Here is a 140829-nt window from a genome sequence, read left to right as displayed (position 1 = left end):
TTATCCACCATGTGCAACTTGGTCCCTGAGCAAAAACAACTCCGCAAATGGGTTTGTCTGTACTCGAGGCAGGATTGATCCAAACTGTCTTCCCTAACAAAGGGAAGACAAAGTCCCATGTACCACTGGGACTTTGTCTCCATCTCCTCTATGCAAAGGCTCAGATTGGGCAGGGCCCACTCAGTTAGTAGAGCCTTGGGTATTAACTAACCAGGTGGCCTTTGCCAAATGCTGCTCCAAATTTTTGAAAGATCCCCCACCTAAGGCTTTTAAGGTGGTTTTTAGCAGCCCATTGTACCTTTCCACTTTGCCCGCAGCCGGTGCATGGTAGGGGATATGGTACACCCACTCAATGCCATGTTCTCTGGCCCAGGTGCTGATAAGGCTGTTCTTGAAATGAGTCCCATTCCCTGACTCAGTCCTCTCAGGGGTACCATGTCTCCACAGGACTTGCTTTTCCAGGCACAGGATGGTGTTACGGGCAATAGCATGAGGCACAGGGTAGGTCTCCAACCACCCCGTGGTGGCTTCTACCATTGTGAGCACGTAGCACTTGCCTTGGTGTGTCTGGGACAGTGTGATGTCATCAATCTGCCAGGCCTCCCCACACTTGTACTTGGACCACCGCCCACCATACCATAGGGGCTTCACCCTCTTGGCCTGTTTGATGGCAGCACACGTCTTACAGTCATGGATAACCTGAGAAATACTGTCCATAGTTAAATCCACCCCTCGTCTCGTGCCCACTTATAGGTGGCATCTCTACCCTGATGACCTGAGGCATCATGGGCCCATCGACCTAGGAATAACTCTCCTTTGTGCTCCCAATCTAGGTCTATCTTGGACACCCCTATCTTTGCAGCCTGGTCTACCTGCTCATTGTTTTGGTGCTCCTCATTGGCTCTACTCTTGGGAACATGGGCATCTACATGGCGGACCTTCACAGGTAGCCTCCCTACCCTGGTAGCAATGTCTTTCCACTCTTCAACAGCCCAAATTGGTTTTCCTCTATGCTGCCAACTAGCCTCTTTCCACCTCTCCAGCCATCCCCACAGAGCGTTGGCTACCATCCATGAATCAGTGTAGAGGTAGAGCTTTGGCCACCTCTCTCTTTCAGCAATGTCCAAGGCCAGTTGAACAGCTTTGAGTTCAGCAAGTTGGCTTGATCCACCTTCTCCTTCAGTGGCCTCTGCAACCTGTCGTGTGGGGCTCCATACGGCTGCTTTCCACTTCCGATTCATTCCTACCATGCGACAGGAACCATCAGTAAAAAGAGCATATTGTGTTTCTTCCACTGGCAATTGGTTATATGGTGGAGCTTCTTCAGCACGTGTCACTTCTTGTTCCTCTTCATCAGTGAGACTGAAGTTTTCACCTTCTGGCCAGTTTGTAATTATTTCCAGAATCCCAGGGCGATTCAGCTTTCCAATACGGCTGTGCTGTGTTATGAGAGCAATCCACTTACTCCAGGTAGCACTGGTGGCATGGTGGGTAGAGGGAACCTTTGCTTTGAACATCCACCCCAGTACTGGTAGTCGGGGTGCCAGGAGGAGTTGTGCTTCAGTGCCTATTACCTCTGAGGCAGCTTGGACTCCTTCATAGGCTGCTAAAATTTCCTTCTCTGTTGGAGTATAGTTGGCTTCAGACCCTCTGTAGCTTCGACTCCAAAATCCTAGTGGTCGTCCTTGAGTCTCCCCAGGCACCTTCTGCCACAGGCTCCAGGACAAACCATGGTTCCCGGCTGCAGAGTAGAGCACATTTTCCACATCTGGTCCTGTCCTGACTGGGCCAAGGGCTACTGCATGAGCGATCTCCTGCTTAATCTGGACGAAGGCTTGTTGCTGCTCAGGGCCCCAGTGGATAGTGTTCTTCTTACGGGTGACTAGATAGAGAGGGCTCACGATCTGACTGTATTCAGGAATGTGCATTCTCCAAAAACCTATGGCGCCTAGGAAAGCTTGTGTTTCCTTCTTGTTGGATGGTGGAGACATTGCTGTGATTTTGTTGATGACATCAGTGGGAATCTGACGCCGTCCGTCTTGCCACTTCACTCCCAGAAACTGGATCTCTTGAGCAGGTCCCTTGACTTTGCTCTTCTTGATGGCAAAGCCAGCTTTCAGGAGAATCTGCATGATTTTCTCTCCTTTCTCAAACACTTCTGCTGCTGTCTTCCCCCATACAATGATGTCATCAATATATTGCAGATGTTCTGGAGCTTCACCCTTTTCTAGTGTACTCTGGATCAGTCCATGGCAGATGGTAGGACTGTGCTTTCACCCCTGGGGCAGCCGGTTCCAAGTGTACTGCACACCTCTCCAGGTGAAGGCAAACTGAGGCCTGCATTCTGCTGCCAGCGGAATGGAGAAAAATGCATTGGCAATATCGATAGTGGCATACCACTTCGCTGCCTTGGACTCAAGCTCATACTGGAGCTCTAATATGTCTGGCACAGCAGCGCTCAGTGGTGGAGTCACTTCATTCAGTGCACGGTAGTCCACAGTCAATCTCCATTCTCCTTCAGATTTACGCACAGGCCAGATGGGGCTGTTGAAGGGTGAGTGGGTTTTGCTGACCACCCCTTGGCTCTCCAGCTCTCGGATCATCTTATGGATGGGAATCACAGCATCTCGAGTGGTATACTGTCGACGATGCACTGTGGAAGTGGCAATTGGTACCTGTTGCTCTTCTCCCTTCAGAAGCCCTACTGTAGATGGATTCTCAGACAGTCCAGGCAAGGTATTCAATTGCTGGACGCCCTCTGTCACTACAGCTGCTATCCCAAATGCCCACCTCAGTCCTTTTGGGTCTTTGAAATACCCACTTTGCAGATAATCTATGCCCAAAACACATGTGGCCCCTGGGCCAGTCACAATAGGATGTTTCTTCCACTCATTCCCAGTCAAGCTCACATCAGCTTCCACCAAAGTGAAATCTTGTGATCCCCTGTCACACCAGCGATAGAAACAGATTCTGTCCCCACATGTCTTGATGGAATTAAGGTACACTGCGCACCAGTGTCGACCAAAGCTTTATACTCTTGTGGTTCCGATGTGCCAGGCCAACGAATCCACACCGTCCAGAAAACACAATTTTCCCTAGCCTCTACCTGGTTAGAGGCAGGGCCCCTCTAAGCCTGGTTATCCTTCTTTCCTTGGGCATATGTCTCAGAAGTTCCTTCAAGGCGATCAGACATGTCATAATCATCATCATACCTGGCAGTTTGGCTATGGGCAACTGGAGCTGCTTTCCTTGGAACTTCCTTCCTTTCCACCACTTTTCCTTGGAAGTGGTGGAACTTCCTCTCTGAGCCCTGTCTTCCTTCAATTCACGCACCCTTCGGGCCAGAGCAGCGGTGGATTTTCCATCCCATAGCCTCATGTTTTCTCCACAATTGCGCAGGAAGAACCACAGCTCAGCTCGTGGGGTGTACCTTCTCTCTCCATCTGGGGAATGTCTGCGTTGGGTACCAGAACCTCTGATCTGTACTGCCGAGATTTGGAGAAGGTCTTCTTTAATCTCCTCTCTGAGCTTCTTATGATTCTCCTCTATCTTATCCTCTAATCTCTGCAGACGTGTTTCCACCACTGCGATTCTGGCATGTGTTGGGACATGTACAGCATCTGCATAAGCTCGGAGCTTCCTTGCCATGTCAAGCACGGTCTCATCCGTGTCATCCCGCTTCATGATAGCTAGAGCAGAAGCATATTCATGTGGCCCAAGTCCTACCAGTTTTTGCCACATCACAGATGTGCATGGTACCAAGTCTGCATTCCTAGTTGTTATGTCATCTGAGAAGATAATCTCCACCACTGCCATTTTCCTCAAGCATTGAATCCCTTGTTCTATGGTTTTCCACTGTGTTTGCTACATGTAGAGATCATCGGCACACAGGTATATTTGCGCTACACTGTCCAAGACCCGTGCCCAGAGGCTGTGAGGGTTAGCCCCCCTCATCATGCCTTGGTCGATGACAGGATCATGTGACAGGGATCCCAAATGCCTCGCTTCCGTGCCATCCAGAATTGTAGCCTCGCCTGCAGCATCCCAAAGACGGATTAACCATCTAATTATGGATTCATCAGATCATTGGGCGTAATCTTTCCTTAGGCCACGCAGGTCCTTCAGGGAGAAGGACTCAATATTGGCCTCTGATCTTGTGCCAGTTGCTTTGACCCCTGATTTTATGTCAGGAAACGTTGAGGGTCCTTTTCCTGCATTATCATAATCATCATCCACTGGTCGATCGGTCTTGTCTGTGCACTTCCCACTTCTAGTGCTAGTAGCAACAGCCATTGGTTGAGGCTTATTGTTTGGTTTAACTGCTGGCTTAGGCTCACTATGTGGTTTAGCTGCTGGCTTTGAGCCTGGGGTGTTGGCTGCAGCCTGAGTGACTGGGATAGCTCTTGATGTATCTCCCTGCCCCCCTTCCTCTGTCTGCTGCCCTAGAGTATCTAGCAGTGTGCGATAAGCATATGCCAGGGCTCAGCTCATTGCAATGATCCTTTTCTTTTTAGGGTCATCATGATATTTCTCTTTCAGATATTTCCCTACCTCAGCTGGGTTCTGAATTTTTCATGGGGAAAGTCCCAGACCATAGGGTCAGAGAATTCTTTCAGGATTTGGCCCATATTTTCCCATTCTGCACCCCACTCAGGATTCTCCACACGTGGGTCTACTTCTGGGTCAGGGGTCTCATCAGCTCTTCTAGACATCTCAGCCCTCATTCTAGAGAAGCTGCAGACCATATAGAGGAAGCCTACCAGATTAAATGCCAGAAAGATGGTCTCTTTAATATTCAGGGGAAACTGAACATTCTCTACAAGTGACATAACAGATTCAAAGGAGAAGAAGGAAAGGAAAGGCTGGAAAGCCTCATTCCCTGCTCCTCCTCTAACCAGCTGGGTGCAATTACTAATAAATTCCCAAAACATACTGCTACAACTGGGATGCAGGGTGGGACGAAGAAACCATAAACCATACATATCGTAAACAGACGCCAGTATCTTTGTAAACGCCCTATAAATCATTATCACCAAGGCTAACACAATAGCTAATCTAATCCATGCCCCTTTACCGCAAAAACTACATGATAGGGACAATAATCCTAGTGACCAGAAAGGTATTGAAACCTCAAAAAGGTCTAGAGACCAGAGCCACATAAAGGCCTCCCCAAGAGACATTACAAATTCAAATAACATGGCTACTGTGTGCTTTAACCTACTACACAGCAAGCACAACCAATCTGCAATCAATAAAGGGTTCTTTTCCACTTTCTCAAGCCACGCGTTGGGCACCACTAGCTGTATTTGTCTTGGTTTAGGGCAAGTTTGGGAGATAACCCCCAAAGGGGCTTCTCTACAAAAGCAGATTCAATTGCCCCTCCCCCCTCCAACCGGTTCAGGAGAAAATATCTCCTTGGAGAAAAAGTGGAAAGAAAACTGTTTATTAAACAATAGAAACCAAACAATATTAAACGATAAAACTTCTCACTGCTCCAAAGAAAACAAACTCAGAACAGTCCCCTCCCCGGGTTGCAGCTCGGCTCACTCAGTCTCTGATCAGTCTCTCTGGTGCTGGAAATGCTGTGGCCCAGGCCCAGCCAGGGGGGCCACAGGTGGAGCTCCCAGTGCTCTTCTGGGTGTTGAGTGCAGAGCAGGCTTGAACAGGCCCAAGCAAAAAGGAAAAAAACACAGTCCAGGGAGCTTCTTTGCCTCAGCTAGCTAAAACTAACTAAAAGCAAAAAAAAAAAAAAGGGAAAAAGCAGCTCTGTCCGGCTGTCTGTCCATCCGCAGACAACACAGTCCAGGAGCAGGAATGTGGAGGAGTGAGAGCAGTCTGAAAACAAACTGCGCGCTTCTTCCATCCCCTCCTCACTGTCTGGAAGAGAGTCTTAAAGGTGTAAAACTTATTATTCAGTATAAACAGAACAAGATGATTGGGGATAAAAGCATCATATAGTCAACCTAGGACACCAGCCCGGCCTAGGCTGATGTGGATTCCTCTGCACACAGCTTGGGGAAGGTCCCTCTGGCCACCTGCACAGTGCCACAGACAGGTGTCAGACACAGTTGCAGAAAACCAACAAAAAAACTAACAACACTATATGAAAACAAAAAACCTATCACCTAAGCAACAACAAAAACAAAAAAAAAAACCCAACCCAAACAAAAAAAATAAAAGCCAACAAAAATAAACAAACCAAACCAAAACAAAGATTAAAACCAAACCAAAGGGAAAAAAAAAAAACCAAGAAAAAGAAAAAGAGAACTTCCCCCCAGCAGAGCTCTTCCATCCTTCAGCTGTCACACCTGCACTCACACAAGACAGGGAGTTACAAAAGTTGAGGATTCATTAAGCACATTTGCAGGAAAAGCAGGTTTAGGACAGACTTTCAGCAGAACTGTTCTCAGCTGAGCCCCTTTGGCAGCTGCAGGGCCATTGCAAATGCAGACCCTCAGCCCACAGGGCAGAAAAGGGCTCTGAGTTCCCCTCCCCTGACACCAAACCCTGTTCCCAGGCTGCTTCACACATAGGATTCTTCTGGAGGACTGCACAAAGCTGAGACTGGGCTCTGGCTTCTCCATGTCGCGTGTCCTAAAGCTGCCTGGGAGAAGAAATTTTGGGTCAGCTCAGCTGGCACAATCCCTGCTGGTGCAGGGCACAGCGCCGGGAAGGGCTTTGTGTGCTGAGGCTTTGCTGCAGCCAAGGAAAGCTCCTGGCTCAGGGTCACCTTTGCTGCTCAGCCAGAGCCCCGAGTGCCCCAGCAGCAGCAGCAGCAGCAGCAGCAGCAGAGAATGGCAGCATTGCCAGGGGCTGGCACACGAGGGGAGATTTCCCCCTGGAGAGAGGCTCCTATTGCAGTTTTTGCATTCAGGCAGCTGCAGATGCCTCAGCTTTGGCTGCACAGCAGCTGGAAATGCAAGTCCAGGAGCTCTGTGCATGGCCAGCCCCAGCAGGTGACAGCAAGGACAGGGCCCTGGCACGGTGACATTTACAAGGAGCGCCTTCAGCAAGCGCTGGGGGCTGGGACTGTGTGCAGAAAACGCCCTGGGGTCCCTGCAGCCAAGCAAAGGGAACAAAGTTTCAGTTGTGGCCTGTCCGGAGAGCACCAAAATCGATTATTTTCCATTGCCGGGTGTTGTAGGAGCCCCAGAGGAGAGCCCCGGGGGCCAAGGAATGGAGAGCGGGGACTGTGCAGGAGCCGGAGCAGCGAGAGAGGCCGGGCTGAAGGTGCGGGGCGGGCACGGGCTGGGAGGGGGCCCAGCCCGGGGGTCCCGCAGAGCCTCCCTGCTCCAGAGCCGCAGCTGCGGCAGCGGGGCAGCTGCCGGGATCGCTGTGCCAGGGACGGGCCGCAGCTGGGGCTTCCGAGGCGCTGGGCTGGAGCAGCTTTTTGTCCCCATGCACCGGGGGCATTGCCGCGGGGTTGGGGTCCCTGGGAAGGCGCAGCAGGACAGGGTGGCAGTGGTTGGTTTGTGGATTTGGTGCTGGGATGTTTTGTTGGCGGCCCCGGGCGGACTGTGGGAGCCGGGAGCGGCCGGGCGGGCCCGGAGCCGCCCCTCGGGCCGGGAGCCCCGGGCAGAGCTCTGTGCTCGGGGGCCGGGCCGGGCAAAGGCTGAGGGAGAGCGGGGGAAGCGCTGGCACAGAGGCCCCGGGCTCGCCGTGCCCCCCTGGCCACGCAGCCGGGCTCGGGGCCGCCTCGCTCAGAGCCAGCCCCGGCTGCGGGGGTCCCCGGGGCTCCCTGGGCAGGGGGCGGCGGGGGCTGCCCGAGGCTCTGTGCCCGGCGCTGGGCGCGGCTGCCGAGGCAGCGCAGGATGCAGGGTCCCCCCGTGCTGGGGCTGGCTCTGCCCGGCCCAGGGGCTGCACTGTCAGCCCAGAGCCACCTGGGGAACGCCCGGGACCGGCAGGGCTGGCAGGGAAACCGGCACTGGGGGAGCAGAAACGGGCAATGCGAGAGCTGGGGGTGCTCCAGAAGCCTGGACATGTTGGCAGCATGGACAGGGTGGACCCTTGGATACCCCAGGACTCTGAAACAGGGACCCCGGCCAGTGCTGACCCCTGGGATGCCTGTGATGCCAAAGTGGTGAGCCCAGAGAAGGGGAACCTGTGGGATTGCCAGGAGCCCCAGCAGCCCAGAGAGGGGAACACCAATACAAACCTGACCCGCAGCAACCCAGACAGGGGGGCCTCCAGGAGCCCAAAGTGGAGAGACCAGAGAGGGGAAACTAAGGGTTGGGGTTTCTTGCTGAATCTTGGTCATTTGTGTATTTTGGGGGAATAAATCTTGGTGTCTTGGAGGCTTACATGGGCACCAAATTCCTGGTGACTTCTAGAGTGTGCAGGCACAGGGGCCCAACACTGGAACTGCAATAGCTCAGGGCAAAGGTGACCAGAGTCAGAGAGAGACACCCCTCTGAGGACAATGGTCTCACCATCAGCATTTTCAGGCTCATGTGAATGCAGCAGCTTCATGGGTATCACCCAGTCCAGCTGCCATTTTTCCTTATATGTACTCCGCCTAGAATGTTCTCCCCTCTCTTGGTCCCGGTTTACTGCAATGCTCCGCCCCTGTTACCTCATTGGTTCCCCAGTTGGCTGCCCCTCCTCTGCACCACCTGTGCTCAGTTCCCATTGGCCCTTGGCCCTCAGACCCGCCCCTTTCCCCCCTTATCAAACCCTGTGTCCTCAGCCCCATTTTGTCTCTGTCCCTGGCCCCTCTACATTGCAATAAACTGCGTTTGGAGCTGTGCACACAGACCCGTCTCTGGCCTTGTCCATCAGCAGGTTAAGCAAGCGTGCTCTGGGCTCTGGGAGTGCAGGTTGCTCATAGGGGCTCATTGTGGATGTGCCGCAACACCAGAGATGGACTTGGGCAGGAGGAACCCCTTAACCCAATGTGCTTATACATTGTATTTTTCCTCAGACCAGAATTACCCATTGCCAAACCTTGGCCGGATGGAGGAGGAGGCTGTGAAGAAGAGGAAGATGCCCCAGGACACCCAGGCAGGTGAGGAGGAAGTCAGTGCCCCTTTCCCCCTCTCTCCTGCTCCAGCCCAGCATGGCCCCTGGCTGCAGGACAACCCCTCAGCCAATGCCGTCCTGCTTGGGATGCACTGGGGAGATCTCTTTCCCCTTCCCTGTGGCACGGAGGCAAATCCTATCTTCACCTTGTCCTTCCTCCCCCAGACAAGGAGCTGAGGATGGAGACCAGGGAGGACAAATCTCCAAGGCAGAACCTCATGGAAGAGGCTGTTTTGAGCAACACCACGGGGCAGGAATCCAAGGGGGAGGAAAAGCCCCTGAGATCCCACAGGAGGAGGGCCTGCAAATCCAGCCCAGGATGCTTTGAGGGGGAAATGCCTACCCTGTGCCAGGAATGTGGGCAGAGCTTCAGCCAGAGCTCAGAGCTGGTGGCTCATGAGCAGCTTCGTGATGGGGAGAAGCCCTACAAGTGCTTGGAGTGTGGGAAGAGCTTCAGGCAGAGCTCCCACCTGATCAGACACCAGATGAACCACACTGGGGAATGGGCCTACAAGTGTGGGGAGTGTGGGAAGGGCTTCAGCTGCAGCTCAAAACTTGTCAACCACCAACGCATCCACACTGGGGAGAGGCCCTATGAGTGTCCTGTGTGCCAGAAGAGGTTCCAAACCAGCTCCAATCTCCTCCTGCATGAGAGAATTCACATACAGGAGAGGCCCTTCCGTTGCCCCGACTGCGGGAAGGGCTTCAAGTACAACTCCCACCTCATCAGACACCAGCGCATCCACACTGGGGAGAGGCCCTACGAGTGCCCCATTTGTGGGAAGAGCTTCACCCACAGTTCTAACTTAACCAGACACCAAAGGAAGCACCAGTAAGGGAAGCCCTGCAAATGCCCCAGCTGCAGGGAGAGCTTTGTTCCTGGCTTCAACTTCATAATCAATTGAAGTACCCATGTTGGGAAGAGACCTGTGATCCATGTTCACTGTGATCCATGCTGGGAAGACATCTGTCCCTTTTCCTGCCCCTGCACCACATGATGTGGGATCGAAGAACATGAGGGTCTGGCTAGGGCCGTGTCATTATATTCACTCTCTTCTCAGGTCATTGCCAGGGTCACGGAAGGGTCTCTTTCTCTCTCCCTGAGGAGAAGGGTGTCCTTCCCAGGCAGGAGGAAATACATGGCCAGGATGGCCCAGTGAGTTGTGTTTTGGTTTTCCCTGTGGAAAGTTTTTCTTTTCCCTTCTGTTACCAGTATTGATTCTATTCCTGTTTGTTGTTTGTCTCGTAGCTGTTCCCAGTAAACTGTTCTTACCCCAGCCCAGGATCCTTTTGTGCTTTCTATGGGAGGTGGGAGGGCAACGAGCGGCAGCGCGGTTTTAGCCAGAGCAGGAAATTGGGGAATCCCATTCCTAAACCCCAGCCCGTGGAAACCAAGCATCCCAGCTGGTCCCAGACCTGCTGGCCATGGCAACAGCCTTGGGAGCGGGTCCCTGGCTGGGGCTGTGGGAATCTCTTCCCTCTGGTGCCCAGGGACAGGACTGGAGGGAACGGCTGCAGCTGAGTCGGGGCAGGCTCAGGTTGGATCTCAGGAAAAGGTTTTTGCCCAGAGGCTGCTGGGGCAGTGCCCAGGCTCCCCAGGGAAGGCTCCCAGCTCCAGGCTCTCTGAGCTCCAGCAGCGTTTGGCCAGCGCTGCCAGGCCCAGGCTGGCATTGTTGGGGTGTCCTGTGCAGGGCCAGCAGTTGGACTCCAGGATCCCAATGGGTCCCTCCCAGCTCAGCCAATTCTGTGGATCTGGGATCCCATGACCCTGGGGATGGGGCTGCCAATGGTTGCCATGGCAACGGGCTCTGGCTGCAGGGCTGAGCTGGTGTCCATGGCAACCACCCCAGGCATGGGGTCTGCATGGAGCTGCCAAGGGACTGAGCATGGCAAGAGGGGGCTGGGGATGGTTGCCATGGAAACTGACCATAGCAACAGGGGACTGGGGATGGTTGCCATGGAAACTGACCTTAGCAACAGGGGCTGGGGATGGTTGCCATGGAAACTGACCTTAGCAACAGGGGGCTGGTGATGGTTGCCGTGGATACTGACCACAGAAATAGGTCCTGGTGATGGTTGCCTGCTAAGGATCAGATTTGTCACAGACACTCAGAGGGGTTCCATGGGGGCTTTCCAAGAGTCTCCATGCTGTTCAAGAGCTGGAATGTCACAGGCAGAGACAGGGGCTCCATGGACACCTCCCAGGGGTTTCTGGGGATGGTAAAGAGCCCTGTGCTCAGAGACAGTCACAGCCATTCCATAGTGACATCCCAGGAGTCCCCAGGCTGCCAATGAACCAGGATGCCCCAGACACTCACAGGGGTTCCTGTCATGGGCACAGTGGGAGCTTCAGACAAAGCTTATTGGAGAAGCTCCCGTTAGGACACGACATGCAGAGAGGACCCCCAATAGCCCTCACAGATCCCCAAATATCACCATTGAGTCAGAGATGACACAGATTCAGACCAGAAAGCTAAAGGCTAAAAGCCACTTCTTTTTTCAATTATCTTCTTTTATACCTTGGTTTGCTACAGGTGGATCTCATTGATCATTTATTCAACACATTTAACATGATTGGCTAATTAAGACAACATCCTTCAGCAAACAACTTTATGAAAAAAAACCATCTTATTACAAATACCACCTGTGGATAATTTACAATTCTTTTTCTTCAGCTCTCGAAAAGTTCCCAGAACAATTCATGGGAAAGCTTATTATTTTTCTCTGTCTCTGACCAGATTGTCATATCGACACCCAAGTACCCCCAAGGACCTCCAGGATTTCTAAGCTCCTTTTGTGAGAGGAGCCTTGGAGCAGCTGCTTCCAGTCCAGTCCTCAGACTTTTCAAGTGTTCATGTGTAAAGAATTATCAAGGTAGAGTTAAACCTTTACAGAATTTGTCCCATAGGATTAAGGATGGCAAACCAGTGATATTTATATAAATATCTATTATAGCAATCATGAGACAAAATTATCTTAATAAGAAATAATTACACCAAGATATAAGAGTGGTAACATATTATATTGTATAGAGCACTTGGATGTGATTTCAAAGCAACTTTATTAAAACAAAACCAGTTATTTAAGCAGAGATTGATGTCACTCCGCCAGACCAATGACCGTGGGCAAATCCCTTTGGTTCAGCCTGGAGCAGTGACCTCGAGGGTTGTCCCCGCTCCAGGGAGGAATCTCCACAACCCCCAAGAAGGGAAATGTGAGGAGATACTGCCATTACAATTTGGAATGGGGCTTTTCTAGTCTGAAGTGCTGCCATGTCAGTCAGATGTGCCCAGGCTGGGCCAGCTCAGCAGCTCTGCAGAAGCTCTCAGTGCAGTCCCTTGGTTGTTCCTTTCTCTAGGGATTTTTCCAGCTCTGCCACAGCTACAGCTCCCTCTGAGGATGTGGAACATTGGGATGGAGGAATCAGGCTGCTTTCAGCATTATTCACCCCAAAAGCAGCATGACCCCCCCCTCCTTAATTTCCCACTGGGGCTTTGCAAACAGGGCCTTGCTGGAGTTGTTGGAGCCCATTGCAGGCAGAGCCTCCTGCTCCAGCAGGAACTGCCTTTCCTGTGCCATCAGCAGGGCAGGTCCCGCTGCAGGAAAAGCCCCAGGCCAGCCCCAGCACAGGGAAGGGCTCGGGCACAAGGGCAGAGTGCCGTGCTGGGAGCTGGGCCAGGCAGAGCCTGAGGCACCAAAGGCACCTTGGCAGCAGCAGCTGCTTGCAGGGCATGGCCAGAAGCCTCCCTTGGCAGCCCGGCCTGGTGGCCAGCACTGCAGAGCTGCTGCATCAGGGCTCATATCTGCCTGGGCTCTGAAAAGCCACTTCTGCTCCAGGAGCCTGCCTGGGAAGCCATTGGCCCCAGCACCTTGGGGACAAGATATGAATGACAAAACTCTTCATGCCAGCAGAGACAAGGCAGGCGCAGAGGAAAGGGGAGAGCCAGGCCCAGGGGACAGGGCTGCCATGGTGATGGCTGTGAGGTCACTGCCCCTGCAGCAGCCTGGCTGCCCTCAGCAGACATTCTGGCCAGAAGCTTTGTGAGGGCACCCAGCACATCAGAGAACCCACACAACAGGAATTCTGTGCTTGGGGATGAGAGGGTTTCATTGGGTCAGGTTGCACAAAGCTCCTGCTCTTGGAGAATTCCTGGGATGAGGAATCCACTTCTCTGGAAAAATAATTGCAGTTTTGTGCCACTCTCATAATTGGAAAATATTTCCTCCTTCTAACAAATGAAATCCACCCTCATTCAGTTCAGAGATACTGGCCCTTGTTCTGTCACTGCAAGATTTGGGAAAAAATAATTTCAACCACTATTCTTCCATTTTCACAGACTTTGGAGAGGACCCAGAAATCTCCCAAGATGGGGTTTGGAGGCCTCATCACATAAGCAGGAGGTAGAAGGTGGTGGCTCTGGGCTCAGTGGTGTGGAGACTGAGGACAGAACAGGAAAAGCCTGGGAGGGATTGAAGGGTGGTGTCAGAGAGGCTGGAGCTTTTCTTCATAGAGGATATAATCATGAGAAGGCAATAATGGCACCAAGGGCAGCTGGGGAGGCCCAGACTGGACAGCGGGAGAAAGGAGTTTCCCTGCCAGGGCAGGGCTGTGGTGCAACACGTCCCCCAGAAGGAGCCTGGAGCAGCCCAAGAATTTGTGTGGGCAGGCAGAGGCAGGCAGGAGGCAGAGCTGTCAGCAAAGGAAGGGGCCAGCCAGGTGGGGCAGCCAGGGGATGACGACAGCCTGCAGGGACAGAGGCGCAGGATTGCTCAGGATCAGAGACACATTTGTCTTGCTTGTCCCCAGCTGTCTTCAGTGCCTCCAGTGTTCTTCTCTGGCTTCAACCTGGGGACACTTTCTCAGACCTGTCCTTCAATGGGACCATTAACCCTTCAAGAAATCTTCTGTGTTTCAATCTCACTTTGAGTTGTTAAGAGGTTTTTGAGCACACACTGAGGTACTGAGTCTGATGCAAAGAGCAGCAAAGCCCCAGAGGGTGATTAAAGTCCTGCTGCTGTGTCTGTGTTGCTGAGCTGGGCCGGGCTCCTGGCCCAGAGGCAGCTCCTGGCAAGGGCAGCACTGCAGAGAGACAGCTCTGGCCAGGAGCAGCTCCTGGGCACAGCCCAGCAGGGCTGGGGCACTGCCAGGGCAGCTCAGGGACACCAGCAGGGCACAGGCAGAGCTGACAGGGGCTCAGCACTGGCAGGGGCTGGGGGATGTCCCAGAGGGGGCTGTGTCACAGCAGCACCTCTGTGGCTGTGTCCTAGAGGCACAGAGCAGCTGTGATGTCAGCAAGGGGCTGTGTGACAGCACAGAGTGGGCTGTGTGAGGTCACAGATTGGGCTGTGACATCACAGTTTGTTGTTTGAGGTCAGCAAGCAGCTACACCATCATAGAGGGGAATGTCTTACATCACAGAGCAGGCTGTGACATCATGGCATGGCTGTATGACATAGAGCAGGCTGTGATGTGAAAGTGTGTGCTGTTATATTACGTTGGCAGTATGACATCACAGAGAGGGATTTGTGACATCACTGAGGAAGTTATGACATCCCTGTGTGACTGAGTAACATCACAGGACCAGCTGTGACATCACAGAAAAGTCTGTGATATCACATGGTGAGTTTGTGACATCACTGAATCTTCTGTGACATCACAGTGCAGCTCTATGATATCACAGAATGGTATTCCAGCACTGGCCCATGATATTATTAAGGGGCTTTGTGACATCACAGAGCAGGCTGTGACATCACAGAGCAGTTGTGTGTGTCATCACAGAGTTGCCTGTGACATCGCACATTAGGCTCTGTTATATCATAGGCTGGACATCATAGAATGGACTCTGCCATCACAGGGTATGTGTGTGACATCACAGACCTCCCTGTGAAATCATAGAATGGCTGTGTGACATCCCAGGGTAGGTTGTGTGGTATCACAGCATTATCTGTGACATCACAATATGGGCTGTGACATCACAAGGGGCTGTGTCATCACAGGATGGCTGTGTGACATCACAGGATGCTGTGTGACATCACAGGAGCTGTGTGACCTCACAGGGGCTGTGTGAGGTCACTGGGGAGGTCACTCTGCCCCAGCCCCCCTCACAGTTCCCCCAGAGCAGTCCAACACTGCTCGTGCACAGCGGGGTCCCCTGTCCCCCCTGTCCCCCCGCCCCCGGCGCCGCAGCCTCCCCCAGAGGATGTTCCACGAGATCGACCCCAGAGCCTGACACGGGGACGGGGGCTGGGCCCTGGGGGGTGGGACAGGGGGACAGGGGCCCCCCGGCAGTGTCCCCGTGTCCCCCAGGGCCAGAGCCTGGGCCAGGGCTCCTTCACCCTGCTACAAATGAGGGCTTTAGAGCACTGAAAAAATCCCTGCAAGGGATCAGCAAAAACCAGATTTAATATTAAGCAATGGCACCACAAAGTTCTTTGGCAAGAGTCACTCTGCTCCTAACTGGACACTTCAGGCACAGCAATGAAACAAAGCAACAACAAAACCAAACAAAATCCAGGCAATCAAAGCAGAAATGAATTGAGAACTGTCCTTGTGTGTGTGTGTGTGTGTGTGTGTGTGACACAAGGACAGTGAGGGCAAGGATAAAAGGCATATGGCCTTAAAGCTTAACAGAGCTTAAACTTAACAGGACTGAACTTATACCTTAACCTTAACTGATACCTTAAACATCAGAGTTTAATAAAAGAACAGCACTTAACAGTATTTAACCTAATTTATAACCTATGATTTAGCATTTAACCAAGGAATAACACTTCACAATATTTAATTTAGCTAATAACTTAAATTACACTTAACAACTTAGTAAAAGAACAACTCTTAGCCGCGTTTAACTTAGCTTAGACCTCGTGACGTAACCTTACTTACTGAAAACTGGATATCTGACTGGGTCAGCTATCCAAGGCACTCCAACCCCTCCGAGAGCAGCATTTCTGCCACATTTCCCCAGCACAGGCACTCCTGTGTGCACACAGACACAAAGAGTCAGTGCAAGGCACCTGTGAGAAATTCCCCTGAGGGCAGGAAATGCTCCCTGTGGATGCTTTGGCATCTCCCCAGTGGGTGAAGGGTTGAGCCTGGAGGAGTGGGGGGATCGGCCCAGGCTCCCTCGTTGTTCAGGATCCCCGAGTGCAGCAAACGGGAGAGTTCCCGGCTGGGAGAGGCCCCACTCAGAGGGAGTCGCTGGCCCAGGAGAGCTCCAAGGGGCTCCTTTTGCAGCGCTGTTTGTAGGGCCCCAAGAGAGGGACTTCAGTCACAGCAATGGTTCCTCCTGGCCGCACTTGGCATCAACAGCTTTCTTTGGCAGTGTGAGAACAGGCATGTTGTGGCACTGAGGGAACAAAACCGGTTCCCAGGGCTGTTCCTACAGCAACCAGGAGCTGGTTGGGCAGCAGCAGAGCCTGGAGCAGACAGTGTTTGTGCTGAGCTGCAGAGGAGCTGAGCCCAGGGGCTGTTGGCCAAGGCCGAGGCCCAAGGAGCATTTCTGAGCTGGCCGGGCGGCCTGAGAAGGGGAGGGGGGAATGCAGGAGCACAGGGCTCATGGAATGCATGGACCATTGTGACACCGTGAGGCCTTGTGAGACCAAGGGACCATTGTGACACTGTGGGGCCCTGTGAGACCAAGGGACCATTGTTACACTGTTGGGCTTCATGGAATCATGGAGAGCACTGTGATATTTCGCTCGCCTCATGGAACAGGGGGACCATACTAAAGCTGTATGGTTCCATGGAAGGTAGGGACCATTGTGACACTGTGAGGCCCCATCTACAGAGGGTCCATTGTGACACCAAGGGGCCTCATAGAACTGTGGAGACCATTATGATGCATTGGGGGGTCATGGAACCAAAAGACCATTGTGACACAGTTGATGAGTTCTCCTTAGAAGTTCTGGTTGTAGATGCGAGGAGAAATTAGGTTAGAAATGGTAGGTAACAGCCTGTCCCTCATGATTCTGTCTTGCCACAGATGACAAAAGCAACAGCCGTCTCTCCCCTGGCTCCCTCTGCTCCTGGACAAGAAGCCAAAAAGGAGCAAAGTGAGCAGGACAACCACATGCATCCAGCTGTGCTCACAGCACAGCCCGATCATTCCAAGAGACTAAGTGCCAGTTGTGGGTGCTGCTGTCTTTAGTGCAAGGCAGAGGTGCAAGTTTCTGAGCAGCCAGCACTTTGTGTTGCTGGCCAAGGATGCCGAGTGCTGGAGTCCTGCAGGATGTAGCCATTTCCTGCGGGCAGTGACGGCTCAAAATTGGCCTTTAACCTGTCATGCTGAGGCACCGAAGAGCTGGGGGCTCTGGATGACCCTTTGGCTGCCTGACTCAGTGACGCTCTATCTCTGGGCTTCTGCAGTGCTTTGGCCAAGGGCACACATGGCAGTGCTGGAGATCCCAGGGCTATGTTGGTTTTTCCATCGTGGAAAGGTGTGGTTGGCTTGTGGAAGTGTTCTGCAGTATTCCTGAGGGAGTTCTTCACTCGTACAGACTCTTTTGGCCCAGCTGTCTTTTGGCTTTTGATAAGCTGCAAGGAGATGACTGCACTGTCCCTGAAGCTGTGGGGGGCCATTTCTGTCCCATGTGGCCAAGGAAAGGAACCGCGCAGTTGCGAAGCCTTCTTGTCAGGCAAAAGGCAGAAGCGGCGAGTTTCTGTGGATCTGTTTCGCGGTGAAGTCTGCAGCTTTGGAAAGTGCCTTGGAGCCTGGAGTGGGGGTGAAGCTGCAAGTCCTTGAGTGCGGTCTTGTGTTGCTCTGCACAGGAGGGACGTGTTGAAATGGAGGATGCAGTATTTGAAGTCAGATGGGCAACTTTGTGGCTGGCCAGCTGTGTGGGCCAAAAGGAGCCAGGGGTGCTGCCCGTCCAGAGCAGCTGAACGTGAGGCAGCCTGTGGCCAGGTGGCCAAGAAGGCCAAGGGCAGGGTGGGCTGTGTGAGCAGCAGAGGGGCAGCAGGAGCAGGGCAGTGAGCGTCGGCCTGTGCTGGGCAGCGCTGCGGCCGCAGCTGCAGTGACTGCTGTGTGCAGTTGTGGGCCCTGTGAAGCAGAACGTCACTGAGGGGCTGGAGCGGGTGCAGAGAAGGACACAGGAGCTGGGCAAGGGTGTGGAGCACAAGCCCAGTGACGAGGTGCTGAGGAAGCTTTAGCCTGGACAACGGGAGGCTCGTGAGGGGACCTTCAGCTTCTACTCTCTCCACTGAACTATTTTAGCCACTTTTTGTAGTTACTTTTTCCCCCCTTTTTTTTAACTGCTGTTTTGTCTTTGCTTGGAGAATGAGGTTTCTTCATTTTCTTTTTTTCCCATCCATGCTGCTTTTCCTCATTATTTTCTGCCCTTTTACAGGACTGGTACTGGTTCTGCTAGAATTTTAATTTCTAAGGTGTCACTGCTGTAGGATGAAAGAGTTTTGCATGACAAGACATCATTCAGTGCTAGCACCTTGGTACAGATGAAACTGTGTATTTCTTGGCCAGCCAGTATGGCATTTGAGATCACTTTCAGGTTATCAACGCCTGTGGCTTTTTGCAGCCCAGGGAATCAATTTGTTTTGTGTTCGGGAATTGAGCAGGATATCATTGGCCTTTTATTCCAACTGGTCCTCAGAGATCAGAGGGGCTGGGAGGGGCTGGGCAGCATTTCTGATTACAGCCACTTCAGCAGTGTCAGTGTGGTTGAGTCCAAGAGAAGAACTTGCTCAAGCACAGATGCAGAAAGAGTGCAGTTCTCAGTGCAATGCTCTGGGTCAATCGTTTTCCATAAGTACCTACAAGCTCCAGATTCCCCAAGAGTGTGGTTTATTGCAGTAACAGGACAGCAATCTCAGGATTGCTGCTGAGTGGGGGCACTGCCTACCAAGTTTTGATGTGAGAGAGGACAGTAAAGACAGATTATAGTAGTGAGATCTACCTGTCTGTCTGTCTGTCTATCTATCTATCTATCTATCTATCTATGTAACTTTTACATAATTCAATTTTGCCATCTCTGGCCCAAGGATGTTGGAGGTGCAAACCTCACCTAAAGCATCCTTTTCAGGAGAGGATTAGAGACATGTTCCGTGTACCAGTTCTGAGCAGGCAGAGATGTTTCCCCCTCCAGATATGGGTTTTTTCCCCTCAAAGCTGTTTTCCTCCTCTGGCCTCTTCTGCCCTGAAGTCCCCACTTAATTCTTTAAATTTCTGCTTGTCCTAGAGAGGTGGAACAATTCCATGGTTCAGTGGTGTTTGGTGACTCTGGTCATACATGTATTACAGGACACACGGTTTCCTTCACTGGCATCCCCAAGGGTGTGTAAGTGCATTCGTTAATGGGGCCTTATGAGAGTCTCTGTTACTGCTGGTCAGAATTCTCAGTTGACAAAAGAGGGAGAAAAAACACCTTGGTCCTCTTCCATATACTGAGGCGGCTGTAGAAGCTCTGTGACATACATCAAAGTATCTTTGCACGCATCCCTATCTCCTGAATGACGAGGATTTCTAACAAGAGTGTAGACGTCAGGAAGGCAGGAATGCTGGTGCAGGCCTGAGGAGAACGTGAACTGCAGAAGTGTCTCTCCCAAGGGCTGAGCTCAGCCAGGAAGCCACCTGCAGAGCCAGGATGGAGCTGTGGGACAGGGCTGGGTGTCAGTCACTACTGAAAGACAAAGAGGACATGGCAGGAGCAGAGGGAGGCCCTCACCAGAGCCTTGAGGAATGCCACACCTTCCCTGACAGGCTGTTGGAGCTTCAGTGCCAGATGGCCCCTGATTGTAGTGCCAGGGTCACTTTGGAATCTGTGCCTCCCCACGGGCAGAGAATGACCCAGGAGAGCAGCAGCACAGAGCTTTGGGAATGTGTGAGCCCATCAGCCTTTGAGTCTTGGCTCACAAATATCACACAGGAAGTCGAAACCCATCGTCTCTTGCTTTCTGTGCAGGTCTTTCTAGAGAAAGAGCAGGAGCAGACTGCTTATCAAAGATGCCATGCCAGGCTCAGGGAGAGCTGTTCCCAGCCCGAGAGCAGGAAGAGCAGCTCAGGCAGCAGGTGGAAGAGCCACAGGAAATGACCAGGTAAGCCTGACTCGCGAGGTGACAGAGGGAAGGGCAGGAAGAGGGGCATAAAACAGAGCTCTAGGGCCTGAGGAGGCCAGGAGTCCCACAGGCACTGAAAGCACAGAGCCTTGGAATCTGCAGAGATCAGCACTGGGACAGGAGGTTTGCAGTGGAAGCAGAGGTGGGTAGGGAAGCAGAAAGTTCGTGGCTGAATAGATGTGATTTTGAGGCTGCAAGAGGAAAAAGCTGAGCCTGATGGCAGCTCCCAGTCACTTGCTGTGCATTTGTGTGTACAGGACATCAAGGCAGAGCCACAAGCAGAGCTGCCCGAAGCTCAGAGTGCCATCATGGCAGTGAAGAGAAAGAACAAGGAAGACATGAGAAGAATTCAAGAGGAGATGAATCTCCATCAGCACAGGGGCGACCAACAAAACCAGGTGAGAGAAAGAATGGCAGCCACTCCGCTCATGAAACTTCCTCTCCATTGCTGTTTACAGACCATCAAGGAAGATGTGCAGGCAGAGCTGCAGGAATCTGAGGCTAGGAAAAAGGCAAGGAAGAAGAGGCTGGAAGAAGAAATGAAAATCATCAGAGAGAAAGTTAATCGCCTCCCTCAGGCTCTACAAAAGCAAGTGAGTGATGGAGGGACAGCCACTGCAGTCACCAAACTGCTGTTTTCTGCCCTTCTTGCTTTTCCTCTGCAGAGCAGCAGGGAGTGGGGCCGTGCCTCTGAGTGCCATCCTGCTCTAGTATATATCACAGTCACTCTGAAGGACATTTCCTGCTGTGCTGGATCTCAAGTGCTGCCCTGGAAAGTGGGACTTGTTCTTTGGCTTTTGGCCAGCAATCATCCAAATTGATTCCTGCTGGCCTGTTCCTGCTCTCTCTGTTTCTTTACAGGGGAACATGGTGACCCAGAGGAGGACTGAAACAAGCTGTCTGTATCCCTTGTAAATCTGTTCTTTCCCTTTGCTCACAGTCAATGACTCTTGGCTGATAGGGACAAGCTGTAGTCTCTGATTGCTTTGTTCTCTGACTTGAGGTGCAAGTGTCAACATCTCACCTGGCAGACCGCAAAGACTTCCAGAAAACAACTGGCAATGAAGGGCCCCAAGGTTGGCGTGAGGCACAGGAACTGTCCCCACCAGAAGTGCTACAGGTTCAGCACACCTCCATGGGCTCTGGCACTAAACCTGCTGCTGCAGCAGCGTTACCTGGGGGAATCTATTCTGTTGAACCTGGGAATTCGAGCTGGGGCAGTTTGTTCATTTCCAGGTCTGACAGCAGCACGGCTGCTCCGAAACTGGAGATTGAGAAGTATCTGGAGATACTGGGTAAGTCTGGCGTATTTCTTGTCTGAGGGACCGTGTACTCTGTGCAGGTGTCAGCAGAGCTGTACCAAATGCTCCTCCTGAGTCTGGTGTCCCACTGGGGACATTCAGGACTCCCCAGAGGAAGTGCTGTGCTCTGAGGCAGCGAGGGAGCGCTCTGGGTGTTCCTGCTGCCTCTGAGGGCAGCTTGGACTGGCTTGGCTTTGCCTGAGCTTCCCTCTCTGCTAAAGGCTGAAGCACGGATTTTTCTTGAACCAGATGAAGGCTGCGAGCTAGCAAATCATCTGGACAAGTCTTGTGTGCTAGTGGCCAAACTGAACACAATTTTTAGCTTCCTAAATTCTCCTTAGATTCCTGACTCCCAAATAGTCATCAGAGCAAACAAACCTCACAGAAGTTGACTGGTTATGGAGTTTTGTCTTTTTGGCTGGGGATTTATTTTTGTCATTTTTGTTGGGGGGGAAGGGTTGTTGTTTTGTTTTGCTTATTTTTGTGGGGTTTGTTTGTTTGTTTTCTTTTGGTTTGTTTTTGCTATTGTGGTTGTTACTATTGTTACCCAGCTGACCACAAAGGGCTCAGAGCCCCAGACAGTGGGGCTGCCTTTTGTATCTCCTGGAAGCTGGGATCTCTGCTTAAAAGTGAGCATCTTGCATTTTGTTTCCCTCAGGGAGAATGGTGACCATGGAAAACCCTGTGATTAAATACACAGAAAGGGGACGTATTGGCAGCGGGTGAGTCCAAACGCAGTTACTTCTGCACAACCATGGGCCAGGAGTTTTTCTGGTGGAAATGTCTATCCAGTGTGAAGTCAGGCCAGCTGGAAACATCTTCACACCCTGGGGATAGATTGTCCCATCTCTCAGTGCTGCTCAGAATTTGTGAGTGTGCTCAGAGTGCTTTGTCAGAGACATCTTCATGCTGCCGAGGTCTTGCCTGCATCAAGGAGCAGGACCTGGAAGACCTCCTTGTCTCTCAAATGTGGGACAGCTCTGTGTTAATTTCTTTAGCATTTCTGTATGTCTCAAAATCATGCTGACACACTAATGAAAAAAGAAGAATCTTGCTTGCCTGAAAGGGCAACCCCCTTATCAAAGCTGTCAGATAACAGTTCTCAGGAACATTTCTTTCCCATGGTTTGCTGAAGGAAATAATCTGTGGTTAGGATAGGAACCACACAGTTTAGAAACTGACACCCAAGATGAAAGAACAAACTCCCTTTAGGAGCTGAGGCAGTAAACCCCAATGCTTCAGGAACAGGTGCCGTGCCCAGGCACTTGAGAGGAAAATGCATCATCTGCCTTCTGGCAGAGCCCTCCTGCATCCTGCAGGTTTTGGGCATTTACAGGAGACATCTCCTGTGTGGGCTGGCTTTCACTCCAAGAGCTTCTTATTTCACTGCTTCTGTTTTGTTTCTAAGTCTTTTGGAGATGTGGTTAGAGCACTCAAGAATGCCACAGGAGGAGAGAGAAATGTCAACAGCCCTGTGTTTTTTGTCTATAATTTCATTATTTTCATGAAAACATGCATTCCCATCTCCACATTTTTTGTGTTTCTAATTATTCATATACCAAAATACTTCTTTTTTAATTCTTTATCTATTTCAGTTGGTAATTTTTATGTCCTCGTTCTTTAAAAAAATCCACAAGCCATTTTAGCCTCTGGCTCTCAAAGGTCGTTTCCTACCTGTCTGTTTTAAATCAGGGCTACAATTCTTTAATGGAATTGAGACAGATCCAGGAAATGCACACCAGGCACACCAGTGATTCCTCTTGTGGAATATCATGGCCCTGTCATAAGCCTCTTTTCTTTTCTTACCCACGCCCCCCCCCTCCCCCCCCCCCCCCCCATCAGCTCAACATTTAGTTGCAAACTTAAACAAGATGAGCAAAATAACAACGCTGCTGTGGGCCTTTGGGATCACCCTTGCTGATCTTTCTGCTTTTTCTGTTGAGCAAGGCTCTGATCCAGGCAAAGAGATTGCACTTAGTGACACAGAACCATTTGGCTGGAACTCTGCTGATTTCTAGTAACAGCTGGAGGCCTGGATCTCCACAGGATGCTTTGGCTGTCCCAGGCTTTGTTGGCTTTTAGCTGCAAATACCATTGCCCTTGCTTTCTTATCCAGACATACCATGGCTTGGCAAAAACTGCCCAGTGGGCCATATTCCAAAGGCAGTTTGGGCTGGAGTTTGTGAAGGAAGGAGACCCTTATCCAATTGCAAACCACATTAAAAAATTTGTAAAAGAGAACTTCCCATCCTTAACAAATAACTGACAATTCAGAAGTGGATACAGAACTTATTTACAGAATGAAAAGGAAGGGAATTTTCCAATGGAGTTTTGGTTTCTGTAGTTTTTATTCTGACTCCCACTCACAAATAGTACTGGAGAAAATCATGTCCCTGGAAGTGTCAGTGTCTTCTGCCTGCCATGAATTGTTTGGCTGCAACCATCAGAGGCATCAGTCTGGAGACAGGCTCGGCTGATGTTAGGAACAGGAGCTGCCCCAAGGAGAAAAAAATGAATGAACTTGTACCTCCCAAACCCATCTCCCCACAGGCTCAAGCAGGATTCCTTTGGTTCTCAGAAATACACAGATATAGGGCTGAGAAGACCATCTGGATCTATGTGTTCATGCCCAAGACCTTGCTGATGCTGTTTGGGTTTTGCCATTTTTCTTTTCTATGTTTTCTGTATTCTTTGCACATATATTTGTAGCTCTGTAAGCTACTCTATTAGTGACTAGTTTTCCCAACACTTTTCCATGGCCTTTCCCTAAGCATAAAGACAAACTTCCAGAGCTCCAAGTACCGGGGGTAGAAGGCCCCAGTGCTATCTTGGTTCTTCCTGGGACAGACCCCTCCAGGCAGCTGGTGGAGTCACCATCCCTGGAAGTGTTTCAGAAAAGACTGGATGTGGCACTAGGTGCCGTGGTTTAGTTGAGGTGTTAGGGCATGGGTTGGACTCCATGATCTTGAAGGTGTCTTCCAACCCAGAGATTCTGTGATTCTGTGACTGAGGGAGCTTTCCCTGCAGACTAGGAAAGGGCTCCGGGGGCCCTTGGCCAAGGACGGGGATCAGGGCTCAGGGAAAAGCAGCAAAAGGCTCAAGGCGAAGGTGAGAGGGCAGAGCTGCCACACCGTGGCCCAGCAAGAGCCTCATCTGCTCCTCCTCAGGCCGCACCATCCGCGCTGCCGTTTGCGGCGCCGGCGGCTCCTCTCGCTGCGGGGCTCCAGCGCGTCCCGGGGGCCGGGCCCGTCCTCTTCGGGAAGCGCCGGAGCCTCGGAGGCGAGCGGCTGCTGCTGCGGCCGGGCGGGGAGAGCTGCGGCCGCGGCCCCGGGCACGGCGAGCTGCCGCTATGGCCGGCTCCTGCCACGGCTCCTGCCCGGCGGGCACAGACACGGCCGAGGGCTGCCCGGGAGCTTCGTGCCGGTCCGCAGCGGGCCTGGCCGGGCTGCTGCTCTCCGCGGCCTCTGCCCGCCCCTGCCGGCCCCGCCGCGCTCCCGCTGCCTCTGCCGCAGCCGGGCCCACACGGGAGGCGGCACATTCCGGCCGGCTCGCAAAAGCCCTGCCCGCAAACCCCCCGCATGGCCTCGGCTCAGGCACAGGCTGCCGGCGTCCTCGCAGCTGCGAGCTGGACCTGGCCGCTGCCGGCCTCGGGCAGAGCTCCCGCCTGTGTCTCCATGGCCGCGGCTGCTCGGCACAGCGGGCTGAGCACAGCCAGCGCCAGGAGCAGCTCTTCACGGCCCGGGCTCAGGGCACTCCGAGCTGCAGGCAGCACAGAAGAGGGCTCTTTGTTTCACCTCTTCTTTCAGCGCTGCTAAGAATGTAGCCTGCAGCAAGCTGAGAACACCAGAGCACGGAGCCCTTTGCAGGCAGGGCTGTGTCTGCTGGAGGGGCAGAGGGAGCCCAGCAGGGATCAGACACAAACCAGCAGGGCACTGAGGAGCCCCTGTGGTGGCAGTGAGCAGCTCCGGGCTCTGGGCGCTGCTGCTGACATTTTCTATTGAGCCATCTCCAAGGTCTTCTCTTGTGCTCTGTATTTCTAAGTGTCTTCCCTCTTGCTTCTTGGTTTTGCTTGTCTCCTGCACCTTCATTTCCCCAAATTTTCCTACCCTGTCAGCAGCGACCCCCATCCACAACTGCCTATGAAATATGAACCAAGCAGCTGGTTGTTCTACACATCAGCAATGTGTAGAATCCAATGGCTCAGGAATTCTTATGTCAGGGCCCTGTCTGTGCCTTATGCTTGTCAGCACCTCCTTCTCTGTGCAAAAACTAGTGATGAGTGGAGGTTTTTTGCCTAAGAGGTCCTGAGAAGCAAATGCTGTGCTGGGATTCTCATGAGTGGATCCATTAAGTTCATTGCTGGGAAACACAAAAGAATGCCAAGGCAGCAGATCAGCTGGGAGCTGGTCACTCCCTGCAAAGGGCTCAGGTATGATGTGGGAATACCACGTTCCAGGGTGGGCAAGAAGGATCAATGTGCTCAAGGTGCAGCTGCTGAGGTTTGGGTTCACCTGGAGCACAGTCAGGGGTGGTGAGCACTGGAAGATCCAGCTGCAGTCCCCATCCATGTCCCTTTCAGTGATGGCTTGAGCCTGGATCCAGAGCGCCCTGGGGGGCTCCTGGGGCTGGCTTTGCACTCAGGGTGAGGATGGCCAGGAGCCACTGAGGCCGGCAGTGGGGACCAAGGCTGGGGCTCGTGGCCTGGCAGGTGTGGCTCTGGGGGCTGGGACATGCCAGGGCATGGCTCACTGCCACTGTCCTCCAGAGCCCTGGCTAGCTCTGTGATGCTCCAGGGGCAATGGCGAGAGCAGGGAAGTGGCTAGACTGGGGTTTTGCCTGAGGCAGAACCTCTAAGCCAGCCCAGCAGTAGAGACCCTGGAGGAGCCACGAGCACCGAGTGAAGGAGGCAGAGGAGGCTCTTCTGCAGTGCAAAGTCCAGCAAATTTATTAGGAGAGGCAAGGACAGGTTACACAGGACAGAACTGTCAAACGGGACCACAAGCTGAGCTCTCGCTCGGCTCTTGCTGTGTGGGAAGGTGCTGTGAGCTGTGGTGGCTGCACTCAGCCTTGGCTGGGAGGATGATCTGTTTTTAAAAACTCTTAAAACAGGGCGCAGGCACCATATAGTAACCAATAAATGAGTCTCAGGGTGTGGTTTTGAGGACTGCAACAAATCAGAACAAGGGGAGGACAGAGGGTTGGGATAGGGATTGGATCTTAGGGTGAGGGACAGGGAACTTTCTGGAACAAAGGGTAGGGTTTGGGCTGATGGACAGGGCAAAGGGGCCGGGTTGTTTTGCCAGACAGGGAAAAATCTGGGAAGGAGGGAGGGGATTCCTGGAGGGACAGTTGGGTAGGAGGGCATAAGGCAGGGGAGAAACTAACTGTGATAACTCGGGGAACACCTGAACATACGACAAGCTAATAGAACATTGGACTCAATAAACTAACACGCCGCAACCCAGGAATTGAGGCTCTCAGCAGCTGCGAGGTGGCAGTGTTAGAACACGCAGCAGCTGGGGGAAGTCATCTCTCTCTCGCTTGGCTCTTGCTGTGCGGGAAGGTGCTGCGAGCTGTGGTGGCTGCACTCAGCCTTGGCTGGGAGGATGATCTGTACCAGGGAGAGCAGAAAGCTGCCATGGTGAGCAGAACATGCTCAGAGCACTGCAGTGCAGAGAATGATACTGCCCCTGAAGTGCAAAAAGCGTGAAAGTATAGAATTCTGTGCAGCACTGTGGTACAAATTTTCTCTTCTAGGACATGTCCCTTTTTGTATTCTGTAGACAAATTATCAGGATTTATAGAATACATTGGGGCTTTTTCATAAGGGTTTTGGGAGAACTCTCAAGTTTATTTTTATTTGTATTTTACATCCAGCATTTATACGGATTTTTCTTATTGTTCTTTTGTAAGTATTTAGGGAACAAATATGCAAGCATTTTTAATCCCTTGGGATATTGTGATTTGTATCCTCAGAAAGAGAACCTTGTTGAACAAGTGTGAAGACACCAAGACAGGGAAAATAGCATAAAAGTGTTTTAAAACAGGGCATATATTGAGGACTGCAGAACTGAGTAATTCCTCCAAGGGGGGAATTAGCAAGGTATATTACCAAGAGTTATTGCCAAGATACTTCCTGAAATCAAGGGAAATGTGATCTGCAGCCATACAAAGTACAGCCAAAGCAAATGAAAACCCTTTGGAAAAGAGGGAATGTTGCCAGTGATATCAATCTGCTGGGATAACTGAGGGATGCCCACCATCCTTGCACTGCATTCCTCAGTATCTGCAGTGTGCTTTCTTCCAATTTCTGTCAAGTGAAAAAGCAGCTGCCATTGCTTTATGTTAACTTCAGTTCTTAGGAGAATTACCAAGCACCATAAATGTTTTTTGTAGCTGAGCAGGACTTGAGTTTCCCAAAATCTTCTACAAAGCAGAAAGGAACCACACAGTTACTTCTGCTGATGATAGTGAAGGGTTTCGTGAAAGGAGATGTATGAGAACATTGCATTCTAAAACTTCCACATTCAAGAAAACATGAGTGCACTTAGAATAAAACATACAAGGCTAGCATAACATCAGAACAGGATAAAACGAAATTACTAGACAGGAAGTGATGTATCAGAAATTAAATGTTTAATTTCTGATACATCTGCATGCATTTGCAAGCTAAAACAGAAAAAGAAAGACAGATAAAAAGGAATGAAGGTTTTAAAATTGCACTGTGCAGGAGAGTAAACCACCAGTGTAAACAGAGCTGAGAGATTCAGCTTGGAGTTGTATTAGAGTGGAATCCATTCACTGAAGGTTTCTGGTGCACACAAGTGCACCAGACTGAGATAAAAAGGAGCAAAGTTTAATTTCTGAAAGCCATTTAGATTCCTGGAAGCATTGTCTAGAGATCTAAAAAGCTAAAGCCTCAGAGAATCTGAACCTAAAACCTCCCCAAATCAATTGATAAGGTAGGATGGGCACATCTCTGCTGTTTTCAGAGTCAATGAAACTGACAAGGAGAGTCTGGAAATTAGGAATGCCAACCCAGATTTTATCTGCATTACTTTAAGAACACCTTAATAAGGCACATTAGGAACTCAACACTAACATTCTCACTCTGCTCTATTTACTTTACTTTGAATACAGGCTGGTGGAAGGAGAGATCTGGCTTTAATTTCTCCCCAAGTTACCTGTTGCACTTTCAGGTTAGGAGTACACGTTAAATGCAGCTAATCACTCTCTCTATCCATGAATATTCCACTAGTGAACTGACATATAGAAACATCCTTCTTATCTTTGTACCTTCCTAAGTGGTGCCCTAATGAACTGGAGACTTGCATAAATCACACAGAACATCTCCAGAATTGCTGAAATGAACATTTAATTCCACTACAAGGGGTTCTGAGAAAACACTCCACAGGATCACTGAACAAACTCAAGCTTGGAAGAGAAATATTCATTTTAGCACTGATCAAGGGGAAAGAAAAAGAAATGCTGCAAAAATTCCAAGTGGAAGATAAGGAGAAAGACAGGGAGCAGAGGAAGAACAAGGCCCTGTCAGATGAGCTGTGGAAGGTAACTTTGTGCCCCAACGCTGTCAGAGGACGTTCCCTGTCATTGGTGCAAGCAGCTGGAGACAGAAATACTGCTTGATTTGGGGGCCACAGTCTTGGTAAGTGCAGAGGTGGTTCAATAACGTGACATGAGGGAGTTCCCCCAGAGCAACTGGGATGCCTGAAAGAAGTGAACAGCTCACCACAGCCTGGCCCGCTTGGCTGCTTTTCCTTCTGACCCTCCTGGGGAGGCTCTGACATTTCCTCTTCCCTGCTGGAAGTGCAGCTGCTGCCAAGGGAAACGTCCCCATACTGACTCAGTGTTCCCTTTGCTTCCCACATGTCCCATCTGCTGTCCCTGTCCAGGAGAGCTGCTCTGCACGGGAGGAGGAGACCGAGGGAGAGCCTGGGAACATGGGGGGCTGCAATCCCTGCTGATCTGGTTCTGTTTATGGATGGGTAGAGTTAGACTTGGATAGTTACAAGTGTAGGGATATTTACATACATTGACTGATATTTGTATAGATATTATGAACGTGTATCTAGTTGCATTTATGGATGTATGTTATGTATGTATATATATGTGTTTGTGTGTGTGTAAACATATATAAAAACATAGATATGTATGCAGTTATATATATGTGTACCTATGTTCACTTTACGTCCCTGCTTTGTTATATTCACATATGTGTACAGTTGTACAGCTCTATAGTTCCACTGTTACAGTTAGATGGATTTTTCTATTGGTACACTGATATTTGTATTTATAGATAGGATTCTTAAGAATATGTTTACATATGTCTTACTATATGTCATATGTAACACTTAATATATATTTACACTGCACATTGTTGTGGTGTATTTAATTCTATTGAAACGCGTATGGATTTGTACAGTTCTGAAATTGTGTTCATTTAGTTCTAGGCCTAGGGTTATTTAGAGAGGAATATTGATATTCCTGTGTTTGTGTATGGGCTGTTCAGTTGTAGTAATTTGTAATCAATTTAGTTGTTAAGCTTTGATTGATATTTGTTTCTAATTAGTGTTTGTAGAGTGTTTCAGTACATTAGGTTTTTTTAACTGTATTTGATATTTGTAAATATTTACATTGCATGATAGTAGGAAAAAATTTGTTTTGCAACCTTAAATTGATATTTGTATGTTGACATCGCCAGTGTAGCAATTTATAAAAATTTCATTTTTTTAACCTAAGTTGATTTTTGTGTATTTATTTAGTGTTGCAGCGCTGCAGGGTGGTAGAAATGCTGCAATCTTCTTGGAGGCGTCTCCTTCATAAGCCGCTCCAAGGAAGGCCACGAGAACAGCCATTTCCAGTCCATGCACACGCACACGCCACAGACAGCTCAGCACAGGAAGGCAGGAAGGGTCTTTGCATGGCATATTCCAGCAAGGGTTTTACTGCATCCAGCACGCCAGAGGGACCAGAGACAAAAGACCAAACCATGTGGTCTGCAGGACTTCAGTGTGGGGTCAGTGACCGGTGACCTGAGGGCACAGGGGCGGGCACAGGGCGGGGCCAAGGGCAGCAACCTGTAGGGGGGATGAGGGATGAATAATTGGGGTGGGCGGTGTCAGCTGGCCAGTGGGGGAGGCAATCTGATGTGGATTGGCAGAAGTGCTGCAGAGCGTCAGGGGTTAAGTCTTCTCTATCAGCCTAGGTTGGGAAAACTCTGTGATATGATCTTCCTTGAGGGGGAGGAGTCAGAGGATTCCACAATTCCCCTGTTTTTTCTTACTATGAAGATTTCCCCAGTGGATCTCTGCAGACACTTAACTAAACAGGGAAACATGACTAAAAACAATGATTGCAACCCGAAAAATTCCTCTAACAAATGATGAAACCTATCCTGTCAACCCCCATTGTCTGAAAAGTTCATTGATGCCATCTGGGTTCTTCTCAACTTTTAAGTCCTTTACTTGCTCCCTCAGCTCTGGATGTTTAGATGGATGGATGCTGGGTGTGAAGAAATTTGAAGCAGTACATCCTTTCAAAGTTGTGGCAGCTGTGTCCATGGTGACCAGTGAAAAGTGTATTGCTGCTGGTTTTAGAGTGTTACATGCTTGGTGTTATTAGCATTTAGTAGCAGCTCAGTGCTTAGGAGGTAGCACTGGTTTGCTTACTGAGCAAGCACTTTCGATTCTCTTAGCATTTGTTTTAAGTTTTTGCAGCATTAACCCCAGGGACCAATATTGAGGCTTCTATTTTCTTTTTTCTGCCTCAAAAATCAATATTGTTTCTGCAGCCAGATTTGAACTGATGGAAAAATCTCTTGTGCTTAATTTTTTTGGTCATGAATTATGGTAATGCTAGGTGCTAGCAGAGCAGGCTTCCCCAAGTCACAGGGTGTTTTGACCATGGCACCATTTATTTGCTGGTGGGGAGTAAGGTTTCCAAGAGGCTTCATGGGAGAACAGGGCTCCCTCAGAGGTAATTTCTCAGAGAACAACCTGTAAATAGAATACATTGGCAAGAAAAAAATTAAATTGTGATAGGCTGCAAGATTTAGTAAAGATTGAGTATTTGCAAATTTCAATTCACAGATTTGTTACATCCAGACTACACAGAGAGACAAAACTGTATTTAGTTACACATCCTTTTAGTAAGGCTGTTAGAGGGTTTTACCTCTCTGCTTTCCAATGGTTTTAAAGACTTGATATTCTTAAGACAAATTTACTGGGGTCTTCCAACTACCCTTATAAAAAGGAGACACAGTTGTGCTGTTAGAATATAACAGAATGTTGAAAACTGAAAGCATTCTTAAAAGCTTGCAAAAAATAACTATAAAAGAAGCTATGCCTTCTTAAAAAAAATTATTTTTATTTTATCAGATGACTTGCGTGTGTTTGAGCAATTGCACATTGGTATATATCTTTGCATGAAATTCACACATGTAGAACACAAAGTCTTATAAACTTCTGAAGATGCTGCAGCTGCTGAGGTTTGGGTTCACCTGGAGCACAGTCAGGGGTGGTGAGCACTGGAAGATCCAGCTGCAGTCCCCATCCATGTCCCTTTCAGTGATGGCTTGAGGGTGTCTCAGCCTGGATCCAGAGCGCCCTGGGGGGCTCCTGGGGCTGGCTTTGCACTCAGGGTGAGGATGGCCAGGAGCCACTGAGGCCGGCAGTGGGGACCAAGGCTGGGGCTCATGGCCGGGCAGGTGTGGCTCTGGGGGCTGGGAGATGCCAGGGCAGGGGTCACAGTGGGAGCTGTGAGCAGGGGCACAGCCAGATTGGCAGCTGAGTGACATGGTTCTGCTGGCTGTGACATCACAGAGGAGAGGTCACACTGACCTCTGTGTCAGGAGCAGCTCTGGGCAGTTGGATTCTGGCAGCCAGTGAGTGCACATGCAGGGAAAATGCTGGTCTGGACGGGGGCTGGGAAAGGTGCCCTGGGGATTTAAAGCCAGAGTGAGAGCTGGGACCCTCAGGGCAGGGCACTGTCCCCAGGGCTGAGGGAAGTGGGGCTTGGGGCTCTCAATGTGGCAGGTGCCCAGAGAGGCTCTGGGGACATTGCAGGTGTCACCAGCTCCCTGGTCCCTCCCAGCCAGACATGCTGAGCCCCCTTTCTCCCACCAGGCCATGTCTCCAACACTGGCCTTCATCCTGGCCCTGTTATTCACCCCCAGTGGGTTGAAAGCAGACATGAAAATTGATAAAGATGCGGTCAGGCGGATCCGGGAGCGCGAGGAATTTCTGCATCGGGAGATGACTCGGCTCCTGCGGGAGGTGGATGACAACAATTCCATCATGGAAAGCCTGCTCCTTTCTGTACGACAGCTGCTGTGGCTGCCTTGGCTGACCATAGCTGGGCAGAAAGGGAATCCAGCAATTGAAAAGAATGAAGCTGAAAGGATGCAAGAGCGCAAGGAGTATCTGCAGCAGGAAATGACTCGGCTCCTGCAGGAGATTGATGGCAACAATTCCATCATGGAAAGCTTTTTCCTTTGTCTATGGCAGCTGCTGTGGCTGCCTCTGCTCCCTCTGGCCTTCTGGCTGGTCACGAGATGGAAGTGTGGCTCTGCCAGACACAGCACGCAGGAGGAATCCATCAGCAAGATGAATATTGTCAGGGTGAAGTTCAGCAGCAAGGAGGAGGTGAGTGAGCATGAGAAGGACAAGGGTGCAGACAGGGGTGGCAGCATTTTGGCTGTGCCCAGCCCATTCACCAATGGGCAGATCCAGGACAAGGCGGGAGGGGGCTGTGAGCAAACTGATCTCATTGGGAATGTTCCTCCTCATTTCTGTGGGATCAAATTGGACAGTCCCTAAAGGTCACTACCAAGCCCAGCTGTTCTGTGATTCTGTGATTCTGCAGCAGGGCCTGCCCAGCACGAAGGTGCTGCAGGAGCTGGTGGACGAGCTCCTGGGTGTCTGCCGAGTGCTCTCCTGGAGGAGCTTCATGCCGGAGCTGCACCCAGCTGCCGGGATGGACACCAGCCCTGCAGCCTGCAGCGTCCAGGAGAGCAGCAGCAGCTACCGCATGCTGGTCATCCTGCGGCCACCCCCCGGCCACTGCTTCAGCCCGGAGAGCACCAAGCGGCCGCCAGCCAGGCGCATCCGTGTGGTGCTGAAGTGCCTGTGCTCCGGGGAGCAGCTGCTGGGGCACACGTGCTTCCTGCACGCCGCTGGTGGCCAGCTGCCCACGGATCAGGAGTGGTACCTGCTGGACACCCTCTGCACGGGCTCCTACTTGGACCTGCAGAAAGTCACCCGCTGGGTGCAGATGTTGGTGCTGTCGGCCTGGCCGCTTCTGCCGCAGTCGCGCCACTGCCAGCTCACGGCGCTGCCCTCCAGCAAGTCCTGCAGCTTCCGGCTGAGCGGCGCCTCTGGCCTGCACTGCAGCATTGAGATGGCTCTGGCCGTGCAGCTTGGCAGCTCAGGGGCCTGCCTGAGCCTTGAGTAGGCAGCAGCCGGCTCTGCCAGCAGCACCATGTGGGCCAGAGAGCTGCCACCTCTCAGACTCACTGCCGCGATGGCGCTGCTGCTGGGGTGACTGCATTGCAGGCAAAAAGGAGTTGGGGAAGGTGAAGGGAACCATTCCTCATGGGACATTTTTTGTTTTCTGTTAGGATTCTTTAGTTCCTTATTCTGATATCTGAAAAATGCAGCCAGACCATAATAATTCTAAAACCTCCCAAGGCAGAGCTGAGAAGGTTAACATGATTTCAAATACGTAGAAGTTTATGGTGAGAAAAGTTAGACATCCATAGGAGTTTTCGTATGCCACCTTTTTTTTTCCATTAAAAAAATAAAATATAGTTCTTTGACTCATATTTGGTCTCCCAACATGTCACTTGTGATGAGAATGCAGACAAGTCACAAACATTAGTAAATTGTCAATAGAAGCAACTGTGGTGGCAATTCAAAATTTCATTGGCTCTCCCCCAGCTCCATCTCAACTCCAGGAAGGTTTCTATAAACAGGAAAGAGAAATTTGGCCCACTACATACCCATTATGAAAAGGAAGGAAAAGCCTCCTCTATGTAAGCCAAAGGTGACAGAGTCTAAGTGAAAAATTATTATCACATCTCGATTTAAAACTGCTGGCAGCTGCCCCACTCCCAGACTGGTTGTGCTGATCTTCAGCAGGGAAGTGGGTATGTTCCTATAAAAAGAAAAAAAGACAAACTTCCTGATTAAAACCACCCTGTGAAACTGCATCAGCTCCGGGATCTGTAGGGCTGGGTCCTAACTTGTATTGCGTGAAGTGCTCGCTGCACTGCTCTTGTTACTTTCCCCAACTTAATGACTACTATTACACTAATTGCAAGCATAACTTAGCACCAGCAGAGAACCTCCTCTGTTGGGGTGCATTAGTTTTAAGTTGGTTTATTCCTGTGCCCCCCATTCCTGTTTATGGTTCTGCCCGGGCTCTCTCTCTCTCCCTCTTCTAGATCGCCCCGTCAGTTGCACTTTTCCCCTCCCCTTCCCTACGAGTTATCTCTCCTAATCCCTCCCTGGCTGCCTGTCTGTTATTCGGTGTCCACACCCTTCCATCCAGAACCTTCTGCCTTGGACATTGAATGATTGGACCAGGGGTCAGGGTTCAACCCTCAGTTTATTCCCACTGGAGATCCGAGATGTTTGTTACATGTTATTCCCTCCTCTCAAAAATTTAGATTGGTCATTGTATTCTGGTTATAAGGCCCTGCCGGGCATGCCTTTTTGTCCGCGCACGACGCACTTTCAATAAAACACCTTCCTTTTCCCTGTCGGCGCGGTCCTGTCTTTCTCCTGTGGGTCGCAGCCCGGCTCCTCTCCAAACGGCTCCGTGGATTCTCGCTCTCCTGAAGGCATTCCGCCTTAAGCACTCTCCCCAGGAAGTCTCCCAGCGGGAGGGTGCCCTTCCCCCCTCAGTACTGCCGGCGGTGCTGGCCACAGCTAGCCGGGAATCCAGAGACTCAGAGGCCAGCCGCCGCCGCTGCACTCCTCTTTGTCTTCCTTCCGGGTTAGAACAAAACAAATTTGAAGAGGAATAGTCCCTGAAAATTTGTTCCTCTACAACTCCAAGGTGATCCATACCAATTCTGTCTAAGAGACAGCAAGAGACAATAAACTCTTCCTGAAGCTCTTCTGTGGTCATGGCTGAGGGAGCTTTTCCTGCAGCCCTGGAAAGGGCTCCAGGGGCCCTTGGCTGAGGATGGGGATCAAGGCTCAGGGAAAAGAACCAAAGGGCTCAAGGGAAAGGCTGAGAGGGCAGAGCTGCCACAGCGTGGCACAGAAAGAGCCTCATCTTTTTTTTTTTTTTTCTTTTTTTTTCTTTTTTTTTCTTTTTTTTTTTTTCTGTGAGGGAATGAAACCAAAGAAATTGGTCTCAGCATGCCTTCTGGGATGGCAGAGATCCCCACACATCAAACCCTAAGGGAATCTTTACCTTTACTAATTAGACAAATCTTGCATATATCCTTCACTTACAAACTGTTTGAAAATTGAGGCAAAGGCTTAGGGATGCCAGATGAGAGTAATGGCCTCATTCTAGTGACTGCATCTCTGTGCACTTTGCAAACTTGCAGAATTATTCCAGACAACTTAAAGAATGAAACAGATTTTCTCTCTCCTTTCTGCTCCCACGAAATCCCTGATGTTTCATTTTGTTCAGTGTCTTTTCTTTATGGTAAGGACAAGAGTGCGCCTAGTCAAGAGCACATTGCTATGGCATTTTTCCAACAGGCAAAAATATTCCTGTCTTCTGCTCACAGATTCTAAAGAAGAAAGAAAATCAGAAAAAAAAAATCAGAGGTTTTCAGAGGTCTTGGGAGGAAAAACAAATTTGTGAGAGTACAAACTCCGTCTTATCACTTGATCGTACATGGGTTTTGCCAGTCCATCTGCTTGGAGAAAGATTCACTTTGGGAAGTAGTTTTCAAAAGTATTCCTTGGAATTGAGGGGCACAATGTCACAATGCATCCCTCTGTGATGTCACAGCCCACTGCTCTCTGACACCAGCCTCCAACCCCTGTGACAGCACAAAAGGCATTGAAACTCCTTGGAACCCCAAGATAAGCAGGGAGAGAAGGTGAGGTCACAATCCAGCAATGCCTGATGTCATCATCCAGAGGTTGGTGACATCAGAGTCCTCTACCCTGTTGTCAGAGATGAGGTAATATTTTGCTGAACCCAAAAGGTTATTAGGTAAAACAATGAAAGTTGGTTCTGTGTGTTGTTATTTCTGGTTTGGATTTGCTCCAGTTAATTTGTTGGGTGTTGCTGTGAGCTGGGAAAGCAGCCAGGTTAAAGACCTGACCAAAAAGGAAGTAGGATCAGAGGAATGCGGACAGAAAAGTAGGCGGTGAGGAGAGAATAGAAATTCTCAAGTACCCAGGCAATGGGAAAGGGGACAGGGATTGCCCCTGGCCAGGAAAGGGGATAAAATATAGTGCTTGTTTTGGAGGGTGTGTGTGTTTGGCTCTTGGGGGAAAGAGGGCATACCTGCAGCTCAGGTGAATTGTTACTAATAAACAGATTTCTTTTGCCTCCACTACTTTGTGTGTCCATTTATTTGTATCTAAAAGTTCATTTCTAACACTGTGATGACACAGCAGGCCTTCCATCCGTGCAGGCTCATGTTGTCAGAGATAAAGGAAATCCTGTTTCCTAGTTTCAATTTCTACATCTCCATGATGCTCTCCCTCAGCCACCTGCATCACATCTCCCTGGCCCTGTCTCTAATGCCTGCTCCTGACACCTTGCCATGGTTTCCTGGGAACAGTCCTGGTCTCTACTCACAGGGCCTCTGGTCTCTCTCCCTGGGAGCGGCCATCACATCCAGGCCTTCCAGGCCAGGCCCTGTACAAGGTTTTGTCCCTTTTGGTTTAAAGGTCAGAGTTTGTCCTCTCTGCAGCCCTGCTGGATCGAGGGTGATGGGCACAAGGACACTTTGCAGCTGTGTTTAGGGCTGTGGGACTGTTCAGCCTTGCTTGCTCAGTAGAATGGATCCTGTCCAGGGGGCTCCAAACCCAGGAAGGAATTCTCTCTGCCTTTTGTTTTGGCAGCAGTTCTTTCATCTGCACAATGACAAGGCCAGGCCTCCATGCTGGCAGCACCCCTGAGGTGACAAGGACAGCATGTAGGCCCCTGAACAAAGGAAATCTGCAAATACACAAAGGGTGCCCCAGGGGTGCAGCTCGACTTTTCTCCTCCTGCCTGTGCTGAGTTGTCCTCCCCACCTGAATCCTGAAGCCTGGGAAGGGCACTGAGCCAGCAAGGTGCAGTCTGACACTTCACTGCTGACCAAACAAGGGCCCCTTCCCATTGTTCAAGCTGCAGAACTGTGGGAAGAAGGGAAAATGTGTCTGAATCAGGGCAGCCAGGCTGCCAGCAGGGTCTTGTGGGCCTCGCTGTGTTGTTGTGGGACACCTCATGGGAACTGACCAAGTGAGGGACAGCTGGAAGCTCGGCTGGAGGAGAAGGTGGGGATTTTTCAAAGATTGGGATGCTGCAGTTAAATGTCCCAGTTCAAGGCTGCTGCTGATCTCAAACTGGGAGGGGCTGTTGACTCTCTTAAGTGACAAGACGCCATGCAGAGAGATGCAGAGAGATTGGAGCCTTGGATTTCCTGTGGGAAAAGGTGCTGCCCCCATGGCCCTGGGCCCAAGGCTGTGCCCCACAGGACATGGGTGCCACCCGTGGTGGGGCACAAGGGGAAGGCTGAGGAAGCAGAGCCCAGAGACTCTGTGGGGGAAATAACAACTATTTCTTTCTTGTTTCTAAAATAAGGGGCTGAGGGAGCCTTGCTGGTGCTACTGGCAGGGGGGGCTCTGGCAGGGGTGGGGAGACTCCTCAGGGTCTGGGGCCTTTCTCTCTCTGCCATGGTCAGGGACACTTTCCACTAGACCACATTCCTCAGACCCTCATCCAACCTGACCCTGAACACTACCAATGATGGGACATCCACAACATTCACAGGCATCCTGTTCCTGGCTTTCACTCCAGCAGAGGGGCAGAATTCCCTCCCTTGACTTGTTGGACATCCCTGTTTAGGCACAGGTACAGAGGGGTGTCAGGGCTGCAAGCACACAGTGCCAGCTCATATCCAGTATTTCCTTTCTCAAGGATGGCCCAGTCCTTCTGCACAGGGCTGCTCTCAATCCATCCATCACCCCTGCTGATTTGCCAAGTTCTGGGATATGCCTTTCTAAAGAGGAGGCATTTCACACACTGGGAAAAAAGTTGTAGGTCTAAGGAAAAGAGGCTGAGCCAAGTGGTGGCATTGAAATACAGGTGGGGTAGACATTCCTCCTTGATGAGAGGAATGGTTTGCAGGTTTGGAGTGCAGAATGTAACATTTGGGAAGGAGAAAAGGGCACAGAAATTGAGGCTTTCAGCAGCTGTGAGGTGGCAGTGTTAGAACACACAGCAGTTGGGGGAAGCCATCTCTCTCATTCAGGTTCTTGCTGTGTGGGAAGGTGCTGCGAGCTGTGGTGGCTGCACTCAGCCTTGGCTGGGAGGATGATCTGTGGAAACTCCCCCGTGGATCAACTGATGGAGAGACCCCTAAAAAGTTCTGTGCCAGGATTGAGAGATGAAACAGGACTTTTGGGCTTTTGGTCTTCAGGTTGTTTATTTTTTCTCTTATCAACAGTTTAGCATGCTCTCTGCACACAAGACTTAGCCTACAAAAAGAGATGCACCAAAAAGTCACAAGACACACAGGTTCATGGTCTTTTAAAATGATTTTGTCCAATTCACTCTTAGAACATATTTTATTTCTACCTTTCTATCAATAATTATTTGTCTGTTTACGCAACATCTGCATTGCAGCTCTTTCTAACCAATCACTCTGTGCTTGCAACAGTGCAGAAAATGGAGTAGATGAAGAACAAGAAGGAGAGCTGACAACGCCCAAAACCACTCCATCTTGTGTTCTATCTACCTCCATACTAAAACCCAAAACTCTAAGTTTTTTACCCTGTGATAAACTACGCAACTATCTATTTCACACACTCATAGATCCCAATTCATCCCAAAGTCTTGGAAGCTTTCTCCATGGGTGAATGTTAAAAGCAGTGTTCTCCTGGGGATCAGGACATCTCATGACAGGCAGAGAAATATTCCCTGTGCCCTGGGTTCTGACAATGATCTGCACCAGGAGAGAGCAGAAAGCTGCCATGGTAAGCAGAACATGCTCAGAGCATTGCAGTTCAAAGAATGATACTGCCCCTGAAGTGCAAAAAGCTTGAAATAATATCATTCCGTGCAGCACTGTGGTACAAATGTTCTCTTCTAGAACATGTCCCTTTTTATATTCTGCAGATGAATTATCTGGTTTTATGGAGTACGTGGGGTTTTTTTTCTTAAGATTTTTGAGAGAATGCTGAAGGTTTTTTGGGTTTTTTGGGTTTTTTTGTTTTTTTTTTTTTTAATCTGCATTTGCATTTTATATTCAGCATTTATACAGTTTTTTAAAAATTGCTCTTTTGTAAATACTTAGATAAAAAATACCCAAGCACTTTAAGCCTCTGGGATATTATGATTAATATTCTTAGAAAGGAAACCTTGTTGAACAAGTGTGAAAACACAGAGAGAGGGAAAATAGCATAACAGTTTTTTAGAACAGGGCATATAATGGGGACTGCAGAACTGAGCAATTCCTCCAAATGCAGTTTCTTCATGAACTGCCAAGATACTTCCTTAAATCAAGGGAAATGTGACCTGCAGCCATACAAAGTACAGCCAAACTAAATTAAAATCCTTTAGAAGAGAGGGAATTTTGCCAATGACATCAATCTGTCTGGAACACTGAGTAAGTATGGGGACATTTCCCTAGGCAGCAGCTGCACTTCCATCAGGGAAGAAGAAATGTCAGAGCCTCCCCAGGAGGATCAGAAGGAAAAGCAGCTGAGCATGCCAGGCTGTGGTGAGGCTGTTCACTTCTTTTAGGCATCCCAGTTGCCCTGGGGGAACTCCCTCATGTCACGTTATTGAACCACCGCAGCAGGTCCAGGGCCTGCAAGGCTTCCTTGGAGGCCACAAGCCTGAGCTAGGAAATGCCAGGACATGATGACTGAGCCTTAGCAGCCCCTCTCTTCTGCCTTTCGGACCCTGCTTATCTCTCTGTAAGCCCATAGGTCACTTTCCCTTGACCCTTACTATTGGACAATTTCCAAAACCCCTGTAAGGTATATAAACCCCAACTTCTGCCTGGTCTAGTAGAAGAGCTGTCACTGAGAACCTTCATAGAAGACACCAATAAAGAATTCTTTGGAACATCACACAGCGCTTCCCCTCTCTCTCCCAGTGTCTGCTGTGGCACCAGCAAGCTAAAGAGCTGAAATCACAAAGAGCTGATAATCACTAAGAGCTGATATCACTTGAGCTTGCTTAGGTTGCCTGCGGCTGGCAGCCGCTTGGGAACTCAGAGGCTGTGCTGAGCACCACTGAGCTATCCTGGCCAAGGCAGCCCACCGGGCACAGCCTGGCTGGAAGCTGCCTCAATAGTCCTCACATGATTCTTTGGGGTCTGTCTTCAACATCCGATGTCCTTTTTAGGTGGCTGTTCCTCACCCCCACTTTGCACTAAGCACAGTATCATTTTTTGCACAGGAACTTCTGCTTTGTCAGCCTTGCAGAAATGAGCTGGCATCCTGCTTGTGTTTTCCATGACTTCTGTCTGCAGAAATGAGCTGGCATCCTGCTTGTGTTTTCCATGACTTCTGTCTGCAGAAATGAGCTGGCATCCTGCTTGTGTTTTCCATGACTTCTGTCTGCCGAAGAAGTTACATCCTTCATCCACTTCTTCAAGGCTGTGCTGCTCTGTCCTATGGTCCTTATCAAGTGCCCCCTTTTCTTGAGACAAAGTTCATTATGGGAACTAGTTTCTTAATAGCTATAATTTCATCTTACAGGATAAGGCATTACAACAGCTACAGACTGATGTTTTAACCAAGTCCAGCTGGGTAACCATGAAGTAAGCTTGGCCCAGATTTCTTCAAATCCCAAGGAAATGTTGTCTTGAGCTAAGAGGCTTTGGCTCTTTTGATTTTGGAATATTGTATCCACGATTTTATCCTATCCATTTCAATGCAGCAATATTGTCTACAGAAGTTGAGAAGGCCCTGCTTTGGCTGTAGCAGAACAGCTTCCCCAGCCTTTCAAGTACACCCAAGCCCTTGGTTGGAACTTATGCACTGGTATGTCCAGTCCTGTTGCTCTGGAGATCGCCACTGCTCGCTGTAAGTCCTGTAAAGTTTTGCTAAGAGAAATGAGGTAATTATTCAAATCAACCTCTCCTTATATGCGTGTGTTTCCTGAAATATGTGGTACTTGGTAGGGTCAACCATACAGCAGCTTACAGGGCCAGATTTTGCTGGTGCCCCATGTCTGAATCCTAATTCAAAGCAGAGCCACGGGTAAGGCTTGGAACCATGTCAAGGAGGTTTCCTGACGTATTTTACCCAAGATCAATTGGATTGTATAATTCATCCTCTCTCCTTTGTCGCTAGCTTGGGGCCTATAAGGAGCACAAAGATCCCAAGCTATTCCCAAGGCTTTCCTAACCTCTTGTACCTCTTCTGCAAGAGAGTGGGAACCTCTATCTGATGACATTCCCAAAGGTACCCCAAATCTAGGTATTATTTGATTCAACAGTATTTTAGCCACTTCCCTAGACTGGTTGGTAAGACAAGGGAAGTCTTCTGGCCACCCGGAAAAGGTATCCACCAGATCTAGGAGGGATTGATACCCCCATTTTCTGGGAAATTGAGTGAAATCCATCAGGCATTATTCCCTTGGAACACCTCCAGATTTTATGGCTCTTAGCACTACATTGTGAGCTGTGCTACAGTTGTCTCTTTTACAAACTATACACTTTTGGAGTCTTGATTGGAGCCATTTCACACCCAGTTACAGATTTTTGCAAATGTTTCCAAAGTTTTTTAGTACTCCAATGAGTGGCTTTGTGTTTGCAATCCATTTTTTCACACAGGAGTGATTCTGGGACTATTCTTTGCCCAGTTGGGATAACTGTCTAACCCTGTGGATCAAATCACAATTCTACAGTTTCAGTTAATTGACAGTCCCTAGCATTATACTCTGTTTTTTCTAGTTGGAGAGGTATCTCTGGCAAGGGTATTAAAGATAAAGCTTTGTTTTCTAACATGTCTTTTTCTGCAGCCTCGTTGGCTAAATGTTTCCCCAATTGCAGTTTGGTCTTAGCCACTTGGTGTGCTCTGCAATGCCTGATGGCAACTTCCTCTGGTTTCTGGATACTTTCAAGTGTACCCAAGATTTGTTTTCCATTTTTGATTGATGTGCCTTGAGAGGTCAAAAGGTCCCTTTCTTTCCAGAAATCCCATGTGCCCGTAGCACTCCAAAGGTATATTATGAATCAGTTCAAATGTTAACTCATTTTCCTCTACTCAATTCCAAAGCTCGGGTGACTGAAATTAGTTCTACCTTCTGGGCTGGAACATCAGAGGGGAGTGCTCCCGATTGGATCACCTTGGGCTGTGGAGTCACTGTGTATCCAGATTATTTGGATAGGAAGATTGAGGGCATGGTCCTGTGAGAGAGCAGCTGCTCCTGCTGCCCGCTCTGCCTTTGGCATCTGATATGCTGCAGGTGTGGCAGCTGCAGCAGGATTTCCTGTGGAAGAGGCAGCACTGCTGCCATGGCCCTCGACTGCAGGGGCCCTTGGCTGTGCCCCCAGCACAGGAGTGTCACCCACGGTGGGGCACAAGGGGAAGGGGAAGGGCATTAGGAGGGAGAGAAAGCAGTGTCTAGGGAGTGTGTGAGGGAAATAACAATTGATTTCCTTTTCCTTGAGTAAAGAGTTGCAAGAGCCCTGCTAGAGCTGCTGGTGGCTTGGCCTCTTGCAGGGCTGGGGAGAGCCCTGGGGCCAGGGCCCCTCCTCTTTTTGGGACACCAGGTCTAGCTGGGCAAGCGGCCCCTGTTCCAGCCAGGAGCAGAGGTGCTGTGCCTTCTGCCCTGGGCAGAGGGACCTGCCACTGTCACCAGCTCTTCCCACAGCTCGTCCTGATGCTGGGCCTGCCCTGAAGGGATGGGCACAGGAGGGGAGTGGCTGTGAAACCCAGGGCGGGGCTTTCACATTGCCTGCTCTCAGTGAGTGTCTGGAAATGACAGTTTTCCATCCTCTGCCAACTAAGGCTGCCAGTGTTTCTGTGTTTGTATTAATGAGAAGAGTAAAGTGTGGGCTTGTGGTTTCATGGAGAGCAAAGCAGTGTCTGAATTCAATTGATTTCAATTTTTTCTTTCTTGGTATTTTGTCTGTGAAAAGTCTGAAAATCAAGGACATCTTTCTGGAATCTCCTGTCTGTGACCTCAATACTGGCCGAGTGACCTTCAGAACCTTGACCTGACTAAGCGAGTGCATGAACTCTTTTAGCTCTTTTTAGCGGGAGAAAATAAACCAAACCCAAATCTGTTTGTTGAATCTTTGGAAAATCTGGCTTATCCAAGACAGTATAATTTGGAATGTACAGATCTTCTGTTCATCATTCATTCAGGCGCCTGTGAAGCCAGAGCAGTAATGCTCTCTTCAAAGATTCAACACAGCTGATTGACATCAAGTCACTTGAAATTTTGGCCTCAACTTTTAATGATATTTTGAATATGAGAATTTTCATTTCAGGGAGGAGGAGAATGCATTTGCACAGTTCCATTACAGGTTGTTTTTTTTCAACACACAGATTCTCTCATTTCCTCTTCTGTAGCCTTAAGCATTAAAGTCAACCATCTGCTTTGGAAATGCATCTCAAATGTAACTCTTTCTGCTATTTTGCTTAACTTTTTTTTTAGGGGCTGAAAATATTCAGTTGTAATTTGCTTTACTTTCTTTGTATTCTTTGCCACTGTGGGATTGGAAAAAGTTCACAAGAGTTTCTCCCATCTTGGATTTTAAAATAATTTAAAATGTTATTATAAAGACAGTTTGGCAATATTTAATTTTTGCTGCTTGTGTAACTTTATTAAATCTGTAGTTTAAAACAAGTGTTACCTAGCAGGCTTTCAGTTCAATGACAGCAGTTGCTTTTCAGCAGGCTGATTTTCCTGTAGGACTAGCAAGGAAAGTACCTTAGGAAACTGAGTTTTCCACATTGTTGCAGTGTAGGAATGGTATTCCCCAGTTGAGTGCTCACACTGATACCCCTCAGAGCACGTGCCCCTCACTGATTTCCCCACCACTTTCCCTGTGGCAGGATGGAGAGAAGAGCACAAATAGGTAAAGGTCACGGGTTGAGATCAGAACAATTTACTAGAAAGAGCAGTGAAAAAAGAACACAAACAGTAATAACAACACTAAAAGGAGAGTGTACCAGAGGTGAACGAGTCACATGTGATCATTCTCCACACAGAACTTGGCACAGCCCGTGACTTGCAGCACACAGGTGGAGGAAGAACAAACCCTTCCATTTGCCCCTGCCACGTGGCAGGTGGTATCCAGTTACCCCAAGGTCCTGGCCGTGCTCCTCCGAGCTGCTGCAAAGATCACCCTCCTGGCCGGATCCAGGACACAGGATCCTTCCTGCGGGTCCTGGCTCTTGCTCTGGGTGACAGACCCCCGTGGCATCTGCCCCGGCAAAAGGGACTTGAGGACAACCTCTCACTTACTGACATCAGCCCCTCTGCCCTGCCCCAGCTCCCTTTTTGCCTCCAGAAAACTTTGAACAGAAGTAGCACTTAGGTACAGTTCTGCACATCCTGAACTGGCAGGAAGGTGACCCACATGTCGCTCTAGGCACATGTGCAGCAAGGACAAAGAAAGTGTTGGAGGGGCTGGCTCTCAAGGCATTCACTCATGCAGTAGGAGCCCTGTTTCTGAGAGGCACAGCCAAGAGTGGAGCAGTCAAGCGTGGAGAACGGGGGATCTCCTGAGCCAGGGAAACCCTGGGGGAGCAGAGAGACGCAGACACCGGGCAGACCCCAAGTGACACCTGCTGCTGGCGCACAGGCACCGCGGGGACACGCACACTTTGGGGTGAGCTTGCTGTGCTTTACTTCAGTATGAAGTACACAGGCATTCTGTTTCTCAGAAATCATTAAATATGTATAAATTGCTCGAGTCTGCACAGTTAGTTTCTGAGGGTCTACTGGGGATCTTTAGAGACCCTGGGTGTTCACTGAGCTTTTGGCCTTTTGTTGACCTTTCGTTGTGGTCTTCCATATAGTAGTCATTTTCATCTTGGTTGTCTGAGCAGCAGAATGTGTTCTTGAAGAAACTGTGTTGTTCTGGCTTGGCTTGGGACATAGAGGGTTTCAGAGCTTTCAGAGTTCCACTACCCACTCCTCCCTCCTAAGCTATATGCAACAATCCCTCACAGAGATCCTTTCAAGATTTGTCTTGGAAGTCTCACTTCTAAAACTAATTTTCTTTTCTAGGATAAGAATGTTTGTTATTACAAATATTTGCAAAACATCTCATGAAAGCTGAAATACAATGAATTATCACACACAAAAAAATGCAAACAGCAACAATTCCAGCACGGGTTATAAATACTTCTGTAAGCCTTTAAAGGTCTGGTAGCCATGAGGAAAGCCAGTCCCACCTAGAGTGGGGACTTCTAGTCTTCTCCCATTCTTACACTCCTTTTTCTGACTGATGATATGCCAGATTGCTGGATATCAAATCAACCAGCATTCTTGTAACAAATCCAGCAATTTGTAACCTTTACTCAGGGCTCAAGGCAGTAGCTGTCTTTAGCACCACGTGTTTTGTTCCAGGAGTACCACCTGTTACTTTCAGTTTCTGTTCAGGGATAACCAGTGACCTCCTTTTTGTGCTGAACCAGACATAACCATGTTGGGCACATAAACTATCACTTTTCTTTCCCATTTATTTTCAAGTATATTCTATCAATCAGGACCATGGTGGTTCCTGCTCTGAGGTGCACTGACCATGCCTTGAGTACATTTTTTAGTTATTTTTTGAGAAATACGCCCAAAATACCACAGGGTTTCTTCCTTCGTTCCCATTCTTTGAGCTAAATATGGGGCTACTGTGCAGGGCAAAGGCACTCATGGATGAACAGTGCAAAGGGTTCCATCAAATCTGGTAACTCCAGAGCAGGGGTTGTCATCAATAACCTTTAAAAGGTATGGAAAGGCTGTTGGACATTCGAGTCCAGTGTAACAACCTCCATGGATTCCTTTCATGGTTCATACAAAGACTTTTCCAACAGTCCCTAACTGGGGCTCCATAATCAACACAAACCAGTCATTCCCAAAAAGGCACGCAGTTCTTTTACAGATCTGGGCTCTGGTGTTTGACAAATTGATTCCTCCCTTTGTGTCCCCAGACTACACTGTCCTTGTGAGTGTGGCAGCCAGGAGATGAGACATGGGTAGATATAGACATGGACTTCAAAACTAACACAAGATATCATTGAAAATGAACATTGGATGGTAATATTCAACACATTTTAACCTACATGCTTTATTATTTCTCCCTGTAATGCCTGGACAACTTATGGCTAGCACTTATTTTTGGTGCCAGCTGACTGAAATCTGGACTAATCTTGGGTATGGGGGAAATGACAATAAAACCATCATAAATTGAATATAAAATGTTTTTCTACATGTGTCAATAACTTCAATGGCCACTTGCAGTCAGCACAAAAGTCAGCCTAGAATTTTGCTCGGGGCCAGCACTGGCCTTTCCATGTCAGCTCCTCCTGCAGAGGCTGTGGGGGCCTGGGCATGCTGCTGGCTTGTTTCCTTTTAGGGGACTGGGATGAGGAAAGGTCGGGGGATTTTGTCAAAGAGATGATGTTTGAGTGACCGTGTACGTGCTGGAAGCCTCACAGACTGAAGGGCCCAGGACAGGAGTGCCCAGTGCTGGGAGGGCTGCACCTTGCTGCCCTGGTGAGAGGTGTTAAGCTGCTCCTTCGCCTCCGAGAGAGCCAAGTGCAGCACGTTAGAGCAGAAACCCTTCACTAGGCCTGGTTTGCACAGCTGCAGCACCTGGGGTTGGTGGAGTGCCCCTTTCTGCACTTGGAAATGAGCTGAGTCAGTCATGGGCCAGGCAGGGCATTCCCCACCTGTGCCCATTGTGAATTCCCTCTGCCCCGACTGTGACACGTCCCGCTCCTCAGTGACATCCCGCCCAGCCTGGAACATGGAACTCCCCGTTTCCAAGGACACGTGGCCATTGTCACCGGCACACGGCAGGACCGCTCAGACCCTTCGGCGGCTGCAGCCAGAGCGGAGGTGTCAGAGGGACAGCGAGTGTTGTTCCAGCTTTGGTGGTTCCAGCACTCGTTGTTCAAGAGGCCGATCCACACACTGAGTGGAGGTAATTATTTACAGCTCTGGGCAGAAAGGGGGGGCTCAGGGGCAAATTCACAAAGCCAGCACCACAAGAACCAGAGTGTCTTAGTATTTATACAGTTGAGCAAAGAAAGGAATTAGTGTTCATTGACTGCAAGTCTCCTAGTTCTTTTCATAATTAGTATTATGTCTGCTGTTGGGTAATTTCCTCTCACTTCTCATGGTCAATAGTCTGCATGCTCAGTCTCCCCCTTATTCACAGTGAGGTTTCTGGAGTGGGTGGCCATGGTCTGCTCCTGCTGGAATGGCCTTTTACCCTGTCACAGCTGATGCAGCACAGTTGCTGTGTTGGCTTCATCAGTTTGTTCCTTTTCTCGGGGGTTCTGCCAAATGTCCTTGTGCCCATAAATCCTGCATTCTTTGTGTCCACCATCAGAGGTGCATCGTTCTTCCCAAGCCTTGCTAACCTCCCCTGTGTCGAGGTCACTGAAGGCTGTCAAGCCCTGCACCTCACCAAGGCAATTGAGCCAACAAGTAACCTGCCTTTCAAAGGCCGGGCCATCCCTTTGAGCTTGGTGGCTGCTTCTTGTTTCATGGGGGTGATCTCCCTTCTTCTTGATGAGCCTTGAAAGCCACCAAGGCCAAACATCCAGGAACACATTTTGCTAAGAAGGATTTTGCATTTTGCAGCCTTTGCAGCAGGATCAGTGTCTGTGGCAGCGGGAGCAGCCGAGGCAGAGCGGGATGGCGGAGCTGCGGGCCTGGGCAGGATCCAGTGTGTTCCGCAGGGCCCCAGCGCGCGCTGCGTCCCGCAGGGCCCCCAGCAGCACTGCCGTGCCCGTCAGGGTGACCCAGAGGCCCCAGGACCAAGAGGTGAGGGGCAGCTGTGGGGCTCTGCGGGCTGGCAGCGGGTGGGGGCTTGGCCATGGTGTTGGTGTCAGGTGCTGCTGAGCCCGCGGGACCTGTTGGGCAGGGCTGGGGCCCCACGGCTGCTCCAGGGCCCCTTGGAGGCAGCTGCCCGGGTGGGAACCACTCACAGGGATGACACACAGGAGGTGCCAGTGGATGTGGGAGGTTCTCTGGTGGATGTGGCACTCAGTGATGACACTGAGGAGGTGCCAGTGAAAGTCACATGTTCTCCATGCTGGGACACTTGGGAAATTCATGCCTGGGCATGGCTCTTGGCCAAAATGCATGGATTTCTCATTGTTCCACGTTGTACTGCACTCACCGAACATGTCAGGGTAAAGGAAACTCTCTGACAGTATTTTCTAGTATTAGGAGGATGTATTAGTATATTCCCAGCTGTGATGCCTAGTGGAGAACTCCAGCCACATGCACATCATTTTCAAAGCTTTTCCACTCTTTGATACAGTTTTAGCAAACATAGAAATTAACCTTAATTGGTTCTAAAGTACAATTCCACTAAGTAATATGCTATCCTCTATTTGGGATTGATGTCTCCTTTCTCATGCTAATTAGTCCACATTTTCCAGTCCATTTATCATACCTTTTTAGATTTTATCTCAGCCAATTGTGCCTTCAGAATGAAGCAGTTGGATGGCAGTAGTTGTTTTTGTTAAAAAATGTACTTAGGCTGAAAAACATTTTAGAGATTTTTAAGTTCTACTGGAATGTGACACTTTCTGTACTAAATTATGAGATCAGCCAAGTAACCCAAATTTGGTATATCTGACTTACCGAGGAGAAACTCTTTCCTCTTCACATCTATGAAGAATTGCATCTAGAGCTGAGGAAAAGAGAAAGGGTTTTCATGCCTCTTGAGAGTCGAAATTCACCTCATGCAGATGAAATTCTTCTTGGAGCTGACTCTACGATGTACTTCCATAGTGCCAGATAAATCCCAGTGTTGGGTCCTGCTCTGAATTCTTAATCTTTTTGTGAACCACTCTCACCTGGATTGTTAGCTGAGCACTGACCAGTTCAACTGTACTCAGGCACTTGATTTCAGGGGAAGCCTGTGCCTATAAATTCCAGCAATTGGGAAAGGATGACCTGCTACTTGAAGGCTTGGCTGCATTAGAGGCTAAGTGAGGGTCGCTCTCTCAGGGCACTTTTGTAGCTGGTTGCTTTCAGAGGGAGAACTGTGTCAAAGCAGCCCTTTTGAGTGATGGAACAGCAAACCTTTGCAAGTGCAGCTCTTGTTTAAAATGAAGGGCTTAGTTAATCAGCAGTGATGGAGAGTAGGCTGAAGATTTTACAGAAAATTTCTTCTTCCTTTTAGCCAAATGCCAGCGAGGTGTCGCACAATGGAAGTGTGCAGGATGTCAAATTGTATAACCCACTTGGAGGTATGGTTGCCTTTCATATTTTGCTCAATGTCTGTAAGATTTTCACCTTGGCAATTCATTTTTGCAGCATATTTTTGGGAGAGGGAATCTCTTGTGTTCAGAGCTCTCAGCTGGAGGTGGTTTGGCCTCAGGTCAGCCTTGCAGTCTCTTGTCAGTTCATTCAGGCACTGGTTTGTTTTCCCCTGAGAAAGCCTGCCAGTCCTTCCTTGTTCCCATACTCCTTGATGGGCTGGAATTTGGAGCATGGAGGTCAAGATTTGGACCACCTTATGCACTTAAATTCACAGTTTTGGTAGCTAATGTTTTTGATTTACAATTAGATTTTGGAGTACCTAGGCATTGTGCCTATCCATAAGAATTAATTGCAAATTGAAAGAAAAAATGACTGAGAGGAAGTCGCATGGAGAATTTCCATAAAGTCATTGTGGAGAACCATGCTTTATTTAATTTTTTTGGTCTTGGTCATTAATAAGTCACTGTTATCATATTACTGTGTTGGGTTCTTTTCAAGGAAATTGGAAGGAAGGCATTGGTGTCATCTTCCCAGTGGATTCCATCACTTCCCACAAAGCACAATGTGCTTAGGGGCTGCCATTTGTTGTTAACCTGTTCTGAGTGCTGTTTCCCCAAGGAGCCTGGCTCCAGGCAGACACCAGGTGCACATTCCCCTTGCAGGCACTCCGTGGTGCTGCCTGCAGCAGTGAGCTGAGCCAGGTACAGCCAGCTGCCCTGAGAAAAACAGGCTCTCACCTGGCTGTGGCTGTGGTCACCTGCCTGCAGGGACATCTCTGCCCCTGCACATGCAGCTCTTGCTCTGCCTTAGCCTAGTGCAGAGCATTTTAAGGCAGCACCCTTGGTGGCTTTTTGGAGAGACAACGCTAAACTTCTGAATTCCTCATTCAGGACATTCTGTTTCACATGTGAATGAAGATTTGTGTGATTCTTGGTGGTGGTCTACATAAATCCTAAGGGAATATTTAACATTCAGTAACTGGGGTCTGAGGACTGGCAGTAGTGAGACGATTGTGGAACTTGGGGCCACTTCTACTTTGGGCTGGCACAGAGAATCTCAGGTGAGACAGCTCTGGTTGCTGATAGGGTAGAGCGTGCCTTTGCAACGTGCTCCATGCAGTATCAGTTTGGGACTGGTGTTTGTCACAGAATCAGAGAATATGTGATTTGGAAGGGATCCACAAGGACATGCAAGTGCAGCTCTGTCCCCAAGAATCCCACCAGGTACCTGTGGACCTTGTCCAAATGCTTCATGAGCTCTGCTGGACTTGGTGCCCTGAGCCCACTAAGGGAGCCTGTCCCAATGCCTGACTACCCTGTGGTGAAGAACTCTTACCTACTTTTCATCCTGATGCTTGGTTATGGTTTCAGGTAATTTTCATTAGAAGTCATTCAGGGGTATCATTTTGGGAGGTCTTTTGCTTGAATGCTGTGGGAAGTCTCTGTACCTACATCGGATTGAGCTTCTCAAAACACCAGCAGTGCCCCCACTCAATAACTGGCATGTTTACCTTGTTCTAAGTAATTGAAGTGTGTGATGTTTGTGTCATTAGGTTTGCAGGCACATATCAGAGAGGCATGGTCCAAAGAACAGGAAGTGGAGAAAGGCATTAAAAGTTTGACCTACATTGAAAGATTGAAGGAGCGTGTAAAGAAAGGTCAGTCTGTGTGTGTGTGATGGGAGAGACAAAGCTCCCGGATGTCTCACCAGGACTCAGAGAGTCTCCATCAGACACCAAGCACGAGTTCCTGGTTTCAAAGCAGTGCCTGGTGTGTCATATCCCCTCCCTCGACCTGCTGGCCACGCTTCCCCTGGTGCAGCCCAGCACACGGTTGCCTTTCTGGGCTGCCGGCACACGGTGCCAGCTCATGCCTGGCCTCTCATCCACCAGCACCTGCAAGTCCTCCCCACCTTCATCCCCAAGCGTGTCTCAGTGCCAGGGCATGTCCCAACCCCAAAGATGCAGCACTTTGCACTTGGCTTTGTTGAATCGCAGGAGGTTCCCAGGGCCCCACTTCCCAAGCTTGTCCTGGTCCTTCTGGATGGCATCCCATGCCTCTGGTGTTGGCAAACTTGCCAAGCTTGCATTTAATCCAACTGTCCATGCCATTCCTGACATAGCTCACTGCTTGAGCTTACAAACTGGGAAAATCATACAAAAGCACCATGCATAAAAGTAATTTTTCATTAATACCATCCCTCCAATATCATTCGTTTACCAGGTATTTTTAAGGATTGTTTCTTCCCAATGCTTTACTGTTTGGATTCTTACTGATCTATCAATGCTGAACAAACAGAATTTCAGCAGTCTCGGTACATCCTTTTGAATCAACTTCCTTGCCTTCTCCCAACCCCCCATTTGACAACTCTTTTTCTGTTTTTCCTTTACTGAAGTGAAAATACCAGAGCTCAGGAGAGCCCCATGCAGCTCTCCAGATCTTGTGCCTGAGAGGAAGAGAACGATGCCCACGAACCCTGCCAAATTCTTCCAGAGACTTTCCAGGACTGTTTCCCAACGACCCATCAGAGACAGGGTGATTCATTTACTGGCTCTCAAGAATTACAAGAAGCCAGAGCTACTTTCCCACTTAGAAAGAGAGGGAGTTGTGCAAAAGGACAAGGAATCTCTTGGAAAGATCCTTCAGGAGGTGAGATCCTGGAGTCGCTGCCAGCAATGCTAACTCTCAGCTGTCTTACTTCAGGGTTTCAATTAGAAACTAATGAGAGGCTTGGGAAATGCTCCTGGTTTAGATTTTTCCATCAGCTTTACCCAGTTCCCCCCAATGGCAAGCCCATGTGAGGAAAGAAAGAAACCTTCCAAACTTGGGAGGCATTGTTGTTTTTCTAGAATGGCTGGCAATGATAAATTCTTTGTAACATGCTTGCTTCTCGTGCCTTTTTGTAATCCTCTCTCTTTTCCTTGGACTCTTTAACTGCTTCATGGAGGAACTTCAGAGGGTGAAAGTCTCAACTGGATGAAACACTTAGTTGAGGTCCTTAAAATCCTGGGACAAGTTTCAGAGGAGAGAATTTTGGTAGCTGCCTAGGGCAGTATTTCACTTGAAGGGATTTGGTGGCCACTCGATGGTACTTGACTGCTGCTGGGATCTGTGGGGATTGCTTTCCAGGGGAGGGTGTTCCAGGAAAATCCTCCATGATAGAGATGGTTCCCAACTTTGAGCACAGGGGTTCTTTGTTGTCCTGTGTATCAAGTCTTCAAATTCCTTGGCACCTATTATTATTCAGTAACTTTTCCAGGTGTTTGTTTAGTTCCACTGGTATTTCTTTATCATTCCTACAATTCACATTTATGGAAGGATTCAGTGGCTGTTTCCTTCCTTTTCCATATTCCCCGTCCATGTAGGCTGTTACTGAATTATGCTATCATTAAATAGCATATCATGCAGCAATATTTCCTTTTTAGCTATGAAAGAAGGGATTATAGGATTTCAAAGCTCAGCTCCTTAGAAGGTAAGAGGTGGAAAAATCTCCTTTCCCTTTTCTTCTTGTCAATGTTTAAGGAGATTTTGAAGGAGTAGTTTCATGTTTGCAGTGTGAACTGCCTCAAGGTACTGGTTTGCATTCTGAAAGGGCTGTGTGAACAGCACTTCATCCTGAAAACTATTATTCACATTTTTCTTAACTTCGCAGCAGGTGGCATTGTTTTTGGGTATAGATGAAAAACCAGTAGGGTGAATTTGCTGAGCTCTTACACTCACAGCCTTCCTTCTCTTCCAACACAGACTTAGTTGTGCTTTTAAGAAGTAAATTCCTGATTCTGGGTATCTTGGTTACTTTTTAGCTGTTGAAGTGTAGCTCTAGGTAGGTTATCTCCCACAAGTGTTCCATAGGAACCTGTAGTTTCCTCTGAGCAAGCACTTGAGAAAGAAAAGCAGTTCTGTTTGCAGAGACAAATGCCAGCATCCTGTGGAGCTTCATGGGATGGTGAAAGCATGCCCCGTTAGAGGCCCAGGCTGTGCTCTGCCATGGCAATGCAGCTGGGTGAAACAAGAGGGTAGCCAATGTGTTCCTGAGGGTGGAAAAATATGGATTTGCCCATGGAGATGATGTTCTTCAGGTCTTACTCAAAAGATAAGGAAACAGAAAGGAAAAGCCTGGCCTCTCCTTGTATTTCAAATGGTGAAGATTGAGAGCTGTGGCATAGGGGACTTTGACTCTCAAAGCTGTGTTAAAGACCAAAAAACCTGGATCCCTGCTGCAGGGAGAGGTTTTCATAGCATCCATTTCCTCCATGCTTGCAGCACTTTGGCATTTATTTACCTCCCAATTTCTAGAGCCCAAATGGACCACACCTCTTTAATATTGTTACCTCTTACATGTCAGCTGCATTGTTCTTCACATTGAACAAAAGTCCAGGAAAACTGGTGCATGATTTCTTTTCACCTTTGCTTTAGCTTTGCAGTATCAGTTTGACATCTATAGTCTGCCTTTAGGTGAAATGAACATTTATGTTTTAAATGTCTGTCCTTAGGTAGCCAACCTGGATGCAAATGAGAATTCTTTCAGCCTGAAGGAACATTTCTTTAAAGACATCCAGGAAGATTGGCCTGGCTACACTGAAAGAGATAGACAGACATTGGAGGTGACCCTTTCTCAGTAAGTTCAGTCAGGACAACAACCATTTCAAAAAACCCTCTGGGAAATGAAGGTCTGTTTTCCCTGTGAGAAAAGAACGATAACTGTTGATAGTTTTGCTTTGTAACCTGAAATGTTGGACCATCCTTACAGAAAACCAACTCCATCTCAGAATTCCACCAGCACCAGCCAGTCACCATCTCTGGGACCTTCTGAAGGAGATACTCCACCCAGAACTGCTCAGGTATTTTGTGAATTTTTTAAACATTCTCTACTATGAATGATGTTTTATCCCACTTGCTCCTGGTGTCCAAGCTGTGATATGAAGCAGTAGTGCTCTCTTTATATTGTATGAACCTGAGGCGTGTACTTCCAATGGGATTCCTGTATAGTTTTCCAGATGGTTGCAATGTCAAAGCCTGCAACAAGCTTGCACACATGACTTGTTTCTCATGGTGCGTAGGAAACTCTGCTAAGGACAAGATGTGGACATGTTTCTGGTACCTGGCTGTGTCTGTGCAGGGTTCTTGATGATATGGCAGCTCTAGTACTTAAAACATGCACGGTCATGCCAGTGCTACTGTTTGAAGAGAAATCTAAGGGAAGTCTAGAATAAGGACAAATTCCAGTAGTAAGGCATTTGTAGGAAACTTGTTTTTCTGTCCTAAGCAACATTTAGGCTCCCATTTTGATTCAGACTATCCCATGTGAGAGGAGGGAACTCTGAATCATCATGGAATAGCTCGGACTTGTTAGGCTTAAAATCAGAGCGTGGTCTTTTTGAAAGAATCTTGGAAAACATTGCATGAAAAGGTTAGTTTCCTAAAGATTAAAAATACTCTTTAAATAGAGGAGGGAGGACACAGCTCTGTTTTTCCCTACTCTTTTCCCAGCCACAGTAGGAAATGTTGCAGGGCCCAGCATCCTCTTAAGTCCTGCCTCCTTGCCCACAGGATTTCTGTCAGCAGGCAGGCACAGAGCTGTGTCTGGCACTCCTGTTCTGAGCTGCTGATGTGCACGGATAGGAGCAGTGTTTGCTCGGTAGTGAAGAGGCTGTGATCCAGGGTTTCCTCTGGAGAACAGCAGGAATGAGACCTGCAGCCAGACTGGGCCTTCCCTCTGTTGTTATCATGTCTGCTTTGGACACGCTGTGATCGGCACCACACCGGTGGCTCCTTGGGGCTGCTTTAGGGAATCATGTGGGTGTGTGACAGCAAGAGCTGAGTGTTTTCCTGGTGTGTCTAAGGAGAAACAGGGAGCAAGATAAAACCAACTTGAGCTCCCCATTTTGGGGAAGCCTTTGATAGAGGTGCTGAAGGGAGTGTCTTTGTCCCAAAGCCTTTGAGCTACAGACTAGGAGAAAGACTTGCTGAATACTGGGGTGAGAAAGTAGGGATGAAATAGAGAACATATTTAGCTGCAGCACTCCTTGTTTGAAAGGCTGTTTTAGGTAAGAAAGGTGTGTTTTCAACCATCGCCAGTTCAGAAATGCTGTTTGTTCAGAATGGGAGGAAAACTAATCGGGATCATCTTTGCAGAAACGGCCTCTGGATTCTGACTTTCTCAGTCCTGTGATGGGCAAGAAGCAGAGGATTGACCAAGAGCCCAGTGATGTCCAGCCAGCAGCTGGTGGCCACTCTCCTTCTTTCTTGGACCTGCCTTCCACATCCTGTTCAATTTTGAACATGTCTCCAAGTGTCAGATCCATTTCCGCTTCCACCGAAGTACAACTGAAAAATAAGGTTCTGACACATTCTGGATTCCCAGTGTCTGCCAGGGTGCAGGGGAAGACTCCCAAGTCCAAAGGTGAGTAAACAGAATGAGAGAGGGTAAAAAAATCCCATCCTTTGGATTTTTATGAAATGCTTGCCATGCTCAAAGCCAAAGAGAAGAGCAGAGAGCTCAGGACCCAGGCAGAAAAGGAGTCACACAATCCAAGTGCAAAGGGTATTAAACTGATGGACTCCTTTCAGATATGCTTCCATTTCATTTTTTTACTGGATATCTATATGTTTTTATGCCCATATCCAGCCTCTCATCCACCAGCACCTCCAAGTCCTCCCCACCTTCATCCCCAGGCGTGCCTCGGTGCCAGGGCATGTCCCAACCCCAGAGATGCAGCACTTTGCACTTGGCCTAGTTGAAACCAATGAGGTTCCCAGGGCCCCAATTCCCAAGCTTGTCCTGGTCCCTGTGGATGGCATCCCATGCCTCTGGTGCTGGCAAACTTGCTGAGAGTGCACATATTCCCACTGTCCATGCCATTCTTGACATAGCCAACGCTTGAGCTTACAAACTGGGGAAATCATATAAAAGCACCATGCATAAAAAGAAGTTTTCATTAAAACCTCCCATCCAGTATCACTCCTTTACCAGGCATTTTACTAACTGTTTCTTTTTAATGCTTTACTATTTGGATTCTTTTATATTTGTAAATGCCCAGCCAATGGAGGTTCAACATTCTTGGTGCATCCTTTGGAATCAACTACCTTGCCTTCTGCAAACCTGCAATTTGAACTCTCTGTTTCTGGTTTTCCCTCACTTTAGGAGAAGAAGCAGAGGTCAGAGGAGCCCAACAAAACAATCCAGGTCCTGTGCCTGAGAAGAAGAGGATGGTGCCTATGAGACTTGCAGACATCGACTGGAGCGGCTGCGCTGCTGTTTACGGCCGACCCTACAGGGACAGGGTGATTCATCTGCTTGCTCTGAGGGATTACAAGGAGCCAGAGTTACTTGCTCGGCTGCAGAGAGATGGAGTCAGGCCAAAGGACAAGGATTCCCTTGGAAAGATCCTTCAGCAGGTGAGATCATGGAGCTTGTACCACCAATTCTTCCATCATGCTGTTCTGCTGTTCATAATTTTACTACTTCCTCACCTGTTCAAATTAGAGACTTTCCCAATACTCCTTCAAGGTAAGTTCCACTGGTATTTCTTTCTGATAGGCTTTCATCAGAGGCACACCCATGGAAAGATGCAGTAGCTCCTTCTTTCCTTTTTAAATATTCCCCATGCACCTGAATGGTGCTGTTGCTGAATTATGCAAGCATTATTATATTAAATTGGATTATTTCCTCTTTAGCTAAGAAAATAGTTTTGGAGCCTAGGCAAAGGACTCAAATTCAACGTCGATACAGTTTTAGTTGATCCCACAGTGACTTTTAAGAACTCATTCCCTGAACCTGCAAAGTTTGTTGCTGTGTTTGCCCAGGGTAGTGGCAGGGCTTTTTCACGCTGCAGACATTCACAACATAATGAGAGCCATGTTCTGCCATCCCAGCTGAAGTAGCTCCTTTAGATTTCTATAGTTTGCATATAGGTATAATGAAGATTTGTTTTCCTAAACGTCTGCCTGTAGGTAGCCAACGTGAATGCAAAGGAGAATTCCTTTAGTCTGAAGGAACATCTGTTTCAAACCCTTCAGAGTGATTGGCCTGGCTACAGTAAAATCGAAAGAAAGAGTTTGAAGTCAATACTTTCTAGGTAAGTTCAGTCTCTTGGGGAAGGAAAAGAGCCTTTTTAGAAAAAAAGCCCTGGGAAATGAAGCCTAGATTCTTAGAATATGCTGCACCAGCAGAGGCCCATCAGGGTCATGGAATCCAACTCCTGGCCCTGCACAGACACCACGAGAATCACACCCTGTGCCCAAGAGAGTTGTCCAAACTGTTCTTGAGCCCTTGCTGCAGTGACCACTGGCCTGGGGAGCCTGTTGCAGTGCTCAAGCACCCTCTGGGCCATGAATGTTTTCCTGATGTCCTGCCTAAAGTTCCCTCAACTCTGCTTCATGTTTTTTCCTTGAGTCCTGACACTGAAGGTCTGTTTTCCCTGCAAGGAAAGAACTATGACAGTTGATATTTAGGCTTTGTAACATGAACTCTTGGACCATCCATACAGAAAATCAGCTCCATCTCAGAACCCCACCAGCAGCAGCCAAGCAACGTCTCCAAGGCCTTCTGAGACAGATGCTCCAGCAAGACCTGCTCAGGTATTTTGTGCATTTTTAATATTCTGCATTGTATAGTAAATTTTAGCAGACTTGCTGGTGATGTAGAAGCTGTGATGGGAATGTGCAGGATCAGGCCTAGGCATGTTTTGCCACACACTGCTGTGACCTCAAGGTTATGATAAGAAGAGAGGATCCAGCAGGGGTGGAGCAGCATTGTCCTGATCCAACTTTCTGCTCTGCCTGGAGACTTGAGCTCAGTCCCCACCCTCAACTCATTCCCTGGAGAAGGGCTCAAATGGCTGGCTCTGCTTGTGTGACAGAACTGCATGAGAAATCTCCTGTGCATAAGAGGCTGCACCAGGCTGGGGCAGATGGAACCCTCTTGCTATCTTCTCCCTCTGTCTCTCTGTCACTCTCATTGTTGACCCCAGCTCTGCACTATCCACATGGCTGGACAAAACACAGCACCTACAGAATGGTGCTATTCCCTCACTCCCTCCTCTGCCTTAATTTCTCTCCTCCCTCCCTCTGCCTGGGCACAGCACGGCTGTCCTGTTCTACTCCATCCCCGGCCCTGAGGTTTGCTGTGCCTGTGGGGAGCTTGTGGCCGTGTGTTGTGGCTCGTGAGGCAGCACCTTTGAGGAGCTCCTTGGGAGGAGCTGAGAGATGACTGAAGGGCCCTGAGCAACAGCAAGGGCTCCTTGGTAACCACTTGTGAAACTCTCTTGTACAAGTTTAAAGGCTTGTTAGCCAACAGCTTTTGAGTCTGCGGAGTGGGTGAGCCTGCTGGATTTAAGACAGCTGTACCTAAATGCACAAGAGTTTCTGGACATGTGACTGGTGTCTGTGTTCATCCTGATGAGAATTCACAACCAACCACAACATCCTGTACTCATGGGTTGTAATAGTGAAGCATTAATCTTGTTTTTAATGCATAAAACTCCAAAACAGCCAGGTTCCTCTGTAATAAATTATGTGGGTGTTTGATAGCAAAAGCTGAGTCTTTTCCTGGTGTGTGCAAGCAGTAATTGGGACCTAGACAAAAGTTACCTGGCATCCCCATTTTGGGGAAGCTTTGCTGGAGCTGCTGAAGGGAGCGTCTACTTCCCAAAGCCTTTTAGCAGTAGACTTGGAGAAGGTCTTGCTAAGTGCTAAGATGAGAAAGTAGGAATGCAGAAGAGCAGATATTTACCTGCAGGTCTTCCAGGTTTGACAGTTATTTTTAATTAAAAATAGTGCATTTTAAAACTTTGCCAATTCACAGATGCTGCTTTTTTAGAATGGAGAGCAAAACCTGATTGTGATCATAGAAGAATGAATTATTTTGTTGTTGTTGCAGATACGGCCTTGGGCTTCTGGCTTTATCAGTCCTGTCAGGAGCAAGAAGCAGAGAACTGAGCAGTAGCCCAGTTACATCCAGGCAGCAGCTGGTGGCCACTCTTCTTCCTGGGTGCTGGCTTTAACATTCCATTCTATGGGGATGTCAAAGCCATCCCTGTAGAATGGGATGTCAAAGCCAGCACCCTGTCTCCAAGTCTGGGCTCCATTTCCCCTGTGTCGCCCTGATTTTTTAAGACTTTCTAAAGCCTTCTGATGTTTGCATTCTTGTATGAAACTTTCTCACACACTTTTCTGTAAACAACTTATTGTTTGCATTCTTTTATGGAGGAGGAGAAATTTGATGGACTGTTGGTTTGTCCAGTGTCCCTGGAGAGGTGGCACTTTCACCTTCCAATCCTCTGTCACCTTTGGAAATCTATAAATGTAGGAGTCAGAAAATAAACTCTCTCTTTTTCCTGTCTGAGAGCAGCAGCGTGTCTGCGTCGTGTTGTCTTGTGTCCTGTAGCGACATCTGGTGACCGCCGAAGTGTACTGCAGCCTAGGCTGGAGGCAGAGAGTTCGGGCTGTCGGGTGAGATTGTGCCGTTTGCCCCTTCCCTGCTGGGAGCTTGGCTTGCTGTCCTGTGATAGCGGCACTCCTGTGGGTATCATGAGTGCGTTTGGTATGTTGGGTTCGTGGAGACGGGTCCTGGAGAACAGTAAGATCTCCGTGCCCTGGAGTGATTTCGAAACACTCCTTTGCTGGGCTACACAGCGGGGATTCTTTTCCGACGCTACGGAGACGTTCTCTGAGGCGGCGTGGTCTTGCGTGAATGACCACCTCGTGCAGGAGATGATTGCTGGTGGTCCTGCCAGCGTGAAATTGATGTGGCACACATTGCAGGATGTTGCTCGGGCTGTATGGGGGTCTGAATCCTGCAGCTCTGCAGGTTCCCGGAAGGACCTGTCCGTCTCGGATGGGGATGAAAGGGAATCTGAGCTTTTGAGCGACGCAGAGGCTTCCTCCGCTTCCCGGTGGGGGGAGCTGGAGCATGATTCCGCCTCCGAGGGTGGTGGTTGGTCCTCGGAGGAGGATCGGTCTCTCACCCCTCGGTTCCAGAGTGATCAGCCGGGGGGCGGAATCCCGCGGGTTTCTGGGGGTCCCGGGGAGGCAGCTCGGCTGACTCGCCCTGCCCCGAACCGCGGTGTGGAGGGGCAGCCGTCGTCCCCCTGTGCCTTCCCGGCGCTCGGGGGCGATGAGGGGCCCCTGGATCAGTGCCCGGTTTTGTTCGGGTCTGATTTGGTGACAACGCTTTGTTCGCATTGTGGTAAGTCCACAACATATTCCCTGCGGCCGGCGGAAGCGGGTTCACCCGCTTCAGATTCGGGCCCGTCTCGCGGGGGGACACTTTCTCCTGTTTCTGAGCCTGAGCAGCCCGCCGGGCATGCGCAGGCGGTGGAGGCTGCCGGAGGCGGGGCGTTGGTCGGTGCTCGATCTCGTCCCATCATGGTGGGCGGCATGCCTGCCTCGCTGTGTACAGCGGAGGCGGAGTCGGCTGCGGCCTCCCGTGAGATGGGGCGGGTGCTGCTAGGGGCTGTGCCAACCTCCCTTGTGCCGCCCCGCGCTGACGTGGCTCCGCGAGCCGCATCTCTCCCTGTGTCCCGCCCCTCCCCTGCGCGGGAGACGGGTGGCTCCGCGTCGGGTTTGCGGTCTGTGCCGGCGCCTGCGTCCACTGCGGCGCCCTCTGCCGGTGCCGAGGCGGACGGCGCTGCCGGGGGAGCAGCTGGTTCGGCCCCGCAGTCCCCGCCCTCCGCGGGGGCTGCGGCGCGCCAGGGCGCTGGGGTGTTCACCTTTAGCGCGACTGCTGACGCGGCCAGCGGGAAACCGGTGTTCTCCCGGGGTCGCAGGTCCTCCCTGCCGGGTGTGTGGACTCTTCCCCCGTGCCAGGTGACCGTGCGTCCGAAGGATCCCAGACGATTCTGGGGGGAAGTCGGAGCTACGGCTGATGAGATGCGTGAGCCTGTCTCCTCGCAGCGTCTGCAGGATCACGGAGGGGGCTCCTCTGGCTCTGCTGGTGCTGCGGGGGATGCGGGGTCGAGTGCTGTCGCAGTGCCTCGCAGTCAGGCAGCTGCTCTTGTTCCCGTGGGGCCCACGGGACGGGACATGGCAGGTATTGCGGCCTTGCCAGAAGGCCCCCAGGCTTTTCCTGTGATCAGGGGTCTTGCTCATAACACTTATGAGCCTCTGCCCTTCAAGACAAAGACAAAACTCCGTGAGACGGTTGCTCGACATGGTCTGGGCTCTTCTGAAGTCATGCACATGCTTCGCATGATTTCTCCTGAGGTGCGCACGCCTGCCGATGTCCGTGATGTTGCGCGTGCTCTTTTTGATCCCGTGCAATTTGGTGTCTTTGAGACCAAGTGGGCTCGCTTGGCAGCCACTACAGCGCAGCATAATGCTACACTGGGGCCGCAGGATCCCAGGAGAGTGGCTGACGTTGACATGCTGATGGGTACAGGCAATTACACTGAGCCTCAGGGACAGGCTGGTTTCTCTCCCTCCGTGCTTGAGCAGTGTCAAGCACTAGGCATGTCGGCAGTGATTCAGACCGTAGAAATGGCTGCTCCACGGCAACCATTTTCAACCATTGTCCAGAAGGCTGATGAGCCTTTCATGACATTCGTGGGGAGGCTGACTGCCTCGGTGGAGAGGCAGCTGACAAATCCGCTGACAAGAGAGGCTGTGATTGCGGACCTAGCGAGGAGCAACTGTACAGCAGACTGTAAGAGAGTCATAGACGCTCTTCCTGGTGGGGCTACTGTCTCACAAATGACGGAGGCCTGTTCGGTCATAGGCCCCCCTGTTCAGAAGATGGCTGCCTGGGCTACTGCTGCGCAGCCAGCCTGGGCAGCGCCACAGGGCTGGCAGAAGCAGCAGGGGAATGCTCAGGGCAGCAAGAAACGGGGGAAGAAAGAACAGAAGGAAAAGATTCCTATGTTTCTGTGTGGTCGGTGTGGAAGACCGAACCATATGACTAATGTCTGCAAGGCAACGGTTCATGCTAATGGCCAGGCACTGCCGGGCTCGGGAAACGGGAAGCAAAGCGCGAAGGGGAGACGCGCTCAGACACAAGCTTCTCTCCAGACCCCGGAGCCGATGGAGGTTTGCTCAGCCAGCTTGCAGCCAGCACCCGTGGCTCAGTGGGTGTAGACATCTGCACAGCAGCAACAGCTGTGTTAGAATCTTGTGAAGTACACAAGGTTCCCCTAGATGCCTTTGGTCCCTTGGGTGGGGGCATGAGTGCTCTCCTGATGGGGAGGTCTAGTGCCACCCTTCAGGGCATCGTTGTGCATCTGGGGCTCATTGATGCAGACTTTACAGGGCAGATTTGTGCCATGGTTTCCACACCCACCCCCCCGGTCACGATCCCGAAAGGGACACGACTTGCTCAACTTGTGCCCTTTAAGTCCTCTGTTTGCAGGGCAGCGGACCGGTCGCGTGGAGCTGGCGGTTTCGGATCCACTGGGCCGCCTCAAGTGCACTGGACTGCTGTTCTGACCAAGGAACGTCCTGAGATGATGTGTGCCCTGTCCATTCCTGGTGTGACGCCGTCGGAGACTCGCCTTCGTGGGCTTCTTGACAGCGGCGCCGACATCACGATTCTCTCTCTTGCTGCCTGGCCTCCGGACTGGCCCCTGGATCCGGTGGAGACGTTTGTCAGGGGGCTGGGGGGAACGGCGCAGTGTTACGTGAGCCAGCAGTCCGTGCTGGTCACGAACCCAGAGGGACAGACGACCTGGATCAGGCCGCATGTTACTTCTACTCCTGTTAACCTCTGGGGGAGGGATGTTCTGTCAGCGTGGGGGGTGCGCATCGGGACGGGTTTTTGATGGGGGCCACTGCGATGAAGGGCGCGGACTGTCCTACGCCTCCTATACGGTGGTTGGTGGACAAACCTGTTTGGGAGAACCAGTGGCCCCTCCCTCGAGATAAATTGGTCGCCCTTCGGAATCTGGTGCAGGAGCAGTTGGACCAGGGTCATTTGGAGCCTTCTACCAGTCCCTGGAACACTCCTGTCTTTTGCATCAAGAAGAAATCTGGGAAATGGAGCTTGTTGCAAGACCTCCGAAAGGTCAATGCCGTGATGGAAGGCATGGGAACATTGCAGGCGGGCATGCCATCGCCTGCCATGCTGCCTGCCGATTGGCCGGTCCTCATTGTGGATCTGAAGGATTGTTTCTTCACGATTCCTTTGCATCCCAATGACAGGCCGAAATTTGCCTTCTCAGTGCCAGCAATTAACAACGCTGAGCCCGCACAGAGGTATCAATGGAGGACCCTTCCTCAGGGCATGCGCAATTCTCCGGCCATATGCCAGTGGTATGTGGCCCGTGCCTTGTCTGGAGTTCGTGAGCAGTTTCCTGGTGCACGTCTGTATCATTATATGGACGACATTTTGGTGGCTGCGCCCACCCAGGATGAGCTGCTGAGAATTCAGCCTCAGTTGCTCGATGCTTTAAATGCACATGGACTGCAGGTGGCTCCAGAAAAGGTCCAGCAACAACCGCCTTGGAAGTATTTGGGGGTCAAAATTCTGGAACAGACAATCTGTCACCAGGAGGTGCAATTCGTGCATCCTGTGAAGACACTGAATGATGCCCAAAAATTGGTAGGTGTCATCACTTGGTTACGTCCATACCTGGGGCTAACCGATGCACAACTGTCTCCATTGTATGATCTACTAAAAGGAGACTCTGATCTAAAGTCACCTCGTTCATTGACCCCTGAGGCACGTCAGGTGCTGGAGGTGGTTCAGCAGGCCGTTTCGGCTTGCCAAGTTTACCGCATTGATCCCTCCATTGATGTCACTGTGTTCATCACCGCTCCAGATTCGCATCCCACAGGTATCATTGGCCAATGGAGTGACAAATGGTCCGATTCCTTGCACGTTTTGGAATGGGTTTTCCTGCCCCATCAGCCGCAAAAGACGGCAACCCCATTGTCGGAGCTTTTTGCTCGTTTGATAATCAAATGCCGGCAACGGTGCTTGCAATTGATGGGTGCGGATCCCGCAAAGATCATACTCCCAGTACAGCGGGAGGATTTTGACTGGAGCTTTGCAAACAGTGTGTCCCTGCAGAGTGCTCTGGAAAACTTTTCAGGGCAGATCACTTATCATCTGCCCAGCCATAGGCTGTTGCATATGGCGAAGTCCACACAAATCTCTTTGCGGCCCAAAAATAGTCAGGAACCTGTGCAAGGACCCACCGTCTTTACCGACGGTTCAGGGAGGACAGGAAAGGCCATTGTTACCTGGAGGGACGGATCTGAGTGGCAGGTTCTGGAAGGTCATGAGGATGGGTCAGCCCAATTGGTTGAATTGAAGGCTGCTGTCATGGCATTTGAGAAATTTTCCCAGGAACCTTTCAACTTGGTCACGGATTCTGCCTATGTGGCCGACATTGCACAGCGGTTGGGTCACTCGGTCTTGAAAGAGGTCAGTAACCCTGCCTTGTTTCATTTGCTGAAGGCCTTGTGGTGTGCCATTCAGGCTCGGGTTCATCCTTTCTACGTTCTGCATGTAAGGAGTCACACCAATTTGCCAGGCTTTATAGTGGAAGGTAACGCGAGGGCTGACAAGTTAGCTAACCCAGCGTGGGTAGCCCCTCAGCCTGATACACTCGCGCAGGCCAAGGCGTCTCATGGGTTTTTCCACCAGAACGCACATACTCTGCAGAAGCAGTTTCAGCTGACGCCAACAGAGGCTCGTGACATTGTTGAGTCATGTGATGACTGCCATGCACTGGCTCCGCCTTTACCGGCAGGGGTAAACCCCAGGGGCCTTAGGGCCTTGGAGCTTTGGCAGACCGATGTCACCCAGATTGCCGAGTTTGGCCGGCTCAAGTATGTGCATGTCACGGTGGACACATTCTCCTCTGCAATGTGGGCTTCTGCTCACACCGGAGAGAAGGCCCGTGATGTCCTTGCCCACTGGAGGCAGGCCTTTGCCGTTCTGGGCATACCTTCTGCTGTGAAGACCGACAATGGTCCTGCTTACGCATCGCAAAAGGTGCGGCAGTTCCTGCAGTTGTGGGGTGTGTCACACAAGTTTGGTATCCCTCATTCTCCGACTGGCCAAGCTATTGTAGAACGTGCTCATGGTACTCTGAAGCGGGTTCTTCAAAAACAAAAACGGGGAATGCAGGGTGAAACCCCGCACAGTCGGTTGGCAAAGGCATTATACACCATCAATCATCTTACGGTGCCGCAGAACTCAAATAACCCTGTTGTTTTGAATCACCATCTCTCGTTGCAGGCTGCGGACGAAGCACATCAGCCTCGAGCAAAGGTTCGGGTGCGGAATTTAGTCACCAAAGAGTGGGAAGGTCCCTATGATCTTATCGCTTCGGGGCGTGGGTATGCTTGTGTATCCACAGATACCGGGGTGCGCTGGGTACCTTCAAAGTGTGTTCGCCCTGACCTGCAACCGCAGAGACAGAATCCGACTGACAGGCAAAACAGAAGCCGTGACCAACCTGAAAGGCGTCAAGTGGGTGAATCATGGAGTGATGATTCGGATGCAGATGATGCGAGTGATCACTCTGATGATTCCTCCATGGATGGATGCTGAATTTTGTTCATGGGTTTTTTTCTTTTCACGTTGTTCATTTTTTCCTTTTCTTTTTAAAACTGAGAAGGGTGAGATGTCGCCCTGATTTTTTAAGACTTTCTAAAGCCTTCTGATGTTTGCATTCTTGTATGAAACTTTCTCACACACTTTTCTGTAAACAACTTATTGTTTGCATTCTTTTATGGAGGAGGAGAAATTTGATGGACTGTTGGTTTGTCCAGTGTCCCTGGAGAGGTGGCACTTTCACCTTCCAATCCTCTGTCACCTTTGGAAATCTATAAATGTAGGAGTCAGAAAATAAACTCTCTCTTTTTCCTGTCTGAGAGCAGCAGCGTGTCTGCGTCGTGTTGTCTTGTGTCCTGTAGCGACAGCCTCCAATTATCTGCTGTAATTAGTCCCTGGAGACACTTGGTCAGTAACAACACTCAGTGGGGCTCATTAATGCTTCAAGGTACTTCAGTTGTTTTAGGGTACTTGGTGTTTCCCTTTTGATACAGAGTCTGTGAGAGGTTTGTGCAATCATGGCCCCAATTATCTGCTTTAAGGAGTCCCTTGAGAGCTTTGTGCTGACACTCATTGGGGTCATTAATACTTTAAGATACTCAAGGTGTTTAAGCTACTTTGGATTTTCTCTTCCACACTGAGTTTCTGAGAAGTTTTTTGTGCAATCCTGGTGTCCTGGGTTGACTATATGATGCTTTTATCCCCAATCGTCTTGTTCTGTTTATACTGAATAATAAGTTTTACACCTTTAAAACTCTCTTCCAGACAGGGAGGAGGGGAGGGAAGAAGCGCGCAGTTTGTTTTCAGACTGCTCTCACTCCTCCACATTCCTGCTCCTGGACTGTGTTGTCTGCGGATGGACAGACAGCCGGACAGAGCTCCTTTTTTCCCTTTTTCTTGCTTTTAGTTAGTTTTAGCTAGCTGAGGCAAAGAAGTTCTCTGCATTGTGATTGTTTTTCCTTTTTTCTTGGACCTGTTCAAGCCTGCTCTGGACTGAACACCCAGAAGAGCACCGGCAGCTCCACCTGTGGCCCCCCTGGCCGGGCCTGGGCCACAGCGTTTCCAGCACCAGAGAGACTGATCAGAGACTGAGTGAGCCGAGCTGCAACCTGGGGAGGGGACTGTTCTGAGTTTGCTTTCTTTGGAGCAGTGAGAAGTTTTATTGTTAATATTGTTTGGTTTCTATTGTTTAATAAACAGGTTTCTTTCCACTTTTCTCCAAGGAGATATTTTCTCCCGAACCGGTTGGAGGGGGGAGGGGCAATTGAATCTGCTTTTGTAGAGAAGCCCCTTTGGGGGTTATCTCCCAAACTTGCCCTAAACCAGGACACCTGGCCACCAGTTCCCTCCTCCAAGGAGTCCATGAGGAGCCTGTGTTGGGGATGGATCTTAGTGGGACCCATAATACTTTGAGACACTTTGGGCATTTCCTCTGATACTGACTCTTGTGCAATCTTCTCTCAGGCCCTGAGATTCAATGCTCAGCTCCAAATACTCCACAGGGCTCATTATGATCAAGGAGTCCTGACAAACCATGCCTCTGCCTTGACTTACCTCCACTCTAGTGCAGTTCATTAGGTTTCCTTTTACAGTTATGGAGAAATATTTCAAAGATCTGCTAGGAAATATGTGTTCCTACTTTAAAGGGTGTCTCTTATTGCTGTTCTTGTTACACAAGAGGTGATTGCAGCATTCAGTGACTGATACTGATCCAGGCACTCTCCTAAGGAGCTCTGGCCTGCTCAGAGAAGCTGTGCCTTGAGGTCTGACCCAGTGTGGACAACCTTGCTCCACATTCCCCAAGCCCATTTTTCTCTCCTTACTCACCTGGGAGCTGCTTTGCTTGGAGACCCGGCTGCACACAGCCAAAGAGGATATTGCCTTCTTTAATTTTTGAAGCAATCGAAAACTCCTGAGTTTCCCCATTGAAAACAGACATCCTCCTCAAGTGTGTGCCAGCCCAAGCTGCCACCAAGACCACTGCAGACCTGCCCTGGGCCAGCTATGAGGATGGATCATCATCCCAGCCTGCACTGGGCCATTGCAAGGGACTGTTGCCATGGACACTGCAGTGACCCCACTGCTGGGTTTGGGTGCCATGGCAACCCTCATCAGTTCAGGTTTCCTTGGAAACCACCCCAAGGAGCCATTTCTGCAGCCAGGTTCCATGGCCACTTGCCTGCAGAGCTGTTGCTGTCCTTGGTGTCGGAACCCAGGACATCTCTCTGGATGCCCTGGATGTTTCAAAGCCCTGGCAGGGGCTCGGAGACCCTGGCAGGAAGCCAAAGACACCTGGAAATTCGATCTTAATTCATGGAGCAAATTGCCAACCTGATATGAAGAATTACAGGCCACAAAAGTTTAAGTGGCACAGTAGTAGGAATCACAGGGTGAAGGAAAAAAATTTTTAGAGCACTGTACAGGGGGGTTTTGTATGTTGTACAGGGGGGTTTGAAATTCTATACATGGGGATCAGGGGTTCTAAGATGGAGGGATTTGGGTGTGCCCTGTCCTTCTTTCTTCTCCTTGGCATCCGTGTTCAGGATGATGTTGGCACGTGTGGATTGGTTCATGGTGAAGGTACAATTGCCAACAAGGGTGAAAAGTATGGGCAATAGAAGGTACATATCTAATACGTAGTTTTCACTATGAAAGAGACAACCGCCCCGTGGGCAGGAGAGAGTGCCCTTGGCTGTCTTGCTGATCAGACCTCGGCTGGACAGACAGAAAAAACTTCATAGATAAGAAACAATAAACTCAACTGAAGACCGAAGAAGCAAGAGTCCATACTCCTTCTTCGAAAGCATGGCCTGCCCAGAACCACCTTTTCCCGTGCTGGGGCAGTGACGAGTAACAGCCGACCCCGGCACTCGGCTGCCACGGCAACCGTCAGGACAAAGCAGTGCCGGGGCTGTTCCAGGGACAATTGCAGTGACACTCGTTGGTGCCACCAGGTGCCATGGCAAGGGCCATGGGGACCCATTCCTTAGTTTGGTGCCATGGCAACCAATGCCCGGAGCCATTGTGATGGTTGGTGGCCATGGAATCCTGCCCTGGGCCTCTTGCTCAGGGCTGGTGTCACTGCCCAGAGCCAGAGGGGATCCCTGGCTGGGGGCTTGTGCCATGGCCACCTGCCCTGTGCCGCGCTGGCCGCTCAGGCACCAGGAACCAGCAGCAAAGGGCACTGCCAGGGCCAAAGGCCAGCTCAGCCAGACAGAAAGGGGCAGTGCTGGCACTGTTTCCATGGCAGCCCTCACTGGGGGTGACACCTGGGTCACCTGTCCTGGCAGCTGCCATGGAAAGCCCTGGCAAGGACTGAGGGCACAGACACTGGCACTGAGACACTGCTGGGCCGGGTGCTGAGCACAGGGCTGAGCACGCAGAGATGGTTTTGTTCTTGCTGAGCTGCAACAGAGCCAAGGCCCGTCCTGCTCCTCCTCCAGCCACGCTGGGCAGGGGCTGGGGCTGTGGGGAGCTTGGCAGGGGACACAGCCAGGACAGGTGACCCCAACTGACCCTGGGATACCCCAGACCACAGGACATCATGCTCAGTGTATGAAGTGCAGGGAACAAGGAGGAAGGGGGGAATGTTGGAGTGAGGGTTTTTGCCTTGCCAGGTAAATCTTATGCACGAGGGGGCCCTGTTTCACCACTGGGCAGGGTCAGTACCAAAGACACAGACACCAACTTAAGGAATCCTGTAATTTATATAATTCACAGCTGCAAAGAATTACAAAAGGATAAGCTTAGCAAAGCACATAATCATTAGCAAAGAATTACAAAAGAAGCTCAGCAATCCATCCAGTCATTACTAACAAAGATTGCCTGCAGTGATTAAAGAAAGATCCACCACCAGTTACCCTCAGACTTTACCATCACCCAGATCCACACATCAGCTGGGGCAGACAAGGACTGCAGAGCCACTCCCAGACACTGGGAATTCCTGCAGGTGCCTCCACCTTTGCAGGCAAGGAGCCTCCAAGCCCGCTGTGAGAGGACACAGCTTTTGTACCGTCAAACAAACAAGCTGACATCACTGCTAGGGTGGGAACATCTGGTTTCATTCTCCTGACTGGTTTCTCCCAAAGCCTGGCCAGGGCTCAAGGAGGAATCAAGGGAGTTGACTTTGATCCTTCACCCCTAGACAAGGCCAGATGGGGCCTTGTCTGGTTTCTGAATACAGAAAGAGAAATCCATGTTTTATCAAGGAACACATTCACTGATCATGTTGTTAATAATGCTTTGTTAGTGAGTGGATACAAATATAACATTTGCTTGGAAGGCTCATCTAGAGGTGAACTTTGCCTCAGGGCCTGTTCAGGCCTTGATCCCAGCCTGTTCAGGCCTTGCTACTTGGATGGGCCCTGAGAGCTACAATGAAGTACAACCTTCATAACCATTCTTTCAATAACACAGTTTAGATTTAGATATTAGGCATAAACGCATCTCCCCTTGTGCTTCAAATAAGTGCTGTTACATTTCATTACTCAGAGCTATTCACATTCCTTTTCAAACATGCCTAAAGAGTTGCTACTATTCTCTCTTATTTATCAAATGCCTCTCTCTTCTTGAGACTGTCTCTTTTAAGACAAGTCTCAATATTCCACTTCCCAGCACAAAGCGTCACAACAACTGGAACATGGAATGTTAGCGTGCACACCAAGTGCACACACTGCAATGATGACAGACACTGCCACAAATGCAGCCTCCAATTTGGCAGCCATGAAGCCAATCCCACCAAGAATAATTTTCTTCTTTCTGCCACTCTTCTCCTGCTCTTTCTGTCAAGGTGATTGCTGACTGTTGGCCTTCAAACCCATCACTGACAGCAGTGCAACATTCCTGTCCCATGACAGCCCAGGCTCCTCCTTGGCCAGCAAGCAGATAATCCAAGGCCATGTGGTTCTGTGGAGTCCCCATTTGCGTTTGTTGGAGCCCATAGGATGTGCTACCGGACATTTTAACAGCATCATTTGCTACTTCTTCTAATAATCCATCCAGTCAACTCCATGGTACGGGGCAGCACACATGGGGCACAGGATGAACCAGAATCTTTTGCTTTCTGAAACCCAAGGCACTCCTTGGGGGGAAAATGTTCTCTGGGCTCCAGGTCTTCCTTGTGGTTGTTGCTGAAGGACCCTAAATGGTGGCCCTGCAGCCAGGAGTGGGGTAACACTGACACTGACACTGACCAAGCTCCAGCAGCCCAAGTTCTACTGGCATTGGGAGTGATGGTAAGGCACAGAAATCCTCTCACACTGTGGCCTCTGTAATTAGAACAGGCTTCGGTTTCTCCTGAAGGGAAATCTTAGTGAATCCTGTCAAATGGATCATTGTATTCCTGTGTTTTCTTGAACTGTCCCTTCATTGACAGTTACGAGTCAGAGCCCATAGACTGAGTTCTGGCCAGCCCACAGGGTGGGCCCTCCAAGGGAACCCCATTCCTCCCAACTTCAGCTGAGAGCAAACACAGAAATTAGTGACATGGAGTACTTCGGCTACCCTGATCTTGAAATTTTCAGAACCAATCATTAAATTTTGATGACTAATCCCTTGGTGAAACACCGGAGGTGTTTGTGGCAAACAAAGATTCTGGCTGACTTATCAAGGTACAACATACAGACACCAATAGTACTTTAGTGACACTGTTCTTCGTTCTTTTCGCTCAATCTCATTTGAGTAAGGAACAATAATTCTGTTGTCCATGGAGCTGGAGCCTTTTTAATTCCAGAAGAATGCCTCCAAGGTCCTTTGCTGTTCAGCTTTACCATGTTGTCTGTGGCTAACAAGGCTTGGTGGGGCCCTTTCCCCTTTGGCTGGAAGGGGGCTGGGGCCCAGTCCCTGAGGGGCACCCAGGCTCCTGGATGGAATTTGTGTGCAAGTCCCTCAGTGCCACAGCAGCATTCACAGGGAGCCCTGTGGATCAGAGCATTTTCCAAAGGGGCCACTGGGGCAAACAAGATTTGGTCTGGCAGGATGTGTAAAACAGCATCCTGTAATATCTACTTGTTCTCAAACAGAACACTTGGCTGCAGGGACATATTCCCATTGTTCCTGCCCAGGTTTCAGGATTCAGTGTTGTCTTTCCTAGGAGCTGCTCCTTCAGCTGCCTCAGGAGGCCCTTTTGGTCTCCGGGCCCTCACTCTGGCTCCATTGTTAGGACTGCTGGATCCAAACCCTTTATCTCCACAAATGGTAATGACTGGAGGTGCATCTCCATTATTCATAATCGTGCTTAAAATTGCAATATCAATAATTGTGCTACCCTGTCATGGGGTTGAATAACCCAATCTTACTGACAATTATTTAACAGAATTACTGTAATTTCTCCTTTATATTCAGCATCAATTCCTCCTTTCCTCCTGCCATGACATGAACATTTTGCAAGGCCAACCCCCACCGAGCAGTTACCAAACCAAAGTGTCCTGGAGGAATCTGAATTCCTGTCTCAGTACTGACAGCTTTCGTTTGCTTTGGATTTATCCTCATTAATTCCAATGCATGAAGGTCCAGCCCTGCAGTCTCTGGGCTGGCCCTGCCAGGGGCCATCACACCCACAACAATTTCCCAGGCAGTCCAAGTCTCACTGCCCATGGTTGTAGTTGCAAATTGGGTGCAGCTGTGCACAGCCAGGGGTTTCCATTTCCCTAGTGGGCCATTGTTAAGGACATGGAGCACAACTGGAAGATGGGTTCTCCATGGGGACAGGTTCCCATCTCCTAATTTTTCCACTGCTCTTTTAACAACCCCTTCACCTGTTCAACAAATCCTGCAGCTTGTGGATAGTCTGGTTCATGAAAAACCCTGCAGTCTTCATCACAGTATTTTTCACAGTAACAGACAAAGCATTCTGCATCACAGTATCAGCAAACCCTGTAAAATAGACAATTTTATCCCCTCCTCCTTTTTTCATTGTATACAATCTCACAAAGTTTACCTCTGACATTAGGGTCCTGGCCAATCCTTTTCTGTAGAGTGTTTGATGTTACATCCCTGAGCAGCCAAAGCTACCAAATTAGTATTGTCAGCACTATTTCACATTATTACTATTTTATACGTAGATATAGATATTGATATAGAAATATAGATATAGCTAGATAGATATAGACATACATATAAATATATATATTAAGGCCTTATTATACTATAAATATGTACATAGTTATTTATGATATTAATATTTCACTTGCACAAATGCATGGGAGCTCAAGATTAAAACCTTCTTCTGTTGCTCCATGTGGGAGCATTCCAACAATAATCGTTCCTTCTGAAGGTGCTATTTCCAATGTACTGTTAACAAATTCATCTTTGTCTGCCCAAACCCACAAGTTCTTTTCCTTTCCCATATGCAATTTTTTGATAACTTTTAAGACATCCAGGGGTTCAGCTTCTTTTAACCAACTGCCCCACTGCTCACACAGTGCTGCGACCTCAGCCCACTCCAGAGCCAGCCAACTCCAGGGAAGGGCTTCCCATCTGGGAATTTCTGATGCCACTGATTCCTCACATTTACATTTAACAAGTGACATTTTGCTGTGATCTGGCCAGACTCTGCCAGTTTTGTTTAACCAGTGGGCAGGGTCAGCCTCAAAGACACAGACTCCAACTGAAGGAATCAGTGTCATTTACTGCAGCTCAAAGCAGCAAAGGATCACAAAAGGTGCAGCTCAGCAATGCACCCAATCATCACCACCAAAGATTGCAGCAGTGAATAAGAAAGATCCAGCATCATTTACCCTCAGACTTCACCATCCCCCAGATCCACACAGCAGCAGGGGAAGCTGTCCCAGCCAAGGGCTGCAGAGCCACTCCTGGACACTGGGAATTCCTGCAGGTGCCTCCAGCCACAGGTGAGGCTCCAACCTCGCTGTGAGAGGGCCCAGCTCTGACAGTGCTGGATGAACAAACTGACAGCACTTCTAGTGTGGGAACATCTGGTTTCATCCTCCTCTGGGATCCCTCCCAAAGCCTGGCCAGGGCTCAAGGAGGAACCAAGGGAGGTTTGACTTTGATCCTTCAGCCCCAAACAAGGCCAGATGTCAGATTTCATGGCCTTGTCTGGCTTGCAAATACAAAAAGATCAATACATGTGTCACTAATGAGTAGCTACATCTATCACAGTGCTAATGACCATGCATATTTCATCAGTGAGCAGATACAAAGATAACCTTTGGTTGGAAGGCTCATCCAGAAGTCACCTTTGTCTCAGGGCCTGCTGTTCAGGCCTTGGCACTTCAGGGACAGGGTTTAGTGCTGGGCTTGGCACTGCTGGGTAACCGGCTGGACTGGATGAGCTCAGAGGTCTTTTCCAACAGAAAGGATGCTGTGATTCCATTATTATATCTGCTGCATTCAGCTAGGTCTATTTGAGCAGCATTACTTTGCTCTAAAAGTTCCCCCTTGCCCAGCTCCTGTGGCCTATGGTGGCAGCTCCTTCAGCTCCTGGTGCTAAGCTGCTCATGCTGAACGAGATGACTCGGAGAGATGAGTACAGTCCATGCAATTTCTTCTGGGACAGAGAGGAGAGGGTGTGGAAACAGGAGCATTGTTTGGTGTGGCCTCCTCTCTGTCCTTCATGCCTTTCAGTGCTTTGAACCAGCCAAGAGCTTTTTGCAAGAGTGCAATGGAGCAGCTGTTCCTGCTCCCGGCTCTGGCTCTCTCCAGTCTCTGACCTTGCTTGGCTTTGTCCCTCTTGCTGTGCCCTCTGTTCTCCCAGGCTCAGTGGCTGCTTCCCAGGACTGTAGGACTGGCACTGATCCAGTGGTTGAGACCCTCCTTGCTGTGGCCTTGGAGCTGCCTGGACACAGCAGCCTTTTCCATCTGGAAGCTCCCCATGGACAGGGAGTCTCCAGCTCCGTTCCTTGCATGACCTCCAGGAGCCCAGGGCTGCCATCTCAAGTCCCTGCTGGCACTGGGGGTCCCAGGTGCCTCAGGCTGCTGTGACACCGCTGCACACGCCAGGGAAGAGGGGCAGGGGCTGTGATGAAAGTCAGCTCCATGTGCTGCTGCTGCTGCTGCTGTGGGGTCATTTGTCCAGCCGTGCCCCAGAGTCAGGGATCAGCCCCAGTTTGGGTGTTGCTGTCAGGGCCAGCAGGAGCGGTGGCTGGAGCAGCAGGTGCTGACAGTGCCCCAAGCCCTGGGGCTGGAGGGGTCCCTGGGCTGGGCTGGGACGGAGCTGCCCCTTGTTCTCCCTCTGCCCCAAGCAAAGCTGGGCTGGACACAAGTGGGGCAGCACAGCCACCAGGGAGCCTGCGAGTCTCTTCCAGCCCTGGCTGCTCAGAGTTTGGGCCTTGGAGCCTCAGGTGGCCAAAGGCAGCTGCTCCTGGTCCCTCTGGGTGTGCCCCAATGTTCAGCAGTGCTGCTCCATCAGTCTGTGCCCAGCAACGGGGAAAAGCCTCAGCCCTGCAGGGCCAGGAGCTGCTGGGCTCTGCCTGAGCAGCTCAGCCAGCAGGAACGGAGGTGCTCCACATGGGAACCAGGAGAAAAGGACACTTCTTTTACAGGACATGTTTTCTATTTAAAAGAAAAAAAAGAGAAAGAAAAAAAAAGATTGGTAAAATTCTACAAGATAAAAATAAAATCCAAGTGTTAGTGAAAAAACTTCTGTAACTTTGCATTAAGACGTAAAGGATCTATTTAAAAAGAGATCTCAGTTATTTGCTTTGTGAATGTGCTGATGGCATGGATCCATCTTACTGACCTCAGCAGCCTTTTAAAAGATTTTGGGCTTTGTTCCCGATATCGTTATTTTAAATTGTGGTCAAAGCAAGAGGAAATTTGCTGTGTGCCTTTCCAGCTCCAAGCAGGACTGGGAATAAAAACTGTGTCACACCCCAAATCCTTTAGAAGATGACCTTCCTTCTCCTTCTGTTAATGAGCTGCACATTCCCTTTGAAACTGTCAGGGATTTCTTAAAGACACAAAGTCCCACTTACAGCTCTTTGCTCTGGTTTGGAAGTGCAGCAGGGCAATTCTCCATCCAGCAGCTCCAGACTGCACTGCCTCAGGAACACGGCCCACTTGCCACGTTTGGCCCACTCGTGGCACTTCTAGAGGATGAGGAAAAAGTCAAAAAGGAATGAAGAGTGGGACAGATGAAACATCCTGTGGACATCCAGGCGTTCAGCTGGGACTGTGGAGAGTTTGGGTCCTTGCCAATTGGATGTGTGTCCCCAGCTGCAATCTCTGGGCCCGCAGGAGAGTCTCACTCACCTGCCAAATCAGAAAGCTCAGGTGCTGTGCTCAGAACAAGCTCATCTGATGCAAAGCTGTCAGAGCAACGTGAGGGCAGAGCCAGCCCAGCTGTGCCCAGGGCTGAGCGCAACAGAGCCCTGGCAGAGCCCAGAGCAGCCTCAGCACCTGCAGAGCCTGGCTGCAAGGAGAGAAAGCAGAAACTGCTCGTCAGCTGAAGGCTCCTGTCCCCTTGTCCCAGCTGCCCACGGTGCCCAGGCCATGCTGGCTGTGCCCAGAGCTGTGCCCAGAGCTGCCCATCAGTGCTGCCTTTGGGAGCAGGGCAGGAGGGCAGGACATGTGCCCAGCCTGCAGCCAGCCATGGCACATGCAGCCCTCAGCAGCTGCCCAGAGCAGGATGCTCCTGTGCTCGCTGCCATCTCCCAAAATCTCTGATCCCACCCTGCCAAGCAGACAGGCACCCACCTCATGCCATCCACGGCTGGAAGAAAAGCTGGTCCCAAACGATGTCCTCAGCCTGCTCCAAGGGCACGGCCCATCCATGCCACAGCTGCTCCAAGCACTTCCCAATCCAGACTGGACTAACCAGAATGCTTCCTCTAGGAAAACAAACGACAAATTATTGAAAAGAGGTTAGAGACAAAAAGGGAAAAGAAGAAGAAAGGTCAAAACTCTTAGCTCTGTCAGGGCCTTGAGGAAGGCCCAACCCCTGCATGCCAGGGAAAAACACACCCATGGGTGAGGGAAGTCCACACTTTCTCCCTTCCCCCTGCATTGTCCCCCCAAAATAACGGTGATCCCAAAGCAAAACAAGGGCAGTGGAGCAGCCCAAGCCCTTCCTTGCCTGCACAGCAAAGCAGCCCCAGCACAGGTTCTGGAGTCCCACCCCTGCTCCCACCACGGGGGTTTGTTTGTGTCGGGCTGGCTGCCCCAGCCCCAGCCCCAGCCCGGGGCACGGTGGGTGCTGGGGGCTGTTGGCAGGGCCAGGAGCCCACTCCCATTTTGTACCCACCCCAGCCCATTCCACCAGCCCTGCCAAAAAGCCGACTGAAGAATTAGTTGCATCTGCCCCAGCCAAGGGGGAACCTTTGCTTCCCAGCCAGGCTGGGCAATGCCCAAATCTGGGAGCATTTCCCCACGTGTGGACTCATCTGCAAATTCCCTGTGGAGTTTGGCTTTGAAGAAGGTGCCAGAATCAAAGTGCATCACCTTCAACTGCTGGTCGCCAGGTTGAGGAAGAGGTTGTCATCCTTGATGTCATCCTCGCTGTCTCCAGCAGCAGCAGCCCCACCTGGTACAGCTTCTCTGGGAGCTCCTTCTCCTTCCCTAGGATCAGACCAGGCTGTCAGAGCTCTGCCCAGGGCCCCAGCTGTCAGGGAACCAGGACAAGCAAAACCTGCTTGGATGGCAGCCACCAGGGCTGGGCAGAGCAGCTCAGCTCCAGCACAAGGGCTGCGTGTTCCCATCCCATGACCCTGGTGCAGTGACACGGGCTGGGTTCCTTTGCTTCTCATTGCCAAGGCATGTGTGCAGCTGTAACTTACCAGGGCCCTGGATCAAAGTGTGCCTCTGGCTCTCTCTCTTCTTCTAGGGCAGATGAATATCCTGCATCCAAGGATGACAGAACACCTCTTCTAATGAGGGTCTGTCCAAGGAGTGCATAGATAAACACCACCCGATCAGATTTTGGCACTCTGGGGAGAGAAACCAGAAACTGCCCGTCAGCTGGAGAAGGCTCCTGTCTGCTTTGCTCCACTATTCCCTGCCCAGGCCATGCTGGATGTGCTCAGAGCTGGGCCTGAACTTTCCCATCAATTCTTGGTTTTGGGGGAGAGCAGGACATGTGCCACCTCCTCAGCAGCTGCCAGAGCGGGATGCTCCCGAGCCCGCTGCTGTCTCCCAGCACTGGTATTGCACCCATGCCCAGAGAAGAGGATCCACCTGGAGAGAGCCGTTGTGGCAGCGAGAGCTGGCCCCAGCTGAAGTTCCAGCCCCTCCTGAAAGGCATCTTCCCACAGACCATCTGGTGCAGCAGGATGCCCAGGGACCAGATGGTAGCTGGCTCGCCATGGTACCAGCCAAAGCGGGTCCATTCCGGGGGGCTGTATGATGGTGTTCCTGTGGAATACAGATGGAGTTCAGCAGGGGGATGCTGCTGCTCCCAGAGCCTGGCCCCAGCATCCCTGGGCATGCAGGGGCTGCATCAGTGGCACACAGGGTGACCACTGTCCTCTCACCAGCACCTGGGACTGGTGTACAAACTCTGGGTTGGAAAAGAAGCCACTGGTGTTGGAAGAGGGCAGTGGAAGCCCTGGCTAGGCCTGACCATGGCACGCAAAGGAAAAACCCACTGCGTGATGGGGAAAAACCATGCCCTCATTCTCCCTGCCTGCATTGTCCCAAACATATTATAAAGCCAAGACAAACAGGGCCAGTGGAACAGTCCAAAACCTTCCTCTTGCCTGCACACCAAACTGGCTGGGGCACAGGTTCCAACCTCCCTCTCTGCTACCCCCACCCACGGCTGTTTTTGTCAGGCTGGCTGCCCCAGCCCAGCCCCAGTCCTGGGCACAGTGGTGGGCAAAGCCTGCCAGCGGGGCTGGAAGATGGCTCCCCACCCAGCCCTGCTGTAAAGCAACTCAGCTGCAGATTCAGTCCCCTGAGTGGCAGCAAAAGGGAGAATCCCCGCTGCCACACCCAGCTTGGGCTGTGACATGTTGGGCCATGAGATGCCAGGAGCGGGAGCACAGCCCTGTGTAGGCTCACCTGCAAAGTGAGTGTAGGCTGTCTCTTGCAGGTAGGTGCCACAGCCAAAGTCAATCAATTTGGCCTGCCCGGTGGCCAGGTCAACCAGGATGTTCTCTGGTTTGATATCCCTGTGGAGGACCCCGCAGCTGGTGCAGTGCCGCACGGCCTCCAGCACCTGGCGGAACAGCTGCCGCGCCACCTCCTCGCGCAGGAACCCTCGTGCTTGAATAAAATGCAGGAGGTTCTGAGACTGCTCTGGCCCCTCCAGCACCATCACAATGTCACTGGGGAGCTCAAGCCACTCCAGCAGCTGGATGACACCGGGGAAGCCAGTGGACACCTTGTCCTGCAGCACAACCTCCAGGGGAGCGCTGGTGCCGTCGGGCTGTGGGAGGAGCACGATGCCGTCAGTGGGGCCGATGCTGGGCCAGGGCTGGGCAACCCCTCAGCCAGCCCGGGATGCTCTGCGCCCTGCGCTGGCCCCACGCCCGCTCCCCCTCGAGACGTCCTGGCAGCTTCCACCATGCCGGGGCTCGGCTCATCCCCGCCCAGCACGGCCCGGCTTCTCCCGCTGTCCCGGCTCACTCACCAGCTCGCTCCAGTGCGGGATGCGGTTCCGTGGCACCCTTTTGATGGCGACCTGCAAGCCAAGGGGAGCAGCGGGCTGAGCTCAACGCCCGCCCTGCCCAGCCCCATCCTCCTCCTCCTCCTCCTGCACCCCCTCCTCCTCCGCCCGCCGCCGGCCCCGCCGCTCACCGGGGCGCCGTCCGAGAGCCGCGTTGCCGACCAGACGCTGCCGAAGCCGCCGCGCCCCAGCAGCGAGCCCAGGCGGTACCGCTCCTGCAGGGCCTCCTGCGCCTTCCCTGCGGGCGGGACGCGGCTGTCAGCGCTCGGCCCGGGGCCAGCAACGGCCCCCGAGCGCCCCTCACCCGCCCCGGCCCGGCCATCCCCCGGCGTTCGCTCTTTGGAACGCGACACGGGAGGCTCGGGGCCGGGGGCCGCGCTGCCGAGCGGTGGAGCTCGGGCCGGGGAAGCCTCAGCGGAGGCGGCGGGAGCGGCCGCACCGCCTGTGTCCTCCGCGGGCCCCGGGAGGAGCCGGGGCCGGGGCCGGGGCCGGGCCAAGCGGAGCCAAAAGCCGGCGATGCCGCCCCAGCGCCCTTGGGCGCCCTTCCTTCCTTTCGGGAGGAGGTGAGACATTTCCCTTCAGCCATGGGCTGTGGCAGCTCTCCTAGAACACTCTGGCACTGGTGGGAAGTGAGGGGCAAAATCAGAGAGAATATCACAAGAGAGTAAGCCAAGGCATTTTCTGCCACTGAACCAAACTTCTCTGCCTCCTTCTCTACCTACTGCCTAAGATTCTGAGGGAAAAAATGTATGAATAAAAAACTGTGCTAAGCAAAGTGATCTCCAGCTGATGATGAAAATGTCTGAGATGCTTCAAAGCTACAGAAAAAGAAACATGACAACTTAAAACAAGATATACAAGGAATATGGAGTGATTCAGAAGTCTCTTGTAAATCAAAGATCTCACTCTTCTGAATAGATGACTTTCATTAATATTTTCCCTGCATGATTTTAAAATGAATGAATCAGCCTATTAAGATCAAAGAAGGGAAAGGAGGAACTGTGTGCTTAATTTTCTCTGCTATCTACTCAGTTTTTAATCCAGTGCAGAAAACAAAATCTTCACAAAACCTACTTGAGACACACACCTTTAGAAACACTATGTTTTGAATTAGTAGACAATATTCTATTATTAGACAACACCGTGTTTTGAATTTTTAAGTTTTTTTAAACTTTTGACTTAAAATTATAGCAGAAATAGTTTCAATAACTGAATAAACAAAATTCTAACTCATTCCTAAAAGCTATTGTCTTGCATAAATAGACAAAAAATATTTTAAAAGTATGTTAGTATTTGGGCTCCCTAAAACTTCTCTTTTAATGAAAATTTCAACGGTCTTCAGTAGAGTCTATCCACAGAACAGAGTCAAGCAGTTCCAGTATCTGCTTTTCCCTCCATTTGTGGAAATAGATGCCTGGGGACAGCTTCTGTCAAGAGAAATAAACCTCACCAGCCAGATAAAAGTGGGCAAGCAGGAAGCACATTAGAAGCAGCATCTTGCACTGTGAAAGGAAAGTGATAAGAGCTGGTCCTCACTTTCTATGGCAGATAATATTCTTGTAAATGAGCATTTATTAATAGCACCTGATCTCCAGAGAACCTGTCTGGACAATATGATTACAGGTTTGTTTTTTTTCTTTTTTCTTTTTTTTTTCTTTTTTTTTCTTTGTAGTAGCATTATTTTCTGTGTTAAAGGAAAAAGAAACAGCTTTCTGCATTGGCAGAGCCTGGACTGCTCTTGTGAAGAAGGCTGGCATCATTGCATTGAAGCAGTGGTTTCATTTGTGAGCGTTTGCACTGCAGGAGCTCTTGCTCCTCCAGGCAGACTCAACCAGCCTGGATGGGCACCTGCTGCCTGGAGCCTCGCTGGCTGCTGGTACACTGCTCTGGGAACTCGGGGTGCTCAGCATGCAGGCAGGCCACAGCAAAGGTTTCTGAACAGCCAGCAGTGTTTAAATGGGAAGAAAATCTCATACCACAGTGCACATGGTGAAAGAGCTGTCCATGTCCCAGTCAGTTGTGCAGCCACTTTCAATTTGGCACCTTTGGAATACAAAGCTGTGGAAATGACATAACAACGACATCTGGATCACAGCCTTTGTGTGCCACTGGCAGTTTTTGGAGGAATCCTTCTGCCTGCTGCAGTTTGAGCTGCTGAGGCTCTGTGCTCTGAGCCAAGGCAGAGTGCCTCCTGATGCCCCACTGCAGGAGCCCCACCAGCAGCTGCTGCTCCAGCTCAGCAGGACACTGCCTGTGCAGCTTGCTCTGGAGTTTCTGAGTGATTGATTCAGAACCCCACTGCAGTCTTCTTGGAACATAGGAGCTCATTTTATAGCACATAATAGATCTAAGAAATGGGCTGTTGGGAATTCATTAACATTTTAAACTAAAGGGGTTTGCAATGTTGTGAACAGTACCACATGATGGATTTTAAAACCATGTCTGGTTTAAGTTTTCTCTCAGTCCTTTGGAAAAAGCTCCTGATGTCTAGGCAATGAATAGTGAAGTCAGATGACCAAGAGCAACCGTCTCTATTGCTGAAATGAACCAGAAGTATATAATATATGACTAGTCAAGGTGTCTGGCTTTCAAACTGGTACCAACAAGAATTATTCTTGTCCCTTTGGGGGGATAGATAACATCATAGCTGAGATTTTTAAATCTATCCCCTGCTCATCTCTCCCTGCAATTTGTGCTGCTCTGGTTTTCTGTCTAGAGCCTTCTGAGCAGAGTCCAGCTCACTGAGCATTAGTCAGTTACTGTCATTCCTGGCTCTCTGGGCTGTATTTTATCTTGAAATGCATGTGAAAAAGGAGACAGTGTGAGCTAACCTATACTTCTCAAGGCTGACAAAGCAAGAGGAAATTCTGTTGAAAGAGGACATGGAAATTTAGCATGCAGATGACAGGCAGAAGATACATTAAATTCCCAGGGTTGTGTGGCCAGTGATGTCTCTCTTTCTCTGACAGATCTCCATTTCTTATTTTGCTTGATGCCCTTTTGATGACAATTTGCTTCTTCATTTTGGTCATTCTCAGGCCTCCTGATGACAGGCACATGAGAAGAGGAGTGCAGAATATTTTTGTTAGCCTCTCTGGACTCCTGGGCACTTTTCAAGGAGGAAAGAGTAATGACAATTCAGCTATTCTTTTTCATTTCTTTTTTTCCCTTCTGAAAGTGCTGCTTGAACACTGTGAGGAGGAAAAGCAAGCCCCTTGTTTTAATTTCACACACTCACATGTGTGCACACAGACACACACACCAACCCTCCCAGAAGCAGGAGAGTTATGCCTGCAGGGCTCAGGCTGAGCTGAAGAACAAACTGTTTTAATGAATATTTTGATCAATCTTGCCAAGTTGATTTAGAGTGTGAGTACAGTCTGGGGATTTTTCTCATTAGTAGTGAACTCCATGTTAGAGGAACATGGAGTGGTGAGCTCATTAGCAGCAGCCTGCCTGTGTCTGAAGGTACACACGGTGACAGCATGACATGAGTGACGAGAGACAGGGGCTGTGCTGCTGCGTGTTAAAAATATCCCTTGCAGGGCAGCTCTGAAATATCAATTTTACTAACACAGTTCTTACAATCGGTTACCAAGAATTAATAGAAGAGTGAGTTGAATTGAAAGCATTTCCCTGAAAGGAGATCTGCTGGCTTCTTTGGCGAAGAGTGAAACAAATGCTGCAACATCTGCCTTGGATTAGCAGCTTGTCTGCCTCAAAAAGAGGAGCATTCAGCAGATGTGTTGCACAGGAAATCACAGCCATTTCTCTTTACTGAGCAAAGCGTACACAGGATTGCCAGGCTGGCTTTGCCTGTAACACAAACAGCTAGCAAAGCAGCGCTGCAAAGGAATAAATGAACAAAACCGAGGGCAGCAGTAGGAGCAGAGATGAAGCAGGCAGAGCTGTGATGCCACGATGGGCTGGCAGCAGCCTCACCTGCCCCTGACTGCAGCCACAGCACGGCAGCAGCTCCAAGGAGTCTGCAGAGGCCAGGACAGAGCAAGCTGCCAGCTGAAAACAGCCCTCCTCACCGCTGAGTTACTGTCTGCCTCATGGCCCCAAGCATTGCACTTTGTGTCCTCTGTAAAAGCACTTTATGCTCTCTAATGTAACGAGGGAACTTCTGATTGTACATAAAAATGTCCTCTCTTTCTAAATCCTGCTGCACTCTTGACCCAGCGATACCACATGGCAACAAGTTCCAAAGGTTAATGAAAAGTTTTGTAAGAATGTCTTCATACATTTAAATCTGTTGCATTTAAATATTTGTGAATACCCTCTTCTTCTTGTGTTGTAGTAAAATTTATATAGAAGTATAGATGCTCTACAATATGCAATTCTTACATATATCTCAGCATTTCCCTTCTGCTATGCTTAAAATAGCCCCAAACTCACCACGAATTGAGTATTTGTTAACACCATTTTTTTAATCTCACTGCCTCTGTTCTGTCTTTGAAACTGGTAGCTCAGAAATCTGTGTGTCATCCCAAGAAAAGTTCAGCCATCTTCATCACTGGCATCATACATACATCTGGTTCCTTTTTTGCTACATCCTAATATTTTTGTCTTCCCTTTCACTGACACTTGGAGCAATATTCAGGGTGTTGCTTTATTTTTTTCTTTCTTTTTTTTCCTAAATAGCTGCTCTGAATTTTGAAATTACAGGTCTGAATTTATGACAGGAATGCAAAAATTATTTAATCAAGGTTAAGGAAGTGTCCTGATCTTTCTGTTCCAAGATCAATGTGGCAAACAAAGAACAACCTTTATACTTAATGTCAGTGATGAAAATGGTTAAAATATGGGGAAGTATTCTTTCAGAAGTAGTTGCTTGTTTGGGATGACAGCTTGTGAGTATCAGCTTGTCATTGAAGAGAGACTGAGAAATAAACCCATGTATTTTCCAATTGCCTGCAAATCAAAGGTAGCTCTTGGTGAAACTCAGTTGAGGTGTTTGGATGGCACTGATTTCACACTTCAATTAAATATTTCCTGATCTTTCTAAAATAGTATTTCTTACATTTTAATAATCAAAAATAATTATTGCTAGTGAGTGTTCCTTAACTATTATTCTCATTTTTTTTGTTTTTAATTTAAATAAAATTTTAAAATTTAATAGAAATTTTAAAATGCCACCATTTTCTGGGGGTTTTTTTCACTGTATAATAGTTCTCATTCTCTTTTATCTCTGTTGCTGCATTGTAATACTGTGCAGTTTTGCAATGTTTCACTGCTCATATTATTTGCAATTGTTAGTCTCTGAGCAGGTTTTGGTGCAGCTCCATTTCTTGTTCTCCTTGTGACAAATGCCTTCCTCCCCCTCCCCAGCAGGCAGGGGGGTTTCTGGGTGTTATTTGCATTGCATTAGACCTGTTTTGAGAGCACCATAAAAAGTTATGTGCTAGTTTTCAACAGCAAAAAATTTATGCACGGTGGAATAATTTATTTACTGTTAATTGACATGAAACAATTTGCAGTTCTTTTTTTTATAGTCGAATCAGTAATTATGTTGTAAACAGCCAAATCATCTGCACTAATAACTTAAACATAACTGTATATGCTTTTAATGATCAAAGATTTTTTTTCATCTTTGATTTTAGGTACTTACTTGCAAATACAACCAGGTTTAAGAGAATGCACCAGTAATTAATTTTGAGACAGGATCCAAACCATTAGCTTTGATTTATAAGTAAAACTATCTGGGTTTAAGGATATACAGAATAAATAATTTTCTTAATAAAGTGTTTATTTTCTAGAAGAAGCATACAGGATGAATTCTTAGCCTGTGTAATACTCAATGTGAAGTTATCAGTATGGTTTCAGACATGCTCTGCATTCTTCTTTCACCTGCCAACAGACAAGTTGATGTGTTTGCTCCATACAGCTCTGTCTTTAATCAGGGTGAAAAGATGTAGCTTGACAGAGTGTAATTATTTTAATTGCTGTGGAAAGACAGAGAACTAGATTATAGGAGAAATTTGATTTTCAAGCTTAAGTGTGTTCTAGAACTGAAATAAGATTTCAGACACCTAATGAAATTTTGAGCTCTGAGGGTTGTAGTTTCAGAACTACAATAACTTTTTCTAAAAGGACTCCTCCATTAATGACAATTCTTACACATGTGAACACTTCTAACTTTGGAAAAATTTGGTTTTCAAGCACTTTTAGAGTTTCTGTCGTAAAAAATAAAACCAAGCAGCTTGTTCAGCAACCATGCAATCCTTCCATTCTCATTTTTCCACCCTTAAACACTTTGTGTCACGAGTGGACCTATGTTCATTTGACAGTCACGCTAAAATGAAAATAATTTTGATGGCTGACATCCCTCCATCCCTCCAAGATGTTTTAAAATAGTCAGAAAAAAACTAGGAAGCAGTCTTTGGGCTTCAGGTTGCAAACGATCATTGTGGAATGGTGGGACTTTTGATAAACTCTATGTTTATTTCAGACTGGGACATACTGGAGCTTCACACCCAGGTGTCCCCAAACCCAGGAGCCAGCTGCAGCCCTCCAAGGGCACTTGTGTCACCTCTGTCCATATTCTTGTGCCCTGAATGAATGCCTGTGGCATTCTCATGCTCTGAACGGGATTCCTTCGCCCAGGATTTTCTCCTGGGGAGCTGAAAGGCAGCGAGAGGCCTCAGAAAAAAAGAAAAACAATTCTTACCTCATTGGCTTCTCCTGTGCTGTGCTCACGTGTGGAATGTGTTTGGAGATTGTTTACCACAGGTGATTGCCTGGCTGGATTCTGGTGTGAGTTGTTCTGACTCTTTGGCCCATCAGTGCCAAGCTGTGTCGGGATTCAGGAAAGAGCCATGAGTTTTCATTATTATCTTTTTAGCATTCAGTAAGTATCCTTTCTGTACTCTTTAGTATGGTATGGTATTCTTTAATATAAAATAGTATCAAAGTAATAAATTAGCCTTCTGATAAGGAGTCCTCCTCATCATTCCTTCCCTTGTCGGTGGCCCTGCATTTACAATAAATGTGCATTTTTTCACTTTTGGACAGCTTAAAAAATCCACCATTTAAACAAAAGACAACCCTTCTTAAGGCCTTGGTGGCTTTTCCTGCCTGCAAATATTTGCTCTTAGCTCCTGCTCTCACCCTGCCCACAGAGGGCTTGGCCCTCAGCTAGCAGGAGGCTCTGTAGCTCTGTTAGTTGACACCATCAGAAGACACAAAAAGGTGGAGTTTTTTGTCTTTTCTACGCTGTTTTTGTGTGAAAAGAGGAGCTCTGGGGATTTGTTGTTTGACATCCTGAGATGCCAGGGAAGGCACCATTTTCAGGCTTTATGGCACATAAAGCCTTTTTTTCCTCTGAGAAAAAAAAAATATTTTGAAATCTCTGCATTCAGAAATAGAAAAGAGAAGCAGAAGAGCACCGAAATCTATCCCAAAGAGTTTATGCCCCTAAGTGAAATGGAGAAGGTGAGAAATATTTTTGATTCTCTTTGACACTTTCTCACCAATTTCTTTCATTTATCATCCATTCATGAGGAGACAGGGCCTGATGCTGTGTTAAGGCAGGCTGCACAGAGCAAAGGTTTACTTCTAAGTAAAGTTGACATAATTTAAATAAGTACAGTGTGGGAACTCAGTACATCACTCCGGATGTCCAGAGCTACCGAGACAACCCTTGGGGGGCTCAGAGGCCCTGGAATGTTGCCAAAAGTACCTGGTGGCTTGACTTTGATCCTTTTAAAGAAATGACACCTGAAGGTGAGGAGATGAGAGAATTTCGGGTCTGAATGGTGAGGGGATGTTATTCACTTGTTAGAACTTAAGTTAGAATGCACTGTACAGGGGAGTTTTATGTGTTGTACAGGGGGGTCTAGAATTCTGTGCATGGATCAGGAGTCCCAAGATGGAGGAATTTGGGCGTGCCCTGTCCTTCTTCTTTCTTCTCCTTGGCATCCATGTTCAGAATGATGTTGGCATGTGTGGATTGGTTCATAGAAAGAGTACACTTGCCAACAAGGGCAGAAAGTATTGGGAATTAAAGGTAAATATCTAATACGTAGTTTTCATTATAAAAGAGACAACCGCCTCGTGGGCGGGAGAGAGTGCCTTTGGCTGTCTTGCTGATCAGACCTCGGCTGGACAGACAGAAAATCTTTGTAGATAAGAAATAATAAACTCGACTGAAGACCTAAAGGCAAGAGTCCAGACGCCTTCTTCGAGAGCGCGGCCTACCCAGAACCACTTTTTCCCGTGCTGGGGCAGAGACAAGCAACAGCCGACCCCGGCATCTGGCGTCCCTGGGTGGGCACGAAGGGGGGCCCGAAGGTGGGCACGAAAAGCGAAAAGGACAGCTTGAGCGGAGAGCCGAAGAGTGAGCTGCAGAGAGAACACCCAGGTGGGCAGCACCCGAGCGGGCAGCTCGCAGCCGGGCAGTTCCCGGAGCTGGACTCATTCCCAGGAAAGCACTGATAACTCCTTGGGAAGGCAGCCAGAAGAGTCCGAAGAAGCAGCAGCCAAAGAGAGAACACCGCACTCCACTTCTCCCGAAGAAACCTCGTATCAGAACAGCCCGGATCGGAATCGGAAAGGCGCCTCCGAATCCATCTCCTGTGACCTGCTGGACGGGAACCGGGAGCCTCCAGACTGCTCTGACGACACAAATTCGGTGAGAAGGTCAAAATTAAGAAACATGGGGAACACACTCACACAGGCACAAATAGAAACCTTGTCAGCCTTACAAGGCGTGACAGAAGCGTACGCAGAGAGGGTTTCTAGAAAGGAGCTCAAAGAGTTATTATTATGGGTCAGATATAATTATCCATTTGCAGAAACACATGTGTTGTTTGAGTTAGGCTGTTGGCAAGAAGTTAACAGGCATTTATATTTTTTAGCTGCCAGAAGGGAAGAGACGGCTTTCAAGCTGTTATCTCCAGCGAGAATTATGTTAGAGGCTGTCTCTGCAAAGTGTCGGAGATCAGCCAGGGAATTAGGTTCCACAACTCCCACAAGGGCGGGGAAAAAAGAGCATGGCTCAGTGCAGAGATTGGCTCTGGTTCCAATTGGCCCGGGGGGGACAGCTCCCGAGGGAGAGGAGCAAGGGGAAAAGGCACTGCTTTCAGCCCCGTCATCCCAAAGTCCCAAGAGACCTCCAAAACGCCCTGAAACCCCAGAAACTGAAGGGGGTTCAGGCTCTGATTCAGACGTGAATACAATCCCAACCCCAGAAGAGCTGAGATCTTCACCCAGCGAGATCGAGGGGTCGGGGACGATTGTTCCTGAATTTCGAGTCTCGGGGGACGAAGGGGCGGGGGAGGCGGAAGAATCGGGAAGGGGGGTCCGATGGGGATCGAAGGGGGATGGGGAAACGCTTTCTCGCGGCGCGCGCGGCTGCGCGGCGGCGACGGCGGCGGTTGTGACCGGCGGGGGGGGGCGCGGAAGCGGTGGGGAACACGAGTTTTGGCATGGGTTTTGGGGGACCCACACCGGGGGTGGCAGCCTTGGCAGGCACCGTGCCAAAGACGCACGCGGGGGGCGAGACACGCGGGACATCCGGGAAGGGCTCCCAAATCACAGCGTCCACGTCAGACGCGGGCAACAAGCTCGAAGCAGCCGCGGAATTCCGAGCAGCACCCGTAAGTAGATGTAGGGGACGCACAGCGGTGACGCAGGACCCGGAAACAGAACCGCGGCGGTCAGCTCGCATCGCGGAGCAAATACGGGCACGGGCGAAGCAGGGATCGCACACACGGGGACGGGGTGTGGACACAGCGTCAGAGAGGGAGGAGTCGGGGACAGACACTGGGGAGGAGACATCAGAAGGGGAGCGGGACGGAGACAGTGACGTCAGCCCAGGGGAGACGGGAAGCATTCCCGAAAAAGCGCACACGCGGAAAATGCGGACGGAGCGCGGTCGGGGGCGGGTCCGATCCTCGGTGACGTCTCGGGCGAGGAGGGGCCGATCTCGGGGCTCCGTGTCCCGGGGCTCCACCCCTTCTCCGGTTCCGGTTTCCTCGATCCCAACTCCTGTGGTTCATACCTCTCCCATCTCAGGGCAGTGCTCAGGTGTTCAACCTCCATTGCTGGCTCAGCCAAAATCCGTGCAGGCTCGGGTTCCACAAACACAACTGCTGCAGCCAATCGATACGGCTGAGGAGCCGATCGAGCTCGTGACGTCATCGCACCTGTCCAGGCAACCCAGTGGGGGGATGACCGAAATGCAGGGCAGAGCCACAACGTTATCTCGTGGCAGGACTGCAACAATGCAGCAGTTTTTTCCAACGACATATAAAGGGAAGGCAACATCAAAGAAAACAGTACCACAGTTAGAACTTAAAGATACATTATACGAGGATCAAGGGCAAGAAGAAGACGTGATACGAATCGCAGCATCAGAAGGAATTCCGGCATGGATGTTTTCAGTAGCAGAAGCAAGAAAAGGATATATGCCATCATTTGATGCGATGAAAAGGATGCAGACACAAGAATTTCAAATTCCTTATTTAAGTCCAGGAGCGAGGCCAAAGACCTCGAGTCAAAGACTGTTTGAAAAACAATCACTGTTGACATCGAAGACTCCACTGTGCATGCAATTGCCAAAAGAATTTCTACAGGAAGAAGAGGAACAACCAATGAAAATGGTGGATTGGAAACAGGTCAAAAAAGAACTGACAGAAGAAGCTTTGCTGCAAGGATCAGGAGATCTGACAATGCCAGTGACATATGATGCGCAGGGGCAGAATCCAAGGTGGGAAAGGTTGAATCACGATGTGATCAAAGACTTAGCGAGAGCTGTTCAACGCAATGGACTGGATTCACCATAGTCTAAACAGCTCCTGAGGGGGACATTTAACATGTATGACCTGACGCCATTTGATATTCGAAGCCTTGTGTCAATGATTCTCACAGACACGCAGAATCTCATCTCAGAAAGAAGATGGCGAAGATATCTCACAGAGTTGAAGAAAAATTATCAAGGCGGGCCAACGTGAACCTCACTGAAGCACAGTTGGCAGGAGATCCTCCAGATGACAATCCAGCAGAACAAGCGGTACGTCTTCCAAGGCGAGTGTTGAATGACATCAAGGAAGCGGCGCGGAAAGCGATCTTGCAGATCGCTCCAGCAGGAGTTCCAGATGTCCCATTTTCAACCATCAGGCAAAGTCCCACAGAACCATATTCATCATTCATAGATCGACTCACGCAAGCGGTGGATCGACAGGTGACCATCGAAGCTGCGAAGCGACCACTTTTGGAGAGTCTCGCATTCGGCAATGCCAACCCGGATTGTCAACGGGTCATCACTGCAATGCCAGGACGGCCATCCTTGGCAGAGATGGTGGAAGCATGCAGCAAGGTGGGAACGCCTCAGCATGTTGCGTCGATCGTGAGAGATAAATTGAGAGGAGAGTGGGAAAACCAGCTGAGAGAACACTCGGGAAAACAATCAGAAGAAGAGATGCTGGACAAAATATTTCAACAGCAGAATGCAATTCTTGCAACCATTCAAAAGAAAAACAATCCACCAGGAGGACAGTGCTACAAGTGTGGAGCATTTGAACATTTTAAGAAGAATTGCCCACAAGCGCACGCACAAGTGCAGATGCAAAAACCGCAAAAACCACTTTGCGCACGATGCGGAAGAGGAAGACACTCTGTGAAAGAATGTTATTCTCAGACGGATGTGGAAGGAAATCCTTTACCACATCCGGGAAATGGGAAAAAGAGCGCGCACACAAATCGCCAGCGCGCGACGACACAAGTGATGGCGATGACACAAGAGCAGGCAGGACAGTCATCGGAGAGCATCAAGCAGACACCCTCAGCAAAGTCCTCAGCAGACTCTCCAGCGACCCAGACCTTCTTCCACCAGGAACGCAGTGCACATTGGCAGCTTCCAAATTAGTGTGTTTCTTGGATGAAAGTCATGCGGAGATACCAACAGGTGTCCATGGACGTTCGGACAAAAAACAAGATTTTTTAATAGTAGGGCAGGACAGAAGTAGTATCCTGGGACTCATTGTTTATCCATCAGTTATATCAGCAGACAGAAATACAGAATTAACAGTTCTAGCAAAAGCCCTCCGTCCACCGTTGATCGTGGCGGAAAACACTCAAGTTGCGAGAGCTTTCGCATTGCCACCTGTCATGGTTTGACCCTGGCACAATGCCAGGGCCCTCATGAAGGGTATATTTTTAAAATGGTGGCTGTGAGATGTGACCCGGGAACAGAACAAAGCAGGCTTTCATTTGGGGATGGAGGGAAAGAAACATAACACTTTATTTATTACAAATTTAGAAAGGAACACATACTAAACTAAGAATGAAAACTTTTCAGATACCTTCCTTCTCCCCCTCCCTTTTTTCCAGAGATCTACCACCTCTCAAATTATCAACTCTTAAATCTATCAGGGAGAGAGGAGTCCTTTTTTGCCTCATGGGCCTCCCCCGGAAGCACAATTAAAAACTCCTGTGCTTTCGTGTCCTCCATGGCCTCACCTAAAGAACATCGGCTCTTGTGACTTCTCCCCCCCATGTCCAGTGCTCTCACCACTGGACACGGGCCAGGACTGCTTTTAGGGCTCCCCGTTTAAAGATGCTTCACTCACTTCCAGAAACAGCAGTCTTTCAACTTTTGGGACACCAGTCTTCCCCAAATTTCACCCCCTGGGGCTGAGGGGCCTCATGAACAGAGATCTTCTTTTCTGTGGAGACAGAGGGCATCTCACACCTCTTTTAGCCGTTTCTGTTCACGCCGCAGCTTCACTCTTGACTCCCGGGTGTTGCTTCTCCCTAAATACAGTCTCTGGGTTACAGGGAAAAAACACGGGTCTGTTTATGGCTATACAAGAAAGAGTCCAGTCCAAGGTCACTCTATCATCTCTTCTACTCAGAATTCTTCTCTTTTTCAACTTTCTTCACGCTTGCTCATCTCTTATCTCTCTCTTACTTCATCTTGATTCAGGAGGATTTAGTATTTGTAAGGTTTCTATTAGTCTACAAAGGGGTTAAAATCTTTAACTCTGCCTGCCCAAGGACTCCCACATCTGCCGGGCACCTTCTCTCGACGCATCTCCTGCTTCTGGCTGGCTGAGTTGCCAGCGCAATTTTTGTCTCTTTCTCCGGGGGGGCTGCCCAGACATCTCAATTCTCATTAACTCTTGCATGTTCTCTTCTACCTCTGCACCTTTTGGGGCTCCCGGCCTCCTCCCCATCATGGCCTCCCCCTCCCCCACCCAGACGCAGCTGGGCAGGGGAGAGGCCAGACTCTACTCACTAACGCCGGATTCTCAAAGAGGAAGTTCTCTGGGAATTTCCTGCTTTTAACCCCCGTGTGTTCTCAGAGGCGTATCCAAACTCTTAGTGGCCACCTTAAATGCTAATTTTGAATTTGGCCCCTGATTGGCCCGACTTAGACCTTTCCAAAAACACATTTCCGGGCCAAACTACGACATTCCACCTCTCGCTTCTGAGAACACACATTTCATTCTAAAATATTACTAAAATTACATTCAACATACTTCTACATACAACAATGACATACACCAAACCTCTATCCCCAGATTTTATCATCAACCTATTTATTACCTAATACGTGCTTTGCTCTTATTTTCCTTGGTCCATTTCGCAGCTTTCATCTCATTACTTACTTAAAACTCTCGATTCCCGGTCAGGGAACCAAAAATGTCATGGTTTGACCCTGGCACAATGCCAGGGCCCTCATGAAGGGTATATTTTTAAAATGGTGGCTGTGAGATGTGACCCGGGAACAGAACAAAGCAGGCTTTCATTCGGGGATGGAGGGAAAGAAACATAACACTTTATTTATTACAAATTTAGAAAGGAACACATACTAAACTAAGAATGAAAACTTTCCAGACACCTTCCTCCTCCCCCTCCCTTTTCTCCAGAGATCCACCACCTCTCAAATTATCAACTCTTAAATCCATCAGGGAGAGAGGAGTCCTTTCTTGCCTCATGGGCCTCCCCCGGAAGCACAATTAAAAACTCCTGTGCTTCCGTGTCCTCCATGGCCTCACCTAAAGAACATCGGCTCTTGTGACTTCTCCCCCCCATGTCCAGTGCTCTCACCACTGGACACGGGCCAGGACTGCTTTTAGGGCTCCCCGTTTAAAGATGCTTCACTCACTTCCAGAAACAGCAGTCTTTCAACTTTTGGGACACCAGTCTTCCCCAAATTTCACCCCCTGGGGCTGAGGGGCCTCATGAACAGAGATCTTCTTTTCTGTGGAGACAGAGGGCATCTCACACCTCTTTTAGCCGTTTCTGTTCACGCCGCTGCTTCACTCTTGACTCCCGGGTGTTGCTTCTCCCTAAATACAGTCTCTGGGTTACAGGGAAAAAACACGAGTCTGTTTATAGCTATACAAGAAAGAGTCCAGTCCAAGGTCACTCTATCATCTCTTCTACTCAGAATTCTTCTCTTTTTCAACTTTCTTCACGCTTACTCATCTCTTATCTCTCTCTTACTTCATCTTGATTCAAGAGAATTTAGTATTTGTAAGGTTTCTATTAGTCTACAAAGGGGTTAAAATCTTTAACTCTGCCTGCCCAAAGACTCCCACATCTGCCAGGCACCTTCTCTCGACGCATCTCCTGCTTCTGGCTAGCTGAGTTGCCAGCGCAATTTTTGTCTCTTTCTCCGGGAGGGCTACCCAGACATCTCAATTCTCATTAACTCTTGCATGTTCTCTTCTACCTCTGCACCTTTTAAGGCTCCCGGCCTCCTCCCCATCATAGCCTCCCCCTCCCCCACCCAGACACAGCTGGGCAGGGGAGAAGCCAGACTCTACTCACTAACGCCAAATTCTCAAAGAGGAAGTTCTCTGGGAATTTCCTGCTTTTAACCCCCGTGTGTTCTCAGAGGCGTATCCAAACTCTTAGTGGCCACCTTAAATGCTAATTTTGAATTTGGCCCCTGATTAGCCCGACTTAAACCTTTCCAAAAACACATTTCCGGGCCAAACTACGACACCACCACATGCCATTGGGCAGGTTCTGTCAATCTTTGATGAGGAAGGGCATCCTCTGAGGGAGAATGTTGAAATTCATGCCACGTGGATCAAACACATAGGTCGAGATCGACCCACACTCACATGTCAGTTGACTTGTGGGGACAGAACAATAGTGGTCAGAGGAATGCTTGACACGGGAGCAGATGTCACAGTAATATCGTACATCTTTTGGCCCCGTGATTGGAATTTGATTGTGCCTCTTGGATCTCTCTCAGGCATAGGGGGAGCTTCTCTATGTCTGCAGAGTGAGAATTCTATTGTTGTCACAGGACCGGGAAACAAAACAGCGATCATTCGTCCGTTTGTTGTGCAAAAGCCAATCACAGTTTGGGGAAGAGATTTGTTGGCTCAGTGGGGGACGAAGATCGAGATGGATTTTTAATTGGGGTCACTGCGGCACTCGCCACACTGAAACTGACTTGGAAAACAAATGATCCGGTTTGGGTGGATCAGTGGCCCCTTGAACGAGAAAAGTTGAGTGCGCTGAAGAACCTGGTCCAACAACAATTGGAGAAGGGACACATCAAACCAACAAATAGCCCTTGGAATTCTCCAGTGTTCGTCATCAAAAAGAAACTATCAGGTAAATGGAGGCTGTTGCATGATCTCAGAAAGATCAATGAAGTCATTGAGGACATGGGACCTCTTCAGTTGGGACTTCCATCGGTTTCGATGATTCCCAGAGATTGGCAACTCGTGATCATCGATCTCAAGGATTGTTTTTTCAGCATTCCACTTCATCCAGATGATGCACCAAGACTTGCCTTTTCCGTTCCAAGTATCAACAAGGAAGCACCGTTGCAACGATACCATTGGGTGGTACTTCCACAAGGTCTGAAAAACTCGCCGACAATTTGTCAATGGTACGTGGCACGAGCTTTGTCACCGGCACGGAAGAAATTCCCGCAGGTGAAGATTATTCATTATATGGACGATTTGCTCATTGCAGCGTCAACACAACAGGAGCTGCAAAAAGCTCGTGACTGTGTGATCACAGAGGTGCAAAAGGCAGGTTTGGAAATCAGTGTTTCAAAAATTCAGGAGATTGCACCTTGGACATATTTAGGGTGGAAAATCTCAGAGAGAACAATAAAACCCCAAAAGATGGAGATCAGCACAAAAGTCAACAATCTGCATGATTTGCAACAACTTTTGGGAGAAATCAACTGGATGAGACCAATTCTAGGGATCACGAACAACGACATTCCTGCGTTGCTCAATCTTTTGAGAGGGGACACAGACATTTGATCTCCCAGGACACTCACGCGAGAGGCAAAGAAGGAATTGGAAAAAAATCACAGATGCTATTCAAAAGCGTCAAGCACATCGGTTCGTTGAATCATTGCCTTTTGAGTTGGCAGTGCTGGGAGAGAAAACACAGTTCCACGGCCTGATCTTTCAATGGGATTCATCCCAAAGAGATTCTTTGATAATTATAGAATGGATTTTTCTACCATACAGGCCTTCAAAAACAATTCTTACAGATCTAGAAATGATGGCGCAAATCATCATCAAGGGGAGAACAAGGTTGCTGACAATGGCAGGACGAGAATTTTCAATCATTCATTTACCATTGAAAAAAGATTATTTTAAATGGGCGATGGAGAAATCAAAAGACTTAATAATTGCATTGTTAGCTTTCCCAGGAGCTTGCACAATTAATTTTCCACAACACAGAGTGCTGCAGTCACAAATATGTTAGAGCAAAGCCAAGAATAAGTGACGAACCTCTGGACGGGATCACAGTATTCACTGATGGCTCAGGGAAGACACACAAGTCAGTGATCACATGGATGAACTCAGACAGGGAAATGGGATTCGGATGTGAGGATGATTCAGGGTTCTCCACAAATTGTGGAATTGGCAGCAGTCACTCGAGCATTTCAATTGTTTGAACAACCTCTCAATTTGATTACGGATTCCGCATATGTCACGGGGGTAGTCAGACGCTTGGAAGGTTCACTCTTGAAAGAGGCCAACAATGAAATATTGTATTCATATTTGGTGAGCACGAAAACTTTGTTAGAAAATAGGGAACATGAATATTTTATCACACACATCAGAGCTCAAACAACACATCCAGGATTTTTAGCAGAGGGGAATGCTCGAGCAGACAGGTTGACAATGCCCATTTCACAGACACTCCCAGACATTTTTGAGCAGGCAAAATTGAGTCATAGTTTTTTTCATCAGAATGCACATGCATTGATGGAATCTTTTCGTCTCACAAAAACTCAAGCGAGAGAGATCATCAATGCTTGTCCAGATTGTCAACTTGTACAGCCGCCAGCCTCAACAGGAGCGGTCAATCCACGAGGACTGGAAAGTCTTCAGTTATGGCAAACAGATGTCACGAAATATCCCTCATTTGGGAGGCTCAAAAATGTTCACATTTCAGTGGATACATTTTCGGGAACAGTCTTTGCTTCAGCACATGCAGGGGAAACAGCAGACCATGCTTGTCGACACTTTCTACAAGCATTTGCATCATTGGGTGTGCCTCAGGAAATAAAAACAGATAATGGTCCAACTTATACAGGCAGGGTGCTTGACAAATGTTTGAAAAAATGGCGTGTCAGACATACCTTTGGTATTCCACACACACCCACAGGTCAAGCAATCATTGAAAGAACACACCATACCTTAAAATCCCTTCTAGATAGACAGAGGAGGGGGGAGCCAGAGGCGACGCCACACATGAAATTACATAAAGCATTGTATGTGTTGAATTTCCTAAATAGTTCATCTTCAGAACCCAATCCTCCAATCTTGAGACATTTCTCAAACAGTTCACAGGCAAGACTAAGGGAGAATCCTTTAGTTTTGGTCAGAAACCCAGAATCAGGACAGATAGAAGGTCCTTTCAAACTAATCACTTGGGGCAAGGGTTTCGCTTGTGTTTCCACAGAGCAAGGTCCGAAGTGGGTGTCGGCACGACACGTGAAGCCGTTTCGAACGCAAGAACAAAAGAACACAGATCCCAGAAACAGAGAGACAAGTACTCAGACGGAGGAGGAGACTCAAACTACAAGCAATAATCTAGAAGAAACAGAAGAATAAAAGACTTTGGGGGTTTTCTGAAAAATCTTGGGTGGAAAATGGTGATATTTAGTCACAAAGGTGGGGTGATGAACTTTGCAATGTTCATGTGTTTTGTGTCATTGCCAATGGTTTTGAACAACAAAGCAAATTTACCAGTCAATCAGCCAGAAAAAAATGTTTGGGAAGTTTTAGCCCAGGCAGCAGATTTAGATAGCATTTGCCTGACGCACTCCAGACCAGGGAGGCCATTTTCAGCATACATGATTGGATTGCCAGTGAATGAATGGCCAATTCCAGGACACACTGCAATCGAGATCTCACAGGTTGTTAAAGATCCTGTGAATGAATGGTGTGCTTGGACACATTCTCTTCCTGTGGCTTCTTCCGAACCTCAGGAATTGGAGATTTTCAGGTCCATGACAATGAATGTATGCATGAAATTTGAAATTTCAGGTACGGCAAAGCCAAACAAAACTATTGATGTCACTCCCAGTCATGAATTCTACAGAAATGCGTCAGCCTGGTGCAACAACACCATGGTGACAGACAAAGGGTCACTCCAAGTCCCAGTGCAACTGCCAAGGGGATTCTTTTTGATTTGTGGAGACAGGATTTGGCATGGTATTCCTGCGAATGCCAAGGGAGGTCCATGCAGCATTGGAAGAATTTCAATGCTGACACCAGATTTAAAGATGCAGAGGGAACAAAAACATAAAGATAAAAGATCTTTACAGCATTTCGATGAGAATTGTGATGACAGGGTTTACACTTGGAGCAAGGCAAGGAGAATTGCGACAGCAATTTTCTCACCTCAGGTAGCATCAGGGGTTGCTTTGACTCAATTGGATCGTATGGGTTGTTGGCTGAACAAGCATGCTCAATCAGTCTCTCTTGCACTGAGTGACATGTTGCAAGACATGAACAGTGTAAGACAGGCAACTCTGCAAAACAGAGCAGCAATCGATTATCTTTTGCTCGCTCACGGCCATGGATGCAAAGAATTTGAAGGAATGTGCTGTATGAATCTCTCTGACCATTCCAGGTCAATTCATGAAAATATCGAAAAAATAGAGGAGAGTGTAAAGAAACTTGGCAAGATCACTGGATCTTGGATTGAGGACATGGCAAAGTTTTTTGATCTTTCACCTTTGGGAAAAGAATTTTTAAAGATAGGGTTTCAAATTTTGGTGATTCTCATAGTCCTCTTGATTGTAATTCCATGCATTCTTTTGTGTGTGCGGGGTGTCATGAGTCGAGTTGTAAAGAGGGTGCTTTTGGTGCAAACAGAAGGGGGAGATGTGGGAACTCAGTACATCACTCCGGATGTCCAGAGCTACCGAGACAACCCTTGGGGGGCTCGGAGGCCCTGGAATGTTGCCAAAAGTACCTGGTGGCTTGACTTTGATCCTTTTAAAAAAATGACACCTGAAGGTGAGGAGATGAGAGAATTTCAGGTCTGAATGGTGAGGGGATGTTATTCACTTGTTAGAACTTAAGTTAGAATGCACTGTACAGGGGGGTTTTATGTGTTGTACAGGGGGGTCTAGAATTCTGTGCATGGATCAGGAGTCCCAAGATGGAGGAATTTGGGCGTGCCCTGTCCTTCTTCTTTCTTCTCCTTGGCATCCATGTTCAGAATGATGTTGGCATGTGTGGATTGGTTCATAGAAAGAGTACACTTGCCAACAAGGGCAGAAAGTATTGGGAATTAAAGGTAAATATCTAATACATAATTTTCATTATAAAAGAGACAACCGCCTCGTGGGCGGGAGAGAGTGCCTTTGGCTGTCTTGCTGATCAGACCTCGGCTGGACAGACAGAAAATCTTTGTAGATAAGAAATAATAAACTCGACTGAAGACCTAAAAGCAAGAGTCCAGACTCCTTCTTCGAGAGCGCGGCCTGCCCAGAACCACTTTTTTCCGTGCTGGGGCAGAGACAAGTAACAGCCGACCCCGGCAGTACAGTTGCGAAAAAAACCCAAAAACCAAACCAAACCAAACCCAGCCAGGTTTTTAGATGCAATAGTTTTGATTTGGAGGTGGTTTTTTTTTGTGGCGGTTATTTTTTCTCCCACAGAGATATTTCTAATCAATACTACTTATAGATGGGCTGTAATTTCTTTATATATTCCTCCAGACAGATAAAAACCACAAAAGTTCTCACATGCCTGGGGGACTATTTCCACAATTCCATGGACTGAAATTGGCTGCAAAAATAATCTTAGAGCCATTTGAATAATCTTGCAACTGTTACATGATTACTTGTTACAGACTGATGGAAGAGCTAGCACTTTTGCTCAACTTGTCAAGTGACATCTGGAATCCCTGAAGTACTTGTTAAAAATCAGTTTCACTGCCAATGCTGCCATATAAAAGTACTTTTTTTTCTCTTTTAGAGAAATGGATCATACACCCTGTACATATTACCCAGTCACAGAAAGAGTCACTGCTATAATTATTAGCTTTTCCCTGCGTGGAAACACGGTATGGGACACTGTTTGAGGCACTGGAACTGTCAGTGCCTTTTGAGCGACACAAGTGGAGTAATCCCAGTAGAGGTTTCCATATGTGCTTTGTTTGTGGTGGGAGGCAGGACCATGAATGAGTAAAAACTCAGCAGATGAGGGGTCCTATTAGTGGTTGGTTAAACCCTCTGGAGCCCAGCTGGCAAAGAGAAGGACATTTCTTCATGTGGGTGATTTTCCAAACCAAGCTGCAACAAGCAGACAGGTGCTGGAGTGGTGATGGAAACCCAGTCTCAGACCCTGAGACGGTCTCAGTCACTGGGGGAGGTGTTCACTAATTGCTAGAAAAGGTGCATTGTAACCAATTAAACATTAATCACCCTCTGTTCAGTGCTAAGCAGGGCTGTATCAGAACAACTCCCTTGAAATGAAAGAGTTGTCCTATGACCAATGTACAGAAGTGTTGCCTGTCTTTGCCTTTCCCTGACTCTTCCCCATCCTTTTCTGCAGTTCCTAGGGCATGCCTGGCTGAACCTCATCAAGAATTACAATTTTATCGGGCTGAGATAAAGCTCAGTGGAAATGCAGCCCTCGGTGAGCGTGGCAGGGAGCTCCAGGACAGGACACCTGGGCACCGGACCATGAAAGCCTGAGAGGGAACAGCCAGCAAATTACTGCCTCTGCAGGAAGTCTGGAATGTTTCATTCTATTTCTTTCACATATTAATGTTGCATTGACAGCTGCTCAAGCTTAAAACATCTTTAACTGAAAGGTTAAATGAGAGACATGGGAAGATCCCAAAGAAAAGGTTCATCTCTCTTTATAGTTATGTCATATGGATTTGTGTTACCCAGTGGCAAGTCTTTCTAGATGCAATTTATTCACAGTGAGTACTTGAAGCTTCTTGTATCCCTTACTTCCTTTTATTTGTGCAAGGCTGTTCAATACAACATCTGCATCCATGCTTCCTAATAGCTTCATCTGTGGATCTCTGTAAGTGGGGTTTTTTTGCATTGTAAGATGTACACAAAAGGTTTGTTGTTGATTACACATATAATTTCTTACAAGTCAACACTGCTGTTGTAAAGAGGTTCTATAGCAAAACATATTTTGAACTGTTTTTTTCAGGCACCAACTTTCCTTTCAGTTTAAGACATGGTTTTAATTATAAATAAAATTAAATTAAATTTTGATTATAATGTATAAAATATTTGGGTTTTTTCTTAAAAAAAAACCACCCAAACAACAACAAAGAAAAAGCATACACAATCCTTTAGCTTTAATGAATAACTGAATAATATGGGTCAGGAGAGGAGCTTCATGAAATACATATTATAGAAAAAATGACTTGCTCTCCCATTCAGGGTCAGAGCAGCCATCTGAGATAATTCCTCTTTTTTTTTTTTGGCCATGCAAAACTATAAAAGCTAAAGAAAACTGCAAAATAAAGGAAAATCCAACACAAACAATGTTTTAGAGAAAGCCAGAGTTAACATTTTTTCAAAATATCACCCATTTTCCAGTCAGAACCAATAAACTGGTGTTTTTTTAAGCCCAGACAGCCAGTTTTGGTGAGACAGCTATGAGAAGTGCCTGGAATCCCACACTCAAGGTGCAGTTCTGTGGGAAATGGATTTGTAAGGAATTCCCAAAACCTGATAGAAAGTTCACATAGTCTTGTACATCTGTATGTAAACACTGAGATTTAGGAAGGCTCTAGAATAGAGATGACATTGTTGAGAGAGAGACTGAACAAGAAATAACTTCTAATAAGTTCCATAAGTTTAATAAGTTTCAAAATATGCCCTTGTGAAAAGACCAGATACTTTAGAGAATTAGAACTGTGAAAGATGGATTGTAGTAGGATCACCTGGGGTAAAAATATAGGTGATTGGTGTTAGAAGTAATAGTGGCATTGTGTGGTAAAAGCTAATAGGCTGAAAAGTGTTTATAAGTATTTTAATTATTGAAATATGGCCTTCCTAAGTCATCACACCTTAACTCAGTGTTTGCACAGAGATGTACAAGACTGTGTGAGCTTTCTGCCAGGTTTTGAGAATTCTTTACGAATCCACTTCCCACACAGTTCTTATCTTGTTTTTGCAGTGGAGCAACAGATAAGCCGGGGCTTAGATCTGACCTAAAGCTTGGGCTTCGGCTGACCTAGGTGAGGCGTGAGGGCAGAGGGAGATGAGAGGTGGCCTGGCTGGAAAAGAACACTGGTACACACAGCATGGAGCCAGGCATGGCTGTGGGGAAGGTCAGAAGGGAAAAGAAATAAAATAATTACCAGCAGAAATGTGATGGGACGGGAGAGAAAAAAACTTCAGGTTTTTGGCAATGCCGGTGCCTGAGGGTGAAGCTGTCAGTGCACCTCAAGATCTGTGCACAGCCAGGACAGAGCTGCTTTGAGTTTCAGCTGTGAAATACTGTGTGGTGTGCCAGAGTAAACTGGGGAACAGAGGGACAGGGATTTCAGGGAACAAGTACCTGCTCTTTAGGGAGAAGAGCTGAGAACCGCACCTTAAACCTTCATTTCTCCTTAGTGTGTGTGCAGGGTGATGTGCTGTTCTGTGCACATCTGTGCTGTTCTGTCTTATGGGAACTAATACCATGCTTGCTGTCAGTTTGGAGATTTCATACTGTTCCACCCCCACCCGTCAGAACATTTCATTACATCTCTCAGGCAATAGAAAGGACTTTTTGATTATTAGGTAAGTCATTATATTACTAGATATGTTTTTGAATATATGGGCAGAGCTGTAATTTTATAAGTCTGTCAGATGGCAGGAAACAACAGAGAATAAGGGGAAAACCATCAATTCCTACCTCCATATAGCTCATATTGCTAAACTAGTTACCCCCCACTTGTAACTGGGAATTTAGAAGTGTGAGTATTGCTAAAAAAAGCCTTGGCACTGCTTACAGCAAACTTCAGGGGTCATTTGAAAGCTGTGGGCAATCCAGGACATCCTACACTGGAAATTTGGACAGATATCCCAAAAAGCCTTGGGCTTAACACCAAGTTCTGCATTTCCAGTCTGCACTCACTGCTGGAGAATGGATATTTGCAGAGCCTGAGCTACAGCATCTTTATAAGTTAAGCAATAAATAAAAATTTAATTCATAATCTTGGTGTATTCTTCAACTCAGAATTAAAATTTTCATGTCTTTTCCACTTGTAGATCTACTTCTACCACAGTCAGTGATATTATATCACTGCAGAAAGACATCTCTTACAATTGTATTTTACAAGGCAACTGAGTGCCAGTGTCACTATGCAGTGTCCTTTGGCAATTGTAGAGACATCTCCTCCAGAATATGGAAATATTCACTTGTGCATGTGCATTTTCCTGGATGCTTATCCCCTAGAACTTTTAAATTAATGCTCTATTCTGATCACCAGGCGTGCAATTTGGCAATGTCCTGTTGTATACATTGAGTGTGAAGGCACACAAGAGAAAATGTGACTCCCCATCCTGTGAAGAAGTTTTCTGTATGTGAGATCTTAGGACCTGAGTTAGTTTACACTGACTCAGGGGCAGAACAGAATCCTGTCAGAAGGTGACACAGAATGGATTCTGCAGGGTAGAGCCATTTCCAAAAGATCTGCTCCACATCTTCTCCATACTAAGACTCTGACAGCGCACATTGCAACACATCTCTCACCACAAGAAGCACTATTTCATTCCAGAAACATTCCATCCCGCACTAAAGGATGGCACTGAGAAACTTCACTGACTGTCCATCTAAATTTCTCGTCTTATTCCACTGTTTTACATGATGGTTTTGGTCTCCTTAATGCCATCTCACAGATTTAGACAAGAATTCTTTTACTCACTAAGAAGTCAAATAAGGGGCTAATTTTTTGCAGGCAGTGCATAAACATACACTGGAAACATACACTGGACCAGATATTCCTATCAAAAGCAGATAAACATGAATAGATCCTAGATCAAACAAGGGATTCAGGGTACTTGCGGTTCAGTTGTTTTGGTTTAACTATCAGCTTGTCTACAGGAACAAATCAGCTGTGAATACTAAAAGTTCTTAGCAGAGACTTTTTTTCTGGGCGTGTGCAATGCTCTAAATTTATTTTCGTCCCTTACCACAATATTTCCTGTAAGTTGACCAGACTGTATCACAGAAACTCCAGGCAGAAAATTGATGAACATCAAAAATCCATAGTTAAAGCCTCTCCCTCAGCTCTGGAGCCACCACACATGCTGTTGATACAGCCTTTTGTGAGGAAGGGGCATGGTACCACCACAGTGATGTTTCCACAACCAAGGTGCAGATGTGAGATGAATGGCCAAGATGAATCCCAAGATGAAGGAGTGCCTCAAGAGTAAAGTAAACTGCAAATCACCAGGAAAAGAAAGAAAAAATACCCAGGTATGTTCATGCACAGGCATGCACACTGATATTTCTCAAGGGGGACTGGTTTGATAAAAATTATGACCTTTTTTCCTCTACCCTATTTTATTTTCCAGTACTAAAAATATTGCAAGTGCCTGAGGCGTAAGTCAGAGCAAGCCTCCATTATCACTGCAGAGACTTGGCAACTTTGCTCATTAGGCTTCCTAGGATCTGACTGAGTGACCTTGTTTGGTGGGAAGGCACAGATGGAGTCTGTCAGTAAATCTTGTTCATGTAGCAAGTATTCCTGCTGCTGGATGAGGTTTGCACCTCATACGAGTGTTTCTAGCCCCAGTAAACAACCACTGTTCCCTCCTCCCAATGTCAGCCCCTTATTTCATGCCACCAGGTACTCCAGCACTTCTTTTTACTGTCAATTACCAAAAAGAAAGAGAACATCTCGCTGTGAGTGTAGGATGATCTTTCTCTCAAAGGCAGTCGTGCACCTCACTTCTAGAGAAGCTGATGTTTGCTTTTACATTTGGTTGTTACCTGATAGACCCTAAGGCTTTCTTCTGCTGTGAGTCTGTTCCTGAGCTTGAGAAATAATTCTATGATAGGAATGCAGTTTTTTACTAAAGTCATACTCACACAGTTTACAATACAATATAAATAACTAATATATAAGTAATAAATAAAAGGTTTATCTATCAGCCAATTTTAAATGGTCTAAAATTTCAGGATGTAGCCTATTTAGTTTCAGTGAGAAAATAAAAAGCTGCTTTTAAAGTTCATTCAGCTTCTAAAGGGCAATGCTAAAAATGTGACACCACCTTGGTTCAGTGAATGCCTTTGGGTAAAAGAAGAGGGATACAAGAGTAACTGAAATATTTAAGTAAAATTCAGTGTTGTGATCCTGAACACCAGGACAAAATTCACATTGTATAAGCCATATTTCTAAGTGCAATAAACCATATCTATAAGTGATATTTTCTAAGTGTTTTGCACTGCTGAAGTACAGTGGCAAAGCTGAGAGTGGTTAGGGACTCCCATTTTTCAGTTCTGCCTTCAGATTTATTTACTAAGTTCCCCATCCAAAGGCAGATGTGAAGACATCATTCCAAAGCAACAGCTTTGCAGATTTTGAAATGATATTCCATCCTGCTTTGCAGATGAAAGAATCAAGCTTGACATCAGAAACCGGGATGGATTTCTAGTGTCTCTTCCCTGACCACTTGGTTCTACAGGCTAGTTCAGGGCTCCCGCACAAAGAATTCTGAGCCTGACTCCAAGGAAAAGCAGCTTTCTGCTGCCTGTGCCTGTCCCTGCAGGAGCGGCTGCTGCAGGGTGCTCTGCAGCACCTGGTGACTTGGATTGCTGAGAAGGAAGGAAGGGAACAGACAGAAGCCACCACATGGCTTTTACTGCTGCCTTTGCACCCCTCATCCCTCTTCTAAAAGCCAGCAAGGCTCTGCAATGGAAAGCCAGCACTGCTCACAGCCCTACTGAGGCTTATAGTGCCTGCTTGTTTGTTTTTAAACACGATAATTTATCTTATCCCATGGGTGTTTCTGCCAAGTTCTTGTTGCTTCCAAGGTTCCAACACTTTATTATTTAAAACTCCTCTGTGCTGCTTGCTCCTGTAGGGATTATGAAAAGAAATTAAATTTAGGGCACCAAAGATCATCACAGGCAGAGGAATAAAACCTCCCTGCAAGCTTAATTAAGACAAGAAGATGGGCTGATAACAGATAATATTTTGCTAACTAGTCACCAAAGGTAGGAGAAGGTAGGCCTGCAGAAAAGGACACACTATTACTATTAAAAAATGCATAATATTACAATATAATAATTATATTATATTATATTATATTATATTATATTATATTATATTATATTATATACTATTATTATTAAAATCTTTAAGTTGCACAGAAGGTGATGTCCAGGTACTGATACAACAGGAATGGGAAAGGCTTCTCAGGGTCTGATGGGAAAGAAATGAGCAGAGTGTGTTAAACAGACAAATGGGACAGAGGAAGATGTTCTAGGCAGAAATATGCTGGAAATATTTTGAAGCAGAGTCCTGGCAAAGTGTTTTCAACGTTGTTGTTAATAAGGTTTGAATAACACTGGTGTATCTTGACCTTGGCTTCGGGCTTTCAAGCAAGTGAAATTATGTGCTGGTATGACCCATGACTTCAGAGAGGTGTCCCTTTCCTGTGCCTGTGCTAGGGGTCTAAAAAGTCACCTAATCTATGTTGCTTGCTCCTTTGAAACGACTCAGTAGTGTAAGAGATAACTACATCTGTTTTCAGACAATAAAACTTTATATAATTCCTTGGGAAAAATCCTCCCTCAGTGTGTGCATGTAGATCATCTGCACATTTCACAGGAAATATATGCTGGTCAGCATAAGTTCTGTAAATTTAATAATAATAATTAAAAATGTAGGCAAATATATTTTAGCTTTGCCTTTTCCTCAGTGAGGACTAATTGGGATTTGCATGTTATGAAGACTTTTTAAAGATGTGAGCTGATATTTGTGCCAATTTTGCACGCTGGATTTCACAATCAGATTGATTCTTTCTGAGATTGGTAGGTCAGGATTGTCAAGCCCTTCCTTCCACTTGTCCTTGTTCACTGGAGCTATTTTCTTGTGAGAGTGGCTCTGTATTGCAGGGATCAGAGCATTCCTTGCACTGCACTACCATTTCTGCAGGTGCCTGCAGCAATGAAGGAGCAAGCCTTGGCAATTCTCCCTGGTAAGAGTCTGTTCTCATGGGTAAATGACACAGCCATGGAAGTGGAGCCTCAGATTGCTCCTGCATCTCTGCAGACACACTTGCAGAGAAAATATTCTGGTCCTAGGAAAACACCATTCCCTTCAGCTGACAGGCTCTGCAATGAAAGCCTGGGGGAGCTGCAAGAAGTGAAATTCAGATTGCCTTCATTTTATCTAAATATTTATCAAAATAAAACTACTTTTTTTTTTCCCCTGCAGAAAATTCATGTTTCCATTGCTAGTTGATTTTACCCAATTCATCCTAAACCATCCAGATTTTTTTGGTGAGGTGTTGTTTTTCGTTACATGCAAATGCAATTTCCCCTGAATAAAAATTCTCCATTTGTACTGTACTATTATTGTTGGGTTTTTTACCTAACTTGCTAAATTTATAAATGGAAACCTTCAGCAATGAATAAACTATTCTCAGACAAAAAAAAATACCTAATGCAAGTGCTGTACTTTTTATCTCTATGTTGAGTTTCTCTATTGAGCTATACTTGACAAATACTTGAATTACTGAGATGTTGGTTTTTCAAACACCAAAACAAATTTGCCACTGATTATGGCCACCTGGAAATGTCCTGGAGAAACATTTTGCTTCACAAGGCTGGATTTGCTGCTAACAGTACAAACTTATTTCCTGTTTATTTGTTGAAATAACTGTGCTTATTTCTGTAAATTTGGACTAGGACTAGTTTATTTCACATCACTAATGGGTAGCTCACAAAATAGCCATTAAAAGTTTTCAGATTATTAAAAATACTGAAGGGGAAATAAAAATTTATCACTACATCATTAATTTAACCATAATTCTTTACCTTCCTATAGGCCAATGGTCAACACCTTTAAAGCAAGCTCTGAAGGCAAAGTCAATGAGTTGTGTTTTGGAAGGTTTCTGATTTAATTTAAATCCATGCAAATCCAGTGTAACACCATTCAAGTGTATCAATAATTGAAAAAACGTTCCACTGAAATTAGTTTTATATGTGGGGGAAATACTTTTTTTTTTTTTTTTGCAAAACTAGTCATCCTTTAAAAAAGCCCAGCCAAGAAGAACAATGGTCTGATTTTCATGGGAAATTTTAACAAAAAGTGATGTAATATTACTTCTCTGTATTCTCATATGGTATATAAAATAATCCTACAGGAATCTGGAGCTTTTTAATGACTGGCAACAGCTCCAATATCCTTGATATGTGTCATGGCATGGATTATTGCTCAAATCAATGCACAGCAATTTCCAGTCAAGGGAAACAACTGTCCATTGGTTTGCTCTGATACATTTTCAGAGTATCCCTACAGCCTCCCATGGATGTGCAGCTGCTCAGTTACAGCTTAATTGCATGACCCCGTAGGGTGACACCCAAGGAGTGCTCGTGGTACGTGGTGACATTCAGAACAAAGCAAAAAAGCAAATACAGTGAAGACTGCAGTTCACACAGGAAGGGAAAGCAGACCATGTGAAAAGAAAGATGTCATTCTATCATACAGTTGTCACACATGTTCTTGTTTACAAATCTCTAGGGTGTGTGTGTGGCCCTAAAATGCCCACTCTGCCCATCAACTTATCTGAAGACACACAAAAACACTGTTCGTTTCTTATCTACAGGAGAAAGAATAAACCAGAAGAGAAGAAAACAACCAGTATCTTTCTCACCAAAGCTCCTGGAGAATCTCCTTGTTAAAACCAAGCAAACACCTTTCAGCAAGGCTAGTGTGCTAGACAGCATCACCAGCCACTGGGGAAATTGGAAGGCACCTTCAATCTTCTGGATATTCCATATTTGGGAATATCTACTGCAACAGAAACTGGCCAAAAGCAGCAATTTTATGGCAGGTATTCAGACCTCACCATACGCTACCAAATACACCTGGTCCAGGGAATAATCCTTTTTGTCACACATAATTGTATTGTGGAGTTACAGGAAATTGGTTGGACAGAGAATTTCTACCCAGCTCCCAGCTCTGTCTCCTATGATGCTTCAAATCAGGTTTAATTATTCCTTTTTTTTTTTTTTTTTCCTGGCAGGATGTTGTGATGGTTTTATGCCAAAAGGTTTGAAGAAAACTCACTTTTAATGCAGCATTTATGGCATGGCTTTTAGATATTTTACTGTTTACTTGAAACAATATTTGGACATTTTGTTATCCACTTTGGAAAACTATTTTATATACATTTCACACTACATCCATCTTAAGGAATGTCTTAAAGAAATTACTGTAACTTAAGGAGCCAACAAACAATAGATATAAAAATGATGTGTGCATAAATAAGACAATGGAGAGCTTAGAAAATAATTCCATCAGTCTATATCACCTTTTTCCAGACTAATGTTTTAAAAGAGCAGCACCTTTTTCTTTGTGACAAGGCTTTTCTCCGTGCCTAATAAGATTCTTCTATGTCCTAGGAGTAACCCATGCAATTTGAAGAAACAGGTGAAAGACAAAAAGATAATATAATGAAAGTCATAGACTGACAGGGAAAGAAAGAGTCTGTAAAGCAGAGTTGTCATATTACCATAATTTCTGTCACTGATCTAATATAGAACATGGTTCTTCAAAATATTCACCACATTTTCAGTACATGAGCCAATCCTTCTTTCTTAGGAAATGTGTTTATTGCTTGTGTAGTTACTAAGATTCAAGCACACACTTCAGATGCTTTCCTAAGTGAGATTACAGTAGGAAACAGTAGATTCTAGAGATCTTGTTTCAAGTGTTTCCACTTCTAATTATACCTCCACTCCCTCTCTTAAGAAACCATTATTATTCAGTAATAAATTCCTCCAGAGATTTCTTGGAGGGTTTTTTAAGGATAAATGCTATAGAAGGGCAGATGTGTGCCATGTCAGCTGGCTGTAAAAGCATTGCTGGCAGGAACTGAAGTTTAGAACAAGAACTGCATCCTCACATATCACAGGAGAAGACAACGTTTTTGGTATCTGGGCAAGTTCATTTTAAAACTGAGGAAGCTGTTTATGTAAAAAGCACTAAAATACTATAACTGACCACAAAACACACTTTCTCAAATTAAACATTCTGAGCTAGCTTCAGATTTAAACAAAATTTCCAACTATTGCTCTATGGAATATGACAAACTCAGTGGTGCTGACCACTTCCAGTCACCTAAGTGGTGTGGGAAAAACAGAAGGGATCAGGATTTCTTTTTCCAGGTGTCACCCCACACCCTAACTTTGCAAACTCTTCAAACTTTTTAAAATAGAAATGATAATGTGTCTTATCTATCTCCTTCTCATTCTGCAGCTAAACCAGTTTGATGATCTTACATGTTTTGGCTCTTTTCTCCTTGCTTGCAGTGTGGAAGAATGGGGATATGTGGCTTCTTTGGGGCATGGAAAGAGCTGACAGAAATGTTTCCTCTCCAGCTTGACATTATCCCTAGGAATATTCTGTTCCACATCACCTGAGGGACAAGCTGAGTGTCTCTGAGCCCCCAGGGTTTCTGTCTCCTATCAAGCACTGAGAGCACAGCTGAAATTCTGGAGCACAGGCAGCCCCAGACACCCCCACACTGCAGTTTGAGTGCTGCTGCACTTTCCTTGGGCAGGATTTGGTGCCACAAGAGTGCAGAGTCTGGAAGAGAGACCTGAAGTGCTTACAGCAGGCTGCATTGCTAAACAGCCACTCACATGCCACGAGCCACTGTCTTGTGTTTCCAGTCAGCTGAAATTACAATTCCTGTGCCTGGAACACAAAGGTCTTCAGCACAAGGACAGCAGAACAATCTCACCATGTTCTGGTGGGCTTTCCACAAACCACTTGGCAGTAGCTTTATTCCTTCCTGTGCAAATGTTCAGGTTAACCTCAGCAAGCATGAGCTTTGAATACCTGCTCTGGGAGTCCATACTACCCATGGAGAAAAGGATTTCTAGTTAAAATTGCACTGTGGGCAGGACACACTCGATTCCTCTCCCTCTGTGCATGGGCTAGAGGAGATGTGGTTTGAACACTTCCAGTTCTGGAAACTTACTTAGGGTCCTCAGTCAGAAATCATAAAGCCAGTCCTGAATGCTGCTATTGACAATAAAATAAAATAAAATAAAATAAAATAAAATAAAATAAAATAAAATAAAATAAAATAAAATAAAATAAAAATCAGGCTGCATGTACATGCTGAAACGAAAGTTTGCAGTTCTGTCCAGTGACAGAGAACCATGAGAACTCTTATATCAGTTGCATTTGGACAAAGCAGAGGAACACTCCTTCCTAGTGATAGAGAAGACATTTGTAGCCTCCATCTGCTGTTGAACACACAAGCCAGGCTTTCAGCCTTTTGCTCTCTGTAGGGAGCTGGTACAAGTCAGTCACCTTGGACTGAGACAGATCAAAGGTCTCCAAGTCTGGAATCCTTTCCAGCACCCCTCAGGGACCAGCACTGAGCCAGCCAGGAGTTAACACACAGTGCTTCCAGCATGTTTGCCATTCCAGGAATCCCTTTTCTTTTGCATGAACACCCATAAACATCCACACCTGTACAGTCTGGCTCTGACATACCCATTCAGCACTCTGCCTCGTGTTTCCCCAGCCTCTCCCTCAGCTTTTGTGGGCAAAGCACCCTGTGCACCCAGGCGTTCTGCAGAGCCACACTCTGAGCCTGCTGAGCCTGTCAAAACAACTCTGTTGTTGTGGTAGCCAAGAATATGGGGGTTTTTTCTCCACTGGGAAAGTCTCAGACACACGAGGTGGTTTCTGAGTTTTAAATTGTACTGGACACAGGAGGTTTTACAGAGGGTCACCCACTACTGATTAAAGAGAACAGCTTGCCTTCTGTGCTATAATTCAATCCATTGTTCCTGTACCTCCACTTGCTAGGCCTGTTATTACCTTTTTCCCAACCCTTTTCTACAACATCCTTCTCTCTACAGATCTAATTCAACTACTTTTGCTAATGCCATTATGTGATTTTCTTCTGAATAGGGAAAATGTTTTGATTAAAAACCTTGACATTATGTTCAGGATAATCTACCAACCAGTTTCTCAGATGACAGCTGATAGAAGGCAGCATGTATCTAAAGAGTTTACAATCATATCCCTGTGTTATCTTAATTAATGCAGTAAGACCTGTGCATAGAATTCACTCTCTTCATAATATATTGACAGCTGACCTCATTCCTCCATGGCATTTTTAAAATGCATTTATTGTGCTGCAGTGTGAAAACTTATAGAGAAACCCTCTATTACAGAGGAAATTCACATATTGTAATATTTACTTATAATAATTAGTCTCAAGGTGTTCTGAAAGATACAACCAAAGGAATAGAATGAGAGTCCATGAAGACAACAATTGAGTGTGGTGCAAAACATATGCTTGTGGTATTTATCATGCTTTTCATGCATGAAAGGGAAATAAAGGCCTTCTACATCAACCATTTCTGTTACTATTCCATTTTTAAAATTTGTTTTCCTCTGGCCAGTGGTTTCAGTTTGGTTAGGATAAAAAGAAACAGAAAAAGAAAGGAAGAGAAAGAAGAGAAGGAAGAGAAGGAAGAGAAGGAAGAGAAGGAAGAGAAGGAAGAGAAGGAAGAGAAGGAAGAAGGAGCTTCTGCTTCTTAATAATTCAATTTTTTTTTTACTGAGGAGTCCATAGCATTTTCTGGACCAAGGTGACACACACTTTGAATTGTATAAGCAATAAAAACCCATTACTGTGGACAAAGGCAACTCAATTTAAGAGTTGTAAAAATACTTGAATATGAGAAGCTGGAGAGTACTCTTGTTATAATTTATTGATTTGAATAGAGATATGTGTTTCAAAATGGCCATTCCACTAGCCAAAGTTCTGATCTGACTGCTAACCAAAGCAAACAGAACAAGCCACAGTAAGATGACCTTTTGCTTTGTACTTTGGTGGGTTTTTAGCTTATCCAATTGACATGTGATCACAAAGAGGCCCCAGTTAAGTATAGTTATATCATCTACACAGACTTGGAAAATCTTGTAACTACTGTCTGGTACTAAGAACAGTAAAGACATGAGAGGTTTTGCCATTCTGCTAGACTTGTCCCGTGTGAGTCAGATGGTTTGGTGTGGAGCAGGGTGGCACCTCCACAGACAAGGGGCGTGAGTCAGCCCCTGTGAATGCCCTTGTGGGGCACAGCTGGGAGGGACATTGGCCCAAAGTGGCTTCCCAGGGAGCTCCAGCTGCTCTTCCCTCCAAGCTCAGCAGCAGGATTTCAAGCCTGAGAGCTGTCCTGAGCTGCTCTTTGTGGCCAGGTTTGTTTGTGTGAGGTGGGGCACAGCCTGGCTGCTGATTTCACCAAGTCAGCTTCTTTTCCATCTGTCTCTTGGGGCTGCCCCGCTGCTCTCTCTCGTCTTTCATGCTTCACAGAGGGATGGTTTGGCTATTAAGCCAAAGGCTGGCTCAAAAACTGTGCCCTTCTGTGGAGCATGAAAAGCAGCAGGGAAGAGCAAAGCACCTATGGCTCCTGGAGAAAAGCTGGCAGGGGCTGAGAAGCCAAATCCTCTGTACACTGAAGTTAAATATCTCAGATGGAGTGAAAGGACAGATGGAGCCAGACAGAAAAGCAGTGCCAATGTTGTATAGCACTGAAGTTTAGAAAAGTGATACAAAATTCAGCAAGAATGTGACCAATGTGACTGGAGACATCAAGGGAGGGACAACATTTGAAATCTACATCCTCACTCAAACCAGATGCTATGAGTATCTTGAAGCCAGTATCAATCTGAATTCTTCTACATTGTAACTTCCTAAGGTGTATCATACTATGCAAATGTCCTCAGGAATTGAATTGTGATCACATATAGACTGAAAAAAAAAAAAAGAATTATTTTCTCACACCTTGTACCGTTCCACAGGAATCAGCAATAATGTGTTACACAAAGAAAAAAAGGAGAGTACACATCTCAGCCGACACCTCGTCCTCCATTTTAATTGTAACAGCCTCCCAGAAGACTTTTTGCTCTTTAAAACTCATCTTTTCATGCAATTCACCACACACTCTTCATATAGCTCTCACCACTCTCTTCTTCGACAGCTTCCTAAACACTTAATACTCCTGACTCTTGACATTTAAGAATCTGTTTTGCTTCAGAAAAATGCCAAATCCACCATACTAATCTCCATCTTACCCACCTCACTGCTCCCTCTCCCACTTATGCTCCAGATGGGCTCAGGAAAATTTTCTCAATTATTTTTATTTTTCCCTTTTAAGCTTCCTTATTAAAAAACAACAACAACAACAACAACAAAAAAAAACCAACCCCCCCCCAAAAAACCCCAACAAACAAACAAAAAAAAAACCAAAAAAACCAACCAAACAACCCCACCCAACCAATTTTTATACGAAAATCTCAAATTTTCTCCCAATTTTCAAGTCCCAAACAGTGCATGCCAGATACTATTTCTTAGACCTGCATTAAGTTTTCACTGTCACACAGCTATTCTCCAAAGCTGCTGTTCACCTGCTTCTTAACCTTCTACAAGTCTGGGTTTTTCCACAGTGTCCTCATTATTATCTGAATTTCTGAGGCACTGTGATCCTCCTCCAGCAAAGTGCTGAGAGGAAAAGGAAAGGCCAGTGCAGCTGTTCCAGTCTCCTCTCACCCCATTCCCCTGCTGATATTCACACCTTCCTCTCTTCACAAAGGAGACTTTCCAGTCTGGTTTTTTCCAAAACATCATCAGATGGTTGCTTGTGAATACAGGAGGACCCTGTGGAAAATCCTATGGGATACACTGCAGTAACAGTTTTGTCTGTTCTGGGATTTTGGAAGCTTTCCCTTGCCACGCAGGAGTTTTTGGTCCATTACAAACACAGTTGTGAGGAATATGTGTGAGACTGAAGCTGCCAGAGGTCAGGCAGACTTGTCTCCTGAGTTTCAGACAGAAGGAATCAAGACAGGGACAGAATTATGAATCATCACCTTTCAAGATGTTTTGGGTTCAATCCATGCCTCAATCCAATCTCTGACCCACTGAACTTCTATTTTCAAACAATAAATCCCCATGACCTACTTCACCACTCTTGCCACCTGCCCAGTAAATCAGGGCAAAATAATAACAGGGAAAAAAAGTGAAAAATGTTACCTCTCAACACTCTCAGCTATTAAGCTGCCTACTACTGAAACTAACACCCAGTCAGGTTGTTAGTAATGCTAAATTATTAGATTTATCTACATTCTCACGCCTACACTTACAAATAATAATACGTGTTTGTATAAATATAATTTCACACACAGACACTCTATATAAGTACAATAAACATACTCAGAAGGCATTTTAGGCACTGGTTGAAACAAAATATTGAGGTGTGTCAGAGTCAATAGACAGAGGAGGGGGAGCTGTGTTTTATGTCGAGGAAGGATTTGTTCTTCTTTTGTTCCTGTTTATTGTGGGAGCAGTTATTTTTTGTTAGTTCACTTTGATCCTCCATGAAATCAAGTGAAACTTGTGAAAATGAAAACAAAGAATTCTCTACAAGTTTGAACACATTTGGTTGCTTGTGCTTCATTGGCCAAACCAAGTAGTTTTTAATTTTGCTGGTGTTTGCAGGCTTATTTCTATATTCATGTTTTGAAAATACAATGACAAAACCCAATTCACTGGCTGTGAACATTTCATCAAAATTTTGGTTTTCAGAAGCACTTAATCCATGCCTAGAACTTAAAGGTCTCCAGTAGGAATGTGAAGGATCAGGATTTAAATTACCAAAAAGTAAAACCCAAACTAGGTACCAATAGCACATTGCCAACATTAAATTTTTCACATCTCCCCTTTTAACCAATTTTGTTTTGATACATTGTGGATGAATAAAAGCAGTATTGTGTTTTTTGCAGAGGCTGCTTTCTACTGGACATACACATGGGGAAAATGCAAATGATATTTCCCTCATTCATTTTTGAATCACTGTGAATTACACAACTGAACTTTCCGTATTCCAAACATAAACAGACTAAAATGAGCCAAACAATCTCTTTTGGGATGCTCCTCCTCTTTATGAGCTGGTTTTACAGATATACAGGCAGTGTGGTGCTGAGACAGCCACTGGAGGTTTAGGAAACGTTTAGCCAAAAAGTTGAAGAAGGAGAAGCCAAACATCAACTGGCATTTAACTGAAATGTTACAAGGAGATAAGGTTCCATAAAAGAACATTGTTCTGCACTTATCATTATCCTACAGCCTAGAAAAACTAGTAAAAGATACATTAGCATCTAAGGAAGAAAAAGTATTTTTAATTTCCCATTCTCCCTGAAAAAACTAAAATAAAAATCCCTTGCTACTGATAGCTGGAATTGTGATGTAAAAATTGAGAATAGAAACTGCTGAGAAAGGTTATGAGTACCCCTCTAAATACCTGTAAGCCCCAACTATCAGTGTGCAGTTGGAGGGAAAATTTCCCCCACTCTACTCAGCGCTGTATTGCTCATACTTTACCATATTCATTAATAAATAAATTGATTGCTGCTTGAATATTGGCGTAGTCAAGCTTATCATTTATAACACCTGTGATAAACAAAACCCTCCCCCACCAAGGAATCCACAATTTGCTTATAAACTTCCTTCTCCTAAGCAGACAGTCTCCCTGTACCCCATTGCACCCCGGTCGGGTCTGTCCTGGCCACTAGAAAACTCAGACTGAGACTATTTGCTAGGTTCTTTTCCATCCATCTCCCAGGTCAAACAAAAACACCCAGGAATCGCCAGCCATAGGAGTTTTTAATGTTGTGCACTGTGCCTCCCCTAATCCCCGGGAGTCACCCCCACCCAATTTTAAGGTGCCCCAGTCCGGTCCGTCCCAGCCACCGGAATACTCACGAAACCCAAGATTCTTGAAACGAAAATCTCGGAGGTAGTCCTTGAACCAGGGGAAAACTCCTCTCACGTCTGGAATGGAGGGGGTTGGTTTTCCCGGGAGCTGCAGCAAGCAGAAAGTGTGCGAATTCACCGGCAGCGCTTGACGGAGCACGAACTTCACTTGGCAGCAGCGTCCGTGCACCCTGCAGACAGCTGAGGTGTGCACCAGCGTGCCCCAATCCCTGCAGGCGATCGGGGCAGGCCCAGGAGCGGCCGTGCCCGACCTCTGCCGCCGGCCGGCAGGGTCACGCTTCGGCTGCTGAAACGCGGGCTCAGCCTCTGAGATTCATTGTAAAGGAAATAAGGAACGACCCCGTGCTGGCTTCTCCGAGCCGCTTTATTTCTGTCCCGCGCCAGGATGGCGCTGCTTGGAATCGGCAGCGTGGCACAGGAGCTGTTCTTTGCCGCGGTGGCAGCAGCGCCGGCATGAGAAGATGGCGCAGCACTCGCAGGCAGCGGCAGCGCGGCGGGGACAGTCTCTGTCCTGGTGGCGGGGACAGTCTCTGTCCTGGCGGCGGGGACAGTCTCTCTCCTCACGGCGGGGACAGTCTCTCTCCTCACGGCGGGGACAGTCTCTCTCCTCACGGCGGGGACACTCTCTCTCCTCACGGCGGGGACAGTCTCTCTCCTCACGGCAGGGACAGTCTCTCTCCTCACGGCGGGGACAGTCTCTCTCCTCACGGCAGGGACAGTCTCTCTCCTCACGGCGAGGACAGTCTCTCTCCTCACGGCGCTGGCAGCAGCGGTGCTCGTGTGGGCGATCCCCTCTCGCCAGGAGCCGTGGCTCACGGGAGGCTCAGCGGTGCCGGCGGCGCGGGCAGGAGCCAGGCGGCCGATGCCCCGCGGGGTGACCTCCTTTCCCGGGCGGAGAGGGGTGCCGGCTGCGGAGGGGGAGCCGGCGGGGCACGGGATCCGGCAGAGCGCGGGAGCCGTGCAGCTGGAAGGGCAGACAGTGGCACAGAGCCGGGAGGCAGAGAAAACAGCGGCTTTTGCGTAAGAGAGAGCGGGAAATCGGGGGTGGGGGTTAGGTCAGAAGCTAAGATGGGAAAGGCATAAACCCATAGCAAAGAGAGAAACCCGGAACTGACAGGGAACTTACCAGGCTAGGGGAAAAAACCACTGCAAGTGCCCTGGCTAGACAGGAGGCAAACATAGACTAAACATCTTCAAACTGCCATTCCAGCCAGACAGGGAAAGACCAAACATACTCAAACCCAGTGCAACAGGAGACCAAACAACCTCAAAAAACCCCACTGCCACAGGCAGAGTTCAGCTGCCCTTGGGGGCTGCAGGAACAGTCAGGAGCCCAAAGAGCCTCCATGGCTGTGCTGAGACCAAGGCTGGAGCAGGGAAATGCAGGGCTGCTGTGGGATGGGGAGGGCATTGAATTCCAGCACACACCTCAGCTCTCTGATGATCCCAGCACCATGCTGGGCCCTGTTTCAGACTGGAGCAGAGCAGATGTTGATGGGACAGGAGCCCTGCGGGGCTGTCAGGGACCTGCAGCTTGCAAGGTGCTCTGCTCTCCCTCAGGTGCTCTCGGAGAGATCCAATCCCAGCTGGGCACCTCAGGGCACAAGTGGCACTGCCTGTTCATGGGCACACAGCTGATGGCTGCCTGGAAAGGGGCACAGGTTTTAATACTTGCATATTTCATCATATACAAGCAAACCTTTATTACCTGGGTCACTTGAGTACATTTAAGAAATGGCAAAGTTATCCCATCGGGAACAGGAAATTATTTCCTGGATCTCATGGATTCTTCTACTGATGTCAGGAGAAGAAATACTGATCTTCCCCTCTATTTGAGCCACCAACATTCAGTCTAATATTTCATGACCCCCTCCTTCAGGTGTTTCCAGCTCTCCTGGTTAAATGGCCATGTCTAAGGACATCTCTTCAATTGGAGCAGCTGGATCTATGCCCTTCCCCTTGCTCCCAGATTTCCTCTTGCAGCTGTTTCCTCCAAACAACTCTCTCAAGAAGACCTTTAGAAGGACTTATTATTATTTTGTCCTTTGAGTTGGCCTCCCTGGAGAAATACCAACAAGAGATTCTCAGAGGCTCAAAACAGCCTTTACTGGGAACTTTAGAAAATTAGAGAAATTTTGGCAAAAGGTTTATTGTGACATTGTAGTGTTATAGTTTGTTAATTTAAGATTTTTCTAATTTTGAGATTTCTTAATTAATGTATTCATGAGTGTGGTGGGTTTTATTGTCACTTGAATATTTATATATTTATTTTGTTGTGAGATAGGATTAGGAGAAAAGTAAAGCAGGCTTAAAATTTTAAAAGGTTATAAAGAAAGTGTTAATAAAAGTAACAAAAAGAAAAAAGGGAGTAATGTGAAATACAAAGCTGTGTTTCATGTCAGGTACATACAGGCAACGTGTATATCTGTGATTGTGATATGTGTAGAAACTGACTGTGGGACAGTTATAAAGACAATTCTAATAAATAACTGAGGAAGGAAAGCATGGAAGAAGGCCTTTGAACCTCTCCTTTGTTCACAATTAATCTTTATAAATCTTGATTTAGGAGCATTTGAATTAAAGCTTTAAGGATGTTGCTGTTTGACAGGAATTTTCTGCTTTGAGCTAAAAAGAGTTTTGCAATAATAACCTTTTGAAGTATCATTTTAGAATATTGTTTGTAGTAAGGATCTTTGAAACTATAGCTTTAGAAGATATCAAAAGGAAACATGCTTATCTCGACGCATTAACAAAACAGTGAAAAGCAGCTTAACAAAGGAAGATGAACATCTACCCAAGGATTGATAGTTTCCACCAAGGGAAGCTGGATATCACTGTTATGAGATTTGCAATTAAAAGGTGAACCCATCTGGAATCTGGACCTCACCAGCTGAGAGATTTCTTCCTTCTTTCAGAAGACAGACACCACCATCTGGGGATACTCCTTTCTGGGATACATCCTGAGAAAAACTAAATCATAATAGTGTATAGAATTGTGACATAAAAATTGGGAATGGAAACTGCTGAGAAAACTTATGAGTACCCCTATCAATGCCTGTAAGCCTCAACTATCAGTGTGCAGTTGCAGGGAAAATTTCCCCCACTGTTACCAAGTGCTGTATTGCTCATACTTTACCATATTAATTAATATATTGATTGCTGCCTGAACATTGGTCTAGTCAAGCTTCTCATTTATAACACAATGAGACATAATCCCTGCTGGGATTGCATGGGACATGGGTGCCAATGCTGTGCCCAGGCCGGCTCTGCTGTGCCCGTGGCAGCGCCAGGGGAGTGCCCTGTGCCTGCCCTGAGCCCAGCAGGAGCCTTTCCTTGGCTGTTGTGTGCCCTGCCCAGGGCAGGAGGGCACTGCCGGAGCGGCTTTGGTGGCCCCGGGCACCCGGCCGGGCTGCAGCCGCTGCAGGGGCTCCTGGGGAATGTTCCAGAGCAAAGCTGAAAGCAAACAACAGTTTCTGGAGGGGATTCTGCCCCTGGGCTGTGCTGGGAGCCCAAGGGCAACAGCCCCAAGTGCTGGAGCTCAGTGTCCCTCGGCCAGGCCCTGTTCCCTGGCTCTGCCCTGTCCCCTGTCCCTCTCCTGTCCCTGTCCCTGTCTCCTGTCCTTGTCCCTCAGCTCTCCCCTGTCCCTGTCCCCTGTCCCTTGGCTCTGTGGGGTCGGAGGTGGCAGCAGGACCCGGGGCAGCCCTGGGGGAGAACAACCCTGAGCCCCAGCTGGGCCAGTTGCCCCAGTTCCCCCAGGGGTGCCCAGGTCACTCCCAGCATGGGCTCTGCGGCTCCCAGTCACACCTAGTATGATCCCAGTAACTTTCAGTTGCATTCATTACAATCCCAGTATGATCCCAGTCACTCCCAGAATGATCCCAGAATGGTCCCAGGTGTTACCATTCACCCCTAGGATGGTTCCAGCCTCTCCCAGTATGGTTCCACTCACCCCCAGTATCATCTCAGTCACTCCCAGTACTCTCAGTACAATGCCCTTTTCCCCCACTATCATCCCAGTATGGTTCCAGTTACTCCCAGTACCATCCCAGTCACTCCCAGTATATTATTCCAGTAGCTTCCTTTATGATTGCTCTGTGATTCCACTCACTCCTGGCCTCTCCCAGTATATCCCAGTTGCCTGCAGCGTGCTTCCACGCACTCCCAGTTGCTCCCAGTAGCTTCCACCATGATTCCAGTTGCTCATAGCGACTCCCAGTCAACTCCAGCATGATTCCAGTTACTCCCTGTATATCCCAGTTGCCCCAACATAGTCCCAGCTGTTCTCGGCTTGCTCCTAGTGACTTCCAATATGATCCCAGTATGACCCCAGTCACCCTCAGTGTGGTCCCAGTTGCTCCAGTATGATCCCAGTTGCTCTCAGTTGCCCCTAGCACTGGCCCAGTCATTCCAAGTGTGATCCCATTCTCCCTCAGCATGGTCCCAGTCAAACCAGTCACCCCCAGTATGGTTACAGACACTCCCAGTATATCCCAGTTGCCCTCAGCATACTCATGGTCCTTTCCAGTCACATCCAGCTAACCCAATATAGTTCCAGTTTCCACCAGTATGATCCCAGTCACTCCCAGTATATCCCAGTTGCTGCCACTATGATCCCTACTGCCCCACTTCTGGTCCTGCTAGGTCCCAGTGTGCTCTGATCCTGCTCCCAGTGGGTCCCAGTCCTGGGTGTGGTGTGTCCCAGTGTATTCTGGTGTGTCCTGGGGTATCTCGGTGTACCCTGGTGTGTCCCAGTGTCCCAGTCCATCCCAGCCTGTCCCAATCCATCCCTGTCCCAGTCCATGCCTGTCCCAGTCCATCCCAGCCTGTCCCAGTCCATGCCTGTCCCAGTCCATCCTAGCCTGTCCCAGTCCATCCCTGTCCCAGTCCGTGCCTGTCCCAGTCCATCCCTGTCCGAGTCCATCCCAGCCTGTCCCAGTCCATCCCTGTCCCAGTCCATCCCTGTACCAGTCCATCCCTGTCCCAGTCCATGCCTGTCCCAGTCCATCCCAGCCTGTCCCAGTCCATCCCTATCCCAGTCCATGCCTGTCCCAGTCCGTGCCTGTCCCAGTCCGTGCCTGTCCCAGTCCATGCCTGTCCCAGTCCATCCCTGTCCCAGTCCATGCCTGTCCCAGTCTATCCCAGCCTGTCCCAGTCCGTGCCTGTCCCAGTCCATCCCAGCCTGTCCCAGTCCGTGCCGGTCCCTTCTCAGCCGCCGTTTCCCGGATCCTGCCCCTCCCGCCCCCGGAGCTGCCGCCGGACGCCCCCCAAGGTGCTGCCGGGGCTCGGGGGCTTCGTGTTGGGCTTCATCTGCTGGGCTGGGGCTCGGCCTCCCCTGCGGGAGAAGGTGAGGGGGGTCCCCGGGGGTCGTGTCCCCCCTCAGAGCGCGTCTGACTCCCCCATGTCCCCCCATGCCGGGGTCACCCCCTTTTCTCTGCCCAGAGCTCCCGACCCAGCTCCTGCTCCCCCTGGGAGGGGCTTTGGGGACTCCCCCGGGGACCCCCTTGAATCCCCATTTTGGGGCACTGGGACCCCCCTGCATCTCCTTCCCCAGTTCCAGGACCCCCTGCACTCCCTTGTCCTGCACCAACACCCCCTGCACCCCCTTTCCCGGGTATCCCCCTCTGCCAGCCCCTGGATTCCCTGTTTCCATGAGCCCAGGGACCCCCGGACCCCCATTCCTGGCTAGCCCGGGGCACCTCACCCCCAGGCCTCCCTTTGCTGGGAAACCCGGGCTGGGCACGGGGCTCTGCAGCTGCTCTGGGATTTGTGATCCCCCAGAGGAAAGGGAGGGAACAGGAGAGAGAGAGACAAGGGGATCGACAATCAGGGATCGCAGTCCCAGCTCCCAGTTCTGCCCCGCTGGGGCTGGGACCCGCAGCCACAGGAAAAATGGATCCAGGATCCCAGTTGTCTTAGGTTGCAAATAGGGGAATTCTATTCCTATCTGTTAGAGGTGGGGCACTGATTGTCTGTTCATTGGGCACTTTTCTTAATCTCTTCCACAACCAATCCCCCCCCCCGCCACTTTGTACAAGGGCAGGCAAGGACAGGACAAGGGAGAATGGATCCAAATGGAGACAGATTAGGTTTAGCTAAGGGATTCAGAAAAAAAGACTCTCCTGGAACAGGTTGCCCAGAGAAGGCGTGCATGTCCCGTCCCTGACAGTGGTCAAGGCCGGGCTGCACGGAGCTCCAGACAAGCCGGTCTAGTGCAAGGGCTCCCCAGCCACAGCAGCGGGGTTGCAGCCATGGGATTCTTCAGATCCCTTCCAAGCTCAACCATGGCACGACTCCATGATTCTGGGATGCTTCCCCTCCTCATCCTCTGGCAGAAAAAGAAACTTGGCCCCAAGTTCCACACTGCAGCCCATGTCTTTTGGCAGCCTGCAACTGTCTCAAGAGAGGATGAAAAGAGATGACATTACTGACACGATTTCCCTTTTCGACTTCAAAATTCAATGCTGCACTCCTGTCCACTCTGGCAAAACTGTCAGAAGAGGCAATTCTTCCCCATGAAATGCTTCGTCTCACCCAAAGAAGAAAGAAGTCACAAGCCAGCACTCTTCTTTATTGCTCCATTGTTTTCTTTGGTTATTTCTCTAATAGGAATGACTTTGGGGTGTGATTTGTTTCTTTCTCTCTTTCGTTCCGCGGGGCACAGCAGCAGCAGCAGCAGCAGCTGCAGGGGCAGCAGCAGCAGCAGCAGCGCTTCTCTCGATGGGTTTTCCGTTCGACTTTCCACTGGCTCCCCATCCCCTTGGCCCTCTCACACTCGCTCTGCTCCCGTCCCGTCCCGTCCGTGTCCCGCCTCTCCCGCCCGGCTCACGCCGCGTCCCACACGGCGCCCCTCGGCGGGGCCGCCCCGTGCCCGCCGCTGCCCGGCCCGCCGTGCTTCCGCCTCCGCCGGGCTCTCTCCGTCCCGCCCGTGGCGCCGCTGGAGGTGCCGCTCGCTCTGCTGCCGGCGGAGCAGCACGGTCTTTCGGCTCCGCCCGGCGCGGGCTCTGGCCCGGCCCCGGCCGAGGCCCCGGCCCCGAACGAAGCCCCTGCCGCGGTTCCGCCCGCAGCCGCCCCGCTGCCGCCCGGCTCCCGGCCCGCCGCCGACAGCGCTGCCGGCAGCTTCCCCGCTCCGAGCTCCGCCGCTCGCCAGCTCGGCCGCCGGCCCCGAGCCGCCGCAGCCCGGGGCGGCTCGGCAAGCAGCAGCGCGCCGGGCGCTCGGCTGCCCCGGGCACAAGAGCGAGAGCGCGGTGCCGCCCGCACGGGCGGAGAAGCCGCCCAGAGCAGCTCTGCCGGGAGGGCCGCTGCTGGGCAGCGGCGGCTGCGGCAGCGTTTACTCCGGGACCCGGTAAGAGACGGGGCCGGGTCGGAGCGGGGCGGCGGGCGGCGAGCTGAGCCCGCCGCTGGCCTTGGCTCGCAGGCGGCCATCAAGCGAGCGTGCCGGGAGCGCGTCTGGGAGTGGGCGCGGCCGGTGAGGGAGCGGGGCCCGCGGAGGAGCCGGCGGGGCGTGCCGGGCGGGGCTGAGGCGAGGCCCGGCAGGGCGGCAGGCGGAGGGGAGCGAGCGTGGAGAGAGCGGGGCCCGCGCAGCGTGCCGGGCCGGGCAGTGGCGAGCCGCGGCAGGGCCGGGCAGGGGGCCCAAGGCGCGGCGCAGCATCGGCCCCGCTGTCGGCATCGCGGTCCCCCCGCAGCACAAGGGCGCCCTTGTGGCCCTGGAGCTGGCGCTGCTGTGGAAGGTGTGGCGGCCCAGCTTCCGCGGCGTGGTGCGGCTCCTGGGCTGGTTCGAGGTGCCCGACGGCTTGGCGCTGGTCATGGAGCGTGCGGAGCGCAGTCAGGAGCTCTGGCACTTGCTGGAGGAGCGGGGCTTCCTGACGGAGCCCGTGGCGCGGGGGCTGCTCCGCCCGGTGCTGGAGGCCGTGCTGCCCTGCAGCAGCCACGGCGTCTGCACCGCGACATCAAGGCCGAGAACATCCTCGTGGACCTGGGCACGGGCGAGGTGAAGCTCATCGACTTCGGGTGCGGCACGATCCTCCAGGACATGTTCTACACCCGGATGTCAGGTGAGCCCAAAGCTGGGCCCAGCCGGGCAGCGGAGGTTCCCCCCTTTGCTGGCAGAGGGGAAACAGGGAGGGAGGGAGGGAGAATCCTTCTTCAGCCAGCTGCAGCCCAGTTGCTTTTTGGCAGGGCAGGGGCTGGCTGTTGTGGAACGGGAGCTGGCTGGGAGGGAGGGAGGGAGCAGCATGGGCCTGATGAGCTGCGCCCGTGTCCCATAGGAATGCCGGAGTACAGCCCAGCGGAGTGGATCCTCTTTGGCTGCTCCCATGGCCAGCCAGCCACCATCTGGTCCCTGGGCATCCTGCTGTACGAGCTGTGCTGTGGGCACCTTCCTTTCCACAGAAGATGTGGAAAGGCCATTGGAGCCACACCATCCAAAAGACCTGGTTTTCCTGTGCCTCTCCCTGGCTAGAGGCAGGGCCCCTTTAGCCGTGGTTATTCTTTCTTTCCTGGGCATTCATACTAGAGGTACCTTCAAGGGGATCTGACAGATCATACCCAGCAGCTTGGTCATGGCAGGAGGCTACCTTCACCTTACTGGAACTCCCTCGATTAGTGTTTCCTTCCTTGAGTTGAGTTTTCCCTCCTTGTGCTGCTAAGACAGAAGTGGGTTTCCCATCCCACGTTCCCATGCCTTCCCCATGGTCACTCAGGAAGAAGCACAGGTCAGCTCGTGGGATGTACTCTCACAGTAGCTGGGGAACGTTGGGCTCTGACTTTGGGGCCTGTGACTTGCACTAGTGCTGCATTTATCTTACCTCCTGCCTCATCTCCCTCATTTCCTCTTTAAATTCTTTTCTGAGGTCCTTAACCACAGCACAGACTGCATCAGGCCTGCATGGGGCCATTGATCACACTCTCATTATTTCTAAGCTTGTTGGTGGCAGAGCCCACTGTCTCTGGGTTGGTATGGGCATTAATGGTTGCAGTGAAGGTGGTGTATTGAGATGGCCCCAGATTTGCCAGACTCCACAGCATTTGGGTGCTCTGATTTCATCTTCGATCTCCTTGGTTCTACAGGGGCGACTGCTGCTGGCTGTGGCTGCCCTTGCAGTTCAGCTGGAACCTGGCTGGTTGTAATGTCTGTGGGTTTCACTCCTGCACCGTCAGACTCTTCCTCTTTGAGGCAGGGGGAGGGTTTCTCACCAGCTGGGGATGTGTGTGTGCTCCTTCAGCATCTGGCCACCTCCTTGTTTGGGGAAGGGTTTTCTTTTCTGTTCTTCCTTTTCACCTGTAGAATTTCTTGCCAGTGAGTTGCTAATGGCAGGTGATTGCTGGGTGCTTCAGACAAAGGGAGAGCTCTGTTTCTTTGGGAGTTTTCCCTGGGGAAGCAGGAGGAGGGCCAGAGCTACGGTGGGATTTGGGCTGGGGGAAGGGGCTGGGTGCAGCTCCTAGCCCTGTCTTGGCTTTGGAGGAGCACTGTGGGAGCCACTGCTCTTGGGGAAAGGAATTCCACTGCTGCTGCAGGAGCCCAGCCCAGAGCTGCTTCCTCTGCCGTGGGGTGAGCCTCTGCTGGTGAGAACAGTCACTGAACTGGGATCTTATTAACACCCACCTCAATAAAGGAGACACCTATCCCCGTCTGCTCGGGTGCCTGGGATCCTGAGCTCGGCTCTCCCTGCCCTGCTGGGAGCCCCTCACCCCTGCCTGTTAGCTGTACTTAGCCGAAGCAGGAGGCCCGAGGCATCATCTTACAAGGGTAACAAGGCTCTTCTTTTATAGGGCTTTACCTATATGCAACATTGACATACGATTCTTTCAGTCTTAAAGAATAATCTTAAATTTCATTCACGTGAATTTTGACCTCTGTAATATTTGTGTATGATAGATTTGAGTTAACTCTGTTCTGAATCATGTCTTCATAGAATCATAGACTCATGGAATCACTAAGGTTGGGAAAGGTCTGTGAGACCATGGAGTCCCAGCAGTGCTCGATGCCCAGCTTGTCCCCAGCCCAGAGCCCTGAGTGCCACCTGCAGGCCTTCCTGGGACAGCTGCAGGGATGGGCACTGCAAAGCTCCCTGGGCAGCCCCTGCCAAGGCCAGAGCAGCATTTCCCTGGGGAAATTCCTCCTGGTGTCACTTCCATCTCCTTGATGTCATCCTCCACATCTACTTCCATGTCCTCAACCTGCTCTTCCACGTCCACCTCCATCATTTCTTCCTCATTCAGCACCATGTCCACTTCCATCTCCTCCACAGTGTCTCTGTTAGTCTGCAAGAGACAGCACAATCTCACAGTGGGGTTCCTGTCCCACACCATCCATTGCCACGTGGCTGCAGCCTGCTCAATCAGGCTGCCCCCTCCCTAGAATGGCACTGTACCTCCACTGGCGCAGCAGTGCTCATCCTGCTGGGGTTGGTGCTCCAGAGCAGGCAGCAGGAAAAGGCCAGGCAGCAGCAGCAACAGCTGAGTGCTGACGGGCAGAGCGCAGAGCGAGCGCCAAATGAGCGCTGGCAGCAGGCAGAGTGTCTGCTGTGGTGGTTTCCAGGTGCTGGACGTTCCACCTGGAACACTGTGGGAGCTGTGATGTCACAGAAGTTTCAGGGCCGCTCCACACTGGGAGGTGGGCATGGTGGAATGATGAAATCCTTGAATGGTTTGGCTTGGAAGGGACCCTAAAGATCATCTGGTTGCAAGCTGAGCAGCCTCCCAGCACAGCAGGTTGCTGCGGCCCCTGTCCAAGCTGGCCTTGGATGTTGGTGGGCATGGGGTATGCACAGCCTCTCTGCGCTGGTCCCTGTGCCAGGGACAAGCACCCTGACAGGAAAGAACTTCTTGCCATCATGGAATGGATTCCAGCTCTTGCAGTTTCATCCCATTCCCCCTTGTTCTGTGACTTCAGTTGCTGACAAAGAGTCCTCTCCCACTTCCCTGTGGGTCAGGCTGTTCCTGCAGTGTCACACATGTGGCTGAAGCTGCAGCCAGGAGAGAGAGAAGCCAAGCTGGCAGAGAGAGGAAATGGGGAAAGTGACATGAGAGATGAGAGGAGAAAGAAAAAGTAGAGACATGCAAGGCATTGGGTTGGGTGATTTGTGGCATTCATGCCTTTTATTAGAGGCCAGGTTCTCTGGTGCACTCAATGACTGTGTGATTGCGGCGTGTCCACAGTGAGCCCGTGTGAGCGAGCTGCACTCCCAGAGGCCGGAGCACACTTGCTTCAAGTGCTGATGAATGAGGCCAGAGATGGGTCTTTGTGTGGAACTCCAAACGCTGTGCATTGCCATGAAGAGGGTCCAGGGCCAGAGAGAAAATGAGACTGGGGACTGAGGGTTTCATTCGGGGGGGAGAAGGGGTGAAGCCAGGACCAGCAGGGGAGAAGAGAGAGGAGAACATTCTCTGGAGAGTAGATCTAAGGAAAAAATGGCAGTTGAAGTGGGTGATAGCAACAAAACCTACAGATTGCAAGAGGCTGCAAGTGGCCATGGGTGAGAGCCTTGCATTCAGAGGGGTTTCTCTGTTTCACCTTGGTCCCCTTTGCCCTAAGGTATTACAGTTGCAATGAGAGGCCCCTGGGCCTCCACAAGTGCCCCCTTTTTGTTTTCAAGAATGAAGGCTTCTGCCATGGACTTTTGCAAGCATTGAGCAAAACTGGATAGAATAACCAAGACAATGAATACAAGAAACAAAGCCCACAAAACAGTCTTGACTAAATCACAGAATCACAGAATCATGAGTTTGGAAGAGACCCCTAAGATCATCAAGTCCAACCTATGCCCTAACATCTCAACTAGACTATAGCACCAAGTGGCATGTCCAGTCTTTTTTTAAACACATCCAGTGATGGTGATTCCACCACCTCCCTGGGAAGACAGTTCCAGTGCTTTATTATTCTTTCAGTGAAAATTTTTTTCCTAATATCTAACCTATACCTTCCCTGACGTAGCTTGAGACTGTGTCCCCTTGTTCTGTCAGTTGCTGCCCGGTGGAAGAGACCGACCCCCACCTGTCTACAACCTCCCTTCAGGAAGTTGTAGAGAGCAATAAGGTCACCTCTAAGCCTCCTCTTCTCCAGGCTAAACAACCCCAGCTCCCTCAAATGTTCCTCGTAGGGCTTGTTTTCCAAGCCCCTCACCAGCCTCGTTGCTCTCCTCTGGACACGCTCAAGTATCTCAATATCCTTCCTAAATTGAGGGGCCCAGAACTGGACACAGTACTCAAGATGTGGCCTCACCAGTGCCGAGTACAGGGGGAGAATGACCTCCCTGCTCCTGCTGCTCACACAAGTCCTAATGCAGGCCAGGATGCCGTTGGCCTTCTTGGCCACCAAGGCACATTGCTGGCTCATATCCAATCGGCTGTCAACCAGCACCCCCAGGTCCCTTTCTGCCTGAACACTATCCAGCCACACCGTCCCCAGCCTGTAACGCTGTAGGGGATTTTTGTGGCCAAAATGCAGAACACGGCACTTAGACTTATTAGACTTCATATTGTTGGACGTAAAGATGAAAGCCAGCCTTTCATGCCCCAGTCTTTCAACAGTCCAGTGAGCCAGTCGTTGTTGCCTTTTGTCTGGATCTTATTGATTTGATCTGTGAGCAGCTGGCCGCTCTGGTATACTGAGTCCCTATGTGAGAAGAGGTTGACATGCGTGGCCATGGGCAAGAAATTGTGGCTTGGCTGTGGAACCACCCATGCGAAGGCATGCGGCATAGTTAGGAGCATCCAGCTTCCTGCTGCAGTGGCAAGAAAGGACAGCATCCTTTGACTTTAGCTAATTTACTAGTGGGTGGAGGCTTGGGTGGCCTGAAAGTAAAGAGATAGGGAGATTGCAATGTGAAACTTAAATTCTGGTCCCACTAAACTTTCTCTTCTGTAAGGCAAGGGTTTGAAGTCAGCTTATTAGAAGAATCAAATATCAAGGCTAGAATACAGTTTTTCCAATTGTTAAGCGGGATATCGCAGTTAGTGGTGTCTGAGCTCTCTTGGTGTTGGTGTGTGCGGTCCACACTGCTTAGGAGATCTTCTTCTGTCCTTCTTCTTCTTCTTTTCCAGGCTGCTGCTGTCTCTCTTAGGCTTTTGTTCTGTTTTTCTGATGGTGGCTGTGGTGTTTGCCTGGCCATTGGCAGAAGAGTTTTATGTTTTTTGCTGGGATGCGTCTTGGGCCTGCTGCTGTAGAGACACAAGCATATCCTCCCTCCCAAGTAATGAATGGGAAAGGGCCCATAATTTGTTTGGATTCAGGGTCTTTGATCAACACAGGTGGCTTTTCTTTTTATTGGGCTGCCAATTAAATATAAAATGCCTGATGACTGGGGGAGTTGTTGAAAAAGTTGAGCACATCAAGGGCCTTGGCCAGGCTCTCAGTGGGAGATACTATGTGGACTCCCTGTCTCTGTTGATCAAGGATCCTTTGGATGGAAGAGTGGGCCCTCTGGACTATGGACTGTCCTGTGGCAGAGTGTGGTATGGCTGTGACATGTTTTGTAGCCCACTGGTCAGAAAACGGTTGGAATCAGTGGGAGGTATAAGCAGGACCATGATCAGTTTTAATTTCCTGTGGAACAGGGGAGGTGGAAAAGGCTAAAAAGGAACGTTTTATAGCATCTTTTGATTTTTCAGCAGCATGGGCAGGGGCAGAAACCGCAGCGTTGTCGGTGTGGATTGAGACGGGGATGTATTTTAGTCTCCCAAAAGGGGCTTGGTGTGTGATGTGAGATTGCCCGATCTGGAGAGTCTTTAGTCCTCTTGGATTGAGTGCAGCTCTGACAGAAGCAAAGGCACGTTGCTGACAATTTGGGCAGGTGGCTGCCATGAATCTTGCCTGATCTTGGGTAATTTTAAAGATGCTGAGCGGTGCAGGAATGTTTTGATGGTAGAAGTGGTGGCGGATCCTAGCCTGGTCAGAAAGATTCCGTAGGGAGGTTTGGAGAAGCATTGCTGAGGCATCTGCTCTAGCATTGCCTACTATAAATGCAGGAAGGGTGGTATGAGACCTTGTGTGCATGATATAGTGTGGGTGTTGTCTGTGGGACAGAAGAGAAATGAAAGGGGAAAGCAAATGCTCTAGTTGGGGTTAGAAATGTCTTTGAAAATGGAATTTTCGGCCCGCTGCACTAGGTCATAGACATGTGCCGAATCAGTGATCAAAGGAAGAGGTTCTTTGAAAGTGGAGAAGGTCCTAAGGACTGCAGTCAATTCAGCAATTTGGGCAGGGTGAGGATCCCCTGGCTTGGCTTTTGTCTCTTGAGCAATGCGGGCCCAGGGCAGTGCAGAGCAGGGTGGGAAGCAGAGCCCGGAGCCTTTGGAGGCTGCAAGCCTTAAACATCAGCCCCTGCAGCAGCCCAGATGCAGGTGCCACAGTTGCCAAGGCTGTCAAGGCCTTGAGAGCGGGCAGGTGGATTTTGCATCCCTGTGGGCTGATGGCGGCTCTGGAGCCAGGAGTGGCTGTGGCTGCAGCAGGAAGGGTGGCTGAAAGTTTCCTGCCTTGCTTTGGTGGCATGGCTGCAGGGGCCAGTGCAGTGAGAGCCCCCTCTGTGCTGGTGAGAGCTCAGCTCTTGGGGACGCGGCTGTGCCCCAGCCCAGGAGCAGCAGCAGTGGCCAGCGGCAGCAGTGGTGTCAGTGGGACCCCCTGTGCACAGGGAGCCCCAGCCGCGGGGTGGCCGTGGCAGCAGCCCCAGGGAGCTCCAGCCCCGGGATCCCGGAACAAGTGGAAATCCCAACTGTGCAAACGCTGCCTGTGCCTCTTGGGTTTTCTTTGGTTGAGGGGATTTCGAGGTACGTTAGAAGTCTCTTTTTCTCTAACTTAGCTGTCGAAGGAAGAGTTGAGAAGTATGTGCTTCACTCTCTTAAGGTTGATTTTTATATTTTGTCTAAAACATTTTTTTGCTGGCCTGCTGAGGTTTGTTCAGCAGGTCAGCTTAAGGTACTCTTTTTGCCTCTTGGGTTGGTGTTATCTTTTATATTAAAACCTGACTATACTATGTTTACAAGAATGTTTTAATAGCTATTACTTAAGTTAGATAGTGACTTTCTACTTGAAACCAATATGTGAATGGTAATATCGTCTTTCATATGGATGCTAGCGAGAAGAAAGAGGAAGGACTGGGTACACCCAAATTTTTCTATCTATGTAGATAATACCAAACTCTTTCGTACAAGGTTCAAAACCTCTGTCTACAGTGCTCTAAATGTTTTCCGTTCACTTTGTGATTACTATTACTAGACTATCTAAATTGTTGTGACTTTTAATTCTTGACATAAAGGTGGTAACATGCTTTATGGGTTAAATTCAAAGGCCCAGGGGTCTTTGGCTACATGCCAGGGTCTCTGAACCCCCTGCCAGGGATTTAAAGCCCCCTGGCTGGGGCTGGAATCATTTAGGATGGTCAGGGGGAGGTCCGGGCTTCTGACAGTGCCCAAAGGAATGAGAAAGAGAAGTGAAGTTTTATAAAGAATCATTATTTATTTGCTGAACATCGGCAAACACGAGGATTTACAGAACACATTTCATTACAACAATCCTCATAACAACAACAACAACAATCTACTGCACATATTTCCATGGGATCCTATGGAGTAACAATCTTCAAAACATATTTACAAAGAACTACTAACCTAAGAACATATTTACAAAAATATCCTAACTTTTCAAACATATATACACCGCCGTAATATCTACAGCCATCATCTGCATCAGTCCTGGAAGGAAGAAAGAAGCAAAGCTGGAGTCAGCTGCCAGCACTGGGCCCAGCTGGGCCCCAGGAGCTGGGACAGGGCTGGCAGGGCTGGTGTGGCCCCAGGCAAGTGCAGGGCAGGCCAGGGCTGGTGCTTGTGGCAGCACAATCCAGGCCCCCTGCGGGCAGCGTGTCCCTGAGCGGGGCCATCCAGCCCAGCCCCAGCCTGGCGCCAGGGCAGCCACTGTGTCTGTGGGCAGGGCATGGGGAGCATCTGCCTGTCTTACTTGTGGGGCTCCATCTTCATCCAAGGACCATGGGGTCCTCCTCATCCTTCTCATCCACTTCCATCGCCTCGATGTCATCCTCCTCAACAACTTCCATCTCCTCAACCTGGTCTTCCACGTCCACCTCCATCATCTCTTCCTCATTCAGCACCATGTCCACTTCCATCGCCACCACAGTGTCTCTGTTAGTCTGCAAGAGACAGCACAATCTCACAGTGGGGTTCCTGTCCCACACCATCCATTGCCACATGGCTGCAGCCTGCTCAAGCAGGCTGCCTCCTCCCTGGAATGGCACTGTACCTCCACTGGCGCAGCAGTGCTCATCCTGCTGGGATTGGTGCTCCAGAGCAGGCAGCAGGAAAAGGCCAGGCAGCAGCAGCAACAGCTGAGTGCTGACGGGCAGAGCGCAGAGCGAGCGCCAACTGAGCGCTGGCAGCAGGCAGAGTGTCTGCTGTGGTGGTTTCCAGGTGCTGGACGTTCCACCTGGAACGCTGTGGGAGCTGTGATGTCACAGAAGTTTCAGGGCCGCTCCACACTGGGAGATGGGCATGGTGGAATGATGAAATCCTTGAATGGTTTGGCCTGGAAGGGACCCTAAGGATCATCTGGTTCCAAGCTGAGCAGCCTCCCAGCACAGCAGGTTGCTGCGGCCCCTGTCCAAGCTGGCCTTGGATGTTGGTGGGCATGGGGTATGCACAGCCTCTCTGCGCTGGTCCCTGTGTCAGGGACAAGCACCCTGACAGGAAAGAACTTCTTGCCATCATGGAATGGATTCCAGCTCTTGCAGTTTCATCCCATTCCCCCTTGTTCTGTGACTTCAGTTGCTGACAAAGAGTCCTCTCCCACTTCCCTGTGGGTCAGGCTGTTCCTGCAGTGTCACACATGTGGCTGAAGCTGCAGCCAGGAGAGAGAGAAGCCAAGCTGGCAGAGAGAGGAAATGGGGAAAGTGACATGAGAGATGAGAGGAGAAGGAAAAAGTAGAGACATGCAAGGCATTGGGTTGGGTGATTTGTGGCATTCATGCCTTTTATTAGAGGCCAGGTTCTCTGGTGCACTCAATGACTGTGTGATTGCGGCGTGTCCACAGTGAGCCCGTGTGAGCGAGCTGCACTCCCAGAGGCCGGAGCACACTTGCTTCAAGTGCTGATGAATGAGGCCAGAGATGGGTCTTTGTGTGGAACTCCAAACGCTGTGCATTGCCATGAAGAGGGTCCAGGGCCAGAGAGAAAATGAGGCTGGGGTCTGAGGGTTTCATTCGGGGGGGAGAAGGGGTGAAGCCAGGACCAGCAGGGGAGAAGAGAGAGGAGAACATTCTCTGGAGAGTAGATCTAAGGAAAAAATGGCAGTTGAAGTGGGTGATAGCAACAAAACCTGCGGATTGCAAGAGGCTGCAAGTGGCCATGGGTGAGAGCCTTGCATTCAGAGGGGTTTCTCTGTTTCACCTTGGTCCCCTTTGCCCTAAGGTATTACAGTTGCAATGAGAGGCCCCTGGGCCTCCACAAGTGCCCCCTTTTTGTTTTCAAGAATGAAGGCTTCTGCCATGGACTTTTGCAAGCGTTGAGCAAAACTGGATAGAATAACCAAGACAATGAATACAAGAAACAAAGCCCACAAAACAGTCTTGACTAAATCACAGAATCACAGAAACATGAGTTTGGAAGAGACCCCTAAGATCATCAAGTCCAACCTATGCCCTAACATCTCAACTAGACTATAGCACCAAGTGGCATGTCCAGTCTTTTTTTAAACACATCCAGTGATGGTGATTCCACCACCTCCCTGGGAAGACAATTCCAGTGCTTTATTATTCTTTCAGTGAAAATTTTTTTCCTAATATCTAACCTATACCTTCCCTGACGTAGCTTGAGACTGTGTCCCCTTGTTCTGTCAGTTGCTGCCCGGTGGAAGAGACCGACCCCCACCTGTCTACAACCTCCCTTCAGGAAGTTGTAGAGAGCAATAAGGTCACCTCTAAGCCTCCTCTTCTCCAGGCTAAACAACCCCAGCTCCCTCAAATGTTCCTCGTAGGGCTTGTTTTCCAAGCCCCTCACCAGCCTCGTTGCTCTCCTCTGGACACGCTCAAGTATCTCAATATCCTTCCTAAATTGAGGGGCCCAGAACTGGACACAGTACTCAAGATGTGGCCTCACCAGTGCCGAGTACAGGGGGAGAATGACCTCCCTGCTCCTGCTGCTCACACAAGTCCTAATGCAGGCCAGGATGCCGTTGGCCTTCTTGGCCACCAAGGCACATTGCTGGCTCATATCCAATCGGCTGTCAACCAGCACCCCCAGGTCCCTTTCTGCCTGAACACTATCCAGCCACACCGTCCCCAGCCTGTAACGCTGTAGGGGATTTTTGTGGCCAAAATGCAGAACACGGCACTTAGACTTATTAGACTTCATATTGTTGGACGTAAAGATGAAAGCCAGCCTTTCATGCCCCAGTCTTTCAACAGTCCAGTGAGCCAGTCGTTGTTGCCTTTTGTCTGGATCTTATTGATTTGATCTGTGAGCAGCTGGCCGCTCTGGTATACTGAGTCCCTATGTGAGAAGAGGTTGACATGCGTGGCCATGGGCAAGAAATTGTGGCTTGGCTGTGGAACCACCCATGCGAAGGCATGCGGCATAGTTAGGAGCATCCAGCTTCCTGCTGCAGTGGCAAGAAAGGACAGCATCCTTTGACTTTAGCTAATTTACTAGTGGGTGGAGGCTTGGGTGGCCTGAAAGTAAAGAGATAGGGAGATTGCAATGTGAAACTTAAATTCTGGTCCCACTAAACTTTCTCTTCTGTAAGGCAAGGGTTTGAAGTCAGCTTATTAGAAGAATCAAATATCAAGGCTAGAATACAGTTTTTCCAATTGTTAAGCGGTATATCGCAGTTAGTGGTGTCTGAGCTCTCTTGGTGTTGGTGTGTGTGGTCCACACTGCTTAGGAGATCTTCTTCTGTCCTTCTTCTTCTTCTTCTTTTGCAGGCTGCTGCTGTCTCTCTTAGGCTTTTGTTCTGTTTTTCTGATGGTGGCTGTGGTGTTTGCCTGGCCATTGGCAGAAGAGTTTTATGTTTTTTGCTGGGATGCGTCTTGGGCCTGCTGCTGTAGAGACACAAGCATATCCTCCCTCCCAAGTAATGAATGGGAAAGGGCCCATAATTTGTTTGGATTCAGGGTCTTTGATCAAGACAGGTGGCTTTTCTTTTTATTGGGCTGCCAATTAAATATAAAATGCCTGATGACTGGGGGAGTTGTTGAAAAAGTTGAGCACATCAAGGGCCTTGGCCTCCAATGGGAGATACTATGTGGACTCCCTGTCTCTGTTGATCAAGGATCCTTTGGATGGAAGAGTGGGCCCTCTGGACTATGGACTGTCCTGTGGCAGAGTGTGGTATGGCTGTGACATGTTTTGTAGCCCACTGGTCAGAAAATGGTTGGAATCAGTGGGAGGTATAAGCAGGACCATGATCAGTTTTAATTTCCTGTGGAACAGGGGAGGTGGAAAAGGCTAAAAAGGAACGTTTTATAGCATCTTTTGATTTTTCAGCAGCATGGGCAGGGGCAGAAACCGCAGCGTTGTCGGTGTGGATTGAGACAGGGATGTATTTTAGTCTCCCAAAAGGGGCTTGGTGTGTGATGTGAGATTGCCCGATCTGGAGAGTCTTTAGTCCTCTTGGATTGAGTGCAGCTCTGACAGAAGCAAAGGCACGTTGCTGACAATTTGGGCAGGTGGCTGCCATGAATCTTGCCTGATCTTGGGTAATTTTAAAGATGCTGAGCGGTGCAGGAATGTTTTGATGGTAGAAGTGGTGGCGGATCCTAGCCTGGTCAGAAAGATTCCGTAGGGAGGTTTGGAGAAGCATTGCTGAGGCATCTGCTCTAGCATTGCCTACTATAAATGCAGGAAGGGTGGTATGAGACCTTGTGTGCATGATATAGTGTGGGTGTTGTCTGTGGGACAGAAGAGAAATGAAAGGGGAAAGCAAATGCTCTAGTTGGGGTTAGAAATGTCTTTGAAAATGGAATTTTCGGCCCGCTGCACTAGGTCATAGACATGTGCCGAATCAGTGATCAAAGGAAGAGGTTCTTTGAAAGTGGAGAAGGTCCTAAGGACTGCAGTCAATTCAGCAATTTGGGCAGGGTGAGGATCCCCTGGCTTGGCTTTTGTCTCTTGAGCAATGCGGGCCCAGGGCAGTGCAGAGCAGGGTGGGAAGCAGAGCCCGGAGCCTTTGGAGGCTGCAAGCCTTAAACATCAGCCCCTGCAGCAGCCCAGATGCAGGTGCCACAGTTGCCAAGGCTGTCAAGGCCTTGAGAGCGGGCAGGTGGATTTTGCATCCCTGTGGGCTGATGGCGGCTCTGGAGCCAGGAGTGGCTGTGGCTGCAGCAGGAAGGGTGGCTGAAAGTTTCCTGCCTTGCTTTGGTGGCATGGCTGCAGGGGCCAGTGCAGTGAGAGCCCCCTCTGTGCTGGTGAGAGCTCAGCTCTTGGGGACGCGGCTGTGCCCCAGCCCAGGAGCAGCAGCAGTGGCCAGCGGCAGCAGTGGTGTCAGTGGGACCCCCTGTGCACAGGGAGCCCCAGCCGCGGGGTGGCCGTGGCAGCAGCCCCAGGGAGCTCCAGCCCCGGGATCCCGGAACAAGTGGAAATCCCAACTGTGCAAACGCTGCCTGTGCCTCTTGGGTTTTCTTTGGTTGAGGGGATTTCGAGGTACGTTAGAAGTCTCTTTTTCTCTAACTTAGCTGTCGAAGGAAGAGTTGAGAAGTATGTGCTTCACTCTCTTAAGGTTGATTTTTATATTTTGTCTAAAACATTTTTTTGCTGGCCTGCTGAGGTTTGTTCAGCAGGTCAGCTTAAGGTACTCTTTTTGCCTCTTGGGTTGGTGTTATCTTTTATATTAAAACCTGACTATACTATGTTTACAAGAATGTTTTAATAGCTATTACTTAAGTTAGATAGTGACTTTCTACTTGAAACCAATATGTGAATGGTAATATCGTCTTTCATATGGATGCTAGCGAGAAGAAAGAGGAAGGACTGGGTACACCCAAATTTTTCTATCTATGTAGATAATACCAAACTCTTTCGTACAAGGTTCAAAACCTCTGTCTACAGTGCTCTAAATGTTTTCCGTTCACTTTGTGATTACTATTACTAGACTATCTAAATTGTTGTGACTTTTAATTCTTGACATAAAGGTGGTAACATGCTTTATGGGTTAAATTCAAAGGCCCAGGGGTCTTTGGCTACATGCCAGGGTCTCTGAACCCCCTGCCAGGGATTTAAAGCCCCCTGGCTGGGGCTGGAATCATTTAGGATGGTCAGGGGGAGGTCCGGGCTTCTGACAGTGCCCAAAGGAATGAGAAAGAGAAGTGAAGTTTTATAAAGAATCATTATTTATTTGCTGAACATCGGCAAACACGAGGATTTACAGAACACATTTCATTACAACAATCCTCATAACAACAACAACAACAATCTACTGCACATATTTCCATGGGATCCTATGGAGTAACAATCTTCAAAACATATTTACAAAGAACTACTAACCTAAGAACATATTTACAAAAATATCCTAACTTTTCAAACATATATACACCGCCGTAATATCTACAGCCATCATCTGCATCAGTCCTGGAAGGAAGAAAGAAGCAAAGCTGGAGTCAGCTGCCAGCACTGGGCCCAGCTGGGCCCCAGGAGCTGGGACAGGGCTGGCAGGGCTGGTGTGGCCCCAGGCAAGTGCAGGGCAGGCCAGGGCTGGTGCTTGTGGCAGCACAATCCAGGCCCCCTGCGGGCAGCATGTCCCTGAGCGGGGCCATCCAGCCCAGCCCCAGCCTGGCGCCAGGGCAGCCACTGTGTCTGTGGGCAGGGCATGGGGAGCATCTGCCTGTCTTACTTGTGGGGCTCCATCTTCATCCAAGGACCATGGGCTCCTCCTCATCCTTCTCATCCACTTCCATCGCCTCGATGTCATCCTCCTCATCAACTTCCATCTCCTCAACCTGGTCTTCCACGTCCACCTCCATCATCTCTTCCTCATTCAGCACCATGTCCACTTCCATCGCCACCACAGTGTCTCTGTTAGTCTGCAAGAGACAGCACAATCTCACAGTGGGGTTCCTGTCCCACACCATCCATTCCCACATGGCTGCAGCCTGCTCAAGCAGGCTGCCTCCTCCCTGGAATGGCACAGTACCTCCACTGGCGCAGCAGTGCTCATCCTGCTGGGGTTGGTGCTCCAGAGCAGGCAGCAGGAAAAGGCCAGGCAGCAGCAGCAACAGCTGAGTGCTGACGGGCAGAGCGCAGAGCGAGCGCCAACTGAGCGCTGGCAGCAGGCAGAGTGTCTGCTGTGGTGGTTTCCAGGTGCTGGACGTTCCACCTGGAACGCTGTGGGAGCTGTGATGTCACAGAAGTTTCAGGGCCGCTCCACACTGGGAGATGGGCATGGTGGAATGATGAAATCCTTGAATGGTTTGGCCTGGAAGGGACCCTAAGGATCATCTGGTTCCAAGCTGAGCAGCCTCCCAGCACAGCAGGTTGCTGCGGCCCCTGTCCAAGCTGGCCTTGGATGTTGGTGGGCATGGGGTATGCACAGCCTCTCTGCGCTGGTCCCTGTGTCAGGGACAAGCACCCTGACAGGAAAGAACTTCTTGCCATCATGGAATGGATTCCAGCTCTTGCAGTTTCATCCCATTCCCCCTTGTTCTGTGACTTCAGTTGCTGACAAAGAGTCCTCTCCCACTTCCCTGTGGGTCAGGCTGTTCCTGCAGTGTCACACATGTGGCTGAAGCTGCAGCCAGGAGAGAGAGAAGCCAAGCTGGCAGAGAGAGGAAATGGGGAAAGTGACATGAGAGATGAGAGGAGAAGGAAAAAGTAGAGTCATGCAAGGCATTGGGTTGGGTGATTTGTGGCATTCATGCCTTTTATTAGAGGCCAGGTTCTCTGGTGCACTCAATGACTGTGTGATTGCGGCATGTCCACAGTGAGCCCGTGTGAGCGAGCTGCACTCCCAGAGGCCGGAGCACACTTGCTTCAAGTGCTGATGAATGAGGCCAGAGATGGGTCTTTGTGTGGAACTCCAAACGCTGTGCATTGCCATGAAGAGGGTCCAGGGCCAGAGAGAAAATGAGGCTGGGGTCTGAGGGTTTCATTCGGGGGGGAGAAGGGGTGAAGCCAGGACCAGCAGGGGAGAAGAGAGAGGAGAACATTCTCTGGAGAGTAGATCTAAGGAAAAAATGGCAGTTGAAGTGGGTGATAGCAACAAAACCTGCGGATTGCAAGAGGCTGCAAGTGGCCATGGGTGAGAGCCTTGCATTCAGAGGGGTTTCTCTGTTTCACCTTGGTCCCCTTTGCCCTAAGGTATTACAGTTGC

General features: G+C 48.9%; 2 protein-coding genes and 7 long non-coding RNA genes across 15 annotated transcripts; 5 read left to right on the top strand and 4 right to left on the bottom strand.

Annotated features, from left to right (window-relative positions):
- Positions 1 to 8067: 8067 nt before the first annotated feature.
- On the top strand, positions 8068 to 10283 carry LOC135298334 (zinc finger protein 3-like). 3 transcript variants are annotated; one of them, XM_064415905.1, is made up of 3 exons: positions 8068 to 8781; positions 8921 to 9004; positions 9184 to 10283. In XM_064415905.1, exons 2-3 carry the CDS (start codon positions 8953 to 8955, stop codon positions 9852 to 9854), a joined length of 723 nt encoding a protein of 240 aa, XP_064271975.1. In that variant the 5' UTR covers positions 8068 to 8781; positions 8921 to 8952; the 3' UTR covers positions 9855 to 10283. The 3 variants fall into 3 exon arrangements, with proteins under 3 accessions (XP_064271975.1, XP_064271974.1, XP_064271973.1); XM_064415904.1 differs by having other exon boundaries at positions 8068 to 8816; XM_064415903.1 differs by having other exon boundaries at positions 8068 to 9004.
- Positions 10284 to 11704: 1421 nt separating this feature from the next.
- On the top strand, positions 11705 to 21435 carry LOC135299878 (uncharacterized). 4 transcript variants are annotated; one of them, XR_010361720.1, is made up of 3 exons: positions 11705 to 11892; positions 19933 to 20065; positions 20344 to 21435. It is a non-coding gene; the product is annotated as an uncharacterized LOC135299878 (long non-coding RNA). The 4 variants fall into 4 exon arrangements; XR_010361718.1 differs by lacking the exon at positions 11705 to 11892 and adding an exon at positions 16705 to 16767; XR_010361717.1 differs by lacking the exon at positions 11705 to 11892 and adding an exon at positions 16874 to 16959.
- A 14604-nt stretch (positions 21436 to 36039) lies between these two features.
- On the bottom strand, positions 36040 to 38019 carry LOC135299877 (uncharacterized). Its single transcript, XR_010361716.1, has 2 exons — positions 36265 to 38019; positions 36040 to 36157 (listed from the first exon to the last, which is right to left on the bottom strand). It is a non-coding gene; the product is annotated as an uncharacterized LOC135299877 (long non-coding RNA).
- Positions 38020 to 48486: 10467 nt separating this feature from the next.
- LOC135298331 (RNA polymerase II elongation factor ELL2-like) lies at positions 48487 to 60348 on the top strand. Its single transcript, XM_064415897.1, has 11 exons — positions 48487 to 48552; positions 49925 to 49991; positions 51557 to 51661; positions 52399 to 52652; positions 54497 to 54621; positions 54754 to 54844; positions 56139 to 56406; positions 57148 to 57401; positions 57957 to 58081; positions 58493 to 58583; positions 59884 to 60348. The coding sequence occupies exons 4-11, from the start codon at positions 52467 to 52469 to the stop codon at positions 59947 to 59949; spliced, it is 1206 nt and encodes a 401-aa protein (XP_064271967.1). The 5' UTR covers positions 48487 to 48552; positions 49925 to 49991; positions 51557 to 51661; positions 52399 to 52466; the 3' UTR covers positions 59950 to 60348.
- A 9797-nt stretch (positions 60349 to 70145) lies between these two features.
- LOC135298329 (uncharacterized) lies at positions 70146 to 101780 on the top strand. Its single transcript, XR_010360319.1, has 3 exons — positions 70146 to 74348; positions 100504 to 100591; positions 101083 to 101780. It is a non-coding gene; the product is annotated as an uncharacterized LOC135298329 (long non-coding RNA).
- LOC135299876 (uncharacterized) lies at positions 75760 to 79566 on the bottom strand. Its single transcript, XR_010361715.1, has 7 exons — positions 79456 to 79566; positions 78631 to 78807; positions 78234 to 78383; positions 77899 to 78015; positions 77155 to 77288; positions 76434 to 76547; positions 75760 to 76011 (listed from the first exon to the last, which is right to left on the bottom strand). It is a non-coding gene; the product is annotated as an uncharacterized LOC135299876 (long non-coding RNA).
- LOC135298328 (uncharacterized) lies at positions 85794 to 117844 on the bottom strand. 2 transcript variants are annotated; one of them, XR_010360318.1, is made up of 3 exons: positions 117516 to 117844; positions 86736 to 86858; positions 85794 to 86010 (listed from the first exon to the last, which is right to left on the bottom strand). It is a non-coding gene; the product is annotated as an uncharacterized LOC135298328 (long non-coding RNA). The 2 variants fall into 2 exon arrangements; XR_010360317.1 differs by lacking the exon at positions 117516 to 117844 and having other exon boundaries at positions 86736 to 88207.
- On the top strand, positions 102932 to 111706 carry LOC135298330 (uncharacterized). The gene is made up of 3 exons (XR_010360320.1): positions 102932 to 104967; positions 109329 to 109556; positions 111037 to 111706. It is a non-coding gene; the product is annotated as an uncharacterized LOC135298330 (long non-coding RNA).
- Positions 117845 to 132958: 15114 nt separating the features above from the next.
- Positions 132959 to 133890, bottom strand: LOC135299875 (uncharacterized). The gene is made up of 3 exons (XR_010361714.1): positions 133777 to 133890; positions 133477 to 133666; positions 132959 to 133214 (listed from the first exon to the last, which is right to left on the bottom strand). It is a non-coding gene; the product is annotated as an uncharacterized LOC135299875 (long non-coding RNA).
- Positions 133891 to 140829: the final 6939 nt, after the last annotated feature.

This window comes from Passer domesticus, chromosome 4 (genome assembly GCF_036417665.1).
Source record: "Passer domesticus isolate bPasDom1 chromosome 4, bPasDom1.hap1, whole genome shotgun sequence".
Taxonomy (NCBI): Eukaryota; Metazoa; Chordata; class Aves; order Passeriformes; family Passeridae; genus Passer; species Passer domesticus.
Note: the sequence above shows the minus strand (reverse complement) of the source record. Positions and strands in the feature narration are given on the sequence as shown.

Excerpts from the sequence above, each read along its gene's own strand:
- LOC135298331 (XM_064415897.1), top strand. The coding sequence starts at position 52,467 with ATGCCCACGAACCCTGCCAAATTCTTCCAGAGACTTTCCAGGACTGTT. Across the intron at positions 56,407-57,147 it reads GAAGACTCCCAAGTCCAAAG|GAGAAGAAGCAGAGGTCAGA; the intron begins GTGAGTAAACAG and ends CCCTCACTTTAG. Across the intron at positions 58,082-58,492 it reads TTGAAGTCAATACTTTCTAG|AAAATCAGCTCCATCTCAGA; the intron begins GTAAGTTCAGTC and ends CCATCCATACAG.
- LOC135298334 (XM_064415903.1), top strand. The coding sequence starts at position 8,455 with ATGCAGCAGCTTCATGGGTATCACCCAGTCCAGCTGCCATTTTTCCTT. Across the intron at positions 9,005-9,183 it reads GCCCCAGGACACCCAGGCAG|ACAAGGAGCTGAGGATGGAG; the intron begins GTGAGGAGGAAG and ends TTCCTCCCCCAG.